Source organism: Capricornis sumatraensis, chromosome 4, assembly GCF_032405125.1.
Source record: "Capricornis sumatraensis isolate serow.1 chromosome 4, serow.2, whole genome shotgun sequence".
In the NCBI taxonomy this organism is placed as follows: domain Eukaryota; kingdom Metazoa; phylum Chordata; class Mammalia; order Artiodactyla; family Bovidae; genus Capricornis; species Capricornis sumatraensis.
Window position 1 is genome coordinate 29,062,556 of NC_091072.1, and position 144,179 is coordinate 29,206,734.

The 144,179-nt window shown below is 42.1% G+C and overlaps 3 protein-coding genes across 5 annotated transcripts in view; all 3 read right to left on the bottom strand.

Moving 5' to 3' along the window:
* CYP4V2 (cytochrome P450 family 4 subfamily V member 2) overlaps positions 1-4,889 on the bottom strand; it is a 15,410-nt gene extending 10,521 nt beyond the window's left edge. The window contains exons 1-5 of the mRNA XM_068970845.1: positions 4,676-4,889; positions 1,927-2,039; positions 1,463-1,548; positions 496-686; positions 30-99 (exon numbers count right to left, since the gene is read on the bottom strand). Coding sequence (XP_068826946.1) covers positions 30-99; positions 496-686; positions 1,463-1,548; positions 1,927-2,039; positions 4,676-4,889 — 674 coding nt within the window. The remainder of the gene's footprint in view (positions 1-29; positions 100-495; positions 687-1,462; positions 1,549-1,926; positions 2,040-4,675) is intronic.
* A 6,226-nt stretch (positions 4,890-11,115) lies between these two features.
* FAM149A (family with sequence similarity 149 member A) lies at positions 11,116-49,581 on the bottom strand. Of its 3 annotated transcripts, none has more exons than XM_068970422.1 (15): positions 49,076-49,581; positions 48,872-49,021; positions 29,869-29,976; positions 29,429-29,540; positions 27,143-27,285; positions 25,715-25,840; positions 24,143-24,313; positions 23,434-23,618; positions 22,473-22,627; positions 19,450-19,553; positions 18,835-19,044; positions 16,296-16,416; positions 14,649-14,777; positions 14,484-14,562; positions 11,116-11,274 (listed from the first exon to the last, which is right to left on the bottom strand). In XM_068970422.1, exons 1-15 carry the CDS (start codon positions 49,579-49,581, stop codon positions 11,201-11,203), a joined length of 2,373 nt encoding a protein of 790 aa, XP_068826523.1. In that variant the 3' UTR covers positions 11,116-11,200. The 3 variants fall into 3 exon arrangements, with proteins under 3 accessions (XP_068826523.1, XP_068826522.1, XP_068826524.1); XM_068970421.1 differs by having other exon boundaries at positions 29,429-29,567; XM_068970423.1 differs by lacking the exons at positions 48,872-49,021; positions 49,076-49,581 and adding an exon at positions 34,156-34,225 and having other exon boundaries at positions 29,429-29,567; positions 29,869-29,979.
* Positions 49,582-65,468: 15,887 nt separating this feature from the next.
* Positions 65,469-73,748, bottom strand: TLR3 (toll like receptor 3). Its single transcript, XM_068970618.1, has 4 exons — positions 73,305-73,748; positions 71,617-71,808; positions 66,895-68,744; positions 65,469-66,141 (listed from the first exon to the last, which is right to left on the bottom strand). Exons 1-4 carry the CDS (start codon positions 73,746-73,748, stop codon positions 65,913-65,915), a joined length of 2,715 nt encoding a protein of 904 aa, XP_068826719.1. The 3' UTR covers positions 65,469-65,912.
* Positions 73,749-144,179: the final 70,431 nt, after the last annotated feature.

The following is a 144,179-nucleotide window of genomic DNA, read 5'->3' on the forward strand; positions in this document are numbered from 1 at the left end:
TTAGAAATAATTGAAAGGACTTCATTTACCTATAAACAGCTCGAACATACTCAGAATCATCATTGCTTTGAGCACCAATGTTCTTTCCCATAGCTGTTTCTGTAAAATAGAGTGAGAAGTAACCATTCAATTCACGAACACACCTTGGGTACATTTTCCAGTGTCAAACATTTTTTAAAAAGACATTATGTCCTGTTCTGATATATTGCAGAATTCTTTTCCCTTTTCTCTCGAATCTTCTGCTTCTCTTCCTCCCAGCCCCTGCCCTTCCTTCCCTCTGACCTTCTGGTCGTGTTGGCTCTGTAACTGCTGGGTTTGAAGTCCTATGAATGGCCACTGCTTCTCAGGAGGCTAGTTTAGTACTAGGACTGACTATCCAGATGAACCCCAGATTCCTTCTAAATGGACCCCCTCCACATACACCATGAACTGTTATTTTCTATTTGGGCCATATTCTTTACAGCCTAACTTTAAAAATAAATCAGTGAGACTTACCACAGATTATATCTAAGGTACAAAGAGTGACGTAAAAAAAGCAGTTAAACGCTTCTTGGTTAACATGCTTTTCAAGCTTAGTAACCAATATATTTGCTTGTTCATTCATGACATCTAAGAAATCCTCCAGAATTGTAAAATGGAAAGTGGGTGTTAACATTTTTCTCCTAGAGCGCCATTTGTTTCCAGTACTAGAAATACAATACATGGTTACAAAGGAAAAAGAAGCAACATCTGAAACAGATAAAATATAGTCAAGTCATCACGTTCTCCTGAAATAGCGTATTCTGTAGATTCTCGATTGCTTTGATCAGAATGGCAAAGACTCATGTATAGCTACAGAATGTGAATATTTTGGATATTGTTCTATATTCCTAATATTTACAGGGGCATTTATTAAAAATGGAAACAAAGTGTTTCCTACATGTCTAAGTTCTGAGGTTCTAAAGATTAGAATTTTTCTCCCTTTTATCAATACCATAGTCCTCAGATGATCCACTGCTCCATGATTTACTTTAATCTCTATTATCTTTGAATTATCTAAAGTCCCCACAAGGGTCCCATGTTTTCTGGAGTCCTGTTTCTGAATCGACTCCAGAATTGAGGTCCCTATGTTTGATATACTTCTCTGGGGGGATGTGACTGCTTTTTAATTATATTTTCAAGATTTCCCTCCTCCAAACTATCCTTTGCTTTACTCCATTCATATATCAGTACCTCCTTGTTGTTCTTGGAACACTAGTGATTATCACTATTGAAGACAGTGCCTGGACATTACCATATACCCAGGACTCCTGTCAATCAAAGGCCCATTGTTAACTAGACACTTCCTTCCACCTGCTCCCATAATTCTCCAGAGCTCAGTCTTGTTATTGGAAGAATACTTTGGGTCAGTTCCTGAAATAACAAGTTACCCAGAGAAGAAACTGTTTCTATAAGACAGCTTTACAAGTTTCCACTGACATACCTTGTAAGAAGTCCTAGTCCAAGCCACGGTTCTAAGAACTTGTACATATAGGATTTTTCAATGTGCTTTGAACTGTTTAAAATTACCTCAAAAAGAGAAAAAAAAAATGAGAGATATAGACATCAAAACGATATCAATTATAAGAACATCTGGCTAGAACACAACTATTTTTTAAAATGAGATTTCATAATTGTTATTTCTCTGTGATTCATTTTTATTCCTGTGCCTCAGAGAAATTCAGTTAAGAGTTTTGAACATATAACTGTCATTCATTCTTGAGGACTAAATGGAATTGAAAGAAAACACCCAAGATAATTCCTGGTGTCTGCCACCAGCTAGGAACTGAAAAGAGAATTTACTGAGGGCAATGCGGAGAGGCAGGTGAATGTGGAGAATGACCACATCTAATGAGATTCCCACCCCATCAAACAGTGGAATATGGACCCTATTTGCCACATACTCACTTCTACATTTTCTGCATTATAAAGGGCCACGAGAGGAACGGGCCCGAGCCAGAGTTTCAGCAGCGGCAGGTGTCGGAATTCTTCAGTGCCATCAATTATCTGCTGAAAAAAATCTAGGAGAAATATTTAACCTTAAACTCAATCAAGACAAGAATTCTGTCTAATAAGGATCTACTGCAGAGTGCAGGAAACTCTACTTAAAACTCTGTAATGACCTATATGAGAAAAGAATCTAATATATATATATCTATATATATATATAGATATAAACACACATATATATGTATAACTGATTCACTTTGTTGTATACCTGAAACTAATGTAACATTGTGAATCAACTATACTACAATACTTTTTTTAAAAAAAAGACAAGAATTTTGTAGTAAGTTCCTTATTTTAGACTCCTCAGAGAAGTGAGATCACACAACACTTATCTTCTTTGTCAGACATTTCATTTAGCACTAATGGCCAGAGTGGTTTCTTTCTTTTTTTAAACCATGGACTTGTACAAGTATTACAAGTATTTTTTTCTTTTTTTCTTGTACATCCATGGTTAAAAAAAAAAGAAAAAAAAGAAACCACTCTTAGAGTTTTAAACAACTTCCCAAAATCAAACAACTTGGTTCCAAAGCTGGAAATTGAGCCAAGGTTTGCCTGATGCCAAAATCCAGTATTTATATGCCAGATTAAAATGGCCCTTTATGAAAGACAGTACACTGTCATTCTCTTCACTCAGAAAGTAATTCCAAAGACAACTTGCAGTTTGTTTTAAAATAGGTTTTATTCAGTGGAGATTTCAATTAGAAAAATTCTCAAAAAGAACATGAGACTCCTTAAGCATACTGTTTCTTTAGTGGGGATGGGAAGGTCTATATTTTTACATAACTTTTTTGTTTACTATTATAAAGCCTTAGGATAGAAAGGGAAGTTAGCTCAGCTTTTACGTATTAGGGACTTCTCTGGTAGCTTAGATGGTAAAGAATCTGTTTGCAATGCAGGAGACTTGGGTTTAATCTTGGGTGGGAAAGATCCCCTGGAGAAGGGAATGGCTACCCACTCCAGTATTCTTGCCTGGAGAATCCCAATGACAGAGGAGCCTGGTGAGCTACAGTCCATGGGGTCACAAAGAGTTAGACACGACTGTGCAACTAACACTTTCAAGATGACTTTTCAAATGTGGTTTTGATATAAATAAATGTGTTGGATCATTTGTGACGTTAGTCACTTTGATGTTTGGCTGGTGAAAAGTTTACTTGGATTTCTTCTGCCCTAAAATATGTTCAGTATTTTGGTAAACACTCTCCCACAAGGCCTCGTGGTATTCTTGTGAGTTTAAGATGACAGTATTGTTTTGCTTGAGAAAACAAAGGAAAATAACCCTTCAAGCATCGCAGTTACTCTTCAGCCTGTAAAACCATTGGTATTTACAATTAATTGGAGGAGGAATTGGGTTCTGGTCCCTGACTTATTTTAAAACATGTCATATTGAGCAAATCTTTTCAGCGCTGGGTAATTCAATTTATACCCCTATGAAATAAAGTACGTGTTCTTTGTTGTGTTTGACTCTTTGCGGCCCCATGGACTGTAGCCCACTAGGCTCATCTGTCCATGGGATTTTTTTCCAGGCAAGCATACTGGAGTGGGTTGCCATTCCCTCCTCCAGGGGATCTTCCCAACCCAGGGACCAAACCCCAGTCCTTTTGAACCCCAGTTTCTTGGGTCTCCTGCATTGGCAGGCAGATTCTTTACTACCGGCGCCACCTGGGAAGCTCTGAAAATAAAGTGCTCATATCTGTTAATAATTCATCCCCCCTAATGGAGAACTCCAAATCTCAGATACTTCTGAGACTTTTCTAGCTTAAAGCGATCTTTTCCATCAACAAAACAATATAAATCTCTCTTCAAAAAGACAATCTCAATAAAAATAAATTCACTCTTAAATAAGAGTTTTGAAACTTCCTGCATGAGTTTTCAAGAAGGCCTGGCCATAAGTTTTGTTATTACATTATCTCCTTAAAAGGGCTAAAATATGAAAGTCAAGAAGGAATCAAAGTTGTGGTCAAGTCTTGTGATATCTAGACAGGGAAGAACCTCAAGTGCCTTTTGAGAGAGAGAGAGACAAACAGAGGCTTCTGTGTTCTAAGGGATCTATCTTGTTCCAGGTGGTGCCAGTGGTAAAGAACCCACCTGCTAATGCAGATGTAAGGGACCTGGGTTCCATTCCTGAGTTGGGAAGATCCCCTGGAGAAGGGCATGGCCACCCACTCCAGTATTCTTGCTTGGAGAATCCCCTGGACAGAGGAGCCTGGAGGGCTACCGCCCATGGGGCCACAAAGAGTGGAACACGACTGAAGCTACTTAGCACAAGGGCACAGGGGAGTTTCTGCCCTTAAAGGCTTTAAGAGCCCAGACAGAAGCAAAGATAGCAGTGTTCTGAGGTGTAAGAGCAGTTATGAGGTGGAAAAAGCAGCAGCAGAAAAAGCAGGACAAGAGCTTAGAAAGCTTGCGATCTGTGCTGCACAGGCAGACAAAGTTCATTTGGACCAGATGCACCCGCAATTTTGCCAGGTGTCATAGGGAACATGGATAGAATTGGGCACCCGTCTTTTAATGAGTGGGTGACAAATTCTCTCTCTCCCGGCGTCGGCAGGCCGGGCACTTCAGTGTCCAGACTATATGCAGGAGAGCCGGCGGGCGGCGCGTGCCGGAATCCCGGGCCCTCAGATGGGGACGCGGCCGGAGCCCTTACCTCTTGCGTCCGGCTTCGTCATCAGCGCGTGTCCCACCAAGGGGTAGGGGTCCCCAATGGTCGGGACAGGACGCATCTGACGCCATTTCCGCGCGTAGCTCAACACCATCTGCAGGAGGTTCAGGGTGAGGGTGGCGCCTGCCAGGGAGACGGCGCACAGCCCGCCCCAGAGCAGCAGCTTTGGCCCGACGCTCAGCAACCACGGCGCCAGCATCGCGCTCGCAGGGCCGCTGTGCACCCGGGCCGAGACCGCGGGGACCGCCGGGCGGGATGCTGCGGGCGGCCGGCGCGGTCCAGCCCCCCAAGGTCAAGTGCGCGGGCGCTGGGAGGAGTTCCCGGCCTGCGGGCGGTCCCGGAGCCGCAGGAGGGGGCGCGCCAGGCAGGGTCATTTCCCCCTCCGGCCGTTGGAGGGGGTGGGCAACCCCCTGGCTCACACTCTGTTCTCCGAGCCGATGACGCCTGGCCGGGTTTGTTACCATGGGTCAAAGCCTTCGTAACGCGCACTGGCCTCTGTTGTGCTTCCAGTGGAAAACGAAAGTTCGGAAAGCGGCTTGAGCGCTCAATAGGCTGTGCGGGTGTAAACGGAGGCACGTTAGTGGGTGGAGACTGGAGGATAATGAAGGTTGAGTGGAAGCAAGCTGGTTAGTGATGGAGAGGCGTCCAGGGGCCGGTGGTACTGCCAGCTGCTGGGTCCCGGACAACTTCAGGGTACAGCGAGCTGGATGTTTTAAAATGGGAAGAAAAAAAAAAAGGCATCTGGTTTGAAGCTCAGCCTCTGGAGCTCATTTTTCGCCCCCGACTGGGTATCTAAGCTCACTCCTTTGCACTCCGCTAGGACCGGCTGCCAGCCCGGGTGGAGATGGGTTCCTTCTTGGCTTCCTCGTTAGGGTCACCCGGGCAGCTACCTACTTTGACGCTGAGTAGCCTTAGGGGCACGACCTTCGGGGCACCAGTTATCAGGCTGCATTGGGTAGCTGATTGCGACACAGACGAGTTGAGTAATCCAAGCTGTAATCCAAGTATTTTTCAGAATATTTTTCGGGACCAAGAGAAGTTAGCACCCCAAGAGAACAAGAAAAGGGCGGGTGGGTGAGGATGGAGGTGGGGGTCTCTGAAAGCGGTGAAGGTAAGAGATGCTGGGAAAGAAGGGTTTGATAAGGAGACAGCAGTTGGGGAGCACGCTGAAAAGGGAAAGACGACACGCCGCTGAGCCCACAGAGCGAAAAGGTAAGGACAGTGAGAAGGACGCTCCGGTTCTGCCCAGGGCCTGGGTTCTCTCTCAATTCCTCCCTTTTCTCCAGGTGCCCAGTTCTGACTCTCCTTTCCTCTACTCTTGATACTGCCTAGAAAAGGGGCTGAGAGGGGAGTGTTCCTCCCCTAGCAGAAGGTCCCTAAATTGTAGGAAAAGTGCCAAGGAAGGTGAAGTATTGAGAATACCCTGCATTTTTTCTTTTTTAAATTATGAAAGTATGATAACACATTTACAGGAGCCGTGAGAAATACAGAACAGTTACATTCAGTTCCACTATATATTAAAATTATTTTTAAAATAGATAAATTAAGGTTTTTACTTGGAGTTTCCATATCAAAAAGTAGATGAATTAAGATTTTTAGTTGGAATTTCAATATCAAACTCTCAAAAATTAGTAGAATAGGCAGAAAAGTAGGATATAGTAGACCTGAAAAGCACTATGAACCAGTTCAACATAATTAAGATTTATACAATTTTCACACAACAGCAGGATGCAAAGAGAATATCCTGCATTTTTACTTTGTTTAATTGGATTAGTTTTACCAGCAGCTACTGTATAGTTTGTTCACAGCCACCTGCAGAGGAAACCTAAGACTTTTCTCTAACTGGATTTCAAGTCATCAACATTTACTGATAAAGAACAATGTTTATGAAATATTAAGTGAAAAAAATAAGCAAGTTGCAGAACCAAGTATATAACCTAATACCCTCTTTGGGAGACTTTTTTTTTCTCTCTCTCTCTACTGCTAGACTGATATCTGGAAAGAAAAATACTGAGCAACTTGATCATTTGGGAATGGAGAAGAAACTTGCACTTTTATGTAATTCACGTCTATATTGTTTAATTACTTTAAGACTTTAAAAAAGGGTATCTGTGCAATATCTGTTAGTATATCTTCCTGGACTTTGATTTCCTCCTCTCTAAAGGATCAAGGATAGAACTTCCCAGTGGCCCTGTGATTAAGACTCTGCTCTTCTACTTGGTCGGGAACTAAGATCCCACATGACTAAGATCTCTCCAAAAAATGGATCGAGGCTGAACTACAAGGTCAGTTATACATATAAAAATACAGGGTTTGTATATATCTGACTCTCTGCTAATCTCTGTGGACAAAACAAGAACTATAACATACAAGGGCTGCCCTCGGAAGTGGAGAAACAGGGTGATCCCAGGAGCAGCAAATGTGAGCCAAGAAATGCCCCCACCCAGGGGAGGATATGAGGGATTCAAAAGGCAATGGAGGAGCTCCTGTTTGCACACAGGTTAACTCAGTGACAAGAGCAAGATAATTTGACTGGCGGCATGGAGCAAGCTGAAATAAAGCTTGACTGCCAGGCTTAAACATTTTATTTCTATTTTGAAGATAATTTGTGAGTGAGGAAGAGGCACTGAAGGTTGTTGTTGTTGTTGTTTTAAGAGGCAACACAGTAAAAGCCTTCTGTTTTGTTCCCTTTCATCTTTCCTGTGGTTTCCTTGTTACCAGATGGGACCTTCTCATATTGCCTTGGAATATTGAAATTTCAGATGAAACCAGTCCAATGGCCAGGCCTGCAAGAAATGTACAGCACCATCCTCTCTCCTGGCAACAAAGTACACAGTGAGTCCACCATACAGTAGAAGGATCCTCTGTGTAGGGAACAGTGCTCTGCCAAGGTCAAGACTATCAACCTTTGTAACCATGTATTGTCAGCCTAGAGGAATGAATCTGACTGAGTAGGAAGGTGTGAAGATTCATTCCAAAGGATGAATTCCTTCTTACTTGGAAGGTCTTTGCCACTCTCTCCAGCTTGAAATAAGTGCTTTTGACAGTTAAAGGGGTAGGCCAGAATATGTTATAAACTACAGAAGGGCTTTGTAAATATTGACACTTGGATTTACTTTAATTTTCTGTCACTTGGAATGGCTCCCAATATGAAAAAGGTATTTTAGACTCAAAAACAAATTCTGGCTGGATACAGAACTATGGTATCTATATACTCACACGCATGAAACCATCAGTGTAAATTCCTATTGTCTTCAATTCCTCTCCCTGTATTCTCTCCTGAAGCCTCTGGAGTCAAAGTTTTGCCTTGACCATTCTCCTAGCACAGATCTTGTCAAGATCACCAATATCGTCCATGTTCTTTTTTTTCTTAAGTCACTCAGTTGTGTCTGACTCTTTGTGACCCCATGGACTATACAGTTCATGGAATTCTCTCGGCCAGAATACTGGAGTGGGTAGCCTTTCCTTCTCCAGGGAATCTTCCCAACCCAGGGATGGAACTCAGGTCTCTCGCATTGCAGGCGGATTCTTTACCCTCTGAGCCACAAGAGAAGAATACTGGAGTGGGTAGCCTATCTGGTCTCTAGGGGATCTTCCCAACCCAGGAATCGAACTGGGGTCTCCTGCATTGCAGGCGTATTCTTTACCAACCGAGCTATGAGGGAAGCCCTATCTTCCATGTAGCTAACCTTTTAAGTCATTTCTCAGACCCTATCTAAATTGACTTATCAACAGCATTCAACATATGTGAGTGCTTTTACTTCCTTGAACCCCTGCCCCGTTTAACTCTGAGGATTCCCTGTTCTCTGGATTGCTTTCTCCCTTCTCCTCACACCACATACCGCTAGATGTCAAAACACCTAGAGCTCGAACTCTTTTTCTCTGCTTTTCCATTCTCCACTCTCTCGGTTAGCTCATCCATTTCAGTACTTAAATTATGCCAGTATTATATATATATATATATCTGTATCTATCTCTATCTATATGTATATATATTCCCCCAGTCTGAACCTCCTCTCTAAACCCCAGTGTAACATCTCCACTTAGACATCAATAGGCATCAAACACACACATCCCAACCTGCTTCCAAATCTGCTTCTCTTGAATTCTTTCTGATTTTGGTAAATGTCAACATTATCTTTCCAAGTATTAAGTCAAAGCCTTGGGGTCAACCTGGATTCTTTTTTGTTGTTGTTGCCCTCCTCATCCAATCCAACAGCAAATCCTATTGGTTCACATTTGAGAACACACCCAAAGTCCCTGACTTGTCGCCAGCTGCCCCTCTGTCATCTAATCTGAAACATCATCTCACATCAGATTACATCACTCTGTCCTCAAAATTCTCCAGTGACTTCTGGTTTCAGGTAACTTGTAACTCCCACCGCCAAAAAGAATCTTAATCCCTTGCCCCTGTATCTCATCTCTTATTATTTACCCCCTTGTTAAGTCCATCCTGTGTCCCACTGGCCTCTTTACTGCTCTCTAAACCTCCAGGTATGCTCCTGTTTTAGGCTGTGTGTTTTCCCCTCTATCTAGAATTCTTTTTTTTTTTTTTTATCTCTATATGACTTCTTTTCTCATTTTCTTTGAGTCTTTGCTTAAATACTCTTTGCAATAAATTTCCTGATCATTCTGTCTAAACTTGCAACTCTGTCCATCCTGTCACATGGCCATATTTTATGTTTCTTCATAGCATTTATTATTATGTGACCTTATATTTCTATTGATTTGTTTATACTCTATGTCCTCCATGAGAATATAAGTTCTATTAGGGCAAAGTCTTTGTCTTGTTCAGCCCAATGTTCTAGAATCTTACACGAAGAAGGTGCTTGATAAATATTTGATGAATAAATCCAGGATGACTGTCACACACATGCTTAGTTCATGTATTCACACTAATATATGAAAGTATATTATTTAGGAATATGCCTTTTTAATCTAGCAATATATAACTCTTGACTTTTGTCTCATTCTATTATTAATGCCATTAAAACCCTAGTCACTGATATTACTCCCTCCTTTAGAAAAGTTTGTACAATATGCCAGGTTGACTAATAATCAGATTGTTCTAGCCATTGTGCTTTCTTTTGCCTTTTTTTACAGGCACTTTATATGCATAGACTATACTTCTCTGATAGAAAAGAAGACATGGCCATTTGAGATCTGAGAATATCTGAGTCCAAGGATTTCAGTCACTATTAAGGGAAACAACGGTAGGTGGGGGGAAAAGGAAGCTAAAAGACCCTAGAGGCTTGCCTCCGGGAGAAGGCAATGGCACCCCACTCCAGTACTCTGGCCTGGAAAATCCCATGGACAGAGGAGCCTGGTGGGCTGCAGTCCATGGGGTTGCGAAGAGTCAGACACGACTGAGCGACTTCACTTTCCCTTTTCACTTTCATGCATTGGAGAAGGAAATGGTGACCCACTCCAGTGCTCTTGCCTGGAGAATCCCAGGGACGGGGGAGCCTGGTGGGCTGCCGTCTATGGGGTCACACAGAGTTGGACACAACTGAAGCGACTTTTTAGCAGCAGCAGTATAGCAGAGGCTTGCCTACAATTAATACTGCTCCCACACCTTCTCTGTTCAATTTTCTATGTTAATATCAGGTCAGGACATGTGCTCTGAAGGAAAATATGGCAGGGCTAGAGGGAAGAGGGTAGATAGAGCTGCTGTTCAGACAGAGGGGTCTGGAAGGTTTTCTGCAGCAGTGACCATTTAAGCAGAGATAGATCAGAGTGTGTTAAAATGAGGAGGATGCGTCTGCAAAAACTTCCCACCAGTGGATGAGCACTTCTGTCGTTAATAGTAAAGATGAAACCATATGCAATATGGTTTAAATACCTTTATATTCAGCTTTTACAAAAGCAATCAATTTGGGATACTTTTATTGTATTTTAAATAGACTGCCTGAATTTGAGCATGAAAACTAGTCAAAACAAAATTGCTTTGAGACACTTAGCCACTGACCTTCCTCTAAGTCAGCGCAATGACTAGAACAATCTGAATATTAGTCAACCTAACATACTGTACCAACTTTTCTATCTTTTAAAGAGAGAATGGTATCTATTAGTGACTAGGATTGTGATGGCATTAATAACAGAATGAGACAAAAATGTCACTAGACAGTTATATACTGCTAGATAAAAAGGCATATTCCTAAATAATATACTTCCATATAGTAGTATATGAATAACACATTAAGCATGTGGATGTCTGTGTATAACTGATAAAAGGATGGATTATAAACACATACTAGATTCGTCTAAGTAAAAAAGAATCTGTATTGGAATGCTTCCGATAAAGGAGGAGGTTGGTAATTTTGACTCATATTCTGTTAACAATGCAAAGTGTTCAAAATTAAATTGTTTATTTGTTTGCATTTCTCTCAGACAGTCTAACATCTCAGACTGTCAGATACATAACATAATACTTCTTCCACTTTTCAAGTGATGAATGGTGTGCTGAGGCTTTGAATGCTCCAGAAGGGTTGTAGTTCTGGTGATGTCACATCAGGAGGCCACTTGGAATCTCTTTCTTAAAGTCAGTGTTGTCCTCTGGAAAGATTTAGGTGGATACTGTGAGCCTGAAACACCAAGCAAAATTCTCAAATGTTTTTACAAACCCCAGCTCTCAAAAGGGTTGTGTTTGTATGTTCCATGCAGATGATATATATTTTTTTAATTAAAAAAATTATAATGTCACTTTTACAGAAATCAGGTAACAGTCATATGGAGAAACTGCCGTTTGGGGTGCTGAGAAGAAGGAGGGGTGCTCCCCTTAACCGGGCCTGAATCCTGGCTGTGAGTTGTCCCAGATAACTGTCAGCTGCCTTAAGAAGTCCTTCCCACTATTGGCCTCTCAGTTTCTCATTTCTTTTTTTTTTCTTTTTTCCTGCTACAGAGCAAATGTTGGTAAGTTTATAGCTCTTGCTGCTTTTGAATCTGGGAACAAAGGTAAGCAGAAACCACATGCCTGCTTGTCAGAGAGAAAATACGTCGTTAGAAATACAGGATCATCTCTCTTATGTACCTTTCGTTGCTTTTAAAAAAATCATATTACTACTTTATTTTACTTTAACTTTATTTGGGCTGTGCCTCGTCTCAGTCACAGCATGTGGGATCTAGTTCCCTGACCAGGGATTGAACCTGGGCCCCCCTGCTTTGGGAGCATGGAACTTAGCCAATGGACCGCCAGGGAATTCTCCCTTCCATCACTTCTATAGACATGAAAGAGGGCTCCAACCAGCAATAATAATAGTTGTCAGAAAGTTTTTGATAAGAGAATACAGTAACTTAGTATTTGGTGAAAAAGTAAGAGTGTAGATTTTAAACAAATTCAGAGCTTGGTTTCCCCTTCCTAACCTCTCTTCCTGCGTGCTATTCCACTTTTCCACTTAGCACACTTCGATCAACGTCTCCAAAATCAAATTCATCAGAACTCCTCTGCACCATCTGCAGAGATCACATTTATCACCCCTCACTCTCCTATCTCTCAAGCATCATGGCTGCCATTTACAGAAAGAACCACTGTTGCTGGAAACAACAGCCAACACTGCCGGGGAACGTATAAGGAAAACAGCAACAAAAAGGCCTGGCAGCTTAGAGCTATGAGCATAGCAAGAGAAATTTCAAACAAATAAAGAAATCTTTGACATCACTATGCTGGGCTGATGTAAACAGTGATAAGCCTAGACTGTCCCAATGCTTGAATTATACTAGATTTATTTTAAAATGATACTATATTAAGTATTTCCCTTAAAACAGCAAATGTCCTCTACATTTCAGATTATTTATAATACAAATGGTTCATAATTTTTGAGCGAACAATGTATCCCTGACATCTGGCCTAGGTCCTTTCCATACGTTTTTCCAATAATTACTCTATCTAGTCTATTATAAAAAAACTAAGATCCAGAGAGATTGTTGTCGTCTTTGTTTAGCTGCTAAATCGTGTCTGACTCTTCTGTGACCCCATGGACTGTAGCCCACCAGGTTCCTCTGTTTATGGGATTTTCCCAGGTAAGAATACTGGAGTGGGTTGCCATTTCCTCCTCCCAGGGATCTTTCCGTACTGGAAATCGAACCTGCCTCTCTTGCATCTCCTGCATTGGCAGGTAGATTCTTTACCACTGAGCCACCAAGGAAGGCCCCTCAGGAGAGGCTGAGGCTCTCCTAAAGTGCTCCGCCAATAGGTACTAGAGTTAGGCATTTGATTCCAGAGTGACACACCTCACGACAACGCTATGTGGTGTCGACCCCATGGACTGTAGCCCACCAGGCTCCCCTGTCCATGCGACTTTCCAGGCAAGGGTACTGGAGTGGGTTGCCATATCTCTTTTCCAGGGGACGATGCTATGTTACCTCCTTAAATAAAAATGCTGGTAATGGTTTTGAAAATTAAAATATCATTGGCCTGAGTTCAGTCTAGAAACGTCATTCTTTAAATGGCATGCTGCTGCTGCTAAGTCACTTCAGTCGTGTCCGACTGTGTGTGACCCCACAGACGGCAGCCCACCAGGCTCCTCTGTCCCTGGGATTCTCCAGGCAAGAATACTCCATTAAATGGCATACTAGCTGAGAATAAGTATTTATCTGTAAAACTCTAAATCATAAAATAACTGGAATATTTGTATTATTACTTTTGTGAAGCATTTTTATATTTAGATCTTCAAAGAGAATCTAAAAGGATCAAGTTTCACTTAGAAGAAAAGTGTAGAAACTCTACAACAGAGAAAGACATTGATTTCTCGTAAGACTCATAAGACAGCATCTTCTTTTTCACGTGGGTAAGGCCCTAAGTCGCACAGAGTCGGACACAACTGAAGCAACTTAGCAGCAACAGCAGCAAGGCCCTAAGTTATTCAGAACCTTTGGGTATTTTCTCCTTTAAGATTATGAAAATTAATAAAAGCAAACCTCAGCCAACCTCAGAAGGCCAGCAGAGGGAGCTCTCGTGGCCTGCTTACCACTCACCTTCAAAAATCCCAATAGGAAGACAGCTGGTAAAGAATCTGCCTGCAATGCAAGAGACCCAGTTCAATTCCTGGGTTGGGAAGATCCCCTGGAGAAGGGATAGGTTACCTACTCCAGTATTCTTGGGATTCTCTGGTGGTTCAGACAATAAGGAATCCACTTGCAATGCGGGAGACCTGGGTTTGATCCCTGGGTTGGGAAGATCCCCTGGAGGAGGGCATGGCAGCCCACTCCTGGAGAACCCCACAGACAGAGGAGCCTGGTGGGCTACAGTCCATGGAGTCACAAAGAGTGGAACACGACTGAGTGACTAAGCACAGCACAACAGAAAGAAACTATCTTGGTCTCCCAAACAAGCAGCCCAGCCACATTCCTACCCCAGCAGGAGGGAAGACTTCCTTGTTGTCTAGCAACAAGCCCAGCAGCTCAGCCAATGAGAAGCCATCATTACTTAAACCTTTCCTTTCCTCCAATGAACTTTCCTTTTTTCTTTACTTATTACTTCCTTTCCTTGTCCTGCCTTCCTTTTATAAAAGCTGTCCATGCTGTGCAACTCCTCAGAGTATCTGCCAGATGAGATGCTACTGGATTCATGAAATGTTTAAAAAAAACCTAGTTAGATCTTCAGATGTACTCAGAAGATTTTTGTTTTTTAACCAACAGTAGAGAAGTGCTTGCCTTTGTATTTTGCTCTTTATAAAAATTCCTGAGATACAACCAAAGACTACAAACACGGTCAAAATTATCCTCTCAAGGTAGATAATCTTGAAAACTTGAAACTTCACATACATCGTTTTGTTTGTATATGCAAAGCACTGACCTGTTAAAAAACTCTGACCTGTCCACACGTGCCCAGCAAATTCCATCAGTGTCAATGAACCTTTTCGAGGTGTATCTGACTGTTAGAAGAAAAATAAAATGAAAGATGAGTTCTAATGTTTCGAATATTTTTAAGAATCAGAGTTATGGTTAACAGAAAACCTACCCGAAATGTATGGGTAGTGCTGGGCCTTGAAAACTGTTCCACGGTTAGAGATCTTTCTCGAAGAGGTGACCGTTCTACACTGTCAGGTAATGCACTCAACCCATGGTTTTGTAGATGTCTTCCTCTGAGCTAAATAAAGGATAATACATTCTTGTTAAAACAAATGCAATTCTTAAAAAGACAAAAGAAAAATCTGTATATGTTTCAATCAGTCTCTCCTCTCTTCATTCTTTCATTCGCTTATTTGAAAAACTTCTATTTAGATGTTGCCAAGTATAAGGTCTACTAAACCCAAGTATCAAAATATACTTTGTGTAAGTAACTGTACCTTTTAATCTGAGAAAGCCCTAATAAGTAAATATGGATTAAAACATTAACCACATAAAACTCAATATTAAATTATGATAGAAATGTTATTCTGTATTTGTGAATGCAGCATGGGTGCATTTTTGAAGCATCTGACTTTTTAAAATGTGATGTTTGACTGCTTCTATGATTCCACTCTAAGCCACAATATTCTAAGGGTAAATATTAAAGCTTTGCAACTCTTGCCTTCTGGGAATGAGTTTTATTGCTGTGCCCAAGGAGGCGGAAGGAGTGTGAGAGAAAGCACTGCCTCAGTTGGTTTTTCTCTGTCTAGGCCTTATGTCCCTATGATTGGCATTCTTCTATATTTTATCAAAGAGACACAAGTTAAGGACTTCTTTGGCTCTCCAATGGTTAAGGCTCCACACTTCCAACGCAGAGGGTGTGGGTTTAATGCCTGGTCAGGGAACTAAGATTCTATATGCTACATGGCCAAAAATAAAAATAAATACTTGCTTATACTGACAGTGCCTCAACACTGCAGTGAACATGGTACAGATTAGCTATAAAGATGAGAGTTTAGGGCTGCGCCGGTAGTCCATGGTTAGGGACATGGCATTTTCGCTGCCATGGCCAGGGTTCAATCCCTGGTCAGGGAACTAAGATCCCTGATACCATGTGTCAGGGCCAAAAAAAAAAAAGAGAGAGAACTATTAAAAATGGCAGAGTATTTTACTGTGCTTTTAATCTATGCCAGGCATTATTTAACATCTATAAATTCATGTAATCCTTATAGCAGTTCTTTGAGGTGGGAATCATTATTGCCCTTTTATAAATAAGACAATTAAGGGAGATTAATTTGTACCAAATCATACAGAGAGTTTGTGTGACAGGCTTCAAACACAGATCTACCTGTCCATGGGATTCTCCAGGCAAGAATACTGGAGTGGGTTGCCATTTCCTTCTCCAGGAGATTTTTCCAACCCAGGGGTCGAACTCAGGTCTCCTGCATCGCAGGCAGATTCTTTACCATCTGAGCCCCTAGGGAAGCCCCTCCTGACCTAACCATCACACTGTTTTTCTTACTACACCATCCTGACCATCAGATATTTCCTTGACACCTGGACTCTCTGATTTAATTCAGGCCATGTTTGTATTTCACAAAATAATCAATCAACCCTCTGACCTCCTGTAAATTCTCACAAGACACTGACTTTCAGGAAGCAGATGAGGGAGATGTTTTATGCTACTGAGCTCTTGTGAAAGTGTTCGAATTATGTCTGCTTGCTTTCCAACAAACACTGAAAATGGTGCACTTAAGTATCAAGACATTTGTCTTACGGAAACAGGGCGCGATCCGGGACCTGCCGTGTGGTGCTCTCCAGTCTCGGAGCCTATTGGGGGCAGCCGGCTCCGTGGGGTTTGAGTCGGTGGGGAGCCCATACGCTCCACGCCAGTTTGCCTGTAAACACAACAACATGACCTGAGCACCCAGGTGCAGAGAGATGAAAGACTTTTCGGCAAAGCTCCTTACCTGAGCTATTGATCACAGCCTGCCTCCAGTGCCTAGCAGAATGAGCTGAGTTTCCTGAAGATGAATGTGGGCAGGGGACTGAGCCCCAGCTCCAGTCACTCCTGTGTTTTGCAAGGACCATGAGCCTGTGTTTAATAAGTGCTCAGCTATGCACGGAACACACAAGTTTCTGAAGGTCTAGTTCCTCCCCTTAAGGAGATTTGTCGTTGTTTAGTCTCTAAGTTGTGTCCAACCTTTTGCGACCCCGTGGACTGTAGCCCACCAGGCTCCTCTGTCCATGGGATTTCCCAGGCAACAACACTGGAGTGGGTTGCCATTTCCTCCTCAGGAGATCTTCTGGACTCAGGGATTGAACCTGCGTCTCCTGCATTGGCAGGAGGATTCTTTACCACTGAGCCACCAGGGAAGCCCTCAGGGAGATTAGAAGTTGTTATTGAAAACAAGATGAAGACATGTAAGTAATTAGATTACAAGGCAATGCAGTTGATATAATATAGTGCTATGTCCAGCATCTGGTTCTTATTACAACTGCTGTAGAAATTTAGGGAATAGAGCCATCAATGCAGGATAAAATTAATTCTACTGTGCAGGGCTTCAGTGAGGAAAACCACAACATTTTATGTAAGGTCATAAAATTAAGAGGCAAGATAATGTTCTTTGATGGGAAAACTAAATATTGTGAACATGTCAGTTATTCCTAAATTTTAAATAGATTTAAAGCTATGAGGTCCGATGTGATACTTTTTTTAAAATTTGACAACCAGATTGTAAAATTTATCAGGATGGATTAGAAATTTTAATAAAAGAAGAGTAAGGATGATAAGACACCTTCCGTACCAGATAATAACACTGAAAAATTAAATGATCCAACTCATGCACAAGAATAGAGATGGTTACTCTAGAAATGAATTCTAATTCATTTTTCATTTATTCACTAATCATAAACTTATGCAAATTAAAATATGACAGGTTTTGATTCATCAGGTTTTAAAATACACATACTACCTAAAGTTTACAGGCTGTAAAGGGAAGAGTCTTGTCTGTTGCCAGGGGATCTATAAAAATTGGTAGAACCATTCCTAGAAGAACTTTGAAAAAATATTTCAAGAGCCTCAAAAATATCCATAATCTTTGACCTGGTAGCTTTACTTTTAGGACTCCCCACCAGGAAACAATTTTAAGACACCCTAACTAAGATTTATGTCAGATAATATTCACTGCACATTATAATAGTGAAAATATAAAAGAAATGAAATTTTCCAGTAACAGGGCAACACATATACTCACATAATTATAGTCATTAAAATCATGCTTTCAAAAATATGCAATAACATGGAAAATATGAATAATGTTTAAGTGAAAAAGTGTATGAAAAAGTGCTACATTACAGGACTTTCCTGGTGCTCCAGTGGTTAAGAATCTGTTTGCAGATGCAGGTTCGATCTTTGGTTGAGGCACTACTGATAAGATCCCATGTGCCACAATGTAACATCTTGTGTCCAGTGACTAAGAACCAAAGCAGCCAAAAATACATTTATAAAACCTATTTTGGGAATGTCAAAGCAATCAACAAGACACTAGCTATTAACCTAAATATTGCCTGACACTTGGGTGACTGAGAAAACTGTTCCTCTGTGATTCTACAATTAAAGGAAGTGCCAAATGCCTTTTTAATAAGGCAATGATTTGATGTTGATCCCCAAGGCCAAAAGATTTTCTGAAATTCCCTACACAGAGTGAAGCTTGTCCTTAGCGATAAATAGAACCAATAGGTATGTTGTTTTTGAGTCTTGAAGTTTTGTCCGACTCTTCTGTGACCTCATGGGCTGTCCATGGGATTTCCCAGGCAAAATACTGGAGTGGGTTGCCATTTCTTTCTCCAGGGCATCTTCCCAGTCCAAGAATCGACTGTCACAGCTCCTGCCACATCTCCTGCATTGCAGGTAAGCTTCTTTACCGCTGAGCCACTTACTCTAATAGCTATGTACATCAACTTTCACATATCACAATGAAAGTATCAATTATGTTTTGTAAAGGCTAATAATTAGCTAATTATTAGTTTTACAGACTCAGTCACTGAAACCCATCCAAGACCCTCTCCCTCAAAGAACTTCCTTTTGTTTGGCTCCCTGTGATAGAGGTACATGGCCTGACTTTATATTCTAGTATCCAACTAAGTATACTACTTTAATTCATGTTAAATATCCAGAGTAATGAACCATTTAGAAAAATGTTCATATAAAATTTGACAGCGGATGCTTTGTCTGGAATAAACCACAAACTAACTGACAAGCATCTCTGTCCTCTGTGATCTTTGCTTTACCACCAGAGAGAAGCAAGACTTACAGTTTTGTCCCCCTAAGAACTTCATCACTGTACACACTGGGGATTTTTAGTCTCTGGGAGTCCGAGGTAAGAGAAGGCAGCCTCCTGTGTGCAATTGTTTTCTTTGCGGAGGTCTGTGGTCCACGAGCATCTGTGATCCGGGCCAGACGGTTTGGGGCTGAGGAGAGAACAGCGTATCCTACACCCAGTGGTCTGTCCTCCTGCTCACTCCTGGGGGAGAGAAAGCAACTTAATTGCTCAGGGGTAAGTTCTTCGAGAACAGGGCACTTACAATATTTATCCTTTACTAGACTCTGTCTAGAGCCTGACATGCAGAACATAGTCCCATTTGTTCAGTGAATGAACAGAGTAACATTTCCAGCTCAATTTTAATTTCAAAGAAGGATCATCAACAGGGAAAAAAGATCTAAGTTTCTTCTTGTTTGCACCAAACCATATAGCCCACAAGAGGCAGAATTCTTAGTTACAGTCCCCTTTTCTTATCAGCCCCAACCTAACAACTGTTTTGTGCTGACACCTGACTATCATCCTTTTACACACTGACAGCACGTGGTCTTTAGGGCTAGAATGCATCCAGCTCAGGGAAGAGGGTGGATCACTATTTTTTATACGCACTGTGTTCTATCTGCAAAACAGGTAGGTCTCTGCTGAAGTGGTTTTGCTTGAATTGTCATCACACCATTCAAGTCACTATAAAAATTGTTGGAGAAGCGATGTATCTGAGGAAAGTAAACACAATAAAAATTAAAAAGCATCCAGGGTCACTGCAATTACTGTTAAAGGACAACTTCAAACTGGCTAATAAGAGGTGCATTTAACAAAGGGACTCTATTTTCTAAAAATATGTGAAGAGAAATTAATAAAGAATGACTGAATTTCCAAATGGGCTTCCCCAGTCGCTCAGCAGTAAAGAATCCTCCTGCAAGGCAGGAGATGCAGGTTCGATTCCTTGCTTGGGAAGATCTTCTGAGGAAGGCAATGGCAACCCACACCAGTATTCTTGTCTGGAGAATCCATCCCATGGACAGAGGAGTCTGGCAGGCTACAGTCCATGGGGTCACAAAGACTTGGACACAACTGAGTGACTGACACTCACTCACTCAATCTTTATGTTGGTGGTAACAAGTCCAACTTCACAGAGTTATTAGGAGAATTCAATTTGATAACCTTGGTGAAAGCGTGAAATAAAGGCTAAATTATTACTCATCTCGTATCCGGCCTGTAATACGACCAAGTAGATTTAAAATAATATTTAGTTTCAGGCAAACAGAGTTTCTGAAACTAGAATTCTAATTCCAGAAAAATGTGGCAACCCTAATCCCATTTTCCTCATATTGAATACATATAAAAATAAATGTCAGAGGCATAAATTAAGACCTAGTATGATTATCACAAAATGCTTTGCCTATTTCAAAATAAACTCTACTAGTATTTTATTTTTTAACTTTGTTGCCCATTCACTTTCTTTTACATTTATCCACATTAAAACAAAATAGCTATAAAAAACATTTCTAAAAACCATAAAAAGCCATAAGTACAACAAAATATCTGTTGAAAAATTTCCTTAGATTTGAAAATTTCCATATTTCTCAAGTATATTTATGTTGACATGAAGTGAAGTAGCTCAGTTGTGTCTGACTCTTTGCAACCCCGTGGACTGTAGCCTACCAGGCTCCTCCCTCCATGGGATTCTCCAGGCAAGGGTACTGGAATGGGTTGCCATTTCCTTCTCCAGGGGATCTTCCCGACCCAGGGATCGAACCCTGGTCTCCTGCATTGCAGGCAGACGCTTTAACCTCTGAGCCACCAGGGAAGCCCTATATTTATGCTGCCTGACAGTTAAAGCTTCTCTTCTATGTTGTTATAACTGTTCATTTGCATGTGATTCATATTTCATATTTTAACATGAAAAGTGGGAAATATTATTGAGCCTGTCAGCAATTTAAAGAGACCAAAACATACATTAAGCTGGTAGCAATTTCAAAAGTTTCTTTTGAACAGCACAAGCAAAGACTAAGTGGAAAGCCCTGGCACTAGAGAGTAAATTCTATTATTTCTGTTTTAATCCACTGTTCCCTGAACCTCACGCCCTATTGCTCCTATGCTGGGTGCCTACTTCTGCCTCTGCTTTGTCATCCTCCAAAGTTGTAGTCTATATCTAAAGCTACAACTGTCATCTATTCTAAACATATCCACTAGATTGCCTCTGTGTGTGTGTGTGTGTGTGTGTGTGTGTGTGCGTGCGCGTGCACACGCGCACTGTACTCTTTGCCATGGCTTGACGCCCTCCAATTAACTTGTAAGAACCAGGAAATTTCTTCTTCTCTTTTGTCTGCTTCCCCACACCAGATGGGCTGTGCAAACATAAAGTCCAAACTCCTTAGCCCTCCTGAAGGTGTCCCATGAACAAGTGCATCCTTTCCAGCCCACTTTCTACTAGATCTTTGCATAGGGACATAATTCAAAAAACCGTATTGAGTTCCCAGTACATGTTTGTATGATTCTGTGCTCACAACACCCCCTTTGCACAACATATGATTGCCCTCATTCTACAGATAAAGAAACTGGAGTTTAGAAAAGTTGAACAACATATCCAAGATAATCCTCCTTACGGGTCTCAATTCCCAACGCCACATCCTGCCACAGAGACTCTGCTGGTCCCAGCGCCCCATTCTCCAGCCCTCTATCCGTCTCTGCCGCCCTCCCTCAAGCCTCCAAGTGACAATTGTCTGAATTGACCCACACAGTCTTCCCACCCAGGAAAACTACCTGTTTCTTCATGTTTGGCTCAAATTTCATCTCCAGCCTAAAAGATGAAGCCTCGCTTCAGGCAGGGTAAATCATCCTCGTCCGCATTCTCTTACAACCTTTCTTTTGTACATCACTTAGAGAAGACACTGCATCTGACCTGTATAATACTTTTCACTCAACTATTTCAGAGAATACGCTGTGATCATCTCTGTATGTCCTTAAAACACCTAATACAGTTGGTGTGTGGTGCTCAGTTGTGTTTGACTCTTTGCAACCCCATGGACTGTAGCCCACCAGGCTCCTCCATGGAATTTCTCAGCCAAGAATACTGGAGTGGGTTGCCATTTCCTATACCAGGGGATCTTCCTGACCCAGGGATCGGATCTGAGTCTCCTGCATTGGTAGGCAGATTCTTTACCACCTAGCCACCTAAGAAGCCCCGATACAGTTCACTTAATACAAACTCAATAAATGCTGAATGAACTCAATGCATACTCATTGATTGAGTCTTTTATTGCTTTGGTGGGAGGGAAGGAGAACATCTGTAACCTTCAACTTGTCTAGAAATACTGGGGAAAGCATGTTTTCTTTTCAAAAATTGTGGAATCAGTTCTACCCCTCCAAACAGCTGGCAAGTCACAAATCTGAGTGTCCCTGTTCTGTCAAACAATCTGGTGATTTTATTAAACTTCATCTGAGTGTCCCTGTTCTATCAGACAATCTGGAAATTCTATTAAACTTCATAAAATATTTTAAAATTTTGGTCTTATTGGCCAACAGACTCAAATATCTTGATAACAGAATTTAACACTGGACACTGGCACTCTGGACAACCTGAGGCCAGATATACAAAGACTGAAAGAAAGAGAGAGCGAGAAAGCACCTACCTGCAGTGGGTTAAGATGAGAAGCCAGGGATACACTTCGAGTTTCAGAGCTTCTAGATGGCGGAACACTGGATACATCAGCATTAATGCGGGAAATAACCGTGGGTGGAGATTTATTCTCAGCTACTTTCAATTTTTCTTTCTGTTTTCCTCCTTCTGTGCCAAAGAAAAACCAATATTATTAAGAAACATTATCTAATACTGTATATGTAGTTAAAATTCACTGTTCAGAGAGAGTATTTCTTCTTGAGATACCTCGAGTCTGCGGTGGCCACTGAACCTTAAAGAGGATAGACCCTATGGAGCAATGGGCTTTGACACTTTTCCAAGAGCATCTAATGAAATCCCTATCCTTTCAGTGGTAGGTTAAAAAAAAAAAAAAATCAGAGTTATACACTGGGGCAAGAATGATTCTTGGTATTTTATATCCCAATTAATCCCTTTGATTGCAAAAAGTAATATTTAATTAATATGATTATTATACTATTGTGAAAATTGGTTAACATGAGTCATTACTGTCCACCACTGACATTTTTTATCATTTGTTTCTGCTCGGTTTTGAGTAGAAAACATTTTATACAGGTAAATGAAGTGATTAATAAATTAGCTTGTTGACTTTTTATTTTATAAATAATGTCATCTAGAATTAAAAAACAATATCCCATTACTAGAGATTAGTTAGGTAATTTTTTAAAATCAGAATTTAAAAAGTGACTTCTAGCTTCTCTCTAATGTATTTCTGTACTTTTTCAGGAATACCTCAATCTTATTTTTATAGCTCAAAACACAAGAATATCATTTCTGAGGTGATTAAAGTTTACTTGTGAATAAAGGCAGAAACCCACTTCCCTTCTCACTCCAGTCATGTCCTAGATTTGGCCAAGTCAAGCAAGTGGGACAGAAAGCTGAGGAGCAGGGGTTACTTTTTCTTTTCAATACGTCACATTCTACAAATTAAGTACCTCTAAGTTCCCAGTTTTTTCTGGTCAGCTTTTCCAGCACCTCCACCACATTCGTCCAGACGTGATCAAACACTTCCGCAGCCACCGCGTCTCTGATACAGTCGTGCGGCGACACGGGAGGAAGTCCGTGCCTACGCCACGTCCTGCGACGACGAGCTGGCTTTTGTTCAAGACAGTCCTCGCCACTAAGGATAAAACCCATTCTCATTACTGAGCTATCAATGGTTGAGGTTAAAAGAATGCTACTCCTCTAGCTATCCAACACACATTCATATATGTTTATATACAAACAGCATTTTTTCAGTACCAAATTTTTATTATACAATACCAATAGCTTTTCTCTAAGAATCAGATACGCCTTTAGAGCAGAGACTGGACCTGGACCTTTTCCCCTTTGCTCTCCTGGGCAGCCAGATTCTGAAACCCTGGGGGACAAAGCCCACTAGAAGCCTTCCCACTTTCACCAACGCGCTAAACGCAATTCTTATTTTCTATCAGTGCCACTTTGTCAGTAAGAAAGGGAAACACTGCTCTAACATATGCATACCCTGCCAGGAACTGAAAAACTGGGGAGCACAGGACTCTCAAAAGAATGGAAAATCTTTCAGATAAGTGAAAAATGCACAAAACACTACATGAGCCTATAATCAACACACATGCCCAATAGATATTACTGTACTAAGTCAATGTCGAATAAAATTCTATTTACTCTTGTTTTCGGTCAAAAGCAAAATACTCTTCAATCTTTCCATCCACATCAAAAACCTCTTCTTCCAGAGATGAATGTGCCATGAGGTCCACAACCCTGGTACCATCAGGACCCGGCAGGGAGGGGGCTGAGAGCAAGGCCGGGACTATCTGAGACCCAGAGATGCACAGCCTATGGGGAAAAGCAGATTCTGCATGAGGGTCAACAATACAATGTTTACATGATCCGGGTGGGCCCTTAAATTAGTTACAAGGCCACAGATTTCCAAATTTTAAAAAGCACTAAACACTACATTTGACAAAAGTCATATGCTTAAAAGCGACATTTTAACCCAGGCATCATTAAAATTTTTAAGGGCTTCCTAAAAGTCTAAATCATTCTAAGAGTTTGTGTCTTCTTTGCTATGATGAAGACGCATCATGGGATAGTCCCTAAGATGTGTGAATGGCATAAGGGGCTTACCAAAATCTGTTCATGAGCAAAAGAACACAGAATAGAGCTTTATTTCTTCTGCTACTGTCTTGAGGCTTAGTATCCATTACCGTGAGGCAGTTCTTGATTTGGCATCTAGCCCCCGCCTCTCAGAGTATTTGAAACAACAGTTTAAAAGTTAACTGCCTTGATATTTGTATTACATGCACACAGCATCATCAGTTTAGAATCAGAAGTATCTTGGGTTTAAAAAAAAAAAAGTGCTCTGCACTGGCCCTTTATTGAAATCTAAACTTCTAAGTTGGTGAAGCCAAGGATCACAGCTGAGATAGACATGAAAAAGTATAACTAAAATGCATTTGAAAATACTTTTTAGGGCTTCCTACATGGCACAGTGGCAAAGAATCCACCTGCCAATGCAGGAGACACAGGAGACTCGGGTTCCATCCCTGGATCAGGAAGATCCCCTGGAGGAGGACATGGCGACTCTCTCCAGTATTCTTGCCTGGAGAATTCCATGGACAGAGGAGCCTGGCGGGCTACAGTCCACGGGGTCGGACATGACTGAGCGTGAGCACATCTGCTCGTAACAGCGGATGGATATGTGTGTGTGTGCTAAGTTGCTTCAGTTGTGGCTACTGGGGTTCCCCAGTGGCTTAGCCATGAAAAATCCACTTGCAATGCAGGAGCCACAGGAGATGTGGGTTCAGTCCCTGGGTCAGGAAGATCCCCTGGAGGAGGACATGGCTACCCACTCCACTATTCTTGCCTGGAGAATCCCATGGACAGAGGAGCCATGGACGGTTCATAGAGTCGCAAAGAGTCAGTCACAACTGAAGCAACTTAGTACGTGCACATTCTGGCTATTACTTATTTATTTAAATATATAGTTTAAAATATGCTTCCCAGGTGGCTCAGTTGGTAAACAATCTGCCTGCAATGCAGGAGACCCAGGTTCGATACCTGGGTCAGGAAGATCCCTTGGAGAAGGAAATGGCAACCCACTCCAGTGTTGCTGGAGAGTTCCATGGACAGAGGAGCCTGGCAGGCTATGGTCCATGGGATCGCAAAGAGTCAGACACGACTGAGCGACTAACACCTTCACACTTTCACTTTCGAAAGTAACTTCTAGCAACATACTCTCTGATGTTGCTGCTGTGTCCACAGTCATCAAGGAAGGGTCTGTGGATGGCAGAAGCAGGCCGGCTGCTCTGGAAATGCTCAACTCCTTCATCAGTGGGCGGGATGAGCTGTCTTCCTAATACTCTGAAAGTGGGAGGGGAAAAAAAAGGAAACTGACATTTTTTATTGGAAAGGGGAAGACGTTTTGAAGCAGTTTTGAAAGGATGAAGCGATAAGGTCCATGAACAGTGTAACGGGATCACAAGAAACGTACGGGCTTTGAGGGGGGACATACTACACTGTTCTTGCCATTGATGGAGAGCCCTGAGCCAAAGTTTGCAGGCTCCCTGAGCCACTGGTTTCATCTGTTCCATTTTGTATGCAAAGTAGAATAACAGTTCCCTTGTAGGACTAACAAGTAGCTTAGAGACAGTATAATCACATTCAGACAGCTAAGGTAATGCTAGGCACACGGAAGCTCCCTATGTTAACCAATATATACGCAACAAAGGAAAATAATGTGAATATATATACTTGGTTTACAGTCCTTCCCATCTTTTCTTTTCTCTACCCTCTCGCTTCCTTCATTTTTATCTTGAGTATGTAGGACAACACTGAAAGAAACAGATCTGAGCTCCTGGGTTTAGGCAAGTGCACCGTGATGCCGAGGAAAGTCCACGTGCATTGTTAACGTCTAGTGGACTCTAAGGCAGGGGCTTACAATGGCCTGGAGACGAAAAATTAAACCTACTGAGTAAAGATTTTTAAAAATCTTAGTTAAGTCAGGATTTTTTAAAAATCTTAGTTACTTAGTTAAGATAACCAGAAGATTTATCAACATCTGTATGGAAATTCTAATGTAGTCTCCCCAGATATAACCCCGAGAAACTTCAGATAATGGACATGGATTATTATTTATTTTTTTTTTTTACCCTCTAAGTAGGTTTGGCTGAGTAATTGAAGGAAGACAATCTGTATACTCGATCTATATCCTTTGTCTTTGATATTAAAAAGAAATAGATGACCTTCTCCTACATAAGGGATCTTGATGAGATAGTCAGATTCATCCATGCAAAGAATCTCTCTCTTCCTGCCCAGACCTTGCCCCATGCGTTGCTCCTCGAGGGTGGACACAGCTGCTCACAGACTAGGGAGTGGGAAGGCAAGGATCGCTCCCTCCCTTCTTCCATTCTCGCATCTGTGATGCATGCAATGCCTTTCCGAGCATGAGCTCCATTCGCGTCTCACAAATTAAAGTGCACTTGGAAGGTCTCCAGATTTCCTCAGACACCATTTCGAAGGGAGTGATTTCTCGGTAAAGCACGTGTGTTCCCGGTACATATTTTGACAAGCACTTTCACTGAAAATATACCGACGTATTGAACAGGTCAACAGGGAGCAGTTCCCAACCTCCTTCTGGAGAATTTTTGTGAACAACCTCCTCACCTCAGATGCAGGGACCGGCCTGCCCATTCACGGCACTCAGCCTGGAGATTCTGGGTCTGAGGGCTTCCTTTCCCTTCAAACAACATTTCCTCGACCTCCCAGAATAACTGCTGCACCTTCTGTGCACTGGCTTTGTCAAACTCCTAAAATATAGAAACACACATTTAGTTACAGGACTAGAAGCTGTCAATAAGGGCGTCAGAATCAATGATACTTACAAATTTATATAATAGGAGGGAGCGTAACTCGATCGAAACCAGACATACCAGGGCTCCAATTTTTACTCTTCTGAAAAAGTACATCCCAACTGAGACTTAGTTTCCTTAACTGTTAGAGATAATCTCTACCACGAGAAAGTCTCATAATCCAAGATTTTACATAAACATAGTTACAGCTATGAATATACATACTGACATAGACATTGATGATGCTGGAAACACACACACCATATATCCAAGCACATGCACGTATGTGTGTGCACAGACATGTGTCCCTCATGTAGTTGTGCCTTGGACACCTAACTGCATTTGCAAATTGCAATCTTTTTCTAATGCAAAGGAATATTATTTCACGGAAAGGGAAAGAATCACTTTCTTTCACTCAAGAAAAACAGACAAACAAACAAACAAAAAACCACCTTAGGTATCCGAAAAGATGTGATTATTAGGATGAGACCAGAGTATTCATTTTTCCTGTCTGGTCTTAAGAGATTCTTGGGCTGAGGGCGCAGTGAACTGTCAGGGAGAAAACCCTTCAGTTTTTCTGTATATTGAAAATGACTGAGAAGTAACAGGCCTCGTGCCCTTACAGTCAGTGAGGAAAACGTGAACAGAAGCACAACCGGAAGAACCAATTATCGGCTGACAGGGCAAAGGCCTTAGTCCGGTCCGTTTTCTCCCAGGGCGGGTGTGTGAAATCTAACCCACAAATTCAGCCTGACATATCTGATCCAAAATGGTCAATTCAGGCTGATTTTCACAGACTGCTATTCCATATTTTCCATGATACTTCTTCCCCTTAGTTGATAAAAAACTAGATTCCCAGATTGCAGGGTAGCTGAATTACCTCTTTTAAAATACAAAATAAGGAGAAAACTCAGAAGAATATTTGGCTGGGGTGTGAAGAGGGCTTATTTTCATTTTTCTCTGTTTTGTATTTTGTTGCATTTACAAATATTACCTATCGAAAAGTAAGTAAACGTTTTTAAATTCAAAACAAAACAATGTTTAGGGACTGGAGTAATTTAAACTCTATAAACGGCAGTCGTAAGACTCTCTCTGGATAATTACTTGAAATTTTGTAGGAAAGGAACCCAGCATTTGGACGCTAATGCTTCACAAAGCAATGGTTCTCAGCCTTCTTCCCATCTGCCCTCTTTTGACCAAAGAGTGTGGGTGGGAGCGGGTGGTGTTTATCCCAGTGACAGACTCACATCTCCTCTGAAAAGTGCCCGAGTGATTCAGGGCTGACTCCCTTTCAGCCGCCCCCTCAACCCCTGCCCTGCACCCCACAACCCTTTTCCTCTGGCCCCTTTGGAGAACCGCTGCTATAAAACCATGTAAAACCATCCCCGGGGAGTGGACCCACATGCACAGTCCAGGGCAGAGAGCTGCTTTTAAAGAAAGCAAAGAAAACCAGAACACAAACAAGAAAACAGCAGGAATGAGACCATCCAAGGAGCTAGTCCGGAATCTTCCATGGGCACAGGGGCGTCACAAAAGCCTGTGTTCCAGAATTCTCAGACTCTTGAGGGGATGAAGAGGTCAGAGACTGTGCAATCACACAGATTTGAATGGCAAGCTTGGGCTGCAGACTAGAGTCCCACCCAGCTCATTCTCACTACAGGGTTAACATCTTCTGCTAGGATTAGATGTAAAATACCTGACTTAGAATATTCAGGGGAAATTCCCTAATCGTGATTTTTTTGTTTTTAAACAGCTTTTATTTTCCCCCAATTTTTCTCTTATTCAAGTTCCTAATTGTCAGAATCTCTCTTGAATTTGCAACCACAGATATTTATGGAAAAAATCATATATAACAACCTGATGGGGGGTTTGGAGGCGGGAAAAACAGAACTATCCATAGCTAAGATGCTGGACTGTGTGATAATGGGAGCTTTTTAATTTTTCTTAAGAGTGTATTTTCAGTTTTATGTGTGACATGTCAGTGCTTTTATATTTATGTATATGTACAAGTGTACCAGGTAAAGGTTTTAATTTGGTAAAAACTTTAGATCATCGTTATGAATTGTAACCATGAGATTATCCAAAATTTTGTGAGACATACATCATCTCTCCAGGAGTAAATGGAGCTCCTCTCCGTAGATAAACCAGTTGTTGAACTCTGTGTCCCAGACCCAGACCAGGAGTTGGGGGCTTCTGTAGGCGTGGGGCTCCCACTTGATGAAAATGATGACGCAGATTCCCTGCAGGAAGAAATATAAGTAACAAATGACAGTTACTGGGAACAGGTTTTACTGGGAAGCGGCTTCACCTCTCTGAGCTTACTTCCTCTTTCTTCCTTTAAATATACTGGTTAATTTTCACACTACACTGATTTTAAAAGATTTATGCAGTGTAATGTTTCACTTGGCTAAAAATAAAGCTTTTTTTTTTTTTTTTTTTTACCTTGTAGAAATCCATGGCCCATCAGTGATTCTGTTTCCCATATTCATTCAGGCAAGTTTTGATTTTGTGATCAGAAGCATTTAAAAGGCTAATTCTTACCGGCTGTATTTAGCAATGGCTTTCTGTACATTTTTTGTAAAATGGGTAGGTAAAGGATCTTTGCTTTTCACAGCGAAACTCTGCTTTCCAGATCCTTCTGACAGTCCTCTTCTGAAAAAATAAAATATGAAAAGTAACTAATATAATAAGTTTATTCATTAAGACATTTAAAATTTCCTTTCATAGAAAGTTGCCCCTCTCTTCCCATCATGTCTCCCTAAACACACACATGTATGAGCGCACACACACACCCCACACACACCTCAAGACACTGAGGCTTAGTTCCCTACCATTTTTATTTTTCTTAAAATCAAGGTTGTGGGGTGGGGAGGGAGCTGGAAGGGAGGTTCAGGATGGGGGGACACGTGTGCACCCGTGGCTGATTCATGTTGATGTATGCAAAAACCACCACAATTTTGTAAAGCAATTAGCCTCCAATTAAAATAAATTAATTAATTTTAAAAAAATCAAGGTTGTTATTAACCTATATGCACTGTTACATAAAAGCAACTTCTTGTGACTCAACCAGATTGGTCTAAAGGTTGCCCCAAACCTAGGTGGACACAGCCTCACTCCAAAACTTGGTGATGGAAACGTGAGCTGGATTTCAGGTCCCAGGTATTTCTTGACCCCAGGTGCCCTTGGGCTTGCAAAAGCCAGCCAGCCTTGTACCAAAAAAAAAAAAAAAGAGAGATAGTTTTAAAATATTAAAAGTAATGGAAAACTAAAACAGAAGAAACCTCTCAATTTTAAATATGGCATTAAACCTGGCTGGTGTAGTCCAGTTAGTGTTAATCATTAAAATGTCCTTTCAACGAACCTCTTAAAACATTTACTTCCCTCTAATCAAAATATCTTTCTAACAGTAAACTACTTCTGTTCTTTTATCAAAGTCATATTTTCCCACATGTTTTATATTAACTTTAGATATGGTAGTTATTTGAGGAAAAAAGTCAATTTTCAATATTTCTAATAGGGACATCACTCTAGCATTCATTTAAAAATTTGCTTTTCAAATAAATGGTATGTAATTTTCAACACTTGTGTTTCTGACTGTAAATGGAGTTTTAAAAAATATTAATATGAGGATCAGTTTTACCCTTTGTTATATACTAAAGAACTCTACAACAAAGAGAATTTTTAACAAGTTAATTACTATTACTGAAGGAAATGGCAACCCACTCCAGTATTCTTGCCTAGAGAATCCCAGGGATAGAGGAGTCTGGTGGGCTGCTGTCTATGGGGTCGCACAGAGTCGAACACAACTGAAGTGACTTAGCAGCAGCAACTATTACTTTGTGTAGTTATTACTACACAAAAGTGAGCAATCATATATATATTTACAAGGGAGAATAGCAGAATTATAGGATTTTTCCCCTCCCTTTATTGTTTAATAGTCATAAGTACAAGCAAGCAATCCTAAGAGCAAAGCTGTTAAAGAAAGAGTAATGGAGAAAAGAATATAGACAAGCTTTCATGCTAATACACTGCCTTACCTCTAACCCTACCCAGTCATTTCCATATGACACTATAACTCTAGATAAACATAAAAATACTTATGACATAAGATACAATAAAAAATTGTATCAAATAGATCTGCTTTGAGTGTTATAAAATACATATTCATATATAAGTTAATTTGCTTGTTATTGAGAAAAAATTTTAAATGCCAGGGTGGTAAATTAGATAAAATATTATTCTTTGGTAATATCTATAGAACAAAATAGCATGGATTAGAATCTTGCCCAAGGCTGTGTGCTTGACCAAGTTATTTCTCCAGTTGTTGTGAGACTTAAACTAGATGAATATGTGAAGTGTCTACATAATCAGGCCAGATAAATCACTACTTTGTTGGCATATGCCACTCAATGAAAACACTGCGTTCTTACGTTATTTCACTTTTCCCAGCATTTCCTATTATTCATCTGCCTTGGTACTTTAGTTTTTTAAAAATATTTATATTTATTTATTGGGCTACACCAGGCCTTAGATGCCGCACGTGGGATCTTTGGTTGTGGCATGCGAACACTTAAGTTGAGGCATGTGGGATCTAATTCCCCAACCAGGGACTGACCCCAGCCCCCTGCACTGGGAGTGTGGAGTCTTAGCCACTGGACCACCAGGGAAGCCCCTACTTAAGTTTTTTCTTGGGATGATCCTGATACCTTATTAATATTTTCCATCTATAGCACCCAAAATACTTCCTTTCACTTAGAGATGCTCTCAGTTTGCTGCAAGGATCCCTAGTTAAATTAGTACCTCAAAGGGCATGCTTTGGCCCTCTAATCACTCTGAATGTTTCTGTTTAATACAAAATGAAAGTATCCTCCACATCTAAGATATTGCTGGAGAATTCTTTATCCTTGATAAAGAAAGAAGATTCACAGTTCTTAGCATAGCTGCTATCTCCAAAAATGACTATTTATGGAGCACCTAATCCACTCAAGTCCACCTTTCTCATTTTGAGCTCTTCCTCTGCTTTTTCTGCATTTGAAAGTTAAATTCACTAATCAGACTCATGCCAGTCTGCTTTGTTTTCAATGAACAGTAATTTCTTCTTCCAAAAAAATCATCCTTTTTCTAAGGGAGCAAGGGGATATCTTTTCAGACGAAGAAGAAAGCTGTTTACAAATTGAAGAAGGAACCCCTCTCTTCACATCACACCATATTCTTGCTCAGATCAGCATTCCTACTCACTTCAAAGTGTAGTTGAGGACAAGAGGACTGAAAGATGCAAGGATGCTGGGAGGGGGCAGATAGCTGGAAAACAGATGCCTGAAAATACCTCCACACCATTTCTCCAACTCTTCTCTCCTCACCTCTTCCCTGCCTCATCTTCTCTGAAACACCTGTATTTCTGTGGGACACTTTCAACATCAGAGTTCAGCTGAACAGCAAATACATTTGACCACAAAGTTCAGAGGAATTCTGAAGAGGAATTTGAGCCCAACAAACTCAATGACTGCTCACAGTCATGAAGAAGAGAGGGTTGGAGCTGGTCCTGGGACCCAGGCCGTCTAATCTGGATGTCTCTCCAGGAACCACAAGTTACTGAGGCAGTGAATGAAGGACAAAATGTATAAAACTGGCCATGTTTCTTTTTACAGTTTATTTTGAACCTTGTGGTTTCTCTGTCCTCTAACCACGTACTATAGTTATATCAGACCTAATATTGAGCATCTTTAATATCCTGTAAACTGTCAACTCCTCTGTCATCTATAGAGTCTAGGAAAGTATACACAACTTAAAAGTATGTCTTATAAATATCTTAAAACTTTAAAGTGGTGAGATGTCTAGTGAGCTTGTATTACATGATACACAGACATATAAGAGTTTTACACTATTTCCTGTCCAAAGTTTTAGAAATAGTAAAATGCCACTAGTCGGTACATTTAAGGCTGTTGATCTGGGCACAGGATCTGGGTCTTAGGGAAGACTGAAGGGCAGGCAACCACTGAACTCTATTGCACTAACTGGTTGCTACATGAAAGTTAAATTAAGGCTAAGGTTTGGGAAGATCCCTTGGAGAAGGGCATGGAAACCCACTCCACGATTCTTGCCTGGAGAATCTCATGGACAGAGGAGCCTGGCTGGATATAGTCCATGGGGTTGCAAAGAGTCGAACACGATTTCAGTGACTTAGCATGCACGTGCACTCTGTCTCCTTGAGTCACTCTATTCCAGGTCAAGGAAATGACTAGATAATCGACTTTTTTTTTTTTAAGTTGCCTCTTGGGAGTTACCTGGCAGTCCAGTTAACTGGACTTTCACTGCCTGGCCAGGGTTCCCTCCTGGTTGGCGAGCTGATATCCTACAAGCGCCCCACAGCAGAAAGGAAAAAAAAAAAAAAAAAAACAACCCTCGATAGCCCACAAACCTCTGTCACTTTGCTCTACAGAAATTCGATTAGTAATCAGTAACCGCAGCTTTCAAAATGCATATTTCTGCTTTAAAAGACTGTCTGAAACGTGAATGGGCTGAAATGCAGGATGATAAACCCGGATTTACACAAGCACATCCTAGAAGCAACTGAGGCTCTCTGCCCTCAGGACTGATGAAAAGTCTATCTCAGACGCCACGAGTGCTCGTCAGACCAAGCGAGCATCTTGGCTCTAGGAGGCCGGATGATGTCAGCACGAGATTTCATGAATGGATGCCGAGGAACAGACCAGATGGATTCTGGCTTTGCAAGCAGTGGGGGGAAAATAAAAATCAAGCGCATGGCTCAAAAATGCTATCTATACGGAGGCAAGTTCATGCCTCCTACCTTCCCAGATCAGGACTTACCCAATCACCACCAGCCCCAGGCCTGGGCTTGCGTCCTGTGGGCCGGGCCCGGAGCCCAGAGGCCTGGGCACCGCTGGGCGCTGCCAACCCGCACCCTGCAGGCGGCGCCCCCGCGCCCCGGGGGCGAGGGGTCCCCGGCCGCCCAGCTCTGCGCCCCAGCCCACTAGCTAGCCCTGCATGTGCCTCCGAGGCGCCGCCGGGAACCGCGAGTCTCTAGGGGTGCGGCCAGGGGTGTCCGGGCCCAGGCAGCGCGGACCATGGGCACTGCGATCGCCGATCGTCGGGCGCCCGGCGCTGCTCCCCCTCCGGCTCCTCCGGCCAGATTCCGGCGCGGCGGGGCGACGCCTCCCGGCCCGCGCCCGCCCTCCCCTCCGCCTCCGTGGCTGCCGCGCCTCTCGCGGAGGTCTGGCAGTGCCGGAGGCTGGTTCCCTGGCTGCGTCCCCGTCTTCCAGAGACTCTCGGCGCTCCCTGCTCCCACCAAGCCTCCCAGGGCCTCGGTCCGCGTGCCCTCTTCCCGCTGCCAGGGGCCACCTTTCACAATCCAGTGCCCTGAGCTTTGACCGCAGGCGTCCAACCGCTCCACTGCCCTCTCTGCGCCTCCAGAGCGCACCGATCTGGCCTTCGCACCCCCTTCCCCGGGGTCTGCCCAGACAGGTGTCTGACATCCTTAATCTTTAAAAATAGAATTTTAATCAACAGAAGGAATACGGAACCATTTCACCCACATCCCTCCTCGCGTCAAAGGATTCCTAGTGGGGCTGAGGATAAGTAGAGGGAGGTTTAATAAAAAGTGAAGTCTCAGCCTGGTAAAGGCAAGATGCTAATCTGACTAACAGGGAACTCAAGGTCTCATTGGGCTTCCCAGGTGGCTCAGTGGTGAAGAATCTGCCTGCCAATGCAGGAAACAGCAGGAGAGGGGTGTTTGATCCTGGGGTAGGGAAGATCCCCTAGAGTAGGAAATGGCAACCCATTCCAGTATCCTTGTCTGGAGAATCCCATGAATAGAGAAGCCTAGCGGGCTACACTCCTTGGAGTCACAAGAGTCTGTGCGTGCGCACACGCACACTTTCTCTCTCTCACACACACTCTCTCTCTCTCACACACACACACACACTCACACACACTCTGTCTCACACACACACACTGTCTCACACACAGTCTCTTACACACATACACACACACTCACACTCACACACACACACTCACACACTCACACACACACACTCTCTCACACACTCTCACACACACACACTCTCTCATACACAGACACACACACACTCTCTCTGTCTCACATACACACAGCACTAGGTGTCATTAGGCAGCCGGATTCACTTCCTGTGCGGTCCGGTGTCTCCATCTTCAGATGCTTTCTCTCAGACACCTTGTTTTGGTTTATTAATATGTGCTTGTTTCAGTCTTGAAGTCACACAATGACACCAGGATGAGAGTCACCAGAAGCTATGCTGTGAGACAGCCAAGTGGCCAAGCCACTGCTTTCATAAACTAAAAGAAACAAGAGTGAGTTGGCTGAAGTAAGATATATTATCAAAGCAAGATGTCCAAAGGTGAGCACTACCTGGGGTGTGCCCTTTCCCACTAAGAAGTTCTTAATAATTATGACGAATAAAGGGGACATGGCCTGCCCTGGCCGTCCATTCTCCTGTGAGATCCGAGGCCTTCTAACCCTGAGCAGGTATAAAGAAGCCCATCTATCCCTCCTGCTGGAAGATAGAATGCCTCTCTCAGCGGGAAAAGGGTAAAGAATCTGCAGACTCCTTTACTCTGCCATCATCCTCTCTGAGTCTCTATCCCTCCCACATGCCCAGTACACTCAGGCCTCTCAAGAATCCCCTAAAATGTCATCACCCCAGTCCTGGCCAAGTGAGGAAGAGAAGCCTCCTCCTTGGGAGCATGTCCGTCCTTTGGCTCTGAAGACCAAGAAAGAGTTCTGCCAGCAGACTGCCTTTGGACTTGAACTGCAACTAAAATTCTCCCCTGGGTTTTTAGCCCGCTGATCTACCCTGCAGGTATGGGATTTACCACTGCCTCCACTGGAGAAGGAAATGGCAACCCACTCCAGTGTTCTTGCCTGGAGAATCCCAGGGACGGGGGAGCCTGGTGGGCTGCCATCGTGGGGTCTCACAGAGTTGGACACGACTGAAGTGACTTAGCAGCAGCAGCCACAATAATAGGAGCCAAGTCCTTAAAACTGAGTTGTTTGCATGCAATACTGGCACACAAGCACTAGATGGCACCCTTTTCGCACTTTGAAAACCATGCCCAGTTACATTTTAATTCCATTATGTTTTGTATAAGAAAAAGAGGAAAACAATAAAAAGGGAAAGACTAGAGATCTCTTCAAGAAAATTAGAGATACCAAGGGAACATTTCATACAAGATGGGCAAAACAAAAGACAGAAACAGTACGGACCTAAAGGAAGCAGAAGAGATTAAGAAGAGGTGGCAAGAATATGCAGAAGAACTATACACAAAAGATCTTTATGACCCAAATAACCATGATGGTGTGATTACTCACCTAGAGCCAGACACTCTGCAGTGCGAAGTCAAGTGGGCCTTAGGAAAAATCACTACGAACAAAGCTAGCGGAAGTGGTGGAATTCCAGCTGAGCTATTTCAAATCCTAAAAGATGATGCTGTGAAAGTGCTGCACTCAGCATGCCAGCAAATTTGGAAAACTCAGCAGTGGCCACAGAACTGGAAAAGGTCAGTTTTCATTCCAGTCCCAAAGAAGGGCAATGCCAAGCACGTTCAAACTATTGCACAATTGCACTCATTTCACATGCTAGCAGAGTAATGCTCAAAATCCTTCAAGCTAGCCTTCAACAGTATATGAATTGAGAACTTCCAGATGTACAAGCTGGATTTAGAAAAGGCAGAGGAGTCAGAGATCAAGTTGACAACATCCCTTGGATCATAGAAAAAGCAAGAGAATTCTAGAAGGCTATCTACTTCTGCTTCATTGACTATGCTGAAGCCTTTGACTATGTGGCTCACAACAAACTGTGGAATATTCTGAAAGAGATGGGAATACCAGACCACCTTACCTGCCTCCTGAGAAATCTGAATGCAGGTCAAGAAGCAACAGTTAGAACCAGACATGGAATATGGACTGGTTCAAAATTGGGAAAGGAGTACACCTAGGCTGTATATTGGCACCCTGCTTATTTAATTTATATGCAGGGTGCTGCTGCTGCTGCTAAGTCGCTTCAGTCGTGTCCGACTCTGTGCGACCCTGTAGACGGCAGCCCACCAGACTCCCCCGTCCCTGGGATTCTCCAGGCAAGAACACTGGAGTGGTTCGCCATTTCCTTTTCCAATGCATGAAAGTGAAAAGGCAAAGTGAAGTCGCTCAGTTGTGTCCGACTCTTTGCGACCCCATGGACTGCAGCCTACCAGGCTCCTCCCTCCATGGGATTTTCCAGGCAAGAGAAATGCTGGACTGGATTAAGCACAAGCTGGAATCAAGATTGCCAGGTGAAATATCAATAACCTCAGGTAAGCAGATGACACCACCTATGGCCGAAAGCAAAGAGGAACTAAAGAGCCTCTTGATGAAGGTGAAAGAGGAGAGTGAAAGGCTGGCTTATAACTCAACATTCCAAAAACTAAGATCATGGCATCTGGTCCCATCACTTTATGGTAAATAGATGGGGAAGCAACGGAAACAGTGACAGACTTTATTTTCTCGGGCTCCAAAATCCCTGCAGATGGTGACTGCAGCCATGAAATTAAAAGACACTTGCTCCTTTGAAGAAAAGCTATGACAAACGTAGCATATTAGAAAGGAGAAAAATTACTTTGCCGACAAAAGTCTGTCTAGTCAAAGCTATGGTTTTCCCAGGAGTTGTGTATGGATGTGAGAGTTGGACCATGAAGAAGGCTGAGCACCAAAGAACTGATACTTTTGAACTGTTGGAGAAGACCGGTGTTGGAGAAGACTCTTGAAAGTCCCTTGGACTGCAAGGAGATCCAACCAGTCAATCCTAAAGGAAATCAGTCCTGAATATTCACTGGAACGAGTGATACTGAAGCTGAAGCTCCAATACTTTGGCCATCTGATGCAAAAAGCTGACCTACTGTAAAAGACCTTGATGCTGGGAAAGACTGAAGGCAGGGAAAGAAGGGGATGACAGAGGTTGAGATGGATGGATTGGCATCACCAACTCAATGGACATGAATTTGAGCAAATCCTGGAAAATAGTGAAGGACAGGGAAGCCTGGCGTACTGCAGTCCATAGGGTCACAAAGAGTGGGACATGGATGAGTGACTGAACAACAACAATGCTTTTGCAAGGTTTAGTGAATTTTCATTATAGTACAGATATAGGCTTCCCTCATAGCTCAGTCGGTAGGTCATCTGCCTGCAATGCAGAAGACCCAGGTTCGATTCCTGGGTCAGGAAGATCCCCTGAAGAAAGAAATGGCAAAAAAAAGAAAAGAAAAAAAAAAAGAAAGAAATGGCAACCCACTCCGGTATTCTTGCCTGGAGAATCCCATGGACAGAGGAGCCTGGTGGGCTACAGTCCATGGGGTTGCAAGAGTCAGACATGACTTAGCGACTAAACTACCACCACCACCACAGATATAGAACCTGCTTAGGTCAGAAATCACTGTTTCAGTGAACAATATCTAGTCTGCGCAGTCAACACAAAGTGTCACCTCACTAACACCCTCCATGCATGGTGCTTTCAGCTTGGCAGGTAATTAGGGGTCAGGGACCTACATACCTTACTCCCAAACCTCACAGCAACCCTAAAAGGTAACCCTTTATTAAAAAGCAGTCTAAACTGGAAAATGATATTGTACCAGCATAATTTGTCAGATGATTAACATCACTACTTCTCTGCTGTGGAAATTCTAAGTGTGTGTTTCTTTTCATTAGAAATTGCATGTACAAACTCTTCATCCATAAACATTTATATTCAATATTTTTATATTCTTATAAACTGTGTCTTTGATGAACAATATACAGTTGTTGCTATAATCTTAAATACAGAGGGGATTAAATTTGGTTCTTACAGCAGAGAGGGCTAGCAGCTCCAGCAAATTCAAATCATCTAAATCCAATCAGGAATTAAGAAGATTTAAAGCTGGGTTTCAGTTCCTATGAGGCTGGTCTAGTTCCAGTTTATAAAAACTTCAGTGGTTTTTTAAAATTTATTGTCCAGCTCTTCTAGATGCACTCAGGTGGTGGCTTTCCTAAAACAACCTAGTTTGTTACTGTTGGAAGTAGAATGAAGGAAATTTTTGCACTGAAATATTGTACAACATGTGATACAAATCTCCATTCATCTCCCAAGGGAAAATACACATTTTTATCCCTAATTCTTTTTTTTTTTTTTTTTTTTTAATCTTTTGGCCACACTGAATGGCATGAGGGATCTTAGTTCCCTGACCAGGGATGGAAAACTCACTCCCTGCACTGGCAGCTCAGAGGATGAATCAGTGGACTACCAGGGAAGGCCCCCGTCCCTCCTGCAATTCTTTAATGCAAGAATGATTCATTGTTACTTATGGTGAAAACAAGATTGCCTGCTCCTTTGTAGTCAGTTTGAGGCAAAAACAGAGGTTTCCAAACAGGGACAGGTATTTGTGTATTTGGACAGACTTATGTGTATTTGGAGTTCACACACACATACACACACGATGCTAAACTCAAAGTGTCCATGTTAAGCAAAAGAGCAACATTAAATACATTAAATGGTAAAGAAAAGTGCTCCATTCCTAAACTGAATTTCATATTGACTTTGAATTCACAAGAATTACGAGCTCCGAAACATTAGGACACATTTCCATTAAGCACAGGTCAATCCTTGGCTAAAATAAAGGTAAAAGCACATTTTCCTCATTATAAGGAGGGGAAAAAAAAGGTATTATATAGTAAGGTGTCCCACAGAGGGTTGTGTTGTTTTTGTTTTTTATAACACTGAGCTGAGTTACTGTTGAAGATAAGGTTACAAATTTTCTATGGAGAAAAATTTCTTTTTAACTTTTTTTTCTTGCTTTGCTTTTATCTTAGTCAACTGCCTATTACATGTATTAATGTCAACCTTTTATATTGGGATATAGCTGATTAACAATGTTGTCATAGTTTCAGGTGAACAGCGAAGAGACTCAGCCATACATACACATGTATCCATTCTCCCCCAAACTCCTCTCCTATCCAGGTTTCTGCATAACATTGAGAAGAGTTCCCTGTACTATACTGTAGGTCCTTGCTGGTTATCCATTTTAAATAAAGCAGCGTTTACAAGTCCATCTGAAGCTCCCTACCTATCCCTTCCCACAACCTTCCTCCCCCCAATCCCTTCCCCCATCCTTCCTCCCCCCAATCCCTTCCCCCATCCTTCCTCCCCCCAATCCCCTGCAAATATAAGCCTGTTCTCGAAGTCTCTGAGTCTGTTTTGTAAGTAAGAGAACAATTTCTTCTTACCCACTTCTCACCTAAAATCATGGTCCTTCACCTCCGTCTCAGTTGTGTGAAATCTGAACCAAGAAATTTAGGACTAATTTTATCAGTAATTAACATTTTAAAAAATAGAGTAGGGAATTCTCAGGTGGTCCAGTGGTTAGGACCCTGTGCTGTAACTGTAGAGGGCCTGGATTTGATTCTTGGTAGGGGAGCTAAGACCCTACCAAGGCTGGATGGTACGGCCAAAAATTAAATTTCTAATTAAAAATTAGAAATTAAAAAATAGAGTTTTACCAAGACTATCTCTTTCACCTCCATTCCCATATCTTTACAGTTGTCAATATTTAATTATTAATATAAGGCTTCTTCTAAACCCTTTAAGTGAAACGGCTAATTAAGAAAATGCTAATGTGTACGTTTTCCCCTTAGCAAAGGCATATCTAATTGCTTCTCCTGTTATTTTTCCCCAGTAAGGCAATGATTGCTAATTATCTGCCTTACTTGTACAAATAAAATATTTGATTTACTATTAAATATACACAAAATAATTTATGTGAAACATATACATAATAAAGTAAAAGAGAGATGACAATAGTTTTGCTTTAAAGAAAGGAAATGCTTTAAAGAAATTCTAGCGTTATAATAAAAATCATTTGTTATCTGTGCCTCAAAGTGGACAAAAGTACACTAATTTTTGTGTCCTTATAGTATTACTAGGAATATTATTTTGAGAAAGATAATTTTACTTATTAACATGATTTTTATTTTCAAACTAATTTTTATTGGAAAGAGTACAATTTCTTAGAGTCAGTTTGTTTCAGAAAAAATGCTACCGATTTCCTTAGAAGTAGATTTTAATCCTTATTACCATCTTAATTCTTTAAAAAATTTGGCTACACGTAAGCGTGGGTGATAAAAATTGACTGCCTAAATTTGAATCTTTCATTTCCACATATTAACCGTCTGAATGAGACTATTTATAATCCTTTCTGAATCTCAATTTCTTCATATGTAAATGGAAATATAATTCCTTCCTTGTGTGTGTGTTCTGGGGATTCATGATAATGACTATAGAATATGCACACAGCATTTGGTACCTGGTAGACAGGGAAATACTAGTCATTATGCTAAGAACCTTGGCTCCATAGAATAATACATATTTGAGAAACAGTCACAAAACTAATGCTTTAAAGCAGTAAAACACTGTACCATAAGGAAGGTGCCTGGCCAGGAAGTTAATGAGGGCGGAAATCCATCCAGCCCATCATTGGAAAAGTGCTTCTTTTCTTATTCCCAAGGGCCAGTGAAGCCGTGAATCAGCCTTTCAGCACCAGGGAGTTCCTAGAGGATGTCCTTCAGGAAACTGACGAGAAGCACAAAGTGCAGACCTCAGGGGTAACAGAGGCTGACCAATGATGTTACGAGGTAAGGGATCAGAGGGCGCTGATCCTTGTACACAGCCTAGTTGGGCTGGTAGAGCCCCAGAGGAAGGCTGTGCGGTGTGGGTTGGCATCCTCCTGGAAGTCCTGTGACAGAGAATGTTGGTATGAGAGCAGTGGGCTCCTCCCAGGGCCTCCCAGAAATACCACAGAGTTAAGCGGGGAGACCCCTAACTGGAAGGGCCTTTGTAGATAAAGGCATGGGACCTGCGTTATTACGAAGGACAAGATTATGGATATCTCAGTATATTCAGCAGTAACAGAGGTTATTAAAAAACAAGTGGGCTCCTTCCCCGCTGATGAATGCCCTGGTCTTATGTAAGCCCCCAGAATGAGGCTCAAGTCTAAGGATAAAGATGAGAGCAATCCCAGATAACTGGGCTTTCATTTCCACCAGCGGAAGAAAGTGAGTTTCAAATGTAAATTAAACTTAAAAAAACTTAATGGGTCATAGGATTCCCTCCTATGGGACATGATTCCCTCCAACGCAGTTCAGAAGGGATTAATACATCTGATCGTTTATCAGTGCTAAGTCAGGGATTCTTCCAAACAGACTACAGATTGGCAATAAGAGAAGAAAGTATGTCATGTCTATAAATTTCCTCTTATAAGTTCCTTTAAAAACAAAAAACACATTATCTGTACTTGCAAGTTATGCCTTACAAGAGAAACAACTGCCATCAAGGGCTGTGAATGAGCTCTGATGGGATACAGCATTGGTGTAAAACTTAAAAAAAAAAAAAAAAAGGCATTAAGTGTGAGAAACCTCCTCCTTCTGGCCACAGATTATATCCCCACAGCCAGGGCTCCCAAAAACTTTGTGACTAGAGCATATTCTTGACTCTAGACTATTTGAACAATCATTTAAAGAATGTCTTCTTTAATCAGAGGATACTGTTCAAACATTGCTTAGCCCTGTATTTTAGGAAGAGTAAAATGCTAGTGTGGTCATCCGGCTGTTTTTTTCCCTCTTGGTGTCCTGAAATTTGCTGTTCATTGTGGTTTACAAGTGTTTAAGTAAAGTCTGCTTCAGTGCTTCTCAGGCTAACATGTCCTTACAGGCTTAGTCACTAAGTTGTGTCTGACTCTTTGCAACCTCTTTGCAACCCCAAGGACTAATGTGTAGTCTGACTATTCAATTTTTCTTTCCTACTCATTGTGGATGTTATAACTTTTAAGTATAATAAAAATAAATTATTAGAAAGCAAAATGGAAGAAAAGATGCACAAAAAAGTCCAAAAGTTTTATCAGTCAACAGACATGTTACTCCGTCAATTGCTAAAAACTTTTCTAAACATTTATTCTCATTCTTTTTTTTTCCAAAGGTTATTATTTTTAATATAATATAATTTGGTAAGGAGTTTGATATCCTTTCAAAATTTTTTAGCTATTTTTTTTTTTTGCCATACCCCATGGCATTCAGGATTTTAGTTCCCTGACCAAGAATCAAACTAATGCCCCCTTCACTGGAAGCACAGAGTCCTGGACCACCAGGAATTTGTCCTTACTTTCCATACTTATCATGGAATGGTAACCGGTAACTGCTAATAACCAAGCGTTACACACATTAGCTATTACATTAGCTATGACACTAGAAAATGTTCAATATGTGTCTTTTAAATACACAGCAGAAGAACATAATAGCTCAAGTTTAGTTTTTGAGACTTCAAAGTAATAAAGTAAAGAAGATAATTTAAAGCTTAAAAACCTACTGTTTAAGACGTTAAGAACAAAATTCTCTTCTTGGGTTTAAGCAAATATGAGGCATGAATGCCCAAGTCAGATTCATTACTATTTTTTAATAAAATTTATGGTCATCTGACTGTAATAGAAAGTAATAGTCAAATGACAATTGTCAAAAACACCAATACAGTATACTAACACATATATATGGAATTTAGAAAGATGGCAATGACGACCCTGTATGCAAGACAGCAAAAAAGACACAGATGTGTATAGCGGACTTTTGAACTCAGAGGGAGAGGGAGAGGGTGGGATGATTTGGGAGAATGGCATTGTAACATGTATACTATCATGCAAGAATCGAATCACCAGTCTATGTCCGATGCAGGATACAGCATGCTTGGGGCTGGTGCACGGGGATGACCCAGAGAGATGTTATGGGGAGGGAGGTGGGAGGGGGGTTCATGTTTGGGAACGCATGTACACCCGTGGTGGATTCATGTCAGTGTATGGCAAAACCAATACAGTATTGTAAAATAAAAAGAAAAAAAGAAAAAGAAAAAAAAAATGACAATTGTCTACTGAGCGCACCTTTCATCCCTGTAGGAATGCAAAGTCCCAACAGAAAGCCACTACCAACTCTGGGAAAACTCCAAGACAAGGGAACAGAGAGGCCCGAGACAATTATTCTTAAAGAAGGACATTCAGGGACTTCCCTGGTGGTCCAGTGGCTCAGACTCCAACCTCCCAACACAGAGGGCCTGCGTTCCATCCCTAGTCAGGGAACCAGATCCTGCATGCCACAACAAAGATGTTGCTCCTACATGCCACAAGTAAGACCCGGCGCAGTCAAATAAATACTTTTCTTTTTCTTAAAGAGGGCTTCCTTGGCTCTCTAGTGGTTAAGAATCCGCTTTGCAATACAGGGGACACTGGTTCAATCTCTGGTTCAGGAAAATCCCACATGCCATGGGGCAACTAAACCCGTGGGTCACAACTACTGAGCCTAAATGCCACAACCACCGAAGCCTGTGTGCCTAGAGCCCCCTGCTCCGCGATGAGAAGCCACTGCAATGAGAGAAGCCCATGCTCCCCGCAACTAGAGAAAAGCCTGAGCAGCAACAAAGACAGCACAGCCATAAATAAATACATATTAAAACAAGACGTAAGTACATTTAAGTTTCCTCTGGATTTTTACAAGATTAGGGACATATGAAAGTGTATTGTAATGAAAATATTTTCATTTATTCATTTAATAAATATTTATTAAATGCCTTTTGTGGATGTGTACTGTCTTAAATGTCACAAGACAAAGAGTTTATAGTTTAAAAAAGATATGATGTACATATAAAGAACACATCATTGAGTAGGAATGTCAAGGGCTATATGAAGTATTAGCCATATATGATTTGATTTGTGAGGCTACTGGTTACTCTGCAGTGTCTCTGAAATTTAAAAGTTTGATCCCCAGGTGGCAAATACATTTTCTTCTAGATACTGTACAGCAATCAGTAGTAATACTAATTAAAGTAGCCTGTATCTTTTGAAAGTTTTGCAGGGAAAATGATGAAAGATTAGAGTGTACTTCTATTTGTTCTGCCTAATGACTGCACTAAAAGATTCCATTTATTACAGTCAAGATGATAAATATAAATGAATTTTTGTCACTCTTTTCTTCTCCTGGAATGTATTCTTCAATGAAACATACTTTTTTATTCTATTTCTGTGCCAAGAAGTAGGTAAGAATCAGATGCGCTTAGTCACTCAGTCATGTCTGATTCTTTGCTACCCCATGGAGTGTAGCCCGCCAGACTCCTCTGTCCATGGAATTCTCCAGGCAAGAATACTGGAGTAGGTTGTCATGCCCTCCTCCAGGGGATCTTTGCAACCCAGGGATCGAACCCAGGTCTCCCACTATCTGAGCCTCCAGGGTTATACACATTTCTCTATGTTAGGCACTTAAAATATTATTTCAATGAATTTTTGGAACATCTGTATGAGAAAAGCATCATTATTATCTCCATTTTATCATGGTGGAAACTGAAGAGCTTACCCAGAATTACATAGTGAGCAAATGGTTTGAGATTGGAATTCAACTCATTCGATTCCTGCCCGAGTCCTGAAGAGTCACCCCAGCTCTGGACTCACAGAGTCCAGAATGAAGTCCCTGCATTCTTTTTCATTGGCAGTCAAGTTCACAAGTCCTGCAGACAGCTACTGTGATATTTCCACACTTACAAGACTTTTAACAAGGGAACTCAACCACTCACAAAAGCAATGACTGTATATTATCAGCAATAACTTTAAAAAGATAGAAATACTTTCCAAACACATGAAATTTCAATCTACCAGTCTTCACAAACAACAGTTCTCTATCTGCCTATCTTATCTACTGATAGAAGTTCTTCTGTTCGTAGATAAAGAAAGAATACGTCCTTTAACAAGGTGATAATTGTATAGATCAAACCAGAAATGCAAAAGGAGGTAGTGATGAAGGATGGGGAGACGGGAAATCAGTGTGAAGGAGGGACAATGTGTCTATGAAAGACACAGGGAAATGACGGTGAAGTTGACAAGTGCTGGCTCACACACCGGGGGTTGTGGGAGAATGGGGTAAAGGAGGCAACTCAGTACCTCTGCCTCTGGTTTAAACGTGTCACTGGAAAGAGAGAACCCCTCTTCTGTGGGCTAGTCATTCATTTAATCTATGACTCAGAGATCAAAACTTATGCTATTACACACCACCTCAGTGAAAAAGAAAAAGGCTCTGAACTAAAAGAAAGTTTGCATATGTCCCCACTGAAATTAATTTCAGTATTTTTAATTTTAGTAAAGGCCAAGAACAGAATCAGGTCAAAGGTAAGATGCATAGATCTTCCAAAATATATAAATTGTGAATGAGGACTTTTCTTCGTAAATGAGTGGTGGTCTTAAAATTAGATGAACTGTTTCTCAAGATTTTCTTACCTTTGTTTGACATGTATCTACATTCTCTTTAGTTATGCCTTCCCCCCTTCTTCCCTCTCTTATTCCTACTTTAACCACCTTCCACTCTTCACATACCTGGCTTGAGAAAACCAAATATATGGTTTTATTATTAGTTAAGCGGGCTAATGATTAATAGCAGCTATCTGAAAACAAATAGATAAGGTGAAAATTGTGCAATTTAAATCCATTGTGGAAGGATGTTTTCTTATTCAGTGTTATAGTCAACCCAGATGTCCAGGAGGGAGAAAATACATTTCAAGATGCAAAAGGTCTGTAAGATCGAAAGAAAAATTTCTTTCTTTCTTTCTTCCCCCTTGTCCCTTTGTAAATTTCATGATTAAAAAAAGAAATGAGGTATGAAAGGAAGGGAATATGACTATTTGTATATGCAAAAGAAAAAAAATAAACAACTAATGTACTCAAAAGCGTTGTAGGGTGTTCCACAGAGAGAACAAACAAGCATAAATAGGAAGATCTTTGAACATACGTATCTGTGCCTATTATTCCTCAAAGCACTTTTATAAAATTCAGTGTCTGCCCTTTCAGGACAATTGGATATCTCTGCTAATGCAGATTAGCATACTATAAATAGTGCCAAATACAGTGTAATTCAAAAAAGTATCCATTGAGCATTTTTGGACAATGCTAACATAGACTAAAATGTTCAAGAAAGAAAACCACACTAGTGCTTTCACTGGCCCTGTTTCAGTGTCTGCTGGAAAAGGGACTGACTAGAGTTCAAGATCAGTGTGTATATCTGTTTGCTCATAAAACATTAATTGCATAAATGTTAAGGACCAGTAGCCAATGACAAAGGTCTGATTCCTTAGGTATATGTATTCTAGCCACTTGCAGGCATGCATGCTCAGTTGCTTCTGTCCGACTCTTTGCGACCCTATGGACTATAGCCTGGCAGACTCTTCTGTTTGTGAGGATTCTCCAGGCAAGACCACTGGAGTGGGTTGCCATGCCCTCCTCCAGGGATTCTAGCCACTCAACCAAATGCAACTGATTTTCCTTTAGGGGGAAAAATCAGTTAATTCATCTATTTCATAATACAATAATTTAAGTGAAAAGAAACAACTTACTACTTAACTGCTTATTCTAACACTGAGATGAGTGTCATGTGGCTTTGTGAAAATAGTTATTTGAATTTTGAATGACTTAGAATCAGTCTTAATGCCAAAGCTTTCCAGTCCATTTTTGTGGGCAGAGGAGAGCTTTTCTGCTAGCAGGCCTGACCGTTCTTCCTTCATAGACTACAATGAAGAAATCTGCATTCTGGAATGGGACTTCCTGGTTTGTGCTTGACCCTTTCACTACATTTGACCTTGACTATATCCTTTTGTGAAATTCAGAAGGCTGAACATCTTTATATCCACTTAAGAATAGCTATATCTTCTGCTCATTAATAAAATAAAATTTGCCTGACTTCTGACATCCACATTTTACAAGAGGAATGTGTGTGTTGAGGGAAGTGTCTCCCAATTCCCATTGAGATGGTCCCCATGAAGTCAGTCAGTGTTTCCGGAGTATCTCAAGGCCCCATGGCAAGAACGCAGGAGCTCTAGGATGCAAGATATAACAAATCCATTTGTGTCAGATGATGTTATACATACATAAATTAACTCCGTGTCTCATACAAAAAAAAAAAAAATCCCACTTAAAGGGATGAGAATTGGGGCTGATCCTTGACAAAGGGGGTGGCATGAGTCTCACCATTTCTTAAAATGAGAGCTGCCAGTGTAGGAATTGGGTTACCTGCACATCTGTCAATCCTGCATCAGACAGGACTCCTCAAAGGCTCCTTTCTAAGTCCTCAAGGAAACCAGACTCTCAAATGATCTAAATGGGAAGGCTTCAGCCAGAAAACAAAATGTTGCCCTCCTTTCCTGCAAGCCGTGTTTCATCGTCTCTCCCTCTCTGATGGTAAACACCAGAGGATTATTTCCCAGAAAGCTGAGCGCAAGCCTGTCACAAGCCTGTGTTTTAAAAGAACAGAAAGCCAAGGAATCAGGACCCAAGAAAAGTGCAAGGAGGGTGATCCAGGGGAGTTAGTGGAAGTAATAGCAAATAGCGCCGTTCTGTAACCGGGCGCCCGGCAAGGTGGCTGTGGCAGGTGGAGGGGTGGGGTCCCCAGAAGGACCTGCCTGGCCCCAGCGGGGCTACTCACCCTCGCCGGCCGTCCTCTGAGTCGCTGTCCGAGGCCCACTCCTCGCCGATATCCGGCAAAGTGAAGAACAGGGTCTTGGGGCCAGGCCCGGGGGGCACCCGAGCGCTGGGCTCTCTCTCCCCAGGGCAGGGGGGGCGAGGGTTCCGCGGGCTCGCGGTCACACTGCTGCTGCTGCTGCTGCTGCCCGCCGAGCCCCCGGTGGACGGATATGCCGCCCAGACCGCGCCGGGGCCCGGGGGCGGCCGCGCCTCGACCACCAGGTGGGCGGGGGAGCCCGCCGAGCTGCGGCCGCCGCTGGAGGGGGCGGGCGGCAGAGCCAAGGGCAGGGGCAGGGGTGAGGACCCGACTTTGGCTGCTCCCGGGCTACTGGGCAGCGAAGCGGGAGTCTCCACAGCCTCTGCCCGGCGGCCGGCGACGGAGACTCGGGCGTGGGGGGCGGCGAGCAGGGGATGGAGCGCGACGGGCGTCGGCTGCAGCAGGACCGAGGGCCCCCGAGAGCTGGCCGGGGAGTCGGGGGCCAGGGCCGGGAGGACGGTCAAAGTCCGGGCCACGCTGAGCGAGGTGCCCGGGCGGGAACCCGCAGCCCCCGCGGCAGCAGCGCCTCGCGAGGGGCTGGAGGAGGCAACCGGCGAGGGGGCCGCAGGGGGCGCCGTCGAGGTCTTGAAGATTTTGGCAAAGAGAGACCCAAGGTCCAACACCGCGACCTTCATGTCCCGGCCCTAGATACGCCGTCCTGGCTGTGGCCCGAACCTCAAGTCCACGCGGAGCGGGGCTGCAGGGTTCCATCCACCGCCGCCCGCAGAGCTCGGGACGAAGCGGCCCTGGGCCCGGGCGAAAGGGGGAGCGCGGCGGGGCCCGTGGGGTCCCTTCTAGTCGCGCACCCCCGGGGGGCCTCTGATGCTCCCTCCTCGCGGAGGAAACCCTCGGGGCGCTCGGCCCCGCGACTCCTCGGCCGGACCTTCCCCGACGTCGGGTTGGCCGCCCTCTGCGGTGAGCAGATCCTTCTCTGCCTTAGCGCTGCTGCGAGACTCCGAGGGCAGGGGTCCCCGTGCCCACGGGGGGCGACTCCTGCAGCCGCCGGTGCCACTGCGGGCGGAGGACTCAGACCCGGGCCTCCGGCCCCCGAAGAGACCCCGACGGGCCCCTGGGACGGCGCAGGCGGTTGCTAAGCTAAACAAAAACCGGATTAGCTCACTGCTAATTGGGCCCCAGACTGCAGCCTCGGCTGCGTCTACAATAGACACCTGGGTCTCCTCCTTGAACCTCGCCTTAAAGGAACACTCTCCAATTTCTCCATCACCCTTAGAACTTCACCAGATTCGCAGGACTCTGGGCAAAATACGAAGTTTGAACACAAACCTGGGAACCATAACCCTGATTCCAAAAGATCTGGGACTTAGCCAAAGGCCAAAATGAACCATGGCCAGCTCTCTGATAGGAGGGAAGGTTAATAAGAAGCTGTATTCAGATCATTTCTAGAGTATGAGCTTTCAGGGTTTAAGCCCCTAATCATCAGATTGATTCTGAACACAAGTAATGTAACTTGAAGGGAGAGTCAGCACAAAGGGTCATTGCTGAGTGAAGCTTGATTCAACTCACCCAGTTCCTTGGGAGCTGCACTTGTCTGCTGCCACCTCTCTGGGTTTCTGATTTTACAGGCCCAGGACCTTCATAGCTGAGCAACCTCTTAGGATGGAGCCCCAGTAACTTAACTCATAAAATACTGATGTGTAAATCCAACTCAGATGTGTTAAGTAATAACAGCTGCAGTGTTGTCTGCTCTTTCCCTAAGAGAGGAATTCCTGTTGAGGTCAAATTAAGTTGAGCACAGAATCAAAGCAAGGGGAGTGAGTCATATATATGATATATATTTCATATACAGAGGGCAGCAATGTAGGAGCAAATCACCCTTCTCCATGCATAGCAGGGAATTCACCCACCTGTCTTCAGCTCTCTAACTTTAGTTATTTCTATGCTTTCATTACTAACCACTTCCATTATTGCACAGGCCTTTTTTTTACATACATGCTATTATTGTTGTATAGCTGCGAAGTCGTGTCCAACTGTTTTGCGACCTCATGGATGTAGTCCGCCAGGCTCCTCTGTCCATAGGATTTCCCAGGCAAGAATACTGGAGTGGGTTGCCATTTTCTTTTCAAGGGATCTTTCCCACCCAGGGATCAAATTTGCATCTCCTGCATTGGCAGGCAGATTCTTTACCACTGAGTCACCTGGGAAAGTGAAGTCGCTCAGTTGTGTCCGACTCTTTGTGACCCCGTGGACCCGCCAGGCTCCTCCGTCCATGGGATTCTCCAGGCAAGAATACTGGAGTGGGGTGCCATTTCTTTCTCCAGGGGATCTTCCTGACCCAGGGATCGAACCCAGGACTCATGCATTATGGGCAGACGCTTTAACCTCTGAGCCACCAGGGAAGACCACTTTAAATACTAAGATACTGTCAATAAGGCCAACAGAAAAGTTCCTGCTCTTTCAAGTCCCAGCCTTGAAGGTAGTTTGTCTCTGAGGTGTGTTTGCAGGTAGCCTCTCTGTTATGGGCTGAACTGTGTTCCCCACAAAGATACGATGTAGTCCTAACTCTGTGTGTGTATGTAACCTTATCTGGAGATATTAATAGGATCTTTACGGATAAAATCAACATAAGACAAGGTCATTAGCATGGGCTCTAATCCAATACCCTTAAGAAGAGAGATCTCTGAACACAAACACACAAGGAGAACATCATGTAATGCCAGAGGTGGAGGCTGGAGTGAGGCAGCTGTAAGCCCAGAGGTGGCAGTCTTTGAAGGCTAGCCCCCGGAAGTTAGGAAGAGGCAAGGAAGACCCTTCCCTGCAGGTTTCAGAGGGGCTTGGCTCCACTGGCATCTGTTATCAGACTTCTAGTTTCCGGAACTGTGATAGGAAACATTTCTATCGTTTTAAATCACCCCGTTTGTAGGACTTCCCTGGTGGTCCACCTTGCAATGAAGGGTGAAAGTGAAAGTCACTCAGTTGTGTCCTGCTCTTTGCGACCTCATGGGCTATGCAGTCCATGGAATTCTCCAGGCCAGAATACTGGAGTAGGGAGCCATTCCCTTCTCCGGGGGATCTTCCTAACCCAGGGATTGAACCCAGGTCTCCCACATTGCAGGCGAATTCTTTACCAGCTGAGCCACCAGGGTACATGGGTTCAATCCTTGGTTGGGGAGTTAGGATCCTGCATGTCCTAAGGCAACTAAGCCCATGTGCCACAACTACTGAAGCCCACGTGCTCTGGAGCCCATGCAACTACTGAGCCCATGCACCGAAACTAGAGAGTCCATGCACCGCAATGAAAAGATCCCACATGCTGCAACTGAGACCTGGCACGGCCAAAATAAATAAATAAATATTAAAAATAAAATCACCCAGTTTGTGACACTTTGTTATAACAGCCCTAGGGCACAAATACACTGTTGGGGTAGTAGTTAATATTTGGGGTGCTTCATGATCATAGGATCTTTCTGGTACCTCTATGAAAGTCTTCGCTGGGTGTGCTGCTGCTGTGCTAAGTCACTTTAGTCGGGTCTGACTCTGTGCAACCCCATAGACGGCAGCCCAGCAGGCTCCTCTGTCCCTGGGATTCTCCAGGCAAGAATACTGGTGAACGTTGCCATTTCCTTCTCCAACACATGCAGGCATGCTAAGTCGCTTCAGTCGTGTCTGACTCTGTCCGACTCTATGGACAGCAGCCCTCCAGGCTCCTCTGTCCATAGGATTCTCTAGGCAAGACTACTGGAGTGCGTTGCCATTTCCTTTTCCTCAGTGGGTGTATTGGCTCTAAAAAGCTGGCTACAAATTAAAATAATTATCATAATTGTCTAAAAAAAATCTACAAGGAGGATGACAGAATATATAAAAAGGACAGAAAAAAATATAATCGTGGTTTAAACAGTGGACATAAGAACCTTCTGGTCAGCCAGCTTCATGAAGAAGGCACAATGGATAAGTGATTGATGCTTTTGTTTGAAGGTCCTTTGAAAACGACAGTAATTGCAAACATGATAAACAATTCTACACAAGACGCTAGGTCTTTTATACCCATTGTTCATCTGTCAACAGTCTTTCAGACAGATGTTAGAGGCTACCCTGCTTTTCTGTTAATTACCAGTAGCATGTCATTCTTAAAACATGAGCCCCGGGTGATGTACCATGATGGCCTGGCTCAGGCAGAGTAGGGAAATGTGAGTAAAGGCAGCAAATCATCCTTTCTAACTTTGACAGTGTTGATTTTGGATAGACTTTATTTGAAATGTCAAAGCTGTGTGTTATGTGATAAAACTCTCCTGCTTAAGTTGTTTAATTAATTGGTTTTCTGATGTGTATAATGATGCTTGGCTACATCACTGAGAAATTATTAGGAAGTGATGACCATGTTGCTATGTAGAGATATTATGTTTTGGAAACCTGAAAGTTAAAACAGCCTGAGGAATTAATCTGTTAAGGGATTTATACTGTCTCAGCATGATACCACGGTCAAGATTCTATAACGAAAAATACTATCAAATCTGATTTTATAAAGTGAAGTGATGTCGCTCAGTCGTGCCCAACTCTTTGTGACCCCGAATTTTCCAGGCAAGAGTACTGGAGTGGGTTGCCATTTCCTTCTCCAGGGGATGTTCCTGACCCAGGGATCGAACCCAGGTCTCCCGCTTTGCAGGCAGACGCTTTACCGTCTGAGCCACCAGGGAAGCCCGATTCTATAAAAGAAACAACTAAACTTCTGGGCAAGGAAAGGCATTTGTTGATTAGACAAAGATTTAGCTTAGCACCTGGGTGGAGACGGTATGGTATGGGAGCCTCTGGGGCTAGACTTCCTAGTTCACAAGGTCTCTGCTACTGGCCAACACCCATGGCTCTCTGTTCCTTAGTTTCCTCACCTGTAATCCCAGGGTGATGACAGTTTCCATCTCAAATAATGGGACTTGGACAGCTACATTAACTGACACATGCTTGGGATGTGATATGATCCCACAGGATAAGCTCTCAGTAGATGTTGGTTTTTCATCACATGTGATACCAAGTTGGAGAAGGCAATGTCACCCCACTCCAGTATTCTTGCCTGGAAAATCCCATGGACAGAGGAGCCTGGTGGGCTGCAGTCCATGGGGTTGCGAAGAGTCAGATACGACTGAGCGACTTCACTTTCACTTTTCACTTTCATGCATTGGAGAAGGAAATGGCAACCCATTCCAGCGTTCTTGCCTGGAGAATCCCAGGGACGGGGGAGCCTGGTGGGCTGCCGTCTATGGGGTGGCCCAGAGTTGGACACGACTGAAGCGACTTAGCAGCAGTAGCAGCAGATACCGAGTTACACTGACAGGATCCTCTTTATCTCACCACAGATGAAGCCCAGGGCTCAGGCAGCAGCACCTGCAGCTGCATCGCCCTCCAGCGGAGCACAGGAAATCAGTGCCTGCCGCAGGGCTGCCGGGCTCAAGGGATTTAGGTCTCACCAGCAGGTCTCTGTCCACTTCAAGGGTCTGCACGTCCAAGTTTGTGCTTAAAGTGAACTGAGAGGTACACAGCAGCCTTGTGCCTGAGAGTGATTTGGTATAAAGCCTCAGTTTTAGCACATAGTAACTGTGTGTAAGACTAATGAAAGGGGGCAAGAACCTGCGGATTCCACCTGGGTATAAATCCTTTCTGTGTTTGTAGGGAAAGTTTTCTTCAGCCTCCTGGAACTTCCCAGAGTTCCAAAAGGCAAATTCAAGCCTCTGCTAATCAAGGAGGTAGATGGGGAGACAGTGGAAACAGTGACAGACTTTATTTTTCAGGGCTCAGATGGTGACTGCAGCCATGAAATTAAAAGACGCTTACTCCTTGGAAGGAAAGTTATGACAAACCTAGACAGCATATTAAAAAGCAGAGACATTACTTGATCAACAAAGGTCTGTCTAGTCAAGGCTATGGTTTTTCCACTAGTCATGTATGGATGTGAGAGTTGAACCATAAAGAAAGCTGAGCACCGAAGAATTGATGCTTTTGAGCTGTGGTGTTGGAGAAGGCTCTTGAGAGTCCCTTGGACTGCAAGGAGATCCAACCAGTCCATCCTAAAGGAAATCAGTCCTGAATATTCATTGGAAGGACTGATGTTGAAGCTGAAACTCCAATACTTTGGCCACCAGATGTGAAGAACTGACTCATTGGAAAAGACCCTGATGCTGGGAAAGATTGAAGGTGGGAGAAGCGGACAACAGAGAATGAGATAGTTGGATGGCATCACTGACTCAATGGACGTGAGTCTGAGCAAGCTCCAGGAGTTGGTGGTGGACAGGGAGGCTTGGCGTGCTGCAGTCCATTAAGTCCCAAAGAGTCAGACACTGAACTGAACTGAATCAAGGAAATGAAGGAATTTGGAAACAAAGGAGGAACAATCAAGAAACAATAGTGCAGCGATTAAGGCAGGGTCCAGGCTCCTCCTCAAAGTACACACAGACCAATACCTTTGAGTTCTGAAAGAACTAAGGTTTCCACCCACATGGAGGATGGTAACTTCCCACTGAGTGCTGGAACGTCTCTTTTATTTCGCAATCAACCAGAGAAGAAAGTCACACATCCTGTAGCCCACACCCTAAGCCTATAAAAACATTTCGCTGAAAACCATTGAGGGGTTTGAGATTTTTTGAACACGAGCCACTCATTCTCCTTGCTTGGCCATTCAGTAAACCTCTGTCTGCTCCAAAAGGTGCCCTTTCAGATTGTTTGGCCTCACCGTGCACTGAGCATGTAAACTTCTGTTCCATAACACGTGTTAGTCTTGCAAAAGACTGATAAATTGAAATCTGAAAACATTTGCAGAACCAAGGTCATTGCTGGGGGGTGGGAGGGGGAGGAAAAAATCCCTGAATCTTCATGAAAAACATTTCACAAACCAAGACACTCCAAAAGAGGAATAGAGAGGAAACTAAAGGATTGGTTAACAGTTCTCTAAAAAATGTTTGCAACTGTAGAAGAGGAAGACAATTATTTTCCTCTCTATATCTTAGGTTCATTGGCTGGGCCCTAAAATAAAAGACTGATAAAAGAAAGATTAACAAGAGTGAAATTAAGAAGGTTCCCAGTAAGGAAATAATATTTCTACTATTTTTCTGTAACACCAGCCAAGATAATGCATCAACAAGAGAAACTGAAAGCATCTGATAAAATATTGGTAACAAATATTTATATACAAAGAATTCACAAAAGCCGAGCTCTCCACTTGAAGCAGAGCATATGGCAGTTGACACTGGAACAGACTGAACCACTGGCTGGGATTACAAAGCACATACTGATCCAGAGGAGGAAAGTCACCCGGAGCAGAGGTTTTCAGCTGGAGTTCCTCCCCTGTGGACAGACACTCCAAGATGAAGACTATAGTAGGAGGATAAGAAAAGAGGCTGAGCCCTGCCCAGATAAGAGATAGAGACCACATGTTCTTCATTCTCAGGGTCAAGGAGAGCTTCCTGACTACACTTGTACAGAAAGGCTCGGTGGAGGTCAAAAAGAGAGTGCTGACGTCAACCTACCCATAGGCCTCTCCCCTGGAATCCATCTTGGCTAAGAGATGCACGCCCAGATGAGAGGATCCTGAGCTAAACCAAACACAGAACTCAGAACAAGGCAAAGCAAGGTGACTGGTCAGAGGAAACCCAGAAGAAACGCCCCATGTAAGAGATTCAAAGTACCACGAGGGCATGACTCTCTGCCTCTGCCCCCTATGCCTGCTCACAGGCACTCTGGTCCCTACTAATAAACACTTGACTTATTTCACTGCTTTCCATTGCATTGTGGGAATTCATTTCCACAAAGCTGACGGGCCAGGGGCCTTGTCACTGGCCCCCCGGTCAGCGCTCTCACTCTGAGACTTCATTCCATCTCTCGTCAAAAATCAAAATGCTGCTTCAAGGCGCTGCAGGTTGGAGTGACTTGAGATCAAGAAGGCATGGGAAAAGGACTTCACGTTTCTAGGGACAGCAAAGTGTGGGACAGTGAAAACATGGGGAGAGTAATGGATGATACGGCTGCTTAGTGAGGTTTGTTACTGTTGACCTTTCCATGGTGCCATCTTATCTCTTCCTGCTCCTGGTTCGGGAGGTTGGGGGGTGGCGGTTGGTGGTGGGGGTTCGCCTTCACATGGGGATTTCTGTTCTGCTTTGATGCAGACGGTGGGGGGGGGGTTCACCTTCACATGAGAATTTCTGTTCTGCTTTCATGCAGATGGTTGGGGGGAAGGTGGATAGGGATGCAGATTGCTCATCCTGGTTGTCCTTTTTCTCAACTGCCATCAGGTCAAAAGGACGCTTATGCCAGTGTCACACATTTTGGAGTGGTATACAAAGCATGACAGGCATAAAATATTCTTACCTTTGACTTATAACACTTTAAGTGCTTAAAGTTCAGTAGATTATAAAGGACATGATGCTTATAGTTCTGACTTTTAAAGTACAGCAAGAAAAGGCCACTTTGAGGAAACTGGTTTTAAAAAGCACAGAGATAATTCATATGATAAATTTAAACAGTTTTCAAAAACGACAGCACTGTTGGGGACTGTCTCATCAATTTTCCAGGAATACAGTCAAGGACCTTCTCTCTTTGGACTCCTCCAGCGGTCATTTCTTTGAGGTTATGGTAACTGGCCATAAGCTTTCCCTGGTTGCTTAAAGCTCTGTGGCCAATGAGCACACAAGGAAAAGCGGAAGATTAAGAAGGGCGTCACAGAAAGGTGAGTTCAAGGAAAGTTTTGAATATTTTATTGATTTAGTTTTTAATTTGGCAATGTTACACGGCATGTGGGATCTTAGTTCCCCAACCAGGGAGGGAATCTGAGGGCCCTGCATTGGAAGCTTGGAGTCTTAACCATTGGACCACCAGGGAAGTTCCAATATCTCCTTTTTTAAAAATAGATAATTTCTCATATAGCATGGACAAAATGTCATAGTGTGTTAATTACTGTCCAAGCTGTATATAAATAAATTTGCCTTTAAGAAGCTTATAAATGTCATAAAAAATAATTATACACACACACACACATTAGATTAGGGCTTCCCAGGTCACTCAGTGGTAAAGAACTGTCCTGCAATGCAGGAGACACAGGAGATGAGGGTTCGATCCCTGGGTCAGGAAGATCCCCTAAAGGAGGGCATGGCAACCCATTCCAGTATTCTTGCCTGGAGAACCCCATGTTCAGAGGGGCTTGACAGGCTATAGTCCATAGGGTTGCAAAGAGTCAGACAGGACTGAAGTGACTGAGCACAGATGCATGCATACATTAGATAATAATAGACAATAATAATATATAATTGGGTTGTTTGCACTTTTGTGCCTTTGACTGTTGTGGTGTAATGATTCTGCTAGTATCTCTTTGAGATCCTGAACAGTAACTTTCGGATTGCTGACCTGAAACAAATGCCAGATATTTCTCCAGCAAAAATGAGCTAATTTGGGATCAGCATAGAATTGCAATTGGGGGTCCATAACCAGGGTGAGCCACGTGCAAGTTCCCACACAAGAGAAGGAGACCATCTTTCTAGGGAGGAAGAAAACCCAGCGAAGTAAGGAGAGCTGTAGTAAACAGAGTCCCTGACTTTTCATTGGCTGGGTCCTTGCCGGGAAAGAGAGTCTTTCTTCCTGTTTGGCTCAGCTATCCTCATGGGTATGAGAGCGCCCTCTTCTGGTCTCTGTTTATTAATGTTTTACAGGATAAATACCCACAAATGGGATTGCAGGATCATTTGATACTTGCAGTTTTTTGAGGAATCTCCATATTATTTTCCATAGCAACTGAACCAGTGTGCAAGGGTTCCAGTTTCTCCACAACCTCACCAACACGTGCTGTCTTTTGGTTTTTTCAATAAAATCCATTTCAACAGATGTGAGATGATATCACATTGTGGCTTTGATCTGCAATTCCCTGATGCTGAGTATCTATCCATATACCTGCTGGCCTCATCTTACACCATACACAATAATCAACTCAAATGGATGAAAAACTTAAACATAAAACCTGAAACTGTAAACCTACTAGACGAGAATACAGGGGAAACCCTTCAAGACCTTGGTATTGGCAATGATTTCACAGATATGACCCGCAAAGCACAAGCAACAAAAGCAAAAATGGACGAGTGGGACTACACCAAACTAAACAGCTTCTGCACGGCAATGAATACAATGGAAAGAGTAAACAGCAGCCTACAGAATGGGAGAAAACATTTGTAAGCTGTATATCTGATAATGGGTTGTGATATTGTGATTCATAATATGTGTTTGGCCTTTGTTCATTTCTGGCACGGAGCTAAAGCCCTCGAAATTCTTCCAGTAAGAAGAGCAATGGGAGCAGCTTTTGTTATAATATTTGGTTTCTTGATCTCAGTTCCTGAAATACTCAGAGCCATAAAAGTGAAGCTTGGTGTCTTCACTTTTCACCACAACTGTTGAGAAGTCCCTTTCCACCACAACTGGCTTTAACTTAATGAGATGACATGAAAAGAACCTAAGGATGGGGGCTGGGTGCCAGCAGAGCTGAGCATGTGATTAGAGGTTTGGAGGAGGAGGGGACTGACATTCTGGGGAGGAGGGGACTGACACTGAATTCAGCCACCAGTGGCCAACGATTTAATCAATCTTGCCCATGTAATGAAACCTCCATAAAACCCCCAAAGTATGAGGGTTAGAGGGCTTCTGGGTTGGCAAACACCGGTAGATTCAGGGAGAATGGCTGAACTCCAGGAGGGCACGGAAACTCCACACCCTTTCCCCTTACCTTGCCCTAGGCATCTTTTCCATCTGCCTATTCCTGAGTTATATCCTTTTCTAATAAACTGGCAATCTAGTAAGTAAAATATTTCTCTGAGTTCTGCAAGCCACTCTAGCAAATTAATGGAACCCAAGGAGTTGGCACGGGGAACTCTGATCCAATCAGGTGGTGACTTTGGTGTGATTTTGTCTGAAGTTGGGGGAGGGGGCAGTCTTGTAGGACTGAGCCCTCAACCTTTGGGGTCTAACGCTCTCTCCAGGTAGATAGTGTCAGAACTGAGTTGAGTTACAGGACACCCAGCTTGTGTCAGAGGACTACTTGGTTGTGTGAGAACTCACCCACACCACCACACATTAAAACTTGGAAATTAATTTCTCAAATATATAAGGAACTACAATTCAATAACAACAACAACAAAAAATGCCCAATAACCCAATTTCTAAAATGGGCTAAGGGACTTCGCAAGTGGGCCAGTGATTGAGAATCTGCCAGCCAATGCAGGGGACACAGGTTCAATCCCTGTTCCAGGAAGATGCTGCATGCTGTGGGCAACTAAACCTATGGACCACAACTACTGAAGCCTGTGCACCTAGAGCCTGTAGGAAGCCACTGCAATGAGAAACCTGCACGCTGTAACTAGAGAGTAGCCCCGCTCCCCACAACTAGAGAAAGCAATGACGACCCAGCCCCAAATACATAGAGAAGTGAAAATGAATGATAAAAAGAACCTATTCGAAAGATTAACCAGAACTTCTGTTTCCTAACCTCAGTCCTGGACCATCCCTGAAATACCACCTTCCCTCTGTAGACTCTGCTATCCTGTCCAGAAATCGCCTGCTGCCCCCTAGGAAGTGTGGATCTGGTGGTGGGCAGGGGTGTTCCTCTCTCTTCTGGGTGAGGATTGATCTTGGGAGCACACGCCCTTTAAGGCCAGGGAATGTTGTGAGCCACCAGAGATAAGTTACATCAGGAGAAGCTGCAGAATCACTGTTATCAGGAAGTCTAGAGGGATCCTCTGTTTCTCACCACTGCTTAGGTAACCGGGTCTCTCTGAGGAAGGACAATCTCATTTGACCCAGTGTTTATCGCAGTCAAGGCTGCTTCACACCAAAACAACCCCAGCAGAACAGCTCTTTAAATCCCCCTGCACCGAAGGGTTATCTTCCGCAAACAAGTAGAGTGGAGAAAAGTCTCTGATCTGAGAGTCCCCTCTGAGGCCACAGCCAAGACAAAGCCCTTTCTTCTACCAGGGCTTTGGGTTTGTACAGATGCTTGCATCAGTAACAGTGGGTCCTAAGGTTGTTCCCTCCTGTGACTCCTCCCATGCGTTCCTGGTGTTTAGGAGCCTGGGCCCTTCCTGTCCAAGAGTACTTGATCTAAGATAAAGTTCTATAACTCATCCTACGGAGGAGGCATGTTTAGGAAGCATGTAAGTGTCAAGGGTTAGGTCTCTTCAGAGGAGATACTGGCCCCAGATAGCTGAGGTGCACATCAAAGGAATGATTTCAGTGATCCCAGACTCTTGCACCTTCCCATGCATGCTGTTTAATCGTTCAGTCGTGTCTGACTGCAACCACATGGACTGTAGACCTCCAAGCTCCTCTGTCTGCGAGATTTCCCAACAAGATAACTATTGTGGGTTGCCATTTCCTTCCCCAGGGGACCTTCCCAACCCAGGGATTGAACCCTGGTCTCCTGCTTGGCAGGAAGATTCTTTACTGCTGAGCCATCTGGGAAGCCCATAGATGGAAAAGTCCTAAATTTCTTAACTTGAGATATCTGATTTCCTTTAATTAACAAGTATCTTTTGACGTTCACACTAACCTGTCTTGGTTATAAAACTTCTCTGAAATCCGGCTCCTCCCTTCGCCTCCTTGGAGCAGTTCTCTCGGGGTTACTAGAGATGCTGCTTCCCAGGCTTGAAGTTCTAAACATTCCTGCCGAATAAAACACGACTCAACTTTTAGGCTGTGAATGTTTTTTAACTCGACACCTGCTTCAGTTACTCTCCATGCAGGAGTCTGTTTTCTGGGGAAATGATTTAAGATAAAAGTGAGCTAAGAATTCACAACAGGTTTCCCAGGAATTCTCACACAGAACTGGAAACGTTTTCCATCACTGAAAAGTGCCGTGACCCCTCCCTTGTGACTGTTTGTTAAGCTGGTTGGGGGGAAAGTCACAGAACCAGTTTTTCCGCTGAACAGTAATATGGATTGAAGCTTGGTTGCAAGAGCTAAGAATGGCTGATATATCACCTGGTGTATTTAGTAACTAGTGATCAGTTGATTATCATGCTTTACTATTTTAATACAGATTTATATATGTATCAGAAAAAAATAAACTCTTCAAATCCCCTTGTGTTATGTGAGAGTAAGTCTGGCTTGTGTGGACTGTGAAGTTACAAGTTATGCTCCTCTGTTCAACCAGGTGTCATGTAAATCGAAGTCACAGACCCCAAGAGGGAATTTCATGATAATTTCTAATTTTGCCAATAGAAATCCACCCAGTTACAACTTCAAAATACTTTAAGCACTTTCCTGGTGGTTCAATGGCTTAGATACTGAGTACCCCATGCAGGGGACCCAGGTTCCATCCCTGCTCAGGGAACCAGATGCCCGAATGCCACAACCAAAGACCCTGTTGCTGCAACTTAGACCAGGCACGGCTACATAAATAAATAAATATGAGAAACAAGCAAAACCAAAACAAGCACAAAATACCTAACCCCTTAAATCTAAACTCTTCTGCTATGCCCTCCGCAATATGGTTCCATCCTCTGCGTACCCTGACTGTCTTCCAGCACCAAGCTCCCTCCTTCCCTTCCATCTTACAGTTCGTTCTGCCATCTTCCTTGTCACTCACCAGAATCCTTCCTTGGCCAGGTCCATCTCTGAGCATCCCTTCCCACCTCAACTCCTACTGCCCCATTTCTTACAGTGCATCTCAGACCCAACAGTACCCCACAGTGCTTAGCACAGGGTTAGGCACATATTGGAGAAGGAAATGTCAATCCACTCCAGCATTCTTGCCTGGAGAATCCCATGGGCAGAGAAGCCTACACTCCATGGGGTCCCAAAGAGTCGGACACGACTTAGTGACTAACTACAGGCACGTGTAGCTAGCTCTTCAATGAATATGATTTTTAAATGGCTATATTAATGTTTAATTTTCATACCAAAAATTCACCTGTTTTAAGTGTCTGATTCTGTGATTTTTAGTAAATTTACAGTGTTGTGCAATCATTAACCACAATCCAATTTCAGGACATTTTCACCACCCCCAAAAGATCTCTGGTGCCCACAGTCTCTAGGGTTGGCAAGAAACTCATTTTGAGCTTTTGATTTGGAACATCTTTACATTTTCTCAGGATCGCCATCACTTACTACTGAGACCCTTTTACAAATAATCCAAGGTAGATATTCGAAAAAGTAAACGTTAAGTAAATGGCATTGAAAACCTCTCCTTCTCACAAATGGATTGCGCCTACTTCTTACTGCAGCCTAAAAGGTATCATTTTTAAATCTCAATACCTAGATTTATTTCAAACTCCATGTTGTTGATTCAGCTGGATTCTGTTCTGAAAGTGAAAACGGGAAGGAGTTGGGGTGAATGGTTTACATGATGACATCCTGAGCGCATTCAGACAAGTCAGTTCAACTGTGGAAATTAGGTCAGACAAACATCCTTTTCTGTACTCCCTTTGTCTTGAACCCAAGGGGGATGGACTCCCCCTGAGAACAATTAGAAAGGTCACCCTGCAGAACCGGCTGCTGCTTCCTGTGTGGGTCAAACACAAGTCAAGGCTTAAACCTTTTATTAGTTATATATATATTCAGTTAAACTGGTCATCCCTTGTACAGCCTAACCTCATAAATATTAAGCAACTTCTAAAAAATGACATTTGAACTCAATTTAAATTGTGACCCTGTAATCAATGACCTCATAAACAAATAAACAAGAGAGAGAAAGCAATATTACTTTCTGCTTTGCTTTTCACAAACTGATACTATATTGATAAATTCATAATAATAATAATAACAAATAGACCTCAAAATGTTTCAGTGAGGTTGGGAGTATTGATAACATACAAAGTGCATCAAGAAAAAAGCAGTTGTGATTTTTATTTTATGATGCCAAAATAAAACAGGATTCTTTCACAGATGGGCTTCCCTTGTGGCTCAGCTGGTGAAGAATCCACCTGCAACTCAGGAGACCTGGGTTCAATTCCTGGGTTGGAAGATTCCCTGGAGAAGGGAAAGGCTATCCACTCCAGTGTTCTGGCCTAGAGAATTCCATTGACTATATAGTCCATGGGGTCGCAAAGAGTCGGACACGACTGAGTGACTTTCACTTTCACTTTTCCCAGTTAGAAAACAAATCTTTACAAAAAAACAATAAAACTAACATCTCAAGCATAAAGGTGGCATATAAATGTGAGAGTGAAAGTGAATTCTCCATATACTCACGTTGTTGTGGAGTTCTTCAGAACCAGCAGTACAGCGAGTGTACTTTATTTAGGATTACATGAACCTACCCTGAGAATACAGAACTATTAAATAGTTCTGTATTCATATATATATACAGTTAATATGAAATACAAAATATTTAAACCAAATCTCCAAAATGTGACATCTCACATGCTTCCTAAATTGAGCAGACAAATGAGTGCTTCAGATACAGAAAGTATCTCAGCATGATCATTTCAACTCTCCCTTATATTTGAATACCAGAACTATAAAGGTTTTAAAAAGCTATTCATGTCAATTTCCAATAATTAGACCCTTTTTAAATTGTAAAATGAAAGTAAAACAAAATAATCATAAGGAGTAACTTATACACAGGATCCTTTTTAAATGGTTATAATAATACAGTCTATGTGAATATATTATACCACGATCATCATCACTTATGATATAGGAATAGTTCAGTTCAGTGGATCAGCTGTGTCCAACTCTTTGCGACCCCATGGACTGCAGTGTGCCAGGCCTCCCTGTCCATCACCAACCCCTAGAGCTTGCTCAAATTCGTGTCTATTGAGTCAGTGATGTCATCCAGCCATCTCATCCTCTGCTATCCCCTTCTCCTCCTGCCTTCAATCTTTCCCAGCATTAGGGTCTTTTCAAATGAGTCAGGTAGGAATAGTTAAGATTTTGTTAATCACTATAATTTTCAAGATCGGCAGGCAGAAAATCCCAGTGGAACCAAGTGAATCAGCCAGGGCCATCTCCTGAGTCTGTGACCAGGGTAAAAGACAAGATTTTGTTTCCACAAAGCCAATCTGCTAATTAACCTTTGGGACGTAAGCCTTCCTGAAACACTTGTAAGCAAAAGAATTGTTTCTTCTAATGCCTCAGAAGTCCGAATATCAGGAAACACAAGTATTCATTAAAAGATTCATTCTATTAAGTAATCAAAATGAAGAATAAATGCTCTTTGTCCTGAGTATATGGGATTCCCAGGTGGCACAGTAGTAAAGAATCTGCCTGCCAAATCAGGAGGTACAAGAGACATGGGTTTGCTCCCTGGGTTGGGAAGATCCCCTGGAGAAGGAAATGGCAACTCACTCCAGTATTCTTGCCTAGGAAATCCCATGGACTGAAGCGCCTAGCCACGAGGTCGAAAAGAGTCAGACACCCAACTCAGCAACTGAGCACACACACATGTACACTAAAATGGAAGTGAACATTTAATAAAATCAACACTGCAACAGGCACCACTAAAACACAAAGTTTCAGTTTAAAAAATTGCTGTAATTAAACTTTTAAAAATATAGGTGTACATTTTACCCTTTCACAATTGAAATAGCATTGTACCCATTAAAAGTCATATTTTATTCTAAGTGCATCCAGAAAAAAAATAACAAATATATTTATCACAAACCCTCATATACCTCTAACTTTTCTTAAAAGTCATATTTTATTCTGAGTGCATCCAGGAAAAAAAAAAAGATATATTTATCACAAACCCTCATATACCTCTAACTTTTCTTTAAATTGAGGACTATTTCAAAACTGTTTTCATAGGCCTCAGTAACCTGTGTGTTCATTAGTAAAAGATATTCTTATATGTTTATTTTGGGTCAGATTATGTCAATTGGTAATAAAAGGCCTGAAATAGGGAGACATATTTCCATAGAAGAGACATAGTGGTGATATTCTTACTTATGAATATGAATGAACAGATTTATGTTATTGTCAAGGAAAATGTAAATTTACTATGGACCTTTTTAAAATTTGGAACTTACTCCTTTAATTTAGTCTTTAAATAAATTTAATGTACTGAATTTCTGGATCCAAGTGCTACTTTCAATTTATGATGAAAAGCATTTACCCGTTCTTTCTGAACCGGCCAGTTCAAGATGCAATGAGATTTAAACATCCCTCTTCGCAAACAGAGTGCGTGGTTCAGTTTATAATCCGGAATCTCCTCAAGAAAGATCAATATAATGGAATCCAGATTTTGTTCAATAGCTTGCTGAACTGCATGGTGAACCTTGAATCTAAGTTAAAAACATTATTAAGTCATATATCAATACACAGTTTTTAACAGCCCAACACTCTAAAATCTAACATTCTCCTTGAAATTAACTTTAGTCTTGTCACTAAAACCCAGGTTATGTTTCTTCTTAATTTTATTTTTAAAATATTTTGAGTTGTGAGTAATAACGTTAGTAATATTTAAAAGCTTGATTCAGTGGCTTTCCTGGTGGTTCAGGGGCTTCCTTAAGGACTCAGCTGGTAAAGAATCCACCTGTAACATGGGACACCTGGGTTTGATCCCTGGGTTGGGAAGATCCCCTGCAGAAGGGAACAGCTACCCACTCCAGAATTCTGGCCTGGAGAATTCCATGGACTGTAGAGTCCACGGGGTCGCAAATGGTCGGATCTGACTGAGCGACCATCACTTTCTTTCTGGTGGTTCAGAGGCTTCCCTGGTGGCTCAGTGGTAAAGACTCCACCTGCCAATGCAGTGGACATGGGTTTGATCCCTGGTGGGGGAACTAAAGAGTCGGACATGCCTGAAGTGACTGAACAAGCACGCACAGGGGAGCTAGGATCCCACGTGCTGTGGGGAAACTAGGCCGGAATGCCGCCAACTGCTGAGCCCACAGGCCACCTAGAGAGTCGATGGACCCCATTAATGCATGGACAATCCCGAGTGCAACAACTAAAACTGGACACAGCCAAATCAATAAAATAAAAGCTCAGTTTAAAGATAAGAATACATTTCAAATGTCATAGTGTTCACCTACCTTTTGCATAATGGATCTTTCAATAGATTCTGTGTTATAACGAAAATAATTTTTCTGCTCCTTCTGATGCTGTTCACAATTGCTTCAAGTTCAAGGACACCTGCCTCAAAGTCCCTTTCTTCCAGACAAAATCTGAGAGTATGATCTTCTTCCTCCATCGGGGAGAAGTGCTTCCAGACCCAATCTCTGTCTTTATAGGCATGAATTATATACGCTGCATATTCAAACTGCTCTGCTTTGTCTATTTCTTTGAAACCGAGAACTCGATGCACTGAAACATTCCAATAAAAAGATATCCTCCAGCCTTCAAAATGGATGAGCAGTACAATAAAGATAAAAATCAAAAGGATATTGGTGTTAATCATGAAAAGGAGTTCAAATGGGGCGCTGTCTTTGCAGGGCGATACATCGAAAAGCATTACTGGGGAACCATGGTATTGAGGCGGAGTGTTGCAGAGGTAATGATTCGACAGCTCAGAGATGTTGGTGTGGGTACTATTAATCCAGTTAACAAACCAGGCGATGCTTTCACAGGTACAATCAAATGGATTAAAACGCATATCTAAATAACTCAGGTTCCTGAACGCTAGCCCAAAAACAGTCTTTTCAACAGATGTTATGAGGTTCTTCTGAAGGCTTAATGACTTTAGTGACACTTGATTATCAAAGACAGATCGTGGAAGGATATTTAAATTATTCATTCCTAAATCAATACTCTTCAATTCACGTAAGTCCTTGAAGGCTTCCACTGGGATCTCATCAAAGCCATTAGACTCTAAGTTAAGGATGTGGAGGCGAGAAAGGCCCTTCAGAAACTGAACAGGGCCGCCAGGGTTGGCATGCTTCCAGAGCCGAGCTAAGTTGTTATGCTGCAAATCCAGAATTTCCAGTTTCTCAAGACCCTTCAACAATTCATCATTTATGTTGGCTATGTTGTTGTTGCTTAGATCCAGAATGACCAGGTTCGGAAGAGGGTGAAAAGGCGAAGGGGAGCTATCCACATTTCTCAGGGCTACCCTTCGAAGCATCAGTCTTTGAAGGCTTGGAACTGAGGTGAAAGAGTTGGTGGTCAGCTCTAGGTATTTGTTGTAGGAAAGGTAGATTTCGACAATATTGTCTAGGCCTCTCCATTCCTGGCCTGTGAGTTCTTGCCCAATTTCGTTAAGGCCGAGGTCAAGGACCTCCAGGTGCCCCAACCAAGAAAAAGCACCACTCTGAATTTTTGAGATTTTATTTTTGGTTAGGTTGAGTAGGAGCAGAGGAGAACTAGCGAGTGATAGAAATGTCTCATTTGTTAAAGTCCGCAAACTTGAGAAGGAGTTGGATAGATTTAAAATTTTCAGCCTCACCAATCCCGTGAAAGTATTTCTTTTTATGCCTGGAAAGTTGTTATCTTCCATGTTGAGGTACTCCAAACATTTAAGCCACTGAAAGGAAAAATCGTCAATCTTGGGGAGCAAAGTCAGTGAAATGCTTTGTCTAGTAAAAGACCGTCTCAAGTTCAGATGTCTCAAGCTGGAAAGCCCATAGAAAGAGCGAGAAGACAAATGCTCTATGTTGTTATACTCCAGAGAGAGGTACTCGAGATGTGGAAGCCAGGCAAAGGAGTCATTACCCATCACACGTAAGGAGTTACGGGAAAGGTCCAGCGTGGTGAGATTCGTCTGTTTCAGTCCATCGAAGGTCGTGTGGCTGATTGTGTCCAGCTGGTTGCTGCTCAGGGACAGATTCTCAATGCTTGTATTTGACAATTCCAAGCAGAGCTTCTCTGTGAGACTGGGGCTCAGCTTGGCATTGTTCAGAGAGAGGCCAGATAATTTTCCAATGGCATGAAAACACCCAGGAGAGAACTAAGAGTGGGATGGAAGAAGAGGTTAATAGTCAAAACACAGTAGAGTCTGTATGACCCTTGGAAAACAGGTACAGTTCTTTACTCAATTTCCTTTCCTCTCTCACCACCTCCTCCGGGCTTTCTCTCCATCCCTCTCTCTCCTAGCTTCTTCCTCTGTGCCTGGGTCACCCGCCTCCTGCTCCAGCCTATACTTCCCTGGTCACTGGCCACTGCTCAGCACCCATGGCCTCCATGCCGCTTCTTCAGAGGGTCTTCCCTGATCTCCCAGACTAGGTTAAGTGGCATCCCTGGTGGTTCAGACAGTAAAGAATCTGCCTGCAATGTGAGAGACCTAGGTTTGATCCCTGGGTGGGGAAGATCCCCTGGAGAAGAGAATGGCGACCCACTCCAGTATTCCTGGAGAATCCCATGGACAGAGGAGCCCGGCGGGCTACAGTCCAAGGGTTTACAAATAGTTGGACACGACTGAGTGGCTAACACACACTTAGTACTTTTACTTCACCACACTGTGTATAATAACTGTAATTAGTAAACTCTTTGCAAAGTAAGTTCTGGGGCAGATGCTGTTTCTGTCTTGGTGATCACTGCTCTCAGTGAACATTCTGGAATGAATGAATGGACTTTATTACCACCCATTGACCAAAGTGTTCACTGACACGCACTTTCCCTTCTGTGACTCTGAGCTCCAGTGACACCCTCTGTTTTTCCACCAAGGTTTCTCCTGACTATTTTATTATCCTGTTTCCATCTGCCTTCTGCTCTGACCCCCAGTTCCTCACCGGAAGCCTTGGCTGCCCTGGGACTCAGTGCTGGAACAAGAGGGCAGAAGGCAGGAGAGAAGGAATCCAGAGAGGATAGATCAAGTCTACCGGGAGAGCAAAGAGGCTCTGGTTTCTAACTTGTCACTTCTGTGACCTTAGGGCTAATGGAAGAAATAACAAAGACGGGGAAGAAAGTGTGCTTTATCATAAGTGAGTCAAAATACAAAACAGGAAAATGATTAGATTTAGTTCAGTCGCTCAGTCGTGTCCAACTCTTTGCACCCCAGCACAAAGAACCGCAGCACACCAGGGCTCCCTGTCCATCACCAACTCCTGGAGTCCACCCAAACCCATGTCCATTGAGTCAGTGATGCCATCCAGCCATCTCATCCTCTGTCATCCCCCTCTCCTCCTGCCCTCAATCTTTCCCAGCATCAGGGTCTTTAATTAATTAAGGGTCAGATTAATTAAGGTAAATCTATATGATAGGGTTATTTTGCTGTCACTAAAATTAAGTTTTTGAATGACTCTTAATGACATGGAGGATACTCATGACATGGTATTAATTTTAAAAGGCAGAGAAGCATCCTCAGAGAAGCAATACAGCACAGCCGGGAAGAGTACATGCCCTGGTCTAACACTTCCTAGAAACCCAGCTCAGTCACCAGCCCATCACCTGAGATTCTGGGTAAGTTCCTTAACTTTACCTCATCTCAGTTTACTCTTTTCTTTTTTAAAGTTATTTATTTATTTGGCTGTGCCAGGACTTAGTTCTGGCATGCAAACTCTTAGTTGCATCATGTGGAATCTAGTTCCTTGACCAAAGATCAAATCTGGGCCCCTTGCACTGAGAGTGTTGCCTCTTAGCGACTGGATCACTGGGGGAAGTCCCTCAATTTACTCCTGTGTAATACCATGATAAGCATGTTAGTTACAGAACTGTATAAAATTAGGCTGTATTCCCTTGCTAATCACCTGAAACTATCACAACATTGTTAATCAGCTATATCCCAATACAAAATAAAGTTAATAAAAAAGAACTTGTCACAATGCCTGACACATAAGTACTGTATGAATTTCAGTTGCTGTTGTTATTTCTTTTATTACTTGGAGAAAAGCTGGATACAAACATACGCAAATTCTAACACTGGTTGCCTTGGATCGTGGGGTTTGGGATGATTTTTTTTTCCTCATTACTTAACATATTTTACACTTATTTATTTATATATTTCTACAATAAATGTTCTAAACCAAAAAATTCTGTTCAAAATGAACATGAGTAGCTTGAGTAAGATATTTAATTATTATCTCAGGATAATTTCATTCACAGTCTCTTTTTTTATCCGAAAATCAACATAGCTTTAAAACATTTGATTTTCCTTAGAATTCCTGATACTCTTCTTCTTGGCTTGTAAAGGAATAAAATACAGACATACCTGTATGCAAAAATAATTAGCAAATTGATGGTCATAGACCCCCCAAAAAGGTTAGGTTTACTCCTTTATAGGAAGATGTTTGTAGAAATATAATGCAAGTTATCATTTATCGAGAACTTCCTACATGCCAGAAACTGTGCTAAATTCTTCCCCACACAACCCTATGGGGAAGTGTAATTACTATATCCATTTCAGATCTAGGGAACTGAAGCAGACGGAACTTGAATCATTTGCCTGATTACATAATTGTTAGCAAATAAAGCCCAGACAGGGAGTCAGCTAACCCAACTCTAAAGTCTGTGCTCTTAACCATCATACTATTTATTAACTTTTCCAGGACTTCTGTACAATAGGTAGCATTATTTCCACTTTATAGGCAAGGAAACTAGACCAAGAAAAGTATGTAAGTTCCCCAAGGCCAAAGTTCTGGTCTGTAGTGGGCCCTCCATTTCTTTTTGACAGCACAGCCCCAGATTCGAGATTCTAATAGCTATCAAACTCACTTTCTCGTGAGGCTGATGTCAATGGCCCAAAGCAGTATGTGTGAAGGATTTCTGGAAAACATGACAAAGGTTATCATCCCTTTCTCATCTCTAGCTTTAGATTCTCATCCATATGAGACAATTAGGGTCTGCCCACACTGAAAAGTACAACACAAGAATTTTTACCTTACCTCTTTGATTTGATTTGATGACAACTCTAATCTTTTTAAAGAAGAATTGCCAAGGAAATCAAGTTCTTCTGGTGTTAGTGAAGAAATTTTGTTATTTGATAATAGAAGCTCTTGGAGGTTCTCCAGTTGGAGCTGAGTTCCTAATTTCGTAGATGATAAACCATTATGAGAGAGGTCTAATTTGATTAAATTCTGAGGAGAAAAAAAATATGTATGTAAGTTATAGTCTTGGCATCAAAAATGGTTCTTCTAAATGTACATGAATCTTAGAAATAACTGGCCAGCAAAATAGCACATCTCAATTATTCTCTAGAAAACTGACTGTAGACGTAGTAAGGAATCCTGATTGTTACTGAAAACACCATTGCTACAAAGATGAATTTCTTAATTCAAAGAATTTACTTCTCTTCCAAAATATAAGGACAAGTTTTATTTGTCATGGTGTAAAGAATATTCATAATAAGCATTTTACTTATTTATAATAAGCTTTCATTTATGATATAGGAAATATTCATGTGGCTTATCAAACATATACTCATGCATTAGTCTTGAATCTAAACAACAGGAAAAAAGTTGAAGAAACAGCGTCTTAAGAGGCATGAAGAGAATGTTACTGGCCATGAAATTTTAAAAGGATTTTTATATTGAGAAATATTGGTGATTGTGTAAATTTTGCATCCTGACTAGTACAGAATACTAATTTTTATTTGTTTTGTCTGTGCTTTGGGATGTTTTACCATTTCATGCTACTTTTGAATATGTAAACTTCTACTCAGGTAAAACATAGCGAGAAGCTGATACATGTTAGGGCAAAGTCTTATGTAATGTCTATTAATAGCATAAGCTGTCAATCTATGTTTTAAAAGTAAAAATAACATCTTGCCAGCAATTAACCAGATTTTGAGGTCTTTGGGTCGAAAGACATTTCACCCACATCAACATCAGGCACAACAAGAAAGCATTTCAAATCCCCAGCTATCCAATGAATCATTTTATAAATATGTCTAAGCGTATTAAATGTGTTCATTATTCTTGGTATCTAAGGCCAAGGCATGCTGTTATTTTGTTAGCCCACAAAATGAAGAAAACAAAGAGTTCTGAATATCACCTTGATATAAAAAAGCACTTAATAACTGCCTCAGATTTAGCATACATTTTGCATGGATTTACAATTCAAGCAAAGTGCTGACAAGAAAAAGATGGTAGCCACTGGAAAAGCAATACTGTAGAAGATTTCATAAATCAAAAGGAGATAATTTTTAGTTGAACAATTTGCTTTATAACTTTATTTAAATCAGATTTTGGACTCGACAATGTTTCATCCCTGCAGGTACTAAATCAGCAGTACTGAGAGTTTATTTGCCTTTCATCATGGGATATTCTGATTCATCTCTGGTCTCCACATCTTGTATCTAAGTTTCTGTCTCAAGTGGAAAGATGCCAGAGAGGAGAGTTCTTTATAATTAAGATTGAAACTGACTTAAGACAGTATTTGCTCTTTTGAAAATATTTCCAATCATAATGGCCATATTTGAGTGTGGGGTACCCCTCTTAACATTTATGTAGGTCAAACTTCTCATTCTTCACCTTGATAGCTAGAAGTCTAATGATGCATAAATGACTTGAAAACAATATTTGATAATATATATATATCACTTCTTACATGAAAATGTTCATTTCCTTCTTACCTTCAGGTTTTTAAAGGGATCATTTTGAATTTTTTGGATTGAGTTGGACATTAGATGGAGTTCAGTCAAATTCATGCAGAAGATAAAAGTTTTATCAGAAAGATGAGATATCTCGTTGTGTTGGAGGTTCAAAATTTCCAACCAAGGGAGACTTTGACACAGTTCTGGCTCCAGCTTTGAGATGGAGTTAAATCCCCCATCCAAGATAGTAAGTTGGCTGTATCTTGTAAAATTGGCAGCTGGCAATCTTCTGAGTTGATTATGGGTAAGATTCAACACAGTTATGTTTGTTGGGAGGTCATCAGGTATTTGAGTCAACTTGAGATGACTGCAATCGGCTGCTTCATGTCTAACAGTACATTTGTTGGCCAAAGATGTACATAATATCCAACAGGTCAACAGTCCCGAAAAGAAGTAGATATGATAAGGCAAAGGCCTGCTCATGATTTTGCCTTATAAAGAAAAGCATAGCAATAATGGACAGCATTAATAACATACGTTTTCATATTCATTGGTTTATTCCTTGCAATAATATGCAACCAAACATGACTATGTGTCTTCTTGATACTCATAACATTTATGATAAACAAGTATGTTTTAACAAGTAATACATCAAGTGGACTGAATCAGCACAAAAAAGTCACAAATGGAACCCACAAACTCTCCCCTTCCCCTGGTGACTCAGTGGTGAAGAACCTGCCTGCAATGCAAGAGACCTGGGTTTGATACCTGGGTCGGGAAGATCTCCTGGAGGAGGGCATGGCAACCCACTCCAGTATCCTTGCCTGGAGAATCCCCATGGACAGAGGAGCCTGGCGGGATACAGTCCATGGGGTCACAAGGAGTCGGACACCACTGAGCGACTAAGCACAGCACACAGCACAGTTGCAACCTTCCAAGGTAAACCTCTTAACAGCTTCTACATTTAATTCTCATGGTCACTTACATAAACCTGAATGATATGCTTATGTTTCTATTTCTTTATTTCCAGACTTTAGTAGTTTCTTCCCACCCCCCCAAAAATAGGGAACTTAATTATACACTTTCCTCATCCTCTTCACATTTCTCGTTATTTTTTATTTATTTTAATCTATTGTTACATTTCTCACTTTAAAACCTATTCCTAAAACTCTTCTCCTAGTACCATACGGGTAGGACCTCTATTTACCAGTTCATAGGCACAGTCCCCCAAATACACTCCCCTCCTTGTCTAGGTGACATTTACCACTTCCAGAAGGGCAACAGCTAGAGATCAGAATTACTGAGAAGGATTAAGCCATTTATAAAACATGTAAGGACTGAAAGACATTCCCAGATCTGAAGATAACACTTCATCTGCTAGAAAAGACTCCCCAAATGCCAGGCAGGGTGAGTGAAAAAGGAAAAATACACATACGCTTATGAAACTTCAGTGATCACTCACCAAAAACATCCTAAAACTCTCTAAGGAGAACATATGATCCATTACTTCCACAGTAAAGAGATCCTGATTGCTACAAAGCTTTTCACCAGCAACTTAAGTCACTAGAAAACAATAGTGATAAGCTTTCAAAACATTCACAGGGAATAATTTTAAACCTCAAATTTCATGTCAGGCTGAACAATTAAAGATAAGGGGAAAAAGCATTTTGAGATACCCACAGACTCAGTAAGTTTATAACTAAGCAACCTCCATAAAGGACTTTAATTCTAGAATGTACTTCAGTAAAACAAACAAAAACACAGCGAGAGAATGAGATGAGAGTGAAGAGCTGATGTTTCATGAGATGTAATGGAAACAAAGAAAGGCTGAAAGAGATGAAAAGTAGATTCACTGAGCCTTGCAATTTTGGAAAACCTAGGATTATACATTTCTTTTTCCAAATGAAAGACAATAATGTTTGGGACATGGCGTCTGGAGCCAGGCTGCTTAATCCTTATTTATAGTTTGGCTTGTACAGTTTGGTTTGTAAATTCACAACATTTTCCCCTAAATTTATGCAGACACACACTAACACGTAATCCTACTTGAAGATTTGGAGACAATTTCCCCAAACCAGTACTTCTCAAGGCTGATCAACCCACATTTACTCATTTCTGACCTTTCTACACTTCTGGACGTTATTCCATGTCTCATCGTCTTCCGTTTTCCTTTTTAGGCCAAAGAAAGCTGTTTGCTTACTCCTAGGAAAGCCTGAATGTTTTATCATAGTCAGATTCACTACAGAATGTCAGCCCCTATCTCCTCTCCAGCCAACAAAACTGAGAAAAGGAGATAAGTTCTTTAAAGCTCAGAGGGCTTTGTCACTTTAAGAAAAGATGTGATTTTTGTGTTTGTTGGTTTTAAGAAGGCAGTTGCAGAATGATTTCTATCACCTCCTCAGCGTGCTTTCCCACTACAGAACATCACAAAGAAAAAGAATACCACACAAAATGTTTCATCATGTTAATTAGAAATTGCTGGTGTCAGTTGGCCTCTGTGTTACCATACATCTCTCCCTACTCCTTCACCCTCTGCCCTTTCCTCTGTTCTCCTTGTTGAATGATTCTGACTCCATTTCAAGCACCAGATCAAATAAAGACCAAAGAATGTTAAAACCAACGTGATTCTAGCTTTACCCAACATGAGAGCTCCTATCCCAGTAAGAATGTAAAAAATATACCTTCACTTACTGTGATAACAGCTGACCGTTCCTTTTTTCATTAGTCCAAATCCAGTTCGTTTTCATCTGGGGAATGTGCCGCAATTTTGAAAGTGAAACTAAAGTTAAAAAAAAAAAAAAAAAGACAGCTTTTCTACTTGGTACATTCAAAAGAAAAACATCACAGTCTCAGAAGCGTTTTGTATTGCTTCTTAAAAATGTCTTCTTTTTCCTTACAGTCCCTTCGGTTTTATTAAAAGGGTCACAGACACAGTGACAGAGAATGTTGAAAGAATTAAGACTTCACCCTTTGATATGAGCAGAGCTAATACTCTAGAGGTTGATGAATATCTGACTGAGAGTGAATTCCTCTACTTTTTTTTTTTTTTTCAAACTGAAGTCTGATGCATGGCTGTCAGAAATCTAGTAGAATGTGATTAAAGGAACAGAAAAAACCCTCAGTCCCTAATTAAAGCTAAGTACTTTCACTTCTCTTATCTCACTTTATCTTTCCAGCAACCTTGTAAGGCAAATAATGTAGAAATTAATCTTTTGACCAAAGAGACCAAGTTTCACAGTAGAGGAAAAGCTGGCTTTGGCAAAGCCACGAGCCAGTCCTAACTCATTCTGTTCCACTTTACATGGTCAGACTTTGTTAGGGAACAAATAGACACATCCAGAGAAAATTCAGATTCACTATTTAGTTATCAATTAGCTTACTGACTTCACCTAGTGTAAGGAATATGCTTGTCAAAACAGGAATACGTTTTTTTCATTGTTAATGTAACATGATATGCTTATTTTTTTTAATTACTCAATTTTTTTTTTTTTAGAGTTGGGGGTAAGTAAGTTTGCTTGGGGGTAAAATATATCAGAGTTTTCCAACCAAGTGCAGGTAGTCAGGAGTATCAATTCAATCACTAATTAAAGAAACCAGACTTCCTGGTTTCTCAGGACTTCCCTGCTGGCTCAGATGGTAAAGAATCTGCTTGCAGTGCAGGAGACCCCTGGGCTGGGAAGATCCCCTGGAGAACAGAATGGCAACCCACTCCAGTATTCTTGCCTGGAGAGCTCCATGGGAGAGGAGCCTGGTGGGCTACGGTCCATGGGGTCACAAAGAGTCAGATAGGACTGAGTGTCTAACACTTTTCAGGAATTTAGCACCTTTTTACGTATAGGAAGATGCAAGAGTCTGGTTTCACTGAAATCATTCCTTTGATGTACACCTTAGCTGTCTGGGGCCAGTATCCTATGTTTTCACATCTTGAGTTTCCTCAGAGCTCACTGTGGAGAGTGGCTACAGTCAGATGGCTGCTAAATGGCAGGTATTCTTTCCTGCCTGAGTTCCCTCAGGGCTGAACAGCTCAGGTTGGAGGGCTGCAATCGCTGATAACTGTGACATCCTTGTTTACTGATGCGGCAGGAAAATTTCCATTTCTCACTATCATGTTATATAGTAAAATATAACAATCAGCAGGGACTGTAGAGATCGCTGAATCCAACTTCTGCGTTTGAGAAAGGAGGAAAATGAAACACCGCAAGAAGAGGGCTTTGCCTGAGGACATACTGCAAGCTGCTGCAATGCTTTATACAAACGAGGGAAGACAAGAGCCTGGAACAGGTGAAACCTGTCGCTAGCTTGACTTGACTGCAGAAATGAGAGCAAGGAATACATTTGTTTCAGATGCAAAATGCCCTTTCTTGGGCCCCAGCATCGGGCGTACCACCTTGTGGCTACATTTTTCTGAGCCTCCGTTGTCACATCTATGTTATAATAGCATAAGCAGGTAATTGTCCTGAGTAAACAATTTATCCACTACATCTACGCACTGGGATGTGCAGTCAAACATTCCCAGTATTCAGAAGGTTTCTCCTCTGTGAGACCCAGTATTCAGACCCTTGAGTGGTCTCCATATTGACCCTGGATTTGACCACGTGACTAGCTTTGGCCTACAGGAGCAGGCAGCTAGCCAAGACTGGATAAGCATTGGCACATGAGGACTTTCCCGCTTTCTTTCAGAACCCAGTGGCCATGCGGCGAGAAGCCCAGCCTAGCCTTGTGCAAGGGTTATGCTCCGTTGGAGATACCGGCCAGACCCTCGCTTCTCCTCCCTGTTGCCTTGCTATTATAACATAGATGTGACAACGGAGGCTCAGAAAAATGTAGCCACAAGGTGGTGACTCCAGCTGATGCCCCAGTGGGCAGGGACGAGTTGTCCCCACAAGTGCTGCCCCAACAATTCCAGAAGAACAAACATAAATAACATGATGTACTAAATCAAAAAAATTGAAGTGATATGTTAGACATCATTACATAAAATTCATTCCTTCCATAATCCAACACACCCATCTCTTATGCCTTATAACTTCTTGTACATATCAGGCTTTCTATAATGTTGGCTAAACTAACAAATGGCTTCCCAAAATAATTTTTATGGTGATCTCATAATGCAATGATCAGTTTAGGCATAATACCAGTTCCCATCGAGATATGGATAGTCCTCAGTTCATGCTGGCTTCTAAAAACAACACAGGTTAATTTCTCTCCAGTGTATGTTTCTTAATTATGCATTAACTTATTTATCTATTATGACGGTAGGTGCTACAGTGAAAAACTTTATTTTCCCCTTTTTAAGGGAATTAAAACTGTGATATATGTCCATACATGGACTTGAAACAAGCAAAACAAAACAAAAACAGACTCACAGATGCAGTGAACAAACTGGTGGTTACCAGAGAGGGTGGGCAGGAGAACAGATGAGGCACAAACTTCCAGCTACAGAATAAGTAAGCCACCAGTCTGTAATGGATAGGGAATAGAGTCAATAATATGAGAACAAGGTTGCATGGTTACAGATTATAATTTGACTTATTGTGATCAAAATGCATAAAGATACTGAATCACTATGTTGTATACCTGAAATTAATATAATATTGTATGTTAATGATGATTGCAAAACAAAAAACTTCCCATCAGTTTATTATGTGCTCAGTGTATTATGGACCTAGATAAACAGTTATATTTCCCTCAAAGCATCAGATGACAGTCAGTTTGAACTATGCTCACTGGTCTCCTTTCACAACCACTGTTCAGAAAGGACATTAATCCTGCTCTGAGTTGTCTGAAATTCCAGAAGGCATTGCTTTTTCTTTGTGAACTCTTTCTCTAAAGTACAGGCGTATATGGCTTCCCTGGTGGGCCAGTGGTTAAGAGCTACCTTGCAATGCAGGGCACATGGGTTCAATCCCTGGTCCAGGAAGATCCCATATGCCGTGGGGCAACTAAGCCTGTGCACCACAACTCCTGAGTCTAGCCTGTGCTCCGCAGCAAGAAAAGCATCACAATGAGAAGCCCAAGCACTGCGACTGGAGAAAGCCTGAGTGCAGCAGTGAAGACCCTGTGCAGCCAAAAATAATAAAGCAAATAAAATAAATTTAAAAACCACAAAAACAATAAAGTGAAAGACGCAGTTTCTCTTGCCAGCGTCATTTCCACTTCTGCTTACTGAAGTGACGGTTTAAATTAAGTTTGTTGTTGGCCAGACAACAAACTCAGCAAGAATTTTAATGAGAGGAAGTAACGCTGTGCCCCTCCTGTTACTTTCATTCATGTCTACTAAGCAAGAGTGAACCTGAACTTCCCCTCCGAAAGAAAAAAACACGCACACACAACATTGGGCACACAGAGCATCTAACCTACTTTGAACTTTATTTTATTTCTTGGTAATTTTACAGGGTGGTTGAAAGTGGTTAGATTTTCTCTCTCTTGTAAATCTAGGGAGGTGGGTTCGTGTGAATGGGTCTTGCGCTTCTTCACTGACAGTCTCAGGATATGGTGCAGGGTGCTTCAAACTCTTTGCTTTAAATTTGGTATTCATTTATTAATTAAAAAAAATAAAATCCCAGTTCCAGTGGTTAACACTGCTCACTTCCACTGCAGGGCAAACAGGTGCTATCCCTGGTTAGGGAATTAAGATCCTACATACCATGTGGAGTAGCAAAATAAAATAAAATTCCACTTCACTAGCATCCTACACTATTTATTTATTTTCAACGTGGACATTTTCTCAGTAATTATTATGATTAAACTGGCCTCCTGGAATTGTTCTACAGAGTTATGATTAAATAAATAACCCTAGGGGTGCTACCTCTGTCTATATGAGGAGCAGCTTAATTTCAAATCAAAATCTGCTGATAAGAGCATTTGTCCTTATTATTCTTACTTTTTCCCCTTTCTTTTGAACTGGAGTATAGTTGATATGCAATATTACATCATCCTACACTTTAAATGGACATGAATTTGAGCAAACTCCAGGAGATAGTGAAGGACAGAGGAGCCTGGCGTGCTGCAGTCCATGGGGTTGCAAACAGTCGGGACACAACACACTTTAAATATCCTAATTAAATCTGAATGAATTGATGCCTACTGGGTTTCCAGTGAATGGAGTTGTAAATATTAGACAAAGCCATTAAACAATCACACTTAACACAAGGAAGTTCAAAGTATCAAAAGCAACTAATAATTTACTGGAATCAAATTGAAATGGTCGTTGGTGAGAGCTGAATGCTCCTGCAGGCTGATTTCCACTTTATAAAGCAAAATTTGAATTTGTTATTGTTTAGTCTCTTAAGCCATGTCCGACTCTTTTGGGAACCCATGGACTGTAGCCCCCCAGGCTCCTCTGTCCATGGCATTTCCCAGGCAAGATAAACACAGAAAATTAAAGAGGTTGTCTAGTGTTGAAAGGATTGGTATTTGCTTTTGAACATGCTTCTTGCCTTTCCCCTAAGAGGAAGCTACACTGTATCTGGGATGATTTATAATAATATGAGAACTGGTCCTTAGAAAATGAGAAGTAAAAGCGGAAGAAAGGTGGAGGAAAGGGAGGTTTATTAGGCTAAAGATTTGGAGAAAAAGAACAAAAACCTCATGGAACTCAGAAAGCTGTAATCTAGAGTCTACAGTCTGTATAAAATGTTAATCTTATTCTTTACCTAGAAATAGGCCTATATAAGAGTTAAATGTACATTTTTAACATCACCAAAAAAACCAGTAATGTTTCTTTCTGCTTAAACTACCTGTTATAAAGTGGCGTGGACTCTGAGAGGCCCTCAAAGGCCTCTTAAGAATGAATTCACTCCTAAGAGTGAATTCCTAAGAAGAGGAGCTGACCAACCCCTGATTAGGGCCTCAAACTGGGTCAAGAGAGCATTTTTTTAAAAACTCTATTATAATCGACTCTTTGATGTTTGGATATTAGTTTTGAGTTCCATTTTTGGGGTATATTTGAGGGCCCCTAAATAATAGAGAAGACTTCTAGAGATTGGGCATAATTGCCTTAAACTTAATAGAAAACAATTTATCATGAGAGTAGAAAAGAGGAAAAGAAGTACAAAGAGCCCCAAGTTCCCCATTTTTAGAGGATCAGCCAAGAGTTGGACACGACTGAGCATAGCACACAGCTAAGAAAATAGACCTGAAATTTCTGGGGTCTCTAAAATCATTCTGGTTAAAGAGTGTATTAAAATATGAGTTGTGGTTTTGTAACAATAATATTTGGTGTATTTCTTGAGTCAAGGTGAGGGGTCTGGCTACATTGTTGGAGGGTATATTGTTCAGTCACTAAGTGGGGACTGACTCACTTTGTGACCCCATGGACTTCCGTGTCCATCACTATCTCCCAGAGTTTGCTCAAACTCATGTCCATTGAGTTGGTGATGCCAATCCAACCATCTCATCCTCTATCACCCACTTCCCCTCCTGCCCTCCATCTTTCCCAGCATCAGGGTCGTTCCCAATGAGTTGGTTCTTCACATCAGGTGGCCAAAGTATTGGAGCTTCAGCACCAGTTCTTCCAATGAATATTCAGGGTTGATTTCCTTTAGGTTTGACTTGTTTGATCTCCATGCTGCCCAAGGGACCCTCAAGAGTCTTCTCTGACACCACAGTTCCAAATGATCAATTCTTCAGTGCTCAGCCTTCTTTATGGTCCAACTCTCACATCTGTACACAGCTACTGGAAAAACCATAGCTCTGGCTAGCTGGTCCTTTGTTGGCAAAATAACATCTCTGCTTTTTAATATGCTGTCCAGGTTGGTCATAGTTTACCAGTTTTGTTGGTGATAGGCAAGCTAGTGAGGTCTTTGGCCTAAATTGGATGGCAAGTGGGCTTCAGAATACATCATGTTTGGTTGAAACAAGGGCTTATTTGAAAGGCTCCAGGACACAAATTAATGAAAACTTCATGACCAACAGACTGGATGGTGTGCAGCTTCACTTGACAGTGTTTCACTGCCTAAGGTAGAGGTCTGAGCACCGCCTCCCACCCATGTATTTTTATCAAAGAGAGGTTTTCTAGTTGTATTATTATGGGATATGATGTTGATTCCATTATTATCTCTGAAAGTGATTTGCATTTACTAAGTGGAGTTTTCTATCTCTCCTCTGGATCTTTCACTATATAGAGGCACTGGCCCTGGAAAAATTATTTTAACTCCCTAGGGAGGATCAGATGGGAAGCAAGATTGATGATCTACCCCCGATAACCTGAAAAGAGAAGGAGATCTGGGGCACTGGAAGTTTATGCTACAGGGGCTCTTATATCCAATGGGCAGGTGTGTGGCTCAGGGAACAATCTGGATCTAACAGATCTCAGGAGAGTGTGCTCCCTGGATCTGGCCTCAGGCCATATGGGATGAGAGCAGGATAGAAAATCTATAAAAGAGGGTGAGACAATCTTCAATTCAGTTCAGTTCAGTCTCTCAGTCATGTCTGACTCTTTGTGACCCCATGGACTGCAGCACGCCAGGCCTCCCTGTCCATCACCAACTCCCGGAGCTTGCTCAAACTCATGTCCATCAAGTCGGTGATGCCATCCAACCATCTCATCCTCTGTCATCCCCTTCTCCTTCTGCCTTCAATCTTTCTCTGCAATCAGGGTCTTTTCCAGTGAGTCAGTTCTTTGCATCACGTGGCCAAAGCTTCAGCTTCAAGATCAGTCCATCCAATGAATATTCAGGATTGATTTCCTTTAGGACTTACTGGTTTGATCTCCTTGCTGTTCAAGGGACTCTCAAGAGTCTTCTCCAACATCACAGTTCAAAAGCATCAATTCTTTGGTGCTCAGATTTCTTTATGGTCCAACTCTCACATCCATACATGGAATGGACTGGAAAAACCTTAGCTTTGACTAGACCAGCCTTTGTTGGCAAAATAATATTTCTGCTTTTTAATATGGTGTCTAGGTTGGTCATAACTTTTCTTCCAAGGAGCAAGCATCTTTTAATTTCATGGCCACAGTCACCATCTGCAGTGATTTTGGAGCCCAGGAAATAAAGTCTGTCACTGTTTCCATTGTTTCCCATCTATTTGCCATGAAGTGATGGGACCAGATGCCATGATCTTAGTTTTTTGAATGTTGTGTTTTAAGCCATTTAAGCCACCCTCCTCTTTCACTTTCATCAAGAGGCTCTTTAGTTCCTCTTCACTTTCTGCCATAAGGGTGGTGTCATTTGCATATCTGAGGTTATTGATATTTCTCCTGGCAATCTTGATTCCAGCTTGTGCTTCCTCCAGCCCAATATTTCTCCTGATGTACTCTGCATAGAAGTTAAATAAGCAGGGTGACAATATACAGCCTTGACTTACTCCTTTCCCAACTTGGAACCAGTCCATTGTTCCATGTCTGGTTCTAACTGTTGTTTCTGACCTGCATACAGATTTCTCAAGAGGCAGGTCAGGTGGTCTGATATTCCCATCTCTTGAAGAATTTTCCACAGTTTGTTGTGATCCACACAGTCAAAGGTTTTGGCGTAGTCAACAAAGCAGAAGTAGATGTTTTTCTGGAACTCTCTCGCTTTTTCTATGATCCAGGTCTTATCTCAGGTCTCTCTGCCTTTTCTAAATCCAGCTTGAACATCTGGAAGTTCTCGGTTCACGTACTGTTGGAGGAAATGGCAACCCACTCCAGAACTCTTGCCTGGAAGATCCCATGGACCGAGGAGACTGGTAGGCTACAGTCCATGGGGTTGCAAACAGTCAGACACGACTGAGCGACTTCACTTCGCTTCACTTCACTTCACTTCACTTGCTAGTGTGTGAGATGAGTGCAGTTGTGTAGTAGTTTGAACATTCTTTGGCAATTGCCTTTCTTTGGGATTGAAATGAAAACTGACCTTTTCCAGTAATGTGACCACTGCTGAGTTTTCCAAATCTGCTGGCATACTGAGGGCAGCATCATCATTTAGGACTTGAAATAGCTCAGCTGGAATTGCATCACCTCCACTAGCTCTGTTTGTAGTGATGCTTCCTAAGGCTCACTTGACTTCAGACTCCAGGATGTCTGACTCTAGGCGAGTGATCACACCATCATGGTTATCTGGATCATTAAGATCTTTTTTGTATAGTCCATCTGTGTATTCTTGCCACCTTTTCTTAATATCTTCTGCTTCTGTTAGGTCCACATCATTTCTGTCTTTTATTATGCCCATCTTTGCATAGTAAAGGACAGAGACAATCTTAAAGGGCCATATAAGTCTGTATACTTGGAGGAGAGACACTTCATCCTTTAAATATAGGAAAGGGTGATGGGAAAGATTTTAAAGTTTGTGTAAAATATGAGTCAACCAAGGGACCTTGAATTAAGAGAGATTAAGGCCCAGCAAAAGGCAGAGACCTATTTAACAGGTTATTGGTAATTTTGTAACTTGAACAGAAGCTCTTGAGCAATGCATTAGTTTTCTCAGTTTAACCTGTTAGGAGGGACCTCTTGGAGGCTGTAAATTCTGCTCAGTGCCTTTTACAGGAGACTAATGGTATTTGTTTTGAGAAGTGAAATGTGTACTTTGGTCATGATCAGTCATGTCTGGAACCCTGAAGCATATTACTCTTTGTGCTGAGTGTCTATGTCACTGCAGGACATTTTAAGGCCAAGGGTTCTATGACCATGGGAAGTTTAGGCAAGGCATAATTATTTTTTTCTCTTTTATATTTGATTGTTTCCCTGAGATTAAAAAGGACACTATTCTTAAATTTACCACATCCCAGATATTGGCCAACAACTATGACTTGAGCTCCCATATTGATTAAGTCCACGAAGCTTTGTTCAATCGGTATATTTTAGCAAATATTTAAGTTAATTTAGAACCTATGCAGCAGAGGCACAAGAGTCAACCAGCATCAACTTATCTTTTTGTTATACACAATTTCAAAGTAAATTTTGGATTGCCAATGGGTCAAATTATGGACCTTTGTTTGAAATTTATATACTTAAGTAATATATAGAATTTATATAATAAAGTACATAATTAAACATTTCATTCCTCTGTATTCTTTCCAGTGGGGTTGCTCCTAGGCGCTTAAAGCCTCAGTTCTTATTTTCTGTCTCTGTATGATACTCCACTGGAGAACCTTCCAAATGAATGCAGGGAAAGCAGGGGAAGGGCTAGGACCTACCTAGCAGGCTGCTATCTGTCTTTCCCAGGGTTCCCAGGCCACCTCCCAGGGGCTGGGGTGTGCACTTTGAGGCTATGGCAGGCAGCCTGAACTTGGACCATGCAGTTAGCCCCCTTTTCCTGAGTATCAGCCCTTCTGCATGTTGATACCGGCAGCACTTACTGAAATCTGAGCACAGTGGCTCAAGGTTTTTTGCCTTATTTAAGCAACTGGGTAACTCAGGTAGGCATTCTGGAGATGGGGAGTCCCGTATGGGAGTAAGATATTGGTGTTCTTGTGCCAAGAGCCCCCTTTGGATTAAACATTGGGCCACTGGTCCCCAGGGATGACAACGATCCCCCGAGAGTGTGGCAAGCATGTTGGTTGGAGAGACATGAGGCCCACAGTGTGAAGAGGACAGGCAGGGGCCAGAGCTCATCTGAGTGATATCATCATCGAGACTGGGGTGCTGACTCTCTGCCCTGGGGGAGCCACTCAACACCTTCCTCCACAGGGTACCCAGGAAACACAGGGAAGAACAAGGGTTCTGCTCCAAACAATAATAAACACCGATGTCAAAGATGTGATGGGCCCTGGAACGAGCCTCTGCCAAACAGAGGCTGTGACCCGAAACCCAGGTGCATGCCCAGCGCTCCTGCCGCCCTAAGGTGGGCCCACCTGGGCTAGTATCTAGAAGCCCAGTTTAGCCAGTGAGGACTACTCATTTTGAATGTTCCCCGATCTGGGACATTAGCGTAAGTTCATCAGAGGCACAGATTTTATCTTAAGTGGCTCTTGCGAGGGCTTGGAACCAATCAGGAAGACAAGCGCAGTCCCATTCACAGAGCTGCTCGAATCCATGCACAGCACTCTGCTCACAGCATCAACTGTTTTATAAGATTTAAAGATTCTTCTGATGGTGAAGCAGGACACAACAGCACTCAGATGAAAGGCAGCTCCAAACCACAGGAAGCTGCCAGGCAGGCCCACGCAGGGTGTTGCAGTTTGCAACAGCGTAGTAATAAGCTGGGCTGTGGGGAGCTTAGCTAGTTTTTGTGGCTTCCTGTGGATTAACTAATTTGAATAATTTCAGCAGAATCTGGGGCCGAGGGGCTGTCCCTACTGGTCTGGTACCAAACTCCAGGGCAACTGGGGTAAATGTACACTGGCCTTTGTGAGAAAGTCCTGTAAGGGAAGTGGTTGTGTTGTGGAATTAATTACTCAAGCTGTGGGGTGTGGATTAATTGCTCAAGGACAAAACAGAGTCAAGACAAAGTTCAGTCAGTTCAATTCAGTCGCTCAGTCGTGTCGGACTCTTTGCGATGACATGGACTGCAGCACGCCAGGCCTCCCTGTCCATCACCAACTCCCAGAGTTTACTCAAACTCATGTCCATTGACTCGGTGATGTCATCCAACCATCTATCCTCTGTTGCCCCCTTCTCCTCCTGCATCAATCTTTCCCAGCATCAGAGTCTTTTCAAATGAATCAGTTCTTCGCATCAGGTGACCTTTAAGTATTGGAGTTTCAGCTTCAACATCAGTCCCTCCAATGAATATTCAGGACTGATCTCTTTTAGGATGGACTGGTTGGATCTCCTTGCAGTCCAAGGGACTCTCAAGAGCCTTCTCCAACACCACAGTTCAAAAGCATCTGTTCTTCGGTGCTCAGCCTTCTTTGTGGTCCAACTCTCACATCCAAACATGACTACTGGAAAAACCATAGCTTTGACTAGATGAACCTTTGTTGGCAAAGTAATATTTCTGCTTTTTAATATGCTATCTAGGTTGGTCATAACTTTTCTTCCAAGAAGTAAACATCTTTTAATTTCATGGCTGCAATCACCATCTACAGTGATTTTGGAGCCCCCCAAAATAACGTCTGTCACCGTTTCCATTGTTTCACCATCTATTTGCCATGAAGTGATGGGGCCAGATGCCACGATCTTAGTTTTCTGAATGTTGAGCTTTAAGCCAACTTTTTCACTCTCTTCTTTCACTTTCATCAAGAGGCTCTTTAGTTCTTTGCTTTCTGCCATAAGGGTGGTGTCATCAGCATGTCTGAGGTTATTGATATTTCTCCGGGAAATCTTGATTCCAGCTTGTGCTTCTTTCAGCCCAGCGTTTCACATGATGTACTCTGCATAGAAGTTAAATAAGCAGGGTGACAATATACAGCCTTGATGTACTCCTTTCCCAATCTGGAACCCATCTGTTGTTCTATGTCCAGTTCTAACTGTTGCTTCCTGACCTGCATACAGATTTCTCAAGAGGCAGGTCAGGAGGTCTAGTATTCCCATCTCTTGAAGAACTTTCCACAGTTTGTTATGATCCACATAGTCAAAGGCTTTGGCATAGTCAATAAAGCAGGAGTAGATGTTTTTCTGGAACTCTCTTGCTTATTCAATAACCCAGCAGATGTTGACAATTTGATCTCTGGTTTCTCTGCCTTTTCTAAATGCAGCTTGAACATCTGGAAGTTCTCAGTTCACATACTGTTGAACCCTGGCTTGGAGAATTTTGAGCATTACTTTACTAGACAATGTTAGAAAACACAAAACAAACCAAAATTATATGACATCAACAAACTAGGAACAGGGGAAACTTCCTCAACAAAATAAGAGCTATTATGAAAACCCCACAGCTAGTATTATACTCAGTGATGAAAGACTAAAAGCCTTTCCCCTAATACCTGGAACAAGACAAGGATGCTCACTCTTGCCACTTCGATTCAACATAGTATTGGAAGTTCTCAGGAGGAAAATTAGGTGAGAAAAATAAGCAAAAGACAAAAGAAAGAAGTGAAAAGACTTCCGAACAGGTATGACATGATCTTACATATAGAAAGCTCCAAGGCTCACACAGACAGGATCACACACACATAGACACAGACTAATAGAACCAAAAAATTCAGCAGAGTTGCAGGATACAATGTCAACTCACAAAAATCAGTTGTGTTTCTATGCACTAACCATAAGTAAATCTGAAAAGAAACGAACAGAACAATTTCATGGGAATTCCCTGGCAGTCCAGTGGTTAGGACTCCTCACTGTTACTGTCGAGGGCAGGGGTTCAGGCCCTGGTTGGGGAACTAAGATTCCTGGAGCCACATGGCCAAAAAGAGAGAAAAAGAAGAAAGAAAACAATTTCATTCACAGTAGTATCAACAAGTAGGTATCTTACCACATGTGATTTCTAAATATGATTCCCAACTACTGAGAAAGGCAAATACTGTGATACTTTGGAGCTTATCAAACCCAAGTTCAAATCGTGACTCAGTCTCTTACTAGCTTCATGATCTTTGGCAGTTTTCCTCATCTAAGCATGAATTTCCTCCTCAGTCAATTGGGGACAGTGTAACCAATTAACAGAATTACTGTGAAGACTAGGGATGATTCAACTCAATGCTTGGCATATAGAGTGTACTCAATAAATTATAGCTACTGATTGTTTTTTTCTACTAACATCAATCAAGTAATTCTTATAAGAAAGCTAGATAGGCAGTACCTCTGAGTTCTGAACACTCAAAACAAACAAGCTAATTGTGTACAACAGCTTGTGAGCACATAAAAAGGATTTCATCAGATTAACAATGTTGTATTTCTTGAGGAGTACCCATAGATAGTCTAGGAAAACAGGAGCTGATTTTATCTGTCAAATCACCATCTGGGGGCATTCAGATACTGTTACAGCCAGGTGCCCACATGTCGCAGGGCACACCACCAGCACATCAAAGGGAAGACTGGTTAAGGAGATGTCATTGACAAGGACCTGAAGATATTAGGAGACTTAAAAGTGTATGTTTTAAAAATAAGGATATGCCATTAACATTGGTAGTTATTGTTCAATCTTCATCCAAAATGTTATACCAATCCTCAAATTATATTCCTGCCAAATCTTGAGAGTTCCTTCTTTCATGTAGTTTCAAGGATACTTAAACCTCGACAATTTGATAAATGAAAAATAGCATCTTTGGTGTGCGTGTGTACCCTCAGTCATGTTCGACTCTTTGCAACACCATGGACTGCAGCCTGCCAGGCTCCTCTGTCCATGGGATTTCCCAGGCAAGAATATTGGACTGGGGTGCCATTTCCTCCTGCAGGGGACTTTCCTGGTCCCAAGGATCAAACCTACGTCTCCTGTACTGTAGGCGGATTCTTTACCACTGAGCCATCAGGAAATTTTATTTTTTAAAATTTATTCATTCATTTACCTATTTAAAAATTAACTCTTATTGGAGTATAGTTGATTCACAGCATTGTGACAGTTTCTGCTGTACAGCAAAGTGAATCAATTATACATTTACATATAGCTACTCTTTTTTTGAGAATCTATCCTCATATAGGTCATTCCAGAGTATTGAGTAGAGTTCTTGCACTATACAGTAGGCTCTTATTAGTCATTTTATTTCTAGTAGTGTGTATATATCAATCCCCATCTCCCAATTTTCCCTCCCCCTCTTTTCTCCCTTGGCAACTGAGCAAAGCTGAGAATTTTTTCATCTTTATTTGTTTTTCATAACGTTTCTGATTATGTTATTTTCTGTTTTTGTTCTACTGTTTTTGTAATTTTTCTTTAGTATTCATAAGAAGTTTTTTAATACTAAGAAAATGAAACTTTTTATTATATACCCTGTCATTTTGCCTGGTTTGTTAATTGCCTTATATTTTTTTGGCCACACCGCTTATGGGATCGTAGTTCTCCCACTAAAGATCGAACCTGGGCCCCCTGCAGTGGAAGCATGGAGTCTTAACCACTGAACCACCAGGGAAGTCCCTGTCTTTACATTTTTTTCAGAGTTGTTTTACGCCATGAAAAAGTTTAGTGTAATCATATTTATCCATCTGCTCATAGCATCTGAATTTTACTTCTTGCTTAGAAAGGTTTTTCAACTCTATGCTCCTCCATTTCATTCTGGGAATTTAACTCCTCAAAATACTTTCCAGAATGATTAAAACATTATGTTCACAAACTTTCACTGCACTAATACAGGATTGGTCCATAACATTTGCTAACTCAATAAACAAAATACTTGGAGGGGAGTTAAAATGAGGTAGGTATATATTTACCATTTTAGAAAGGTTTTCAGTTTATGTTGTTAACTGATACAGCCAAATTGCAAAACAATATATGGTATACTCCATTTCTGTAAAAAGAGAAAAAAGCACCTATATCTCTAAAGTATATTCTTTTATAGCCTTAGAAAAGCTCTAGAAAGTTATGTAAGACAGTGTGAATAGTAGTTACTCCCAGAGAAGGGAGAACTCTAGGTACATGTGTGAAGGAAAAAGGATTTAATTTTCATAGTAGACTCATGCCCATACTCTGTTCTTATTAACATACTAAAGAATGAATACTGAGATGTGCAGGCTTTGAAGATATGGCAGTGGCAGCAGATAAAAGCAGATTTAAAGTAGATAGAGCAATTGGATAGCAAAACCTCAAACCCATGGACTGCATCAAAAGCAAAACTAGTTGGCAAAGTATCAGAGGGTAAGTATAAGCTATCAACAGCATCATACCAGCATCCACACAGAAGAAAGTAGAAGGATATGGCATTTGGCAAATCTAAGTAAATGTTCAGCTTTTGGATGTGGAAGTTTACATTTAGCCAGATCTCTAAAATTTCCCCTCATATAAACCCAGGAATGTTAAAGAAATAAACCTCTTTTTGTTTCCTGTGGACTTGAATATACCAATGTCTTTATCCTTAAAATATGAAAAAAAAAACCCAACTATAAAGTTCTAAAAGAGGAAGATGAGATCTTTTAACATTTTGCTGCCATCAAGCTTGACCACTTTAGCAATAAACACACTTTAGTACCAAACCAAACTATTCTAAGATGCTTTGGAGACCTAAAATATGTTACATTGGTCCAACACACCTTTACATCCATTCACAGAGGAAATTTTTGTTCCAAACTTGGGAAGTTTAATGACCCAGCATCATGGAATGGTTGGTCCTTGTACAGAAAACAAAATTCTTCTCAAAAGGAACATAATTATCTTAAGATAGTTTACAGAGTGCACATTTTTGGAAAGTTCCTGACGAGGCCTAGCAAAAGGCACAGGACTTTGAGGAACTGGCTAATCTGCTAAGCAAGGAGAGAATTTGTCCATCCTTTTTGTGTTGAGACTGCAGAACCGCCTTTGCTTCACTAAGTTAATGAGCCAAGGTTTCTGGAGAAGCCACTCATTTGTAGCACACCTGCTTCTCACATGATCGATGTGTCGATAATGTCAGTCCCTGGTACCGCCAGCCCCTCAAGGCATTTGGAAATGGGATACACAGTTATGAAAATCCTCTTCCTTTGCCTCACAGTCTGGGTGTGGTCCAAGTTTTGAGTGATCATTTCAGTTGTGCTGCACTTTTGCAATATCAGATGACCACTTCTGGGTATCATTTTAAACTAGTCTACTGAAAATGATGGACAGGGAGACCTGGCGTGCTGCAGTCCATGGGGCCACAAAGAGCTGGACACGACTGAGTGACTGAACTGAACTGAACTGAATGAAAACGATAGGAAACAGATTGAAGAAATAGGAAACAGACAGGAAGTTGAACTTTTAGACCTATAGTCATGAATTTAAAGCATTTCTGACAGAAAGAGGCCCAGCAGTGAGAACCAGAGCTTTATAATCAGAAAGATTGATGTTCACATCACAGTTCTATCAGTTAATGACTATGAATGACCTTCGGTGGCCTTAACTTCTACATCTGAATAACAGCTTTAGTGATACCCACCTTAGAGGACTATTGTGAGGATTAAATGAAATAGTGTACGCACATGTCTGGCATATAGTAAATATTCAATGAATGGTCACTACTATTATTAGTATCTTTCAGTGATAATTTTACTTTCCTAGTTAATACTTTTTAGCAATTACAATTAAATAGCCTTAAGACTCTGTCTTACTTAATGTGTTCTTTTTAAAAATCAGATATAGTTATACAAGTATGATATACTTTCTTCTTTCCTTCTAGAATACACATAAATCTCTATAGTGTATGATGTATCTGCTGATGTTCAAGTTAACCTGTAAGGTTATATTCTACGCTACGTTTGTTCTCATTGTATTGGCAGCTAGGGTCATGTCTCACATCTGAACTTCCAAGTCAGTAGGGGGATCACAATCACTGTCTCACCTTAGGTTTGAGGATTTCCTTGGCTACAATGGAAAAAATTCAACTGGTGCTTGGAATGCCTGATCTTCTGCTTCAGAGCACTTCTCAGGGATTTTCAATTGAAGAGGCTCATCTTGTCTGGTCCCTCATTCAACTTCCGGTTCTGTGGTTGGGTAACACTGCTGTTCCTCTGGGTTCTGAGAGGTGTCAAGAAGCATGTCATTTCAACATGCAACGCTAGATGGAGCAAAGAGATCAGTTTTTTGTTTTTGTTTTTTTTTTTTCTTCCCGTGAAAATTCTAAATGCTGGCAAAATTAAATTTCATTTTAAAATTCGGTGACCGGATAGGCTACCCAGAGATTAGAGTCATTAGACACTTGAGTTTGCTCTTTGATCCTTCTTTTCTACTCTGTTTTCTCATTCTCCTTGTCTGGACGTGCAGCAGCCTTGAGATTTGGGTTCCCTGGCAGTGGTAGAAAAAGCAGAGGGTTTTCCCACTGATTGTCCAGGATTAAGCATAAGAGGTAAAGGGACAGTTTTCCTATGTCCGTGGAAACTCAGGAGACTGATGTCCACGCCTGCTTTACACGCATATGTTTTGCTGCCTGTCTTCTAAGTCTGTAGGGCTGCTAAGTTGTGCCTATGGCCCACCTCTTTCCTCAGCATCCTTCCTCTCCCCATCACCGGGGCCAGCTCAACAGTGAGCCGCTGTCTGTATCACAGGAGCCGCTCCCTCCCATTCCGCCCCCAGCCTTCCCCGTACATCGCTCCCTTTTTTCTACAGCTTCATCTCTCTTATCTACATCCCTGCCTGGAAGAGCCCAGCTTTTCATCAGTCCCCTCCCGTGTGTAACAGATGAACTGAATCAGACTGTATAATAACTGCTGTCTCTTCCCCAGTCTAAAGAGCTCATAATTCTTGGTCGAGATCAGTTTTATCCCCTTGTTCTTCTTCCCTTCTGTTTCCTGTGTTTCATCTCTCACACAGCCTGCTACAACGTTTATTCTAAATACGCCCTGGTTCAGGCAATGAAGGGATGGCCGAGTGGATGGAAGGCTAGTTCCCTTGACCTCGTCCATCTCTAACACTGACTCTCCTGTTTTCTCCCACCCGACCGCCTACCTCCCCTTCTACTTACCTGTCCTGATCGTTTAACTGTCCTTTGCCAGTGACTGAATGCAGGGCCCTCGCTCAGATTCCTCCCTTTCAAGTCAGTTCATTCGTGTAATGTTTCCTGTGCTCTCCTATTGCTTCCCTGCTGTGTCATTTTAATTGCTGCTGTTTTGGTATTTTGTTTTCCACATTTATCTCTGGCTTACGTGCATTAGGTCTCTGCTCATTAAAATGGATTAACTGAGATATTTATTGAAGTGGCAGACTTGGATTCATCTCAGCTTGCAAATGCAATCGGAATCTGACTATAAGATTGTAAAAATAAAACTGAGCTGGTAGGTTGGATCATTGGGGAATATCAGGTAAACAAAAAACGAGTTAGCTTTAGTTCTTCAGAAGATAGTCCACGGGTCAGCAGTCTTAGATGCAAATAAAAATGACAGAACTGGGCCTGCTGCTCACCTCCATCTGGGCAATTCTCAGCCTTTACCAGCAGATAACTGGTGTTCTGCCAATTATTTCTCCACTGTTTCTCATTATTTATATTAAATGTTGGGAGCAAAGTTTCTCCCAGTATGCATAGTCCGTTTAAAGAGTCATGGAGTATGTACAAAACTTTCCTGGTGACTCAGACAGTAAAGAATCTGCCTGCAATGCACGAGACCCAGGTTCAGTTTCTGGGTCAGAAAGATCCCCTGGAGAAAAGAATGGCAACCCACTGCACTATTCTTGCCTGGAGAATCCCATGGACAGAGGAGCCCGGTGGGCTACAGTCAGCAGGGTCGCAGAGTTGGGTATGACTAAGTGACTAACACTACTTTTCATGTACAAAAGCACATTTACTTCTATGTATTTAAACCCAAGAATGGCTGGGATTTTGATAGGTAATTATATATTTAAGAACTATTTATCAAAAAGTTAATATGTGTAAAAATAAGGGTTTTTTTTCACACTATAAAGTGTTTCATAACAATTTAATACTACTTGTAATAAGATGAATGGGATAGAAAAATCATCTATGCCTTGGCTTGCTGATGTCATGTCCAAGCAGGAGAGACCGCATCTTGGGCCTGGAAATTACTTTCAGCACCAATCCCGGCTGAAAATAACTCAGGATGTTTGTTAAACTAACTTGGGCTTGAGTAGAGTTCAGATGAATGAAAACTCTGCCTCTCTGTGGGCGATTATAGGTTAGAGAGAAATTGATGTGCCCAATTTCCATTTCTTAAAAAAAAAAAAAAAAGCCTTCTGACTCAGTACCTTGTAGTAAAAAGAAAGGACTTGGTCATCAAGATGACTTTAGGTGTCATTTCTCCGTTTCCTTTTGCCTCCTGCAGGACCATTCATCAAAGTAAACACGCTAACTACTGGCTAACTTGAACTGCGTGGGCAGCAAAACTGTCCACATTGCACTCGGGTGGGTAAAGAAAACGTAGCTTCTCAATTTCTCTAGAACCGATCACATCCCAGTCAGGAGTTTTGATCTGCTGGGGTTGGTGATGAAGATGAGGTAGGATGGTGAATCCAGATTTAGTTTATCCTGATTTTTAAATTTAAAATTCCCCTTCATTAGATGCTCAGGTGGCCTCTCTCAGCTTCTTCCCACCCTCTCCCAACACCGAGGGAACAGACACAACGGTTTGCTCTCCCTGCTCCAAAACTCCCCGCAGTCACCACATCCGCCTAGCAGAGCAGGCAGGGTCTCCTGACCAGCCCTGCTCCCCACAAAGTCTCTTCTCCAGCATCAGGGCAGAAGCTCTGGGATCCCAGCACCTTTATACGCTTAAGAGATTCATAAAATTCTTTCTCTTTTCCCCCTCTCTCTTCATTTCTCTCCAGCTCCGTGTCTCTCACTCCATCCGGCTCACTCTTTTATCTTTCTCATCCTCTTCTCTCCAAAGTCCAGCCTTTGGGCTCACTGTCTTGCACACTGCACACAGCAACACAATTCCAATTCCATTGTTGCGGCAAGCAGGACTCGCATTTCCCCACAGCACTGAAACAAACTTCCTCAAGGCTGGGATGGCTGGCCATTGAGATTTACCCAAAATGGAAATCATGTTTGAAAGGAATTAGCTCAGAAAATACATTTCAAAAACCACTGTGCTTATTATGAACCATCCCTCATATGAAGGGAGATAAGGAAATTTCTTTTCAAGAATATTGCCATGTTTCATATGGGGGAAAAAATGAGTCCATCAGGGTTGTTAAATGGGCCAAATGACATATTTTTGGCGGGGGAGGAAGATCATGAGGGAAGAATCCCCATTGGAAAAAGAGAACTAAGCAGAAAGCTGATCGTTATCCACAAGTTCGGAGCTCCATCTGATTAACTGGCTGCATACTTGTTTGCTTGCTCATGGCTGACTCTCCTTTCAAATATGGAAGTCGGGGGCAGAGTCATCACTTGAAAGGAGCATGTCTCCAGGCCAGATTTCTTGGAGGCTGCAGAACTTTTCCTTGTGCCCATGAGCACTGGATGGAGCAAAGCAGGCGTCTTGTTTATTCTCCACCAGCAGCCAGAGGAGAGAGCCTGGGCCAGAGGCCTGGCTCTGAGCCCTCCCGTGGGGGCTGGGAGACCACCTCACTGTGACCTTGGGACTGACCTTGACTTTGGTTCCTTCCTGGTGAAAGAAAAGGCAAGTGGGTCCCCCCGAAGCTAAGCGGTGAGAGATACCAACAGGACCAGGAAGCTGAATGCGTAGGCAAGGCCCTGAATTCTTCTCATGCTAAAACCCAGACAAGTTCCCCTGTGCTCTGAAACTCGCATACCTTCTTTTCTTATTAATCTCCCTTTCTGGCTATTATTCAAGGACTGCAAATGAATCCCTTTTCAGGCTCTTAGGCTCTGTAAGCTGCAGAAAGAGAATGAAAAAAACGCACCCTAAGACCTAGGATTTCTTTTTCTTCCTTTTGTGTTGCTAGCGAATCCCTCTGAAAGGCGAGCTGGCACGGGTTCCAGGAATTTGTGTAAATGCCAGATAGAGATCTACTGCGTTTCTGCAGCAGCCAGGCGTTTCCAAAAATGGTGTAAGCTGCTGGCCTGCACTTTTAGGGCAGTGACCGGCCAGGGACCCGTGGCGCTCTCCCACTTGCACAGAGGGTGGATGTGTTTCTAATCTGGGCTTTCTACTAGTCGAGGGGAGAGGGTGTCCCATACATTGCAGTCACTCTGTGAGCAAAATTGCCACATTTACAGCCAAGTGATGAAGGCACACATGTCATCTCCATCTCCGCACTGTGCTTTCTTCCTGGGGAATCTCAGAAAGTGGGATGGAAATGCTGTGCCTGCAACTAGAAGTATTTTTTCTTGGAAAGGGCCATCATTTGCTTTTGTTTAATTCTCAAAGGGTCTGCTGACTTTTCTCCAATATTCACTGAGGGCCAGCTGTATGCTGGGCACTGTGGTTTATAGTGAGCATATAGCTGAGGACAGGGGGGGACACTGTCCCTGCATGAGTGCTTGTGTGCATGCTAAGCCACTTCAGTCGTGTCCAACTCTTTGAGACCCCAAGGACTCTCCAGGTTCCTCTGTCCATGGGATTCTCCAGGCAAGAATATAGGAGTCAGTTGCCATGTCCTCCTCCAGGGGATCTTCCCAACTCAGGGACTGAATCAAAGTCTCATATGTCTCCTGCATTGGCAGGCAGGTTCTTTACCACTAGCGAGTGGAACTTACAAATGAATGAGGTAGGAGGCCGCATTGAGCAAATAAAAATCAACAAACAACCACACGTATTTTATTTTGTTCCGAGGGCCCTGGCACTAGAAGGAAATCAATGGGTAATGGACACGCATCTAGTCCAGTGGTAGGAGCAGTAAATATTATGAATTGGCCTTTACGACTCCTATTCCAATCCACTTACAGAATCCCTTCCCGAAGTCTAGCTACAATGCTATGTTGAACTTCAGCAGCAGAAAAGTAAAAAAAAAAAAATTCAAAAGGCACTTCCCAGGCTCCCTTGTAGCAAAGGGCTGACTGTGGTCTCAAGGAGGTGATGAGCAGTGCCAGGCAGTGAAAAGCTGGACTCACTTGCCAATCTGGGGCCGAAGCATTAGATTCATCCAGATTGCTCACCCAGAAACTCTCTCCTGATCTCCATGTTGTAGATGCCGAGTGGCAGCTGGTGGCAGTGACACCGACAAGGGACACATTGCTGCCGTGTCGCCCCTCCCAGCTGCTGCCCCTGACCACAAAGCTCCCGGCAGCCTCGGCTCAAGGGCCATCCCTGCCTCTCTCCCCATGGTAACTACCCTAGGTGGTGCAGTGGTAAGGAATCCACCTGCCAGTGCAGGAGACTTCCAGAGACTCGGGTTTGATCCCCGGGCCGGGAAGATCCCTTAGAGGAGGAAACGGCAACCCACTCCAGTACCCTTGCCTGGAGAAGCCCGTGGACAGAGGAGCCTGGCGGGCTACAGTCCATGGGGTTGCAAAGAGTCAGGCATGACTGAGCGTGAGCACAAGAACTGCATTGAGATAATGGCCCCGAGGTGATTCCTTTCTTTTTTAAAATTAAGTTATAAAGCAAACTTCGGGAGCTGGTGAGGGATAGGGAGGCCTGGAGTGCTGCAGTCCACAGGGTGGCAAAGAGTTGGACATGACTGGGCGACTGAACAACAATAACAACACAATATCATATTAGTTTCAGGTGTACAACATAGTGATTTGATAGTTTTATAACATTATGAAGTGATCCCCACAATGATTCTAGGTACCATCTGTCACCATGCAAGGCTGTTCCAAAGTTCTAGACTATATTCCCTGTGATGTTATGACATCCTCATGACTTCATTATTTTATACCTGGAAGTTTGTACCTGTTAATTCCCTGCACTTATTTGGTCCATCCCCCTCACCTATACCCTCCCCTCTGGCAGCTGCCCATTTGTTCTCTATATCTACGGGTCTGCTTCTGTTTTGTTTTGTGTGTTTGTATTTCTGATCCCTCATGTAAGTGAAATCATATGGCATTTATTTTTCTCAATATGACTTAGTTCACTTAGCATAACACCCTCTGAGTCCATTCATGTGGCTGCACATGGCAAGATTTACAACTCAATGTCAAAACAAACAAACAACAACGAAAAAATAGGCAGAGGACCTGAACAGACATTTTTCCAAAGATGAGATACAGATGGCCGACAGGTGCGTGAGAAGTTGCTCAGTATCACTGATCATCAGGGAGATGCAAATGAAAATCACAATGAGATACCACCTCAGACCTGTCAGAGTGGCTGTCATCAAAGGGATAATAGCAAGGGCTTCCCTAGTGGCTCAGTGGTAAAGAATTCACCTGCCAATGCAGGAGACATGGGTCCGATCCCTGATTCGGGAAGATCCCACATGCGGTGGAAAAGCTAAGTCCGTCTGCCACAGCCATGGCGCCTGTGCTCCAGAGCCCAGGGGCCTATGAGAGACGCCATCACTATGAGAGGCCAGCGCACCCCAACTGGAGGAAGCCCGAGCCCAGCAAAAGACCCAGCACAGCCAAAAATAAAGAAACTATAATAACAAGCCTTGGTGAGGACGCACAGAAAAGGGAACGCTTGTGCGCTATTGGTAGAACGGAACCAGCTGCAGTCCCCACAGCAAACAGTATGGAGGTACCTCAAAACACTAAAAATCGAACTACCACATGATCTGGCAACTTCTCTCCTGGGTGTTCATCTGAGGAAAACAAAACCCTAACTGGAAGAGATACATGCCCCCCAGTGATCCCTGCAGCACTATTTACAATAGTCCAGATAAGAACCAACCCAAGAGCTCATCACCAGATGAATGGATCAAGACCATGTGGAATACTCCGTCAGTTCAGTTCAGTTCAGTCGCTCAGTTGTGTCCGACTCTTTGCGACCCCATGAATCGCAGCACGCCAGGCCTCCCTGTCCATCACCAACTCCCGGAGTTCACTCAAACTCATGTCCATCGAGTCGGTGATGCCATCCAGCCATCTCATCCTCGGTCGTCCCCTTCTCCTCCTGCCCCCAATCCCTCCCAGCATCAGAGTCTTTTCCAATGAGGCAACTTTTCGCATGAGGTGGCCAAAGTATTGGAGTTTCAGCTTTAGCATCAGTCCTTCCAAAGAACACCCAGGGCTGACCTACTTTAGGATGGACTGGTTGGATCTCCTTGCAGTCCAAGGGACTCTCAAGAGTCTTCTCCAACACCACAGTTCAAAAGCATCAATTCTTTGGTGCTCAGCCTTCTTCACAGTCCAACACTCACATCCATACATGACCACAGGAAAAACCATAGCCTTGACTAGATGGACTTTTGTTGGCAAAGTAGTGTCTCTGCTTTTTAATATGCTATCTAGGTTGATCATAACTTTTCTTCCAAGGAGTAAGCGTCTTTTAATTTCATGGCTGCAATCACCATCTGCAGTGACTTTGGAGCCCCCCAAAAGAAAGTCTGACACTGTTTCCACTGTTTCCCCATCTATTTCCCATGAAGTGATGGGACCGGATGCCATGATCTTCGTTTTCTGAATGTTGAGCTTTAAGCCAACTTTTTCGCTCTCCTCTTTCACTTTCATCAAGAGGCTTTTGAGTTCCTCTTCACTTTCTGCCATAAGAGTGGTGTCATCTGTATATCTGAGGTTATTGATATTTCTCCCGGCAATCTTGATTCCAGCTTGTGCTTCTTCCAGCCCAGCGTGTCTCATGATGTACTCTGCATATAAGTTAAATAAGCAGAGTGACAATATACAGCCTTGACATCCTCCTTTTCCTATTTGGAGCCAGTCTGCTGTTCCATGTCCAGTTCTAACTGTTGCTTCCTGACCTGCATATAGGTTTCTCAAGAGGCAGGTCAGGTGGTCTGGTATTATGTGGAATACTACGCAGCCCTAAAACACCATGGCTTCCTTGTGCCCGGAGCAGGCCCAGCACTTCCTGGCCCCTCCCCAAGGGCAGAGATCTCCCTCTGCTCCTCCCTCTGAAGTGGAGCCGGGGGCCAGGCCTGTTTCCTGCTCCGCCCTCCACCCTTCTCCCGCGCCCACAACGGAAGGCAGTGCGGGAAAGACACCAGGGCACCTGCTCCCTGCGTCTCGGGCTCCCGGACATCACCAGTCGTCTCACTGGCCTGCCCTCGGCCTCTCAGCATTTGTGAAAGTTTTAGCTGTTTTCTCCCACCTGCTTTTACGGCAGCTCCATCCTCCCCCACCCCCAACCCCCGCGCTCTGCCAAAGTGAGTCTTGCCACCCACTTCCCCTCCATGGGCTTGTCAGCTTCTCAGAATACAGTTCACTTGATTGCTTTCTGATGTGCTCAAAACATGTTTATGATTCTGTAGGTTAGCTGGCCTATTCTCACTGCTGAAGGGTGCTGCAGGGGGCGGGGGAGGGGGCTGTGATATCTCCTCCAAGCTGTCCACATCCAAGCGGAAGCAGAGAGCAGAGATCTCTGGGCGGGGGGCGGGGGGCGGGGGGCGGGGGGCGGGGGACGGCGTGGAGGGGATGTCTGGAGTGTGATTCGCTCCCTGACCAGAAATCACAGCACCTGCGGTGCTAAAAGCTTCCGATGTGAAACGTTCCTTACTTCACCGAGCATTTATGCAGCGTCTGCTATTTGCACATCACCATGTAAAGAGTTGAGGACACAAAGATGAATAAGGCGCAGTCTTTGCCCTGCAGTTACTCACAACCCAGGGACAGCAATGGACATAAACAAGCGTGATGAAGCCATAATAGGAGAGGAAGCAGACGCCCAGGGAACACGGGCCTGCGGAGACAGGACGCAGGGCACCGAGGATGTGTAATTTTCTGAGTTATTTCTGAAATTTTGAGCAAGAGTTTTCCACTCAGAAAGGGTGAAGGGCATTTATGAAGAATTTACACAAAAGTGTTTTATGTAAATAAAAGCATTTACATAGAAGTATGCCTTCCATTCCTCGTTCACGAATAAGGAACTGGAATTCTGTCTTTTATTCTTATTCCAGGGTTAGCCTGGATCAGAATTCTCTTTTTGAGGTCTAGTAGGTCAACCCCATCTTAGCCACTGTCAGCTCTGAGCCCTCCAGGTGAACTCAGCCTTCCTGTAAAATCAGCAGGTTCTAGGTCAACCAGACTAATAACAGGGAATCTAGTAGATGGTATTTGATTAAAATCAGTATGTTTTTCTTAAAACAGAAGCTTGAAAACTAATATCTAGGATGCTGTCATTCACACTATCCTTTTCATATTTTTTGGAACCTCTAAACTTGTCGTAGCCCAAGTACAGGTGGCGCTAGTGATAAAGACTACAGGTGGCGTCACCTATAGTTAGTCTGGTTAACCTAGAACCTGCTGTTCTTACAGAAAGGCTGAGTTCACCTGGAGGGCTCAGAGCTGACTGTGGCTAAGATGGGGTTGACCTGCTAGACCTCAAGAAGAGAATTCAGATCCGGGCTAACTCTGAAATAAGAATAAGAGTCAGAATTTCAGTTCCTTATTCTTGAATGAGGAATGGAAGGAATACTTTTATGTAACCTGTTGTACCCCAAGTACAGGTGGCATCACCAACTCAATGGACATGAGTTTGAGCAAGCTCTGGGACTTGGTGATGGACAGGGAAGCCTGGTGTGCTGCAGTCCGTGAGGTTACAAAGAGTCAGACATAACTGAACTACTGAACTGACTGAACTGAGTGATAAAGAATCCTGCCAATGCGGGAGACATAAGAGATGCAATATGGGTTTGATCTCTGGGTTGGGAAGATTGCCTGGAAAAGGACATGGCAACCCACTCCAGTATTCTTGCCTGGGAAATCCCATGGACAGAGGAGACTGGCCAGCTACAGTGCACGGGGTTGCAAAGAGTCAGACACAGCTGAAATGACTTAGCATGCACTCAAGTACATGGATGTCTGGCTATTGCTCGATCTGGACCATGGGAAGGAGATGGCAGCCTGGCTCAGAAAAGAAAAGGGATGCCACGCGGTGTCCAAGGCTCTCCTTATGGGGCTCCTTTCAGCCCAGTCTGATGTGTCAGTGCCAAGACAGGACTATCAGAGCCAAACAGGGACTGGCCAGAGTGAGATGCCCAGGTGAGGGCACGGGACACAGGCCAACAGTAATCAGAATATTTGCAGGGCAGAGTATGTCAATTACCAGGCATGGGAGCACAGCGACGCATCAGTCTGTGGACAAACCCAAGAGCAGAAGCTGGTGACACAGACAAGGACAGGGACAGAAGGCAGGATGGGAGGCTAGGCTTCCCCCAGGGTCTCATGAGGTGGGTGAGTGGTTTGTGGAATCTGTCTGGAGATCACAGACTCAGGCCAGTTTGCCTCGTCTCCGTTGGCATTTGCCTATGGAGCCGTGCAAGGCAGACACACAAAAACACATGGGCCACACGTTCTGAAGCAGAACAAGACAGAGCAAGTTAAGCCCAGCGGACTGCATGAATCCGTGCACTTGGGAAGCCATAGGATGTACCTTAAAATATTCAACCTGATAACAATAGCTTCTGAAAAGTAACATTTGAACTATGGATACAATTTATAGTAAAGGCTCAAGCCTTGTAATTCTATAAAATAGAAATATTTTAGCATTTGAAAGATTTTCCTTTTCTTTAGCCATTGACTAAAGAAACAAGCTGGTGAAGAGAGAATCAGACTATAGAAGAGGATGAGAAATGGATGTTGTAGAAAATCCTACAGCGTGGCACTGCGTAGGCTGGCACATCCATGTCCTCATCCCTTGGTATGTAAGGTTCCACTTGGGCAGGGGTGGAGGTGCTGAGCCCTGCAGAGAGAAAGTTAATTCCACGTGCAAATTAAACAGCTGGTTCATTCTTGGTTGTCTCAGCATTGCTTTGATCTCCTTTGCTGTTATTTTGGAGGAGGAAACGGCAGCCTACTCCAGTATTAGGGAAATCCCATGGACAGAGGAGCCTGGCGGGCTAGAGTCCATGGTGTTGCAAAGACTCGGACACGGCTGAAGCGACTAAGAACGCATGCATGCTGTTACCTTGAGCTTCCAAATAAGCAGGAAGCAAGGTAGCTGTCAACTTTGCCTGACATGACCTTCAATATCTTGAAGTCATTGTAAAAGAACCCTCCACACCCACCCCCTCAAATTACATTAAGCAATTGTTTTCCTGGTTGGAAACATTCTTTCATATTCTATCTTTCCCCAGCCCAGCAGATGAGAGTGTGTCCTCTTGTTTTGCTTCTGAATCTGAGATTTTACTGAGGATATTTTTCCAGTGAAGGCAAAAAAAAAAAAAAAAAATCAAAACCAAAAAACCATTACATTACATACTTTGAACCCAAGTGTCACCACCCAATTTTTAACCCTAATATAGGGGAAATTCATCAATCCAAGCTATTATTCATGATCATGCTCTTCCTTGTATTTTAATGACCTGGAAGTGATTTAAAACAAGCTCATCTGGTGGTGACACTTAGCAGGAAGCTACTGTTACCGACCTGGGGCAACTCTCTCTGCTGTCTGTTTCCTTCCACACTGAGCGTATGTGTGCTTATGATAGTGGTGGCACTACACTGGGTAAACACCACGGGGGGCATTGCTCCTTTGTCGCCTCGTTGCCTACTTTAATAGTAATAAAAATATGGATTTAAAATGTACAGAAATGGGAAGAAATTAGTAGAGAAGATTGCTATGAGGATCTTATAATTGACACACTTTCTTAATTTTATTTGCATAAGCAGTGTTCACTAGATGGTGATCCTACTGAAATAACCAATTTTATTTTCATTTTGTCTTCTACCTGGCAAAGCCATTTAAAGCTATTGCCATGAATCTCACTTTGGACCTCAGCATCCTCATCTATAAAATGAGGTCAGATGACACAGTGAACAAGTTGTAACTCCTGAAACTTAAAGATATTAAAAAAGAATTCCTCTGAAAATAAGGGATATACAATCTTTAAAGAAAATCCCTTTGGGTGAATCACAAAAGGGTAAGGATGTATATCTCTCAAAGTTTAAAATCATCAATTAAACATTTTCTTCCTGGCAAGACTTTTCATTAGTAGGTCTAGAAGGCAGGAAATTGCATAGAATATAAATTGTTTCCATTACTTGTGTGTGTGTGTATGTATGTGTGTGTATACATAAATTTTTCATTATTATGTTTTACCTGTAGGTAAAAATCCTAAAATACAGGGTTGAATTAGCAAATTGTTTTCAATGAAAATAGATAAACATGCATTTTCCTCAATAACAACATTCGGTCAGAGCTTTATACTTTTAAACTGTTTTCATATACTTTTACTTGATCCTAATCATAATGCCATGGGGGTGTACAGCAGACATTAGTGCCTCATTTGATGAAAAACTACATACATAATCGATAGAGACAGAGGCATCTTGGATTTGTCATTAGAAAAGCTGAATTATGAATAAAATGGACAATGACTCACTTCCCCAGAGGCTGCATCAGATCAGGCAGTCATTACCCAGACAAGTCAGACAAGACCAGGGTTATTTGGGCCTGGATTTTATCCTGTAAATTGTATCCATTGTTTCCTTCACTTTGGTGGCGGCAGATTGCTCTGGAAGTTACTGGCAGCATCAGGCAGCTAGAGAAAAACAAGTGCCTCGACAGCCAATTCTCACTGTGACCACTAGAGTGCAGTGTTGCTCTCTGCACATCTTAACCAGTCTCCACTCTGATGCGAAGAATTAACTCCTTGGAAAAGACCCTGATGCTGGGAAAGATTGAAGGCAGGAGGAGAAGGGGACGACAGAGGATGAGACGGTTGGATGGCATCACCGACTCAATGGACATGAGTTTGAGTAAACTCTGGAAGCTGGCAATGGACAGGGAGGCCTGGCGTGCTGCAGTCCATGAGGTCGCAAAGAGTCAGACAAGACTGAGCAAATGAACTGAACTCTAAGAGAAAAGACTGGAATCCTGCAATCAGTCTGTACCACTTACCACTACCTCACAGGGTGTACTGGCGCAGTCATTGTTAGGGACATGGCTTTGGATCCCCAGTTCTGGACCGTGTCTCATTTGCCAGCCCCAAGCACTAGAGATGATTGGCCTCTAAACCAGGTGGTGTGGTTTGGGTGGAGGGAAGGAGACAGTGTCTCTTTTCACTTGCCAGTTTCCATGTGGGGGCTCTAAGTCTTGAAAACCTTGAGTCCTCTTCCTAAGTGTTAAGCTATCAATGAGTAATTGTTACCACAGGCTCAAAGATTTTTAGCCTGATTCATTTCCTAGAGAGAACAGTGAATGTATTGCTCTGATCATGTTATTAGACATCAAAAAAAAATTATAAGGGGTAGGAGAGGAGGAGAGTTAAACAATTCTCTGCTCCTGTGATTAACTATGACATAAAAATACTATATAAAAACCACTACATAAAAAATATATTGCTGTACCTTAAGTATAACGTACTTTTCCTGATGCTTTAAATGCCTCTGTGGGTGTGTAGGGAGAGAGATGTTTCTCACAACTGCACTACAACTGAGTGTTTCTAGGAGGATATAAAAGTAGCCTGTAAAACTTTTTACTGTGGAAAGAAATGATCCCTAACTTTGCCTGGCTTCAGGGCCAGAATGGCTGGTGCCGGTTACAACGCTGACAGCAGATATTAACTACGGGTCTGCGAAATTTCTGCAACGAGATGAAGCCACGTGTGTGCGTGCTCCGTCCCTCAGTCGTGTCTGATGCTTTGTGACCCCGTAGACGGTAGCCCACCAGGCTCCTCTGTCTATGGAATTCTCCAGGCAAGAATACTGGAACACCATATCTTATTTACAGGTTAAGTCTTCACTCGTACTTGGAGTTTCACGGTCTCCTTCCTCTGAAATGAGTATCTGTGTCCCTCTGGCACTCACCTTCTACCACCTTGTGTATTAAGCAATTTCCAGGGAGACTAGATTAAAAATTCGTTTCAATTCAGTAAGAACTGACTACAAATGTCTTACAGCACAGGCGCTGAGCTCTGAACTGAAGTGTCTTGATGTAAGAGGCTGGCTTCTGCACAGCTAACCAAGCTTTGAGTTCCTCGGGCAGCCCCTTGACACCAGTGATCTGTTTTGCTGGTCCTGCTTCCTGCAGACACATGCTCTCCAGGCAGCCCCTCTTGGCAATGCCCAGTGCTTCCCTCGGCTATCTCAGGGAATCCTGGAGCGGTCTCACCAACACCCTCCTAGGTTCTGCCTTGCACACCCTCCCTTGTTCTCATCGGTTTTCCTCAAAGCCCCGTGAGAGCCAGGCTTCCTTCTAGGGCTGCTGCCCATGTTACAGAAGAGGGAAGTCCCAAGGGAGTGTGTCCCAGGAGGCCCAAGATGCTGAGCCCCCTTGGGGTCTTCAGTAGACCAGGAGTGTCCTTTCCCACCGTCTCTCCCTGTACATCCAGATTGAGGGACCAACCAATCAAAGCTAAACTCTCCTCTCTTTTCATCACTACGTATCTATGCCTCTTGATAGTCCCCTGGGCTGCAAGGAGATCAAGCCAGACAATCCTAATGGAAATCAACCCAATATTCATTGGAAGGACTGAGGCTGAAGCTGAAGTTCCAATACTTTGGCCACCTGATGTGAAGAACTGACTCATTGGAAAAGACCCCAATGCTAGGAAAGACTGAAGGCAGGAGGAGGAGGCGGCGGCAGAGGATGAGATGATTAGATAGCATCACTGACTCAGTGGACATGAACTTGAGCAAACTCTGGGAGATGGCGGAGGACAAGTGAGCCTGGCGTGCTGCAGTCCCTGGGGTTGCAAACAGTCAGACACGACTTAGTGACTGAACAACAACAAGGACAATCTGTGACAAGCCCTGGCTCTTCCTCTTCAGTCACAGATTCCTGTCCCCCCTTCATCACAGACACCTCTCAGTCCCACCACAGTGTCCCCACAGAAACAGATCACAAAAGATACCGTCCGTCAGTTAAGTTCACACGCGTGACTTTGCCAATTCTCACTACTTAGCAGAGTAAACTGTCTGGAGTAAACACTGAGGAAAGGTTTGCAGAGTCGCCAGGACCAGTGTGGGAATGTGCCCTAATTTTAGGGGTATCAAGCCTGTCATCTGGTTAATGACTATCCTGGCAGGCACTAACATAAGCATCCTTTAGAGTTTTAACATTGAATTCACTTGTTTGCATGGACCATACAGCAGAATCCATCTTTCTAGTGATTTCATCTTAACCTTATCTCTCTAGGGATCATGCAGTTCTCCAGGTCAGGGAATGGATTTATTGCTATGATATACTTGCCCCATAACCTCCATTGCAAGGATCCCAAGTTCTAACCGCTCCTCTCATATTCCCAGCCCCTCTCCCTCCCTGTCCCCCTCTCCAACAATCCTTTCCAACAGGAATGTCACCTCCACAGAGAACTTTTCTCCCCAAGCTTCCTCTCTTCTGCTTCATTCCGTGGCACTTATCACCTCTGACACCCCATCAATTTTTACTGCCAGACTCCCCTCCCTAAGAAATCAGTTCCATAAAGGAGCTTTTGTCTATTTCATTCACTCCTGTAGCCTCGATGCCTGCAAAAGTGTCTCACACATAATCAACACTCAATAAACATGTGTTGAATAAATCTGTAAATCAAGCTTTTAACACAGCATTTCCCCACAGTGGGCAGTTAAGAAATACTCATTTATCTGTGTTAATACAGTTATGTTTTCATCGGTTCAGGGAAGTGGAAGGTCAAGGATCACTTATACATGGGCCCAGAAGAGCCTGTGCAAGCTTGCCACCTGTTAAAAATCTCCAGAAACAATTTAAATGCCTTTTTTTTTTTTCTTGGTAGCAAAATAAGCAAAGGATGCTTTGACCTGAAGACTTTGGGACTGGAATCATGGAAGGCCCTGGAAATAGCGTGAACTTCCTGATGTTCAAGCTGGTTTTAGAAAAGGCAGAGGAACCAGAGATCAAATTGCCAACATCTGCTGGATCATCGAAAAAGCAAGAGAGTTCCAGAAAAACATCTACTTCTGCTTTATTGACTATGCCAAAGCCTTTGACTGTGTGGATCACAATAAACTGTGGAAAATTCTGAGAGAGATGGGAATGCCAGACCACCTGACCTGCCCCTTGAGAAACCTGTATGCAGGTCAGGAAGCAACAGTTAGAACTGGACATGGAACAACAGACTGGTTCCAAATAGGAAAAGGAGTGAGTCAAGGCTGTATATTGTCACCCTGCTTATTTAACTTATATGCAGAGTACATCATGAGAAACGCTGGACTGGAAGAAACACAAGCTGGAATCAAGATTGCCAGGAGAAATATCAATAACCTCAGATATGCAGATGACACCACCCTTATGGCAGAAAGTGAAGAGGAACTCAAAAGCCTCTTGATGAAAGTGAAAGAGGAGAGTGAAAAAGTTGGCTTAAAGCTCAACATTCAGAAAACGAAGATCATGGCATCTGGTCCCATCACTTCATGGGAAATAGATGGGGAAACAGTGGAAACAGTGTCAGACTTTATTTTTTGGGCTCCAAAATCACTGTAGATGGTGACTGCATCCATGAAATTAAAAGACGCTTACTCCTTGGAAGAAAAGTTATGAGCAACCTAGATAGCATATTTAAAAGCAAAGACATTACTTTGCCGACTAAGGTCCGTCTAGTCAAGGCTATGGTTTTTCCTGTGGTCATGTATGGATGTGAGAGTTGGACTGTGAAGAAGGCTGAGTGCCGAAGAATTGATGTTTTTGAACTGTGGTGTCGGAGAAGACTCTTGAGAGTCCCTTGGACTGCAAGGAGATCCAATCAGTCCATTCTGAAGGAGATCAGCCCTGGGATTTCTTTGGAAGGAATGATGCTAAAGCTGAAACTCATGCGAAGAGTTGCCTCATTGGAAAAGACTCTGATGCTGGGAGGGATTGGGGGCAGGAGGAGAAGGGGACGACCGAGGATGAGATGGCTGGATGGCATCACTGACTCGATGGACATGATGAGTCTGAGTGAACTCCAGGAGTTGGTGATGGACAGGGAGGCCTGGTGTGCTGCAATTCATGGGGTCTCAAAGAGTCGGACACAACTGAGTGACTGAACTGAACTGAACTGAACTGGAAATAGCTGGGCTTCTAGGATGATCAGTTCAGGGGTTTCAAACCAATTTGTACAGCAGGACTCTTTAATGGAGTCAAACATTCAAAAAGCACTTATGTAGTGTAAAGCATTCATACTGTACAAATGCAGGGAAACATATGAGGGAAACTCCATGACAAGAAAATGCATCCATAACGTGATGATCTTGTCTTGATTAGCAAGGCTCTGTGTTACAGAATGTGGAGAATAGTCATTGGGGTAATTAATACTTTTCAATACTAACTCTTAGTAATATTTCCCTTTTTCCTTCCCAGTGGGGGAGATTAGATATGACTATCCCATAGCCCCAAGTGTTATTTGACACTAAGAATATAGGTGTACTACCTATGTCTTTTTTTTTTTTTCAGCTTTATTAGGATGTAGCCCACCATGCTCCTCTGTCCTTGGGATTCTCCAGGCAAGAATACTGAAGTGGGTTGCCATGCCCTCCTCCAGGGGATCTTCCCCACCCAGGAATTCAACCCAGGTCTCCCACGTTGCAGGCAGATTCTTTACTGTCTGAGCCACCAGGGAAGCCATTATTGGGATATAATTGACATATAACTTTATAAAGTTTAGGGCGTACAATGTGGTGATTAGACCTGTGTATGTATGAAAAAAATAATACCACCTCCAGGCTAGTTACACACCTCTCAGCTTACAGAATTACCATTTCTTTGTTGTAGTTTTGGCAGTGAGAACATTTAAGATCTCGTCTCCTAGAAACTTTCAAGTATGCAATTCGGTGTTGCTAACTATAGTCACTGGGCTCTACACTGGATCCCCAGCACTTTTCATCCTATAATTAGAAGTTTTTATCTTTCACATTATCTGATTTTTGATGCTTTGCATCTGGGTCCTTGCTGACCAAGGAGGGACTTCCTCTTCCAGGATGAACCAATTGCTAGAGATAATAAAACACAACTCTTCCTTGGCCTTTCGAAAGCTTCAACTTTCAAAAAGAAAACCAGTTACCCTGGAGCCCACAACCCTGACCGCCTTCTCTATGGGTTTCTTAGACTCAGGGCGAGCTCCTGCACTAATTATCATAGAAATCAGCACAGCCTCTATGCTCTGGAGCCCATGAAAATCATTCGAACTAGTGATCCCTAAGACTGCTCACACAGCGTTGCCTGCTCCTTCCCAGAGAAGTCAGGAGAAAGGTTCTTGCCCCCATTTTTCCTTTGTTCTCCCTGCCTCCCCAATGCCTCCTAGGTACCCGCTGTGGTGTGGTGTGGCCCTTCTTCTTGGGGCCTGTGAGTAACAAGCTATCTTTCACTGGTAATCATTTCCTGATGCTTTGGTCTTGCCATACCTCAATAATTATAAAACCTATATCTTAAAACAGGGGCTTCCCAGGCGACTCGGTGGTAAAGAATCTGCTTGCCAATGCAGGAGATATGGTTTTGATCACGAGGTGGGGAAGATGCCCTGGAGAAGGGAATGGCAACCTACTGCAGTATTCTTGCCTGGAGAATCCCATGGACAGAGGAGCCTGGCTGGCTACAGCCCATGTGGTCCCAAAGAGTCAGACACAACTGAGCAACTAATGCTTCCACTTTCTTTGAACACTGTACATCGTCCTGATTCTGCAGCTTTGATCTACTGCAAAAATAATCACGTCCCAAGGTTGCATTTCTTTTCTTGGCAAGCGTCCCTTTTCTTCACGTCCCCTGTGCCCTGTGTGCGTTTCCTTTATCTCCTTGGTCCTCATCACTTTCATACGGTCAGTGCTGTGCTCTTTTCTGTCCCTCTCTCCGGAATGTGAGTGCTAGAGGGCTAGCACCCCTGTCTAATGATTTGCTGCTGTAACACCAGAGCAGAGAAGTGCTTGGCACCCAGCAGAGGCTCAATAAGCCCCACTGAAGGAGTATCTATGAGAAAGGACATGCTAGTGTGGAATTCACAGAGCTGTTTCCAATCAAGGGTCGAGATAGGTAGAAATATGTGTGATCTCTCCAGAGGACGGAGGAGGAGATGGGGCAGAGATAGTGCATCATAGGGTTCCCTGTCTTGGCCATTTTCTGGCTTCACAGGCCCAAAGTACTTAGGGTGATTCTCAGTTAGAGGAATGGGGATAACATTTAGCAGGTGTGTGTGATGTTTATTACTTACAGGTAAGCTGAAGAGCTAGGCAGACACAGAAATAGATGAAAAGCAGTCTGCTTCCAGCTGTTTGCTTATCTGAAACACCCATGAATTTGATGTACTTGGGTAATACCTGTGGTCTTGCCTGTGATGAATCAAACTCTGAATAATAAGAATACTTTGGAGGCAAACATTCAGATGAATTGATTTCTCTACTTAACATATGCTTGCCAGAAAATCCTTTTTAATAAGTCCCTTGTTGAAAATAGTTTTAAGGTATTTAAATAGACTTCTTTCCTTAATAACATAATATGTTGAGTATGATTAACTTGTATTTGGATAATATGGTAGTATTTCATTAGCATTAACCTGCAGCTTAACTGCGCTGAGGCAATGCAATATTGGAGAAAGAGCTTTATCTTGACGGTCTATTTTCTATCCTCATTTGACCTGATCCAGCCGAGAGTGACCTTTGCTAAGTCACATTATTTTAGACTTTACTGTTTTGCCTCTCAATAATGGTAAAGGGCTTTGCAGGTGGCCCGATGGTAAAGAATCCATCTGCAATGCAGGAGATGCGAGAGCAATGCAGGAGATGCGAGAGATGCAGGTTTAATCCCCGGGTCGGGAAGATCGCCTGGAGAAGGAAATGGCAGCCCACTCCAGCATTCTTGCCCGGGAAATCCCATGGACAGAGGCGGGCTTCAGTCCATGGGGTCACAAAGGAGTCAGACATGACTTAGCAACTAAACCACCACCACCACCACCACCACCAAGGGGAGGGGACTAAATGATCTGAGAATTGTTGGACTGTAATGGGCTATTACTCTGCAACAGTTTAGATACAGAACAGGTGAGAGGAAAGGGTTTTTACGTGATGAACAAATCAAAGACTTAGGAAACCATGAATTTAAAATATACATTTAAAAATCCCGCTTTTCATTTGACCATCATGATTTTTTAGAGTAAATAAATGAAGAGCAAGGATTCTAGGTACTTGGTAAATTTAATAATGTAGTCTCAGTTAAATTATATTTTAATGATTACAGAGTGCTACCTCTGTATTCCCAGTAAGGACAGAATTGTACATCTGATCATGATCAGCAATGAGTAATACATTTTATAAAATTATAGACTCAGTCTCAGGGATCGAGATATCACTTGGTCTATTCCTTATATCTTTATGTACAAGAAAAAAATGGAGCTGAAAGTGTGTACATGTGTGTGTGTGTGTGTGTGTGTGTGTGTGTGTGTGTGTATGAAAGACAAGAAGGTAAAAGATGACTTTTCCCCACTTTAAACTTTTGGATTAATCTAATCCACAGCCATCCAGACTAGTATATTCTATGTCCCTAGTTTCTCGAAAGGATGAATCTGTGGAAAACAAAACAAAAATCCAAGAACATCAAGTACTTGGATTTTACTAGCCTGTTAGATTCGCATGGAATATTCACATGTAACCTCTGAAAGGAATAACAACGAAGGTGTTGACAAGTCTGTGTGGAGTCCATAAAAACTTTGTGGATGGTAAAAGTATTATCAGGCCTCAAAACTTGATATCAAATGGTCCTGGAAGTTGGGGAGCATCCAGTATGAGAATGAAAATATATCTTTAATAAAACTCCGCTTAACAGAAGGGAGAAATCTGCAGAAGTCATCTTTAGACTTTTTATTCCTAAATCTAGACGCTTATTTGAAGAAACCCCTTCAGAATACTTGGAGAATTAAGCGGAGATGTCTCCTGGAAAGTAGCTGCCGTTTTTATGAAGACTTTGTAAGAAACGCTCAGAAGCAGGCTGTTATATCATGGGTATCTTACAAGTGACAGGAGAACTATGTTGTGAGGAAGGGACAAGATGCCAAAGAGTGACGAACGCATATAGGTAAGTGCTGGAATAGTTTAGGCATAAAACAATTTGTCAGGAAAGTCTGTGGGCTCACCTATAGTGGAGGTATGAAAGCCACCACTTACCTCTGTCATTGAGCACAGATAAAAAGGCTTCTTACTATGCACACATCTTAACATGCTTCCCACTTTTTATAGACTGGGAAATTGACAAGCAACGTGCTTATTCAATCACATTGTTAAAATGAGATTGCAGTCAGGATGGTTCAAAGCTTCTAACTTTTATACTTGTGTCTCTTTATTATGGGATCATTTTAACATGTCAAAAATAAATCGATGGATTGGTGGGAGGGCTTCAGGAGAAATGTTGTCTTATCCTTTCAGGCAAACCCAGAATTAATCCTGTTGCAAGGAGCCTATCTTTTTGTCTTAGCTCTGGTTTTTAAGAACATGTCTTTACATCTCAGCTCTGGTTTTTAAGACGGGTTTTCATTCTAGGGCAAATTCTGTCAACATGATGGCAAGATGTCTCTCACTTCCCAACGCTTATATGACAGTAGTTCGGTAGCCCCACAGGAAAGAGAGCTCCACTTTCCTTAATAGTTCAGTAACAATCCTGAGGTCAACTTTCTTGGAACAGCTCAGGTCATGGGACCATCCTTAACTGTAGTAGCCAAAAGGATGGGGTACACCCAGGGTCCAGAGCACGATTAACCTTCACACCTGGAGCTTGGCAATGGCCTCAGGAACCCCCAGTCGACAGGGCTGGGAGTAAAGAGGAAAGTCATGGCTTGCCAAAAGAAAATCAGGACGCTGTCATCAAAGGCAGGTGACTGAAAGAGCAGCAAAAACAATAGATCTTTTCAAGCCAACTTGAATCTTCTTTTCAATCGCTGGGGGGTTGTTCTGTTTAGGCTGTTTGGAAATTTAGGCTCACTTCACCCACAATTAATCATACTAATTTACTACTGACAACTTAATGGAAAACCCAACTGTCCCATAAATTACTGAATAACATTTTGTCTTCTACAGTTTTACATAAAGCATAGTTTTACGGCCAAAGGCAACAGTATAATGCTGTCAATAATAAAACTCGAAAGTCACTATATTTAGTTGAAAATATGAACAAAGGAACTGACATAGAAAATAAAGGAAAATAGTTAGGTTTTTATGGTCATGAAGAAGTAGCTCCTTGGGCTCCCCTGGTGGCTCGTTGGTAAAGAATCTGGCTGCTAATGCAGGAGTCACAGGTTCGAACCCCGGTGCAGGAAAATCCCACACACCATGGAGCAACTAAGCCCGTGCACCACGACCCCTGAGGCTGCGCTGTTGAACCCGGGATCCACGACCACTGGGCCCGTGTGCTGCAACCACTGAAGCCCGCACGCCCTAGAGCCCGCGCTCGGCAACAAGAGAAGCCGATGCAACGCGAAGCCCGAGTACCGTAAGGAAAGGAGTAGCCTGAGCAGCAGTGAAGACCCAGCACAGCCCAAATCAACAAATGATAGAATAAAATTAAAAAGAGAAATGGCTTGTAGAGTTTTACATGCCAGTACAAATGAAATAGCTTTGTAAATGTTAAACACAAACCATCCCAAGGAACCTTAGACGTTAGAACACATGCCTCCAGTGCCTGACGCTAAATGTAACTCAGCCTTAAAGTTTCCAGTGACTCAGATCTGAAACCCAGCAGCTCCCACAATATTATCATAACTGAGGAAAAAATCCAGAGCACGAAACTCTGTGTTTGTGAGTGATCTGTTTTATTTGAATCCTTGTTTTTCAGGCTAAGCAGTTTTGCTCATGGACTATACAGTCCATGGAATTCTCCAGGCCAGAATACGGGAGTGGGTAGGCATTCCCTTCTCCAGGAGATCTTCCCAACCCAGGGATTGAACCCAGGTCTCCCACATTGCAGGTGGATTCTTTACCAGCTGAGCCACAAGGGAAGCCCTCCCAGAGAATATATGGCTCCTAACGTCCTAAAATCAGCAGTAGTCACAGTCTCAGTTTTACCAAACAAGAGCATGTTTCTTTCTCTGCTGGGTTATAATCCAGTGTTCATTCATTCCTCCTTCCATCTCTGACACATGAATAGAGGTTGGTTTATGACCTGAACACAGAAGACAGTTGGTTGAAAGTACTGAAAATTTAGGGGACAAGCGATATCTTTTGTAAATGGAATTTTTTAAAAAATTATTTGCACAGCTATGTTACATTTCTGACTTATGAAAATTCAGAAGTTTGAGATAAGTCGATCTGTGAACATATAGTAGAATGTGATATACAATTAAAATGTAAATTTACATTCCACAAAAATGTTCCTATTGCAAAAACTATGGTTCTTAAAGGTATTGCAGGACACTAATTTATGACATTGGACTTAGAAAGTTCTACCCTACTAATAAATCAGGTATTAGGTGCCAAAACTTATTCACCATATGCAACGACTATACCAAGAGCAAGAAAGGGAATGTGCCTGCTGAATGCCAAGCACTTCTTATCTCATTGTATTACCGACCCCATTACACAGATGAGGAAATCAAGGATCAGGACGATTAAGAACTATGTCTAAAGTCATACAAAAATTTACCTGCCTGAAATATGAACAGAGGTCCACCTGGGTCACCAGGCTGGACAAAGTCTGGACTTTTGGCCACACAAAGTCACACCAAGGTGCACTGAGAACCACCTTTTTGCTGTTCTTTACAAAGAGAAAACCCAGTTTCTGTGTGCTCACATATATCACCGAATATACTGACTCCAGATTTGCTACTTTTTCCACATCTCTATTTCCATAAATACTTTAGAATCATTTGTTAGCATCTTTTGGTATGAGTGTGTGTATGTGTCTGTCTTTATCATTCTGATCTAATTCAGGGGCTTCCCTGGGGACTCAGATGGTAAAGAATCCGCCTGCAATGCGGGAGACCTGGGTTTGATCCCTGGGTTGGGAAGATCCCCTGGAGGAGGGCATGGCAACCCACTCCAGTATTCTTACCTGGAGAATCCCATGGACAGAGGAGCCTGGTGGGCTACAGTGTATGGGCTGTATGAGCTCAAAAGAGTTGGACATGACTGAGCAACTAACACTTTCGTTTTTCACTTTCTAATTCTCTGGAAGACATCACATGGTAAGTCCTATTATACTTTGAGCATCATAATTCTAGGATATTTCAAGATACAATTTGCTCTTGCCTTTTAATTGTCAATATACTCGTGATATTTTTGAAGTTTATAAGACCTACAGGTATTATTAGTAATTTATTGCAAATATATTCTAGGAGAATATGACGCAAGTCTTACTATGCTTCCACATTTAAATGATGATTTTATAGGAAACTTGATGGTCGTTAGAGGTAATCTGGTGTACAGCTGATCAAGCCTAACTCTCCTCTATTTGGTAAATTCTTTCTCTAACCAGTCCACCTGGAACTGCATCACCTATTAATTGATCCTAAAAAGGGATGCCAGATTTAACGCTGTGATGGTTTCCATTTGTTCACTCTACAGCCTCTCATTTATAGCACCGTCTTCATATTCTCTTTCCTCTAAGCCATGTCCAATTTGCAGAATTCAATTTCTGGCTCAAGCCCACAATTCAGTGGAATGAGGTCACTCAAAGACCATTTGCCAGACCTCTCTACCAAAGGACAATAACCAAGGACAGAATGGAAAATTTCACACAAAGCCAGATTAGACTTTGTGCTAATGAGAGCATGGTATTGGTTACAATGATGCTATCTTATCTCTCAAAGGCTGTACAGTTACTGTAAAGGCTCCAATCATCTTCTCATCCTCTTCAAGCTCTCCTGGGCAGACCCAGAGACTCCAGTTCTAGAACTTAACCTTGTTTTTCACGAGGTTTGTTTTCTTTACCTTTTGACGTGGCCAGGGAAGGTTCTGCAAATTAAGATATGACTTTAGAAAAAAGTGAAGGTCCCTGACTCAAACTATGTTAAGTGCAACCGACTGTTTCATATTATTCATTTTATTAGAATTGGGGTATATTGTAGAGGTATTTCAGTAGACTGTCTACTGAAATATTGAACTTGGAGAGCTGACTTTTAATTTACCATTTACTTGCTATATGGTTTTGCTTAAGTCTCTGAAGTCCTCTGTGTTTTACTTTCTTGGTTGTTAAAAATTGGAAAAGCAATAATAATCCTACCTGCCAAAGTTACCGTCAATGTGTAGGGATACAACATAAACTTATACACAATTACACAATACGCACGTTTCTGTTACGTTAAAACCCCAAACATAAACTTCAACCATCTAATGGCAAATAAATGCCTGCAGTAACAGTCTGCATGGCAACATGAACAGTAGGATAAAGCAAGTTAATCATTCCTTCAAGTACATATTGATCGGAAAGGAGTACTAAGTCGGTGTTTTTTGTACACATCTGAACAGGCATAACTCCCATGAAATTATGCTTTTCATGGAAACTTTGACCATATTAATCTTGGCAGAGTTGGGGTAATATTTTTGGAACTCTTAAAGGACTCTTTCATTTTAATTCCCATGAAAGGCTTTATTTTTCTATACTGTATTAGGGAAATCCAAAAAGAAAAAAAAAAAAAGCACCATCATCCTTCAGATGATATTTTATGGAAATAAAACAGCAGGATCAGAAGGGTGCCCTCAGAAGTCACCTTCACCATAACTAAAATCGATGTGTAAGTGTGAGCCTTTCAGCTTTTATTCATTAATCATTCATTTCACACTCAATGATTTCATAAATTCATGTTTGCATAATACATTAATAAGTTGGCATTTTCGCCTTGAAGGTGTTTTTAGGCAAAGTGATTTTATCTTAGCACCACAGTGAGTCAGGCTTCTTCAGCTGTTTCTACCTCAAAAAGAAGTCCTAACTTTTGCAAAGTACACCAGCTCTTTCAGGCTATTGCAGCAGTGACCTAGTCTGAGCGTGGCACTGGCTGGCTCACTTGAAGAGTTCATTGACTTCAAGGCTGGATAATGCACCCCAGAGAAGCTAAAGGAGAAAAAGCATCTTGCCCAACTTGATTACACTTAGTATTCTACTCCCATGAAGATTTTAGGAGGCATTTGGAGCTTCTTTTGCTCTGCACAGTAGAATTAAAGTAGGGAATGTTGAAGGATTAACAAGTCCTAAGAACTGAGCCTCAGTACCCTCAAGATATGGTAAAATCGTAAGTCATCCCAATCCAGCAAAAACTGCCTCTAAGTGGTTTTGCCAAAACAAATCTCTCTACCAGCACAAGACTGTCAAGGCTCCAATTAGTAAATCCCTGAGCCCCAAATTTAATTATGTGGATAATGAAAAGTGCTGGAAAACCCCCATTCCTGGGAAAAGAAAGTAGCAAATCAGCCATTAGCCCCACTGGGTAGACAGAGGGATGAGAAGCCATCAGAGAAAGAAATGCTTGTTCTCCTACTAAGATGGAATCAAGACGATTTAATGATTATTACTGTTAGATAAGTTTCAGTAACTTTTGAAAGTAATAAAAGCCAGCAAAGGACACTGGATATTTATTCCTCCTAAAGCAGTCCTTCTGCTCTTATGCACTATAAAACACAAAATATGTTTAAGGTGTTAGGGAAAAGAGGATTAAAAACACGATTTTTCCTTCAGCAGGAAAAGCCAGGATTCTCTGACTAATGTAACAATGAAGATTTTGGTATTTAATGACTGAGAGTAATGTCAACTCTCCCAGAAAAGGGGAGATTAAACATAGACTATTATATCAAAGGTAGATCACCTAGAAAGATAGCATACTATCAGAATATCACAAAACTAAGTGTAAGTATGAAAAATAATGGTGAAAGACCATATCATGAAACAATAAATTTGGTTAAAGCTTTATCCTAAGTTGCTTCCAAACCAGGATAATTTAGTAAATGAACTGGAGGTGATAAACACAGTAGATTTCATCCAAAACAACTCACAAAAGCCCAGGAATGTTGGACATTTTACCTTTAAATGGCAAATGAGGAAATAATTCCTTAGAAGGAAGATTGTTGTTTAGGTGGAGGTTGCTGAAAATCCACCAAAATCTCTCTTCCATTTTTCCATAGCACAAAATCTCATTTTCCCTTCACACTAGAGTTATTGCTGGACTCAGAACTGCCCAATCAGATGGCACATTTCCAAGTCTTCCTGGCATGTGGTGTGACCGTGGAGCTCAGTTCTCAGTACAATGTGGATGAAGTGACGTTTGTCACTTGTTCTTTGTCTTAAAATGCTGGGCAAGCACACTTCCATTCTTTTCCTTCACTTGAACTAAACTCATGACAATGGCTTCTAGAGAAGGGAGGTAAAGGAAAATGGAAGGAGCCTGGCTCCCCGGAGGCCTGTTCAGAGGAGAGGGGTCACGGCCCATCCAGACCACACAAGAGGTGAAAACAAACTTTTCAACTTCATTTAAATTGACACAGGGTGAACACAGTTCCCATTTGCTTAGGACCGTCTTGCCTTATGTGTGCGTGTGTGTACTCAGTCACTCACTTGTGTCAGACTCTGAAACCCCATGGACTGTAGCCTGCCAGGCTCCTCTGTCCATGGGATTCTCCAGGCAAGAATACTGGAGTGGGTTGCCATTTCCTTCTCCAAGGGATCATCCCAACCCAGGGTTTGAACCCATGTCTCCTGCATTGGCAGGTGGATTCTTTACCACTGAGCCACCTGGGAAGCCCCTTATGTGTGTTGTTTTGGCATAATGATAAATGGCGTTCTCTTTCCTGATGTAAAAATAAATTACATGGTAACCCTGTTTCAAATCAGTGTTTCAGGCTACGTCTTTATATTAGTAGCTCAGCTTCTCTGCATAGAAGCTGGCACCTGGAAATGGATGCTAACATAACAGGTCCTAAAATAGTTGTGATTAACAGCCATGTGGTGGGAGGTGAGGGCATGTACACACCAAGTTAGAAGACTGGTAAAATATTTGATAAAATCTATGACAACCTGGGGCTTCCCAGGTGGTGCTTGAGGTAAAGAATCTGCCTGCCAGTGCAGAAGATGTAAGAGATGTGGGTTCGATCCCTGGGTTGGGAAGATCCCCTGGAGGAGGGCATCGCAAGCCACTCCAGTATTCTTGCCTGGAGAATCCCACGGACAGAGGAGCCAGGCGGGCTACAGTCCATGGGGTCACAAAGAGTCAGACACAAGTGAAGCAACTTAGCATGCACTCACGCACGTGATAACTTAAAAGACAGACCACGTGTAGCTGCAGCCAGAGTGCTAGAATGTTAACTTGTGTTGGTTAGTCCTTGCTGCATTTAGCAAGGTATCACAAGAACGAAATAAACACAGGCAAGAATTGACAAGTTGAAAAGCAGAGATGAAATAGAGCAGATGGGGTTGAAAATACCTCCTGTGTCTCTACTTCAAACAATAGTAGATTCATAGCTCTTGTTTCTCAGAACCTTTCTCAAAGACTTACCATTAAGCCAAAGTAAAAAAAAAAGATGAGATTAAGAGTGTTGCCTTTACATATAAACTGGCCATTTCAAATGCCATCATAATAGGTGCCTCTACATCCCAGAAGCCAGGAAATGAAGCTGCCCTAAGAACTATGTGGAGAAAAGGGTCTGTGTATGGTGACTGGAGCCTGGGACTGATGGGAGGAAATAAAATGACTTAGAACCTTGCTGGATGAAATTAAAAGATGGTTGCTCCTTGGAAGAAAAGCTATGACTGACCTAGACGGCATATTAAAAAGCAGGGACATCACTTTGCCGACAAAGGCCTGTCTAGTCAAAGCTATGGTTTTTCTAGTAGTCGTGTGTGAGTGTAAGAGTTGGACCATAAGGAAAGCTGAGTGCCAATGAATTGATGCTTTTGAGCTGTGGTGTTGAAGAAGACTCTTGAGAGTCCCTTGGACTGCAAGGAGATCAAACCAGTCAATTCTAAAGGAAATCAGTCCTGAATATTCATTGGAAGGACTGATGCTGAAGCTTCAATACTTTGGTATGTGATGTGAAGAGCTGACTCATTGGAAAAGACCTGAATGCTGGGAAAGATTGAAAGCAGGAGGAGAAGGGGATGACAGACGATGAGATGGTTGGATGGCATCACCAACTCAATGGACATGAGTTTGAGCCAACTCTGGGAAGTGGTGAGGGACAGGGAAGCCTGGCTTGCTGCAGTCCACAGGGTCACAAAGAGTCGAATGAGACTGAACGACTGAACAACAACAACATATTTTTGAGCTTAATTTTTAAGCATACTAAAATCTCTCAGGAATGTAACTTTCCTAAAAAAATAACAGATATGTTTATTTTGCCTTCCTTACTGGATGTTAAAATTATTTGCCAACATTTTGATAATGTGACTTTTTCATATAAATAAATAAAAGCACAGACTACTCAATGCCAATTTAAATTCATATGCTTATATTTTGGGATTTTTCCATATACATCAGGTTGTAATTGAATTTTTACTAAAGCAATATTTTAGTCAAGGGTATTAGAACTCTAAGATTCCATGACTGCAATGAATCCTGGGCAGAAGGTATCATTTCATATCTTGGCACATGTTAAGCTTTGAAAGGAAATAGCCATGAATAACTTTAGAAATATATTACTTCAGAAGGCATATTCTTTGATTCATCTTGCTAAAATCCACCTGGTTACCTAAAATCTTATTACATATGCTTATAATTTCTCTATGGAGGGAAAAAGCTGGACAAGGCGGTTTTCTTTATATTGGCATTGTGCTAGTCAGAAGATTAGATCGCTTTTTATAATTAGTATTGGTTAATGTTGGTTCTTCTTTTATCCTTTAGGGTCATGGGTGTCTTTGTAAGTAATGCTGAATAGGCTATGCAAGGAGCTAGGTGCCTCTTTTTAGAAATTCTCACTGTCATAAGGGAAGTTAGGGAAAGCACTCCCTTAGATCCTCATTTTTAAAAAATGTATTTGTTCTTGGCTTCGCGGGCTTCCTTCCGTTGTGGCGAGCAGGGGCTCCTCTCCAGGGGCAGCGCGCTGGCCTCTCATTGCGGTGGCCTCACTTGCTATGGAGCACAGCCTCTAGGGCACAGGGCTCACTCGTTGTGGCTTCTGGGCTCCGAAGCTCAGCCTCGGTAGCTGTGGAGCACAGGCTCAGGTGCCCCGAGGTGTGCGGAATCTTTCTAGACCCGGGATCGAATCCGTGTCCCCTGCAGGCAGGTTCTTAACAACTGGACCACCAGGAACTGGACCACCAGGAACTGGACCCCCAGGAAAGTTTCTGTGTGTGTGTTAGTCACTCAGTCCTGTCCGACTCTTTGCGACCCCATGGACTGTAGCCCAGCAAGCTCCTCTGTCAGGGGTTTTCCAGGCAAGAATACAGGAGTGGGTTGCCATTCCCTTCTCCAGAGGATCTTCCCAACCCAGTGACTGAACCTGGGTCTCCTGATTGCAGGCAGATTCTTTACCATCTGGGCCACTAGGGAAGTCTGGGAAAGTCTTTAGATCCTCATTTTGTCTAAAATGTGATCCCACCTGTGTCCAGCCTGGTTCTTGGTGCCTTCCAGATTTGCCTGCCAGGCAGTTGTTTGGTGCTTCTCTCCATGGTGTATCTATGGTCTGAGTTTTCCATGATGGTTTTTTAATCTGGAGGGCTGCTTGGTACAAGGTTTCCTGGCTCCCTTGAATACTCTCTGAGCTACTGCCTGACTTCCGATGGCATTCAGTTTGGCATCTCTAGGCAGGGGTGAGGGCCACAAGAACAAGGCAGGCAGTGGGAACATGAAAAGTGACAGCGAGATCCCAAGAGAAGCAGCAGGGAGCATATGATTCACAGAGCAAATATCTATTGACACAGGGATGGATGGTAATTGGGTAAGCATTCAGAAATGGCAATGTAAGTTTCCAGTGGAGGCTCTACTATGGTCCAAGCATAACTTGCAAGGTACTTTCTCCCAAAGCAGTGGTACCACCTTAGGATACAGGAAGCGGTGATATTACTGTGAAGAGAAGTTTGAACCTGCTAGGAGAGAAGCGACAGGCAGTCCAGGAAGACATGTCCTGTCTGAACTGGGTTCCCCTTAAACATAATCAGACAAGTAGTTTATGTGCTGAATCCTGTGATCCAGTCTAGGAAGGTGGGAAAGTGGGAATTGGAGGGGTCAGAATGCAATTCAATGTCTACTACTGTGTAGTTATGATGTAGCTATTGTATGCCAGGCACTAAGCCAGTCCTGGGATGGACGGTTGAACAAAACAGACACAGTCCCTATCCTCCCGGATCTTAACAGTCCAGCTGTACAGAGTTGGACACAACTGAGTGACTAAGCACAGCACCGCACAGAGTCAGATGCTAAGGAGACACACAGCAAGAAACATTATTTTAATTGTGGCTCTAACTGGAAAAATAAATGATTGTGAAAGATAACTAATATTGCATAATAAAGATATTGAGGAAACCATTCCTTTTTTATCCTGATTTATTTATTTCAAATTTAAATTTTCATTATAGTAAGAGGAAACCACCTATTCCTAAGTCAAATCGGTTAACTGTTCTCAGGAAAAACTTACAATAGACGTTCTTGGCTCTTGTCGAAGGACAGGCTTCAAGGACACTTTCAGAAAAAAAATTTTTTTTTACTCTAAAAATCAACAGTGTGATCTACGATTGATTCATCTAGGTTGACTTTAACTTGACTCAACTCTGTGATATTCAACTCAAACCTAACAAAACTTCTTTGAGGACTGTATATATTAGAAAGAAATGATTCTTCTTCTTGGTGCCCTAAACATTCATGCCCCCCTCCCAGCTTCCCAAGGCCCCAATAAGCTTTAGACCTGAGTTCATTCCATAACCTAATTAGAACTCAGAGAATGCTCTAAGTGCAAAGCAACATGCCTTTACAGACCGGCAGGAATGAATTGTTAAGTTTGTGGTGCTTTTTTTTAAATGAATCATGGGAGTGAGTGACCTGTCCTGTTGTAAGCAATTAGTGAAGAATTATGTTCCAGTCCTTCCTAGAATAGATGCAATCGTGCTCTCTCTACTGATTCTTCCTCTTTAAACTTGAATTTCTAAAAATGGTTTGAGTTTTGTGTGTTTTTCATCAAAAAAAAAAAAAAAAGTCTATGGTTCCTTTTGCCTACTTTCAGCCCAGCTTCACTTTCAAAGTTCGTTTTGGGGACATAAATGACTTGCTCGCAGTTTGCCTGTTAACAGTGCCAGAAATGCCTTAGACAATTCGATATGGATTTTCTAGGAATATAGGGCCAAAAGTAGTCAGTGCTAAATTAAATTTCCATCCATTTGGAAATATTTTTCTTCCTGTAAAGCTCTAGTGAAACTGAAGCGAAAGGAATTCCACTACTGAGGTTTTCAATCACATTAACTAGAATGGTTTCCACAGCTTGTCGAGGATTGGTATATATAGATGTGAGCGCCATTCTATTCAGTTCAAAACAACCTCCAAAACATGTTTGCTTTCATTTTCTGCAGAATTGAGAACCAGATTGCTTACATAAAATGCTTCAAGTAAAATTTCCTGCTGATTTGGTTGCTAATTCTTTAGTTAAGCTGTTGCCTGTCTCGTTAATCGGGTAAGATTTCTAATAATATGGACAAGGGTTGCCTATAGTTTGAAATTTATCAAATAAATATTTTTTTCTATTTCTATCATGTTAATTTCAGTGTTATCAAGAACCAAGATAATTTGCAACATTATAGGAAAACAGAATTGGAAAATTCACTTTAAGTGTTTTCCAATGACTTGAAATGACTATGACATCAGCTTGCAAAAACCTTAGATTTCTGGTACAAGCCACACTGGACAGACAGAAAGCCCTAGTTGCAAGTGACCTTAAGAAACATCTCAGTCCTACAACTTCATTTGATAGAGTAGGACTCTCCAGAAGGTTTTAAGAGGAAGAGAGCCATTTTTAGCCCACTTGACTATTTCATTTTTTGAGATTAAATTTTCTTTATTAAGTAAATATTGTAAGAGTGAATGAGTCAACTGTATAACTTGTAAGTAATACCCTCTGAAAGGCTATTGGAAATGATACAAAGCTTTAATTTCTGAGGCTTTTGTATGTGTCCTCTGGTAAAGTCATAAACTGCTCTTTATAGCTGAATATCTCCCTTTCCTTTCATGGAGTCAAAACCACATGCAAAGCCTTTACTGCAATGGTACATTCTTTGTCATTTTACCATTCTTTTTGAAAATAATCTAACATTAATCCTACATACATTAATTCAAACCATGTATGAGTTGAATCTGCTTTTTTAAATGTACTTTTATTCTTACTCATACCTAGAAAGATCTATCTATACATCAGTCTTTTGGTACCAACACAACAGGCTGGTTTACTTGACTAACTGAAATCAAGTGAGTCTCCAGGAGACCTGGGTTGAAGGACCATGACTCCAGAAAGAACTTGCTTCTACCGTATCCCTGAGGGCATCCTCAATCCTGAACCAATATTCCAATTTCTCATTTGGAGGTTTGAAAAGTCATAGGGGAAGCACACAGTCATATGGCCATACCTAAAAGTACAATATATACATTTTCCTCACTCAGATCTGAAACTGAGAAAGACTCATCTTTCCCTTTGACACAGAGGATATTTTTCCTAACCCATTCTTTCATCATGAAAGGTCTAATATCTTACAGACTTTAGATTTATGAAGAAATCTCAGTTCTGGCACTCCACCATGTGCTGACCTAAATAAAGCTTCACCTCTAACCCCAGGCCCTCTGGTGTCAGCAAGCAATTCCAGAGCCTCAAAATATTAGCCCTTGTTTAAACACCTAGAAATAGAATCAGCTCCTTCAGCTAAAGTTCAATGGAGGATTTAAATATTTGTTGCATTTTTTTTCTGGTATTTAAAAAGATTTTTAAGAGGTGCATTCCAGAATACTTAATCCATAGTAGTGGGGGAAGTAAATTTCAATATATTTTATTGTATTTTCATGGGTCACAGCCCTCTCTATTGCTTTCTATCTGTTCTTCTTAAACATTTATAATTTTTTTTTGGATCTGTGCCAAGCGGCATGCAGGATCTTAGTTCCCCTACCAAGGCTGAAATCTGTGACCCCCTACAGTGGAACTGCAGTCTGAAGTGCTGGACCACCAGGGAAGTCCTAAACATTTATAGCTATTATCTGTCTAGCCCTTTAAGAAATTTGACTTCAAGACTCTTGCTTTCAATGAGAGGGTGAGTAATAAATTTGTGTCTTATTTAAATATAGTCTGGAATTCTTAATTCCAACTCTACAGTTTCTTAATTTCTTATCCTTCTTTCCAGGAAGAAAAAAAAAAAAAAGGTCACTTCTTGCATTTTTTAAGAAAAAACAGATTCCATCCCATATGCAAAAGAGTAGCAGATTAAGAAAAACAGAATATTTTTTTTCTAACCTTCAGCAAGAATATTGACAGGGAGAGTTAAAAGTTGCAGAGGTAGGTTTAGAGACACAATTCATGTATTTAGCCCGTAACTGTTTGCTGAGTTCCTACAAGGTGCCAAGCAAGGTGTTAGCAACTGGGAATAAAATGATGACTAAGACAGCCCTGGTCTCGTCCCTTATGGGGTTTTATAATAAAATCATAATTAAAATAATGAATAGCTGGTATGAGCATGAAGTATAATTAGAATACCACATTTTTCAAAGGCTATTTCTGGACATAGACTCACACATACAAATCGAAAGATTGTTAAATTCGAAGGTTCTCAAATGCTTAATTGCCTTTAATGATATAGATCATGGAATTTGGTAGATGTTCAACAATTAGCACCATGGCCATGAATTTCTACTTTGAGCTCTCGGTGTCCTTTTTGGTGTTAATCCTCACTTCTGTTTACTCCCTTCTATTTTAATTAATATGTCAGCAGTATTTAGAATTTTAACTCTGAGAGGTGTTTTTTCCCCTCTCATCAGTTTGAAGATGTTATTCTATAATATTTCCACATTTCTTTTTATTAATGAGAAGTATGCTGTTTACTCATTTTGGAACCAATTTGGAAATTTTGAACTGTGCTGTTGGAGAAAACTCTTGAGAGTCCCTTGGACCGCAAGGAGATCAAACCAGTCAATCCTAAAGGAAATCTGTCCTGAATATTCACTGGAAGGACTGATGCTGATGCTGAAACTCCAACACTTCGGCCACCTGATGCGAAGAACTGATTCCTTGGAAAAAGACCCTGATGCTGGGAAAGATTGAGGGCAGGAGAAGAAGGGGATGACAGAGGATGAGATGGTTGGATGGCATTACTGACTTGATGGACATGAATTTGATCAAGCTCCAGGAGTTGGTGATGGACAGGGAAGCCTGGCATGCTGCAGTCCATGGGGTCACAAAGAGTTGAACACGACGGAGGGACTGAACTGATGCTGTTTTTACAATTGTTTTTACCTGGGTAGGTAAACTGTCCTTTCTATCTTTACAATTTTATTTTTGACTTTATGTAGTTTTAATGTAAGTGTAGGTATGCATATATTCATCCTGCTTGGAATTCAATGTGTCTTCTATATAAATAATCATATCTTCCACTATTTCTAAAAAATCCTCTCTTATCTTCACCTTCCTTTGTTTTCATGGGGGGCCAAGTGTTAACAGCAGGTGGTTGCTGACTTTAAAAAAATGCATAGCATGAGAGTTGTGAGTTAAGTTTTACTGGGGGAAAAATGAGGACTGCAGCCCAGGAGACAGCACCTCAGGTAGCTCTGAGAAACTGTTCCAAAGACGCAGAGTGGAGAGGTCAGTGTATATGTGATTTTGGTAAAGGGGGATTACATGCAATCAGACACATATTTTTCCAGAAAGTTTCTGCTAGTCTCCTGAAACGTTTGCTAGTCACAAGGAACAGCTGAACGATCACCATGAACGATTTAAGTGCTTTTCTGGATATGCGGAGATAAAAGAATCGAACTCTTAAAATCAGCCCCTGAAAGTATCTAACTCTCTGAAGACCTGTCCTGCCAGCTTGCCCGTCCCCCACCCGAGCACAGAGCGCCTCATTTCTGCCGTGTCCACCCTGAACTCCTTTCAGAGGGTGTTGAAAACCAGCAGCTGCAGCAGCACATGATTTACTCTTTGTAGAAGTAGATGGCGAGGGCCGATCTGTAGTGGACATGGTTAGGATGTAAATGGATCCGAAGGGGATGGAGTCAGTAGGGTTTAGCTGAGGGATGATTTATTTTTATCAGGGACTAAATTGATGCTTTTAAACATGTTTTAAGTAGAAACCTCAGTGTCCCCCAGAATTGCTTATAAAGATGTAAGTATTTTATTTCCACTGCTTATTGCCCAGAAGAGCAAATGTGAGTGGAGCAATTTATCAGAAGAATAATTAGTTTTATCTGCGCACTCGTCTAAAGGATGCCTTTCATGTGAATGAATCAGCATCAGAAGTCTCCATTTTCATGAAAATAAATGAATGAAGTAGGTCAAGGTAGTAAATCTAGACCAATAAGTTTAGATGTTAAGGCAATTCTGAAACAAAGCATTGCGGCTCTCGTAAGCAGACACCAGCCTTCTGCGTGTGGTTTGAGACCTGCAGCTGAATATGGCTTTGAAGTGAGCAGACAAAAGCAGTGATAGAGTTGAAAGAACTAAACCACTGTAAACAGAGGGTGTGTGTGGGGAAAGGAAAGGGGCTGCTTTTTGGTGCCCTTTAATTACCAAAAGGCTGTTCTGTAGCCTTGTTTTGAGATTTGGAACTGCCAGTTAACATTTCTATTTCAAAACTTTAGAGACTCCCATAGGTTATGGTAAAGCTTCTGTTAAAAATGTATTAATACAAATTCAATCAGTGAAATAGGCAGCCTGCCATGTTAAGGTAGTTCTTTCACTTCCATACGGTAGAAGCTACTTTATTATTCAATTCTCTCTTTTTTATAGGCCACATCTTATTTTTTTAAAATTGTAGTGTAATTGCTTTACAATGTTGTGTTGGTTTCTGCTGTGCAATCCATCTCCCCTTCTTCCTGAGCCTCCCTCCCACCCCTCTAGGTTGTCACAGAGCACCGAGCTGAGTTCCCTGTGCTATATGGCAGCTTCCCACTGGCTATCTATTTTACACATTTTTTATTTTACACATGGGAGTTTCTATGTGTCAATGGTACTCTCTCAACTCGTCCTACCCTCTCCTCCTTCTGTAGCGTCCACAAGTCCTTTTCTACATCTGCATAGGAAGTCTGTCATCACTCATGGCAAGTCCCAATTAAACCTGGAAAGACATGAAAAGTGTCTGCTTATATGGACTACACAGGGATAGGAAAAGTAAATTTAAAGGGCATCTCTGAGCAGGCAACATCCTACACGTGAAGTAGAGGGCGTAGGGTGGACCAGATGGATGGCAGTATAGGATGGATCTGTCTGTGCCTTCCGGTACTATTTTCTCCAGTTTTCCTCCCTTTCTTTACCTTGAAATCCACAGTTCCACACAAATCCTGGTGCCAACATGAAAGAGGCATACAATGTTTGATGAATAACTAAATGAATGAATATATGATTGCATGAAATGTCAGCTGTGAAAAGCCATCTTTTATAATAAGTTAGTCTTACAGATTACATTCTGAAGGTAATGATAAAAAAAAAGTTTTAGGTAAACTTTTAGTTTTAGGTAAAACTAAAGGAATGCTTATTTTATTTCTAACCAAAAAGGTTGATTTAAACAGGTATCTTCTGTGGTGGCCAAATTCGTTGCAATTGGAGCAAGTATCCTTGACCTTCTTAAAATTCCTCAATAATCATCAATAGGTATTTAAAATTTTATACAAACTTTGCTTTCATTTGCTTAAAAATCATTAAGAGGTAAAACTTGTAACTGAAATTATGTGTATAATTTTATAAAATTCACCTCATATTAAAGCAGTAGTATAACTTATTTTATAGATTCTCCTTTGTAAATTAGTTTTTCATTTATTTTAGAATAATTATAAATATTTTGGAGAAAAAATAGCCTGAACACATTTGTATATTTCTCTCAAATGCTGTTTAATTTTATTTCACTTTTTTATCACTTCAGAATTTTGAACATGCCACGTGCATGTCCTAACATTGATTTTAAGATGTGTTATTTTTTCTGAAATTCCCTTAACAAGAAAGTGACTGAAATTGACGTATCTGAAACAGAGAGTGCTGCCAACAAACATTATGTTTGGTGGAAGATTCCAAGTAGAATTCACAATTTTTGCCACTAAGAGATAATCTTGGAAATTAAGCAGGAACTGAGTAATAAAGTGCTTAGATATTGAGCATCTATATTAGTTTACATAGTTTGCAATATCAAGCAAAGTATCTTTAAGAAATAAAAAACTTAAAGTGGTCCATGTTCAAGAATAGCTAACTTTGAGTGACAGCTTGCTGATATAATAGCCATAGTTCAGTTCAGTTAGTTCAGTCGCTTAATTGTGTCTGACTCTTAGCGAACCCCATGGGCTGCAGCACACCAGGCTTCCCTGCCCACCACCAGCTCCTGGAGCTTACTTAAACTCATGTCCATCGAGTCAGTGATGCCATCCAACCATCTCATCCTCTCTCGTACCCTTCTCCTCCTGCCTTCAGTCTTTCCCAGCATCAGATTCTTTTCCAATGAGTCAGTTCTTTGCAGTTCTTCAGCCAAATTATTGAAGCTTCAGCTCCAGCATCAGTCCTTCCAATGAATATTCAGGACTGATTTCCTTTAGGATTGACTGGTTTGATCTCCTTGCAGTCCAAGGGACTCAGAAGAATCTTCTCCAGCACCACAGTTCAAAAGCATCAATTCTTTCAGTGCTCAGCCTTCTTTATGGTCCAACTCTCATATCCATACTTGATTGCTGGAAAAAACCATAGCTTTGACTATGTGGACCTCGGTTGGCAAAGTAATGTCTCTGTTTTTTAATATGCTGTCTATTTTGGTCATAGTTTTTCTTCCAAGGAGCAAGCATCTTTTAATTTCATGGCTGCAGTCACCATCTGCAGTGATTTTGGAGCCTAAGAAAATAAAGTCTGTCACTGTTTCCATTGTTTCCCCACTTATTTGCCGTGAAGTGATGAGACCAGATGCCATGATCTTCGTTTTCTGAATGTTGAGTTTTAAGCCAGCTTTTTCACTCTCCTCTTTCACTTTCATCAAGAGGTTCTTTAGTTCCTCTTCACATTCTGCCATAAGGGTGGTGTCATCTGCATATCTGAGGTTATTGATGTTTCTCCCGGCAATCTTGATTCCAGCTTGTGCTTCTTCCAGCCTAGCATGTCACATGATGTACTCTGCATAGAAGTTAAATAAGGAGCGTGACAATATACAGCCTTGACGTACTCCTTTCCCAATTTTGAACCAGTCCATTGTTCCATGTCTGGTTCTAACCATTGCTTCTTGACCCGCATATGGATTTCTCAGGAGGCAGGTAAGGTGCTCTGGTATTCCCATCTCTTAAAGAATTTTGCACAGTTTGTTGTGATCCCCACAGTCAAAGGCTTTAGTGCATTCAATGAAGCAGAAGTAGATGTTTTTCTGGAATTCTCTTGCTTTTTCTATGATCTAACGGATGTTGGCAATTTGACCTCTGGTTCCTCTGCCCTTTCTAAATCCATCTTGAACATCTAGAAGTTCATGGTTCACATAAGGTTGAAGCCTGGCTTGGAGAATTTTGAGCATGACATTGCTAGCGTGTGTGATAACCATATGGCTTACAAAACTGGAAAGTCGGGCAAACAAAGGGAGGGTGGGACGCCCTTTTTTTTTTTTTTGCACGGGTTCATTCTATTGATGAATTCAAAGCATAAGAATGGGAATAGGTGCACAGGAAAGGAGGAAACAAGATGTCAGGGAGGGGCCAGCCCACAAAGAGGGAGGGAACAAACCTAGGTGATGTCCGGAAGACTGTTCACCCCATAGTACTCAGTCAGTGAGGAACTGGGGGAGGGACCTGCATGCGAGGGATAACTTGCTCCATGTAACAACTCTGGTGTGTGCCCACCAGACACCCAATCTTGCAAGACCGTCATGAAAGCTTCCTGCTGGACCTCTGTCTCCAAGTCCATTCTTTGAGTTTGGGATGGTGAGCATACTTCTCACGTATCGTACCCCAAAATAGGTATTATGTAACCAACTATCACATTTGCTTGAGATTAAAAAGGAAATGCATGAGAGAACCACAGTTTGAGAAAGGTGGGAAATAGAAAGAAGTAGAAAATATGAACAGACCAATCACAAGCACTGAAATTGAAACTGTGATTAAAAATCTTTCAACACACAAAAGCCCAGGGCCAGATGGCTTCACAGTTGAAGTCTATCAAATGTTTAAAGAAGAGCTAATACCTATCTTCCTCCGATTCATCCAAAAAATTACAGAGAGGGGAACATCCCAAACTCATTCCACAAGGCCACCATCACCCTGATACCAAAAGCAGATAAGGACATCACACAAAAACGAAAAGTGCAGGGCAATATCACCGTGACCATTTTTTCATTTCACTGCTGTGCTTTCATCTCTGTTGGCCAATTTCCTCTTTCCATTATCGATTCTGGAAAATTCACATGGGTTTATCGTTGGGACGCAACATGGTGACATGACTACACACTCTGCTGTCTGGGAGTGAACTAACAGATGGGCAGTGCCCAATCGCCAAGAGTGGCTGAAGGAAGTGATGTGATTGGTCCCTGAGCACGATGTGCCCCTATTACTACGAGAAACTCCACAGTCAGGGCACAAGAGCCAACAGAAAAGTTTGTACACTGTGCAATTACCATTAGTTAATATGCCGTGGTAACTGAAATCTGAGCTGCGTTGCCAGGGGTCTGTGCTATGAACTGCACTGTGTAACTGATAGTCATGCTCGTTGGGGCCATGCAGAGTGAGAGCTGCTTGCGCATCTTTCATTTTGACAAGGGCATTAATGATAGCATTTAACTGTTCTTCCTATACACCCATTGTTTCCTCCTCCAGTTTACTTTTTCCATATTTATTTGTCTGCCTGTTTATTGCCTGTTTCTTTTGCTCTGGTCTCTGCTTTGATATTAGATAATTGTTATACTTAAGAGTGGGGCTTCCCTGGTGGCTCATCAGTAAAGAATTTCCCCGCAATACAGGAGTCACACAGGTTCAATCCCTGGGCTGGGATGATCTCCTGGAGGAGGGCCTGGCAACCCACTCCAGTATTCTTGCCTGGAGAATCCCCATGGACAGAGGAGCCTGGTGGACTCTAGTCCACGGGGTCACAAAGAGTCAGACGTGACTGAAGCAATTTAGCATGCATGCACACATACATAAGAGTGGGGCACTAAATCTCATGTGTAGGGAATTCCCTGCTGTTAGGACTGGGTACTCTCACTGTGGAGGGCATTGGTTCGATCCCACAAGTTGCATGGCCAATAAATCAACAAATAAATAAATGAATAAATAAATCAATAAATCTCATGTGTAGAGGTTATCAATGTGATTTCATTGCTGGGTCATCTGGTTGGGTAATTTGTTAGGGAGTGTCTTGAGAGTCCCCTGGACTCTCAAACCAGTTAATCCTAAAGGAAATCAACTCTTGAGTATTCTTTGGAAGGATTGATGCTGAAGCTGAAGCTCCAATACTTTGGCAATACCTGATGCAAAGAACTGACTCACTGGAAAAGACCCTGATGCTGGGAAAGATTGAAGGAAAAAGGAGAAGGTGAAAACAGAGGATGAGATGGTTGGGTGGCATCGCCAATTGAATGGACAGGAATCTGAGCAAACTCAGGGAAATAGAGGGCTCCCAGTGGCACCAGTGGTAAAGAATCTGCCGACCAATCCGAGAGACACAGGAGACTCAGGTTTGATCCCTGGGTTGGGAAGATCCCCTGGAGTAGAGAATGGCAACCCACTCCAGTATTCTCCCCTGGAGAATCCCATGGACAAAGGAGGCTAACAGGCTACAGTCCATGAGATTGCAAGAAGTCGGACAGGACCGAGTGACTGAACAACAAGGTCCAATATTAGCGCCTTGAAGTCTTAACGTTTTGGGAAGGTCGAGTCCCCAGAGAGCACTCTTCAGATGTCGTTTTTGAAGAGTCTACATACTGTTACTTGTCTCCCAGGAGCTAAGTGCAGGAAAGGAGACCTATTTCTCACTAATTCTCATATTTTCATTGTACTTTTTTTTTAAACCATGCTAGTCCAGAGAGATCCTTTTAGTCTCTCCAGAGAATAAACCTCCAGTGTTCTGCTAAGATGAAGCATGGGTGGTCAGAGCACCTGCTGCTTTTAGCCCCACCTTATTTCTGCTTCCAAATATTCATTATGTCACCAATTCCAGAGATATTCAGGTTGGTGTGTTGCAAATTTTGTCATTTCTTGACTATGTACGTTGTTAGTTTGGGATTCAGCTTTTCCTGTTCACTTATCACCACTCCATCTGCTTTCTAGTTCTCTAAATTTGGTTGCAAACTTCACCTATTTCTTTGTCTTTATGGGTTTATGGCTTTTAAAATAAAAACTTTACTGTCATTTTAGTGAGGTCTTGTGAAGGAGAAAAGATTAAATATATGCCATCAACGTACTATCTTTAATTTGAAGATATGAATAATTTGATTATTTTTTAAAAATAATATAATACCAGTGGTTACTTTTAAATACTCTAAATCTTTGGCCAAAGTCCTGTATAAAATTGAACCTAATATGTGGATAGGAGATGATAAGAGTGTACTTTTTTACTCCTTTCTAGTTTGGCCTGTTTTCATGGAATACCGATTTGATATTTCTTCCTGGCACTTTTCTTCTGGAGATGGTAACAAAGCCTTTATTGTTTGTCATTGATCTTTAGGTTTTCATTATCATAGCTATATAAAGTCAACCATAAATATTGTAAGATTGTTTTGTGTAAGTGATTTATAACACTTTTTTTAGATGGCTTCAACAGCCTTATCCAACAGTATCGTCTGGCATTTCTAATAACCCTCTTAATATATTCTGTCATCCCCATCTGTTTTGATTTAATGTTGATTATACAGACATGCCACATTGCAAGATGCCACCTGATCATTTCAGTGCTGTGTTATTCATGCATTAAACCGGGGGTATTTTCAGAGAGGAAACATAAAATTGTGATGGTTAAATTATATCCATCTTGTTAGGCTTCTCCAGGATAGGCTATGTAGAACTTTGGAAAATTAAACATTAGACGTGTTCATAGAAAATCATGTCGCTGCTTTTTTTTAAAACCAACTCAGTTTAACCTGCCTCTGATTCCCTAACCAGCAATTCTCGGACTGTATCCCCGGGGAAAATAAATTGAACACGGTGGAAGGTGAAGGCAGCCGAGTACAGTGAGACTAGGAAGCAGCCAATCAGATGGCGAGGGTCTAAAGATCTGATGCCTCCGGCAAGCCGCACCAAGCTGGGCTGGTTAGTCGGCTTTTATTGCGGACGAACACCACATACATGTTGTAACACTGCCTATGTTGGCAGCGGCCACCAAGCAGACACCGTAGCTAAGAAGAGAGAGATACATGCCCAAGCAGCCAGCAAGACGGTACCCCTGTGCTGGAATGTTCTCACTCAAAGGTATCGGTTCTTTTTCGTTGAGTCGTTATATTTCTTGACAATTTCGGGAAGTGCAGACGTTGGTGCCAGAGGAAGAGCTCTCTGCTTTCTAGTGATGCTTTGTTCCTAGTCTCAGTCTAAATGTCAGCCTTTTTAAGACGGTGAACCTCCGGGGGGGCCAGTAATAAGCAGCATAAAAGAACACTTTTAGGTGGTTTAAACTGACTGTTCAAAGACCCTTTATGAGGACTGACTCTTTTGTTATTGTTGCTATTGTTCTGAAGGTAAGCTGGCCAAAAACGTAGCTTTTAAATCATCACAGTCTGCTACATTTATAACTAAAAGAGACCCAGGGAAATAACTGGGAGGCTGAGGTGAGGGCAAGACTACATATCTCGGTTGTTGAAATTTATCCAGCTGTCTGTTAGTCTCAGAGAGAAAAGGGGCCACGTAGATGATCTCAGGCAGAGAAAGAGAATTTTGTCAGTATAAGCATTCCTCTGTGCTTTAGACACAAGTTTTATTAAAACACACACACACATTTTGCATATTCTCATCATGCTTAATAATTTAGATACCTTAATTATCATTTCTTACTGACAGCTGGTGTAATTGTCCAAAAGTCATCAGCATATTAGAAGCTCTTGTTTTAGTTGCCAAGGTAATTGGCAGGATAATTTAATATGTTACAGGGTAACAAAAGACCCATGACAAACGTATTGCCATTAGGTGAGGCAGGCAATTGCTTTGTGGAGCATTTATTTTTTAGAGGGAGCCCCTTCTTTTGTTTCTCCTCTGCATCAATTATCTGTTGGAAGAAATGGATAGAACAGAGGCTTTCCATCATGTACCATACATTAAGCAAGATTTAATTTATGGCTGAGACATTAAATTGTTAGTCATATGGCAAGGGTCCATTATCCTCTGTGGGACATTTGAAATTACACATTGGTGGATTATCAATGGTGGCCCGAATGAAGTTGAGATAAACGGTTGTCTTAGGGAGCAGAAATAAATACAAGAAGTGCTTTGCTTCATTTTCTTATCTTGGAAAAGCATGGCCCATTAACATGTTAATCTCCATAGCTAATTGTCAGGACTAACATTTTCGTATTATGTATCTGCAAGCTCTCTTAAGTAATGCAGATTCTTTGTGTAGCTTTTAAAAGAGGGGGGATATTAAGGCATTGATTATAGTTTCTGAATTTCAAGGCCTGTGGTATTTTCTTATCCTTGTTTTTATTCATTTATTTATTCATTATGGTCTGTGGAGCTAAATACACTTTGCCTCTGTAACATCATCAATTATGTATTATGACACACTTTGTGACTTTCAGGCTCTATAAATATTTATAAGATGTATGATTTTATTTATAGAATAGCATATAAAAAATAAAGGTAATTATGTATAGCTAATGTTTCAAAACCACTATTTAAACTTTAAAAGTCACTAGTTATATGTAATACAATACATTCATCATAATAAAAGTTATAATTTTAAGTTTTAAAATTTAAAAATCAGCTATACAATAAAATATTTTTCATATATATGAAATTATTGCTTTTTTATTTCTCTGTTTAAAAGACATGGCTTTGGAGAACATAAAATTAGCCACTTAACTGGATGACCATAGAGAATTCATTAGCAACTTTGATGAATGGTAATGGGAATACAGGAATTAGTGTTGTTTTGCAGAGAAGAATATGAAAAGGTGATGTCTTGTACTTGAACTGTAAGAAGTGTCCTTACACCTGAGATGATGTAACATGGATTTCTACTAATGGAAGAATAAAAGGAACAGGCAAGATGTAATTTTAAAAAATAAGGTTGGAGTCAATAAAGCATTTTAAGTCAGCAAGAGACAGGTTAAAGGGATTGAATTAAAGTAAAAGAAGGAGTGTTTTCCCCTGAAGCTATGTGGGGATCAAATAATGAATGGAGACTGGCCTTTGGCTCCAGACAGACCTGGCTTAAGTCCTGGCTTTGCCAGCTACCTGAAAACATAGGTAGATTAGCCCCTCCTGGCTGGCTTGTGAGAGTTAGAGGAATCCACATAATTATTGGGAGTTTATGTAAATAGGAGAAGGGTGTAATTAAGAAGATATGATATCAAAGTCAAGTCTGACCTCCTTGGGGTTGACTGGGCATAGACGTGATTATTCTTTACACTTAGACGAGGGGATTGACTACCGTAGAAGCAGAAGGGCCCTTGTTAGCTCATCACTGTCCTCCACCCCTTCCATTCTCTTCCCTCTCCCCAGTAATGTCTAAATTAGTGCCTTGTGAGAGCAATGCCTTCAGTGTAATGCTCTGAATCCTATTTAAGTGCAAATAGTCTTGGCAAGACTACCTGAAGATAGTGTTACACCTTGGTCTTTGAGCAGCACCTGGGAGCAGATGCTGATGGGATAATGCTGAGCAGTGGGGAGGTGGAGAGTGCAGGCGAAAGGGGATGCTGTTGAGAGAAGAGGCACCCGTTGAAGGCTGGGACACATCTTACCACACCAAGATAACTTAATAAACACAGAGACAATGGGTTGACTGGGAACATAAAATTGGGCTGTGGGTCCTAAGTAAAGTAGAAAGCCTTGGTGGGCAGCAATGTGGTGAGAAAACGTGATACACGCACACTATTTTTTCCTCGGTCACTAGGAAGATGCTTGCTTGCAGGCAGTGACCTCATGCTGTTCTTGGGAAGCACACATTTACTGCCTTGAAGGGGGATAAACAAGAGGACGGAAAATAAAATCTAAGGGACAGAGCAAAATGTTTACTTTTTTTATGACAATTATTTTTGCCAGGATGCATGCGAGGAGATAATGTGACATGTAGCTTTGTTAAAAACTAATGCTGGCTTGTAGGCACACTCAACTTAGACCTAAACAGGTCTTAGAACGTCAATACAGCCTCTGAAAAGGAATGGTCTTCACATTTCTGAAACCCTCAAAACTCTTCCCATTCGAGGTAAATCAACTGCACCTCCTTGATTTTCTTAAAATAACTCCCATTCACTTCCCCACCCCTACCTGTTAGGGAATGCGGAGAGGAGCCTGCCGGCTACTTGAAACTTTAGGGCACTGGCCAGGTGATTTGCTGACAGGAGGGTCCTGGTGGTTCCAAGGTCAACCCCACCCACTGCCTAGTGTCTTAAATGCTACCTTTACTACCACTGAAATGCAAACACCTCCCAATAAAGTGACAATATGAAAAGCTGTTTTAACTTTTCTCTTCTACCACTTAATTCTCTGCCTTCTTTTTAGAGCTTTGGAGATGTTTGTTTGTTTCCTTACCCAGATTGGAGTTCTTCCAGGGAAAGGACAGAGGCTGACTTCAAATTTACCATTGCCTGGCAAAAGGCCTGTCTCATAGAAAATATTACATAAGTGTTTATTCAACTTATTAACACAACCTATTTCCCAAGAAGCTCCTCAATGCATGTATGTTGAACTACCAAGCTACCTAAGTTACACGAGGGGTAAAGTGGTTGAATTCATAGCCTCAACTGGCCCTTGCAATAAAATCTGTGAATTAGGAAGAACTTACTTTTGTTCGGCATCTCTCGGAAGCCTCAGGTCAATGTGTTCTGGCACTCTCGTGGTATGGCTGATACCTGGGAACTGCCCAAGCAGATCTGATAAGTCTGCTCTGATAAAGTGTTCCATAAGAGGTTGCTCTCATTAGTGGAGGAACCAAGTCCAGAATGTTCCATGTCAGGGAGGGCTGGTGGGAATAGCCATAAAAGGACACCAGCCAGTAGGTAAGGTTGATTTCCAGAAGAGGGGTAAAAGGCAGAGACCTCAGGACACCAGCCAGGCAGTGAGCTGGGCTTCTCAAGTCAGATGAAGATGTCTGGAATGAGCCCGGGTGATCCACCCACTCGTCATTAGAAACATAGAAACCCAGTTTCAGGCATTGTATGAGCAGTCCAGTTTCATCCCTCATGATGTTGTAAACCCTTCTCAGGGATTTTCAAAATCCTTGTCATGGACTGAGAAAGGAAGCCAAGTGTAAGTTTTCCATACTATGCCTGAGTGGTGATGTGATGGGGCCTGCCTGTGAACAACTAGCCCTGTGTTACTATAATGTCAAATCCCTCTGATGTAGGTCATGGAAAACAAGGGAGTGAGTCTGCTGGAGCGCTACCCAAAAATGTAGTCTTGTTTTTTGCTAGTGTGATGCTTCAGGCTTATTTGAAGGGGGAGTCTGGCTTTATGACCTGCAGATAGTCATTCTAAGGCACTATCCATCCTTCCTTACTCTCTTTAAACTCTACCATTAGACACCTTCCTCCTGGCAGTTATAGGGAAACATTTGTATGTTCGTTCGGTGGACATCCAGATTCTTCTTGAACTATCTGGGACTCTGATCCATTCATAATTCATTCACGGGGACTTTTGAGCTCCCTACAGTCCTCACGGTAAGATCCGATCACCCCTTGTAAAGGTCCCTGGACAACTCCTGAACAGTCTCTCTCTAAAGCACACTCTGCTTGTTCATAGTGGAAAAACATGCCATGCTAATTAAAAAAATTAGAAATTCTCAGCATGTCAAAATGTGTATTAAAAATTAAAAATATTATTCCTAGCACGGTCTTGTATTTCTTAAGATTCCAAATATGCATTTTAAAAAAACCCATCACTGGAATCCTGGCAGGGACACTTACCACTGCCAGTCACACTGCTGGGCACACAGAAGCACCAGGTAAATATTAATATTTGAGTTGAATAAAGAATCTTTGTGAAATAACTCATAAAAACTGCCTCAGAACTCTCAGCCTGCACATCAGTACAGAGTTTCTACAACCCACGTTGGTCTCCCTTTTACTAACTGTAGCAAAATTGTAACTTTCTCCCTTGGTTAGAGTCTCTCTAAGAATTGATCCTTTATCTGCCTATAATTTCATTTTATTCATCAGATCTGGGAGTGTGTCCTTATTTGTTATTTAAAAAAATAGGTTGAATTTTGAGCTGTAGCCTGATGCTGAAAACTTTATTCTTAATTATTATTATTTTTTTTTTGTGCTGTGATGCACACCTCCAGGGATTGAACCTGGGCCATGGCAGTGAAAGCCCCAAAGCCCAAACACTAGGCCACTAGGGAGCTTCCAAAATATTCTCTCATTTTTTGGCCACGTGGCATGTGGGATCTTATTTCCTCGACTAGGGATCGAACTCATGCCCCCTGCAAAGGAAGCATGGAGTCTTAACACTTAGACCACCAGGGAAGTCCCAGCCCAAAATATTCTTTATGTGACCAGTTACCAGTTATAGCAAAAACTCTTTGTCCTTTCCTTCCCCTCTTTTTGTCCTCTGATCACCATGGTGGGATGGTTGACCCTCCATAAGATGGGCCTCATGTGATAAAATGTCAGTGAATATTTTGAGAATGAGACGTTGTCAGTTATTTTTCCCCAATAGATCTCAGATTTGGCATTTTCTTTGAATTTTCCATCATTTTTATTTAGACTCCTGTACCTCTCACCAACTTACTGCTTCCGATTTTAATGGGTTTTTCTGTTTCTAGGTTCTCCCTTCTCTAATCTATTCTCCACTGCTGCAAAGTTACAATTTTAAAAAGCAAATGTATTCACATTATTCATTTTCTTAATACAACTCCTCACTTCCCACTAACTTAGTCCAGTCTCTTCCAAAATGTGGTATAATAAAATATGAATTTTCAATCCAGTGACCTTCATTCAAATCCTGTCTGTACTGTTGTTTTCAATTGACCTTTGATTTCTATATCAATGAAACCAGACTGATTATCTATCTACCTTGTATTTAAAAGGAAGTTTAAATAGGATAATGAATGTCAAATATCTCTGATGCCATCTGCTGCAGAGTAGGCATTTAATAATTTGGAACAATTCTTTCTGCTCTAGACTCCAGTTCAAACATGATACCTGGAAAAGTATAAAGGAACTCTTACTATCTGACATCTACCTGCCTTAGCAGCCTCATCTCTCCGCCAGTCCTCTACCGGCTTCCTCCCTTTATCTTCTAGAAATACTTGAAATTCGCAAACACTAAGTGCTGTTTTAGTCTGTGTTTCAACATGTTTGCCTTTATACGTGTTGTTTCCTCGACAAGGAAGGCAGAATTTCCTCCTCCTCCTATTTCCCAGAAATCTCCTGTTCATCACTGAACATGTAACTCACGAGTTATGTGCTTCTTTTCAATGATATTGTTTATGCCTTATAATAAGATAGCTAATACGTGGTGATCCTTACTATCTGCCGGGTGCTCGCTTAGCTAAGTATGTTACACATGCTATCTCATTAAAGTTGAAATTCACCATTCTATTCATCACAATATATCATCCATCTTCCCGTTACACTTTGCACTTCTTGAATGTAGGAAAAAATGATTATCATCGTTTGCATGAATGAATGAACAGCAAGACAGATGGGCAGAAAAGGAAGGGAACACTGATGTGTGTTAGAAGATGTGAAACTGTTCCCTGAGATGGGCCTAAATTTAGGGAGAAAATGATAATGAAGCCCAGAGGTTTCAGAGAAGATACTATGTGAATAAGTAAAAAACAAAACAAACCAGAATGGACTGATTGAGTTTGGAGAGGTTCAGGTAAGTAGAGCTGGTCTCATACAGAACATTAAAAATGAGAACAGCGGAGAAGCTAGATCAGGAAGGAGTCTCAGACTGCATTAATGTGAGTTCCTGACCCCCCAAAACACTAACCATAGAGGTCTAGAAAGACAGAAAAAGAAGCAATTGCTTCCAGAATTAATATAATGTATTCAGATTAGCACTTCCTTGGTGCTGGACCATATGTTCAGTATATTACATGAATTGATTCATTTAAACGTACTTAAAAAACCCCAAGGGAGAAAGGATTTTGCAACCTCTATTTTATAGATGAGAGAACAGAGAGGTGGTCAGACTTGTCTAAGATTGTAGAACCTGAAATGGGGAGGCTTGGGTTGGAACCTGTTTCTCTAACTCTAGAGCTCACACCCTTTCTCACTCTGCTGTTTTGGCTCTTAAACGGTGGGAGATGGCTCAGGCTAGAGGAAAGGTGTATTACTTTGGAAGAAAAAACGTAAACTCATTCCCAAGGTTTGGAACTGGAGGAAAATCAGGAAATTGAAAGCAAAGGGGACTTAGATATTAGAGGAGACAAAACTTTTCATTCCATGCTAAACTAACTGAGGGCTGCAAAATTTCGACTGACCACATATGTGGACTGCACCCCTCTGCTGAGGGAGCAGGGAAAGGATGAGGAGAGAATTCAAGAAAGCTGGGAGGGGAAGAGCTGTAGATGCCAGGAGCATGAATTGTGGAGGCAAACGTTCTCCTTTCTCCTTTGATCCCATCCTTGCCCTGGGTGTCTGTGTTGGAGGATGGGGTAGAAACTGGGGAGCGGCAGCGTCTAGTTTTAGCCCAGGGACCCAGCTTTGGGTTACTGCCCAGGGGGAGGTGTCTGGTTTTATCACCCTGATACATGGACGAAGGATAAGTTCTGGAGTCAGGGAGCAGTCCAATGGGTCATAATTTTTCATTTTCTGTTACTGAATTATCTTTTATCTGCTTGATAAAATAAAAAGCTAACTGACATTTTGGAGAAGGTTTTATCAGCTTATTCAGTCCTTTACATTTCACAAACCAGGCTCAGATGGACATCGTGTTGAACTTCTTCCATTGATATATTTTTAAAAGAATGAATCTGTGAGTTAGGAGAGAAAACAAGGTAGACGAGGAAATGGAAGTTTGTTTTGTTTTTTTGTTTGGTTTGGTTTAGTTTGTATTCCCTTTGCTGACATTTTGATTAGAACATTGTCTACCAAGGGAAAATATTTTGAAACATGACTGCTCAATAAATGTCACACATTGATTTTTCTGGAATTCATATCTACAGCTAACTCTCATCATGACTTTTATGCTTCACACTCTGCAGATTTTTTTCAGAGAACTAAACTTAAAAACATTGTTGTGCATTTATTGCTCTTTACAAACCACCTCTTTTCCCCTTCATCTTCACAACTGTCTTAATTCACATTTTTCAGATTTCTTTGTTCAGATTACAGCAATGACCTTGGACAGATCCCTAGGCCCACCCCATTCTACCTGTACATAAAAGCCAGCATTCTCATTCTGAAACCCATTTTACTCATGTTAGTATTAATAATGTCCTAGACAGCTCTATGTTCTCAGAATAAAGCCCAGCTCCCCTGTAGACTGCAAAGTCTTTCCT

Bases quoted from the DNA above. Each gene is read 5' to 3' on its own strand.
- FAM149A (XM_068970421.1), bottom strand. From the start codon at position 49,581: ATGAAGGTCGCGGTGTTGGACCTTGGGTCTCTCTTTGCCAAAATCTTC. The intron at 23,619-24,142 runs GTAAATAGAATT...TTTTATCCTTAG, and splicing joins GCTTTTGACCGAAAACAAGA to TGGCGAGGACTGTCTTGAAC. The intron at 16,417-18,834 runs GTAAGTCTTGCT...TTGTGTTTACAG, and splicing joins GTTCTTAGGGGGACAAAACT to GCAAACTGGCGTGGAGCGTA.
- TLR3 (XM_068970618.1), bottom strand. From the start codon at position 73,748: ATGAGCAGGCCTTTGCCTTATCATATCTACTTCTTTTCGGGACTGTTG. The intron at 71,809-73,304 runs GTAAGAAGGAAA...TTTTCTCCTCAG, and splicing joins ATCCCTTTAAAAACCTGAAG to AATTTAATCAAATTAGACCT. The intron at 68,745-71,616 runs GTAAGGTAAAAA...TCCCACTCTTAG, and splicing joins CATCAAATCAAATCAAAGAG to TTCTCTCCTGGGTGTTTTCA.